This window comes from Clarias gariepinus, chromosome 7 (genome assembly GCF_024256425.1).
Source record: "Clarias gariepinus isolate MV-2021 ecotype Netherlands chromosome 7, CGAR_prim_01v2, whole genome shotgun sequence".
Taxonomy (NCBI): domain Eukaryota; kingdom Metazoa; phylum Chordata; class Actinopteri; order Siluriformes; family Clariidae; genus Clarias; species Clarias gariepinus.
Genome location: NC_071106.1, coordinates 34,797,458 through 34,941,636, shown reverse-complemented (window position 1 = coordinate 34,941,636; position 144,179 = coordinate 34,797,458). Strand labels below are relative to the sequence as shown.

At 38.5% G+C, this 144,179-nt stretch overlaps 1 protein-coding gene across 1 annotated transcript; it reads right to left on the bottom strand.

Moving 5' to 3' along the window:
* Positions 1-29,403: 29,403 nt before the first annotated feature.
* Positions 29,404-142,203, bottom strand: hcn4 (hyperpolarization activated cyclic nucleotide-gated potassium channel 4). Its single transcript, XM_053500500.1, has 8 exons — positions 141,521-142,203; positions 108,566-108,989; positions 82,783-82,944; positions 79,846-80,064; positions 51,400-51,546; positions 48,077-48,317; positions 34,290-34,454; positions 29,404-31,043 (listed from the first exon to the last, which is right to left on the bottom strand). The coding sequence occupies exons 1-8, from the start codon at positions 142,186-142,188 to the stop codon at positions 29,404-29,406; spliced, it is 3,666 nt and encodes a 1,221-aa protein (XP_053356475.1). The 5' UTR covers positions 142,189-142,203.
* Positions 142,204-144,179: the final 1,976 nt, after the last annotated feature.

Genomic DNA, 144,179 nt, shown 5'->3' with positions numbered 1-144,179 from the left:
AACAAGATTTACAGTACGGTGATGAGACTCTTAACTGCAATAAAACATCTGAATGGTGCAAACACTTAAAAGAAGACTGTATGTCTGTGAATGATGATCCTGTGAACATTTACTGTACCGAGTGGATCTCTCTCAAGGGAAAATGGACTGGCTTGATCACTAAAAGGGTTCTGTTGTTGCAGGACAATGCTCTACCCCATACTGCCCATTGCACCACTTGCACGTTACAGGAACTCAGCTGGGAGTTTATACCCTTACAGTATATTCCTGACATCACTCCAAGCCATTTTCACATCTTTGGTCCATGAAAGAAGTTCCTGGGAGGGCAGCATTTCAGATGTACTGTAAAGCAGGTAGTTCGATCATGGCTTCAGCATACCGAGAAAATGTCCTACCTTGATGGTATCCGAGCACTAGTGAGAGACAGGGATAAGTGCATTAGTGTAGCAGGGGAATAATTAGAAATATAAAGGGAGTTTTAAACCACAAAACTGAAGTTTATGTATTTAGTGGTGATGTTCAGAAATTCAGAGCAACAGAAACACCTTCAGTTTAACACAACAAAATGGCTTTAGATAGTTTACCAGCAAATACATCCAGAATGCCTTATCACACTAAACAGTGCTGTACAAGTACTAGAGTTTTGGGTCAAACCATAACAATACGTGGTGCATAGTGGTGAGATGCATTAAAAATACATAATGAGAACTTAACACCAAAATTGCTCACCTTGCTCATCAGACCTTCGTGCTATTTAGGGACTTAAGTGAGAAAAACACATGCAAAAATCAGCATGTGCATAAACCTAAACCCTGAATATGCATAACTTTCAATGCACAAGTATTTAAATAATTCTTTTGATTGTGTAATGCTGCTTTGCGATAATGACAATTGTTAAAAGCGCTATACAAATAAAATAGAATAGAATTTAATTGAATTATTCATATAATTTTGGCCTCTTGAATAAGAGCCATCATTTCTTCACCTGGAAATCTAAACTTTTTATAAACACAGGATATAGGACTAAATAACATTGCAATTTGGAAATTAAGATTGTCTGGAAGCTTTACTGTTTATGAGTCTTTTTTATCTGCTTGATATAGTTTTCAGGTTTCAAAATGGAAATCTTGACCATCCACTTTTTGCAGCATTTGCTCTGCCAGATGTGAAAGGTTTGACACAGAGCCATGTCTACATCTGGCACTCCCCACCAGTCTAGCAGTAGGAAGCAGATTTAAAGCTCGCACCAGCAGGGACTCCCAATCAGCGGAGCAAAAACCACGAATCAGTGGGCTGGAACATTCAATTAGTCACCAAGATTTCTAAATAGACAAATCACTCAAAGACAAAGAAAACAGGACTGAGCAAAACACATACCAAATCGTTTCAGGTTAAATCAGATGTAAGAAGTAATTTTTTAAATGTCATTGCTGGAGTGTGTCAGTATACAGTATTGAGCAACAAAGCAGAGAAAAAGGAATTCATCTTTTTGGTATTCTTGGTAATATTAATTTCCTTTGTTTTTTTTTTTTGGTAAGGCTATCTGTCAATCAACATTAGTGGATGCTATTAATGAATCAGGGCAATAAAAAAAAAAAAGCAAATCAGTCATGCACACCAAGTTTTCCAAATCAGTAGTACTGTAACAAGCTGGAGTAACTGAATACATTTCCGACTCATTAACAGTTCCTGTAATCTATACAAATAAAAGGTTTTGTCTGTACATTGGTCAAAACTCCCTCTTTGTCTTCATGTTTCATACATTGGGGGACCCTTAACCAGTTTTTAAAAAATTCTGTCTGTATGTCTGTCCAGTCAAATTTTGTCACAGCATCACGCAAAACTGACTAAACAGATTTTAATGAAACTTTAGCAGTACTTAGATATTTGTACTTAGATGTTTAACCTGCACTATAAGTGAAATCAAAATATTGAGTAAAAGCGTTATGAACAATTATGTGCCGGATTTAATAATCCACTTTAAAATAAGCTACTAGTAAGCGACTTGCTCAATGTAAACAAAGACCTGCAGCAGTAGTTAATAATTAGAAAAGCTAAACTGAATATTTTTATTGGGATTAGTTCATATTTCTCAGCTCTGACATAACAGCACTAAAGTGTTATAAGTAAATTTTAACGGACTAAAGTCATTTTAACACTAAGTTTCATTTTTATCTGATCTACTTTTTCGATTTCTCAACTGTGATTCACTCACTGATTAACGAACAGGGACTTAACTTTTGTCTGATGACAAAAGAAGTACGACTTAGCATAAACATTGGGGTAAGATACGTAACTTTACAAAATTGTATTTCTTTATATTAAGAAGTTAGGCAGAAAGACAGGCAGACGTGTATGAATAGTATGCACAAATTAAAGTTAAAAAGCTTATTTTTAGCTTTAACCTTTTTAACCCTTTCTACAATCTGTTTAATCGTCAACAATGGGAACTTCAGCTATAAAGGGATATAAATAGGAAGTACAACTATATATATATATATATATATATATATATATATATATATATATATATATTTATTTTTTTTACAAAAAAAATTGTAAATTATTAATCTGTTGTTTAATCTGAAGGATATAACAAAGATTGATACACCGACTAACTGCAACATTAAAATCACCTGTTTAATATTGTGTATGTCCTCCTTGTGCCATTAAAGCAGCTCTGACCCATAAAAGCATGGACTCCACAAGACATTTCACAGTGTGCTTTGGTATCTGGTACCAAGACGTTAGCAGCAGATCCTTTAAGTCCTGTAAGTCACAAAGTAGGGACTTTGTGTATCAGACATGTTTGTAGAGTACATCCCACAATCAACACGTTAATGCTTTCTGTTCCTTAAACCAAGTTTTGCAGTGTAGCAAGGCCGTTGTTACAGAACACTGTTGCCCTAACCCTAACCTATCTAAGGACTGTAGAGGCCAATGGTAATTACCATTGTATTTATTTCCATTTCACGTGGCGGGACCTCCAGTTAACATTCACAGGCTTGGGCCAATTAGGAAGGAATTTAGCCTAATCTGCATGTCTTTGAATTGTGGGAAGAAACCGGAGTACTCGGAGGAAACCCACCAAGGATTGGGCAAACATACAAACTCCACACACACAGACCCTGAGGTGGGAATCGAAGCAAGACCCTAGATGTGCAAGGGTATGGTGTGATTGGCTGATTAGATATTTGCATTAATGAGCAGTTCAACAGGTGTACCTAAGGAAGTGGTCGGTTCGCATATAAAACCAATTATTTGAAATACAGTCAGAAGTAATATAGAAAGAAAATTAATGTTTATTGAAAATTCATCAATATTGCAGCATAATCACAGGTAATTTTTTAATTTCCATAAATGTCCTAAAGCCATGTGGGTTTTCTGTTTAAAAGTGTTAATTTTTCTCATAATATATAATAGATTTTACATAAATATACAAGAGCTGAGTGAATGATTAGACTGGCATAGAGAACAGATGATTCCACTTCAAAGCACATTGATAAAAATTAATAAGAAAACACATGATTCATAGTGTGAGAAAGGAAGAGAGATGGCGAAACAAGACATCGACATGGTTTAAATGAAACAACACAAAAAAATCACTGCCTTTCAGGGAAACAGTGAGAATTAATTAATTTCTTTGCAGCTGAGTCATAACAATCATAAAAAATTCACACGTTAACCGTCTGCTTATAATCCTAATGGCCAGCATGAGAAAATCTCAGAAAACAAACACACGTGTGTGTGTGTGTGCATGCGTGTTTCTCTCTTCTGTATACCCTTTCTTTGTTTCTGTTACAATGCATAATGTATTATTAACACACTTTATGATAATGATGTGTTATATAACACACACAAACACACTTCACTCAAACACTCAACAGCAGGAGATCAAAAGGATGTTCGACGGCACTCGATAAAGCTTCGTCTTACGGTAAAGACGAGTGCAAAACACACACGCCATGTGCTAATGGAGCCTAGAGAACTGATGGGAATCATCGTGTGTCTGTGTGTGATTATTTCAGATTATCTTAAATTATTCACTAATCAGCTGTTCCGATATTCCAATCCACCCTTTCTCTCTCTAATTCCCTTATCTTCTTTCCGCTCTTCTCTTCTCTTCTCTTCCAATTTTCTCATCATGTCCCCTTTTCTCCTCTCATACCGTTCCCCATTATGTATCCCCCAGTCTTTTTGATTTCTTGTCTCACCTTATCTCTTTTCTTCTCTTCTTTTCTCTTTATCTCTTTTCGTAAACTCTCTCGTCTGTCTTTTGCCACATGTCAAGCTGTTGAATTCAGTATGGGTAATCGCACCTGAGTTCAATTGAATTTACTCAAGTTCAACTCAGTTAAGCATCATTTATTTCAATTCAGTTCACTTCCACTCAGTTCACCAAATTCAATTTAGATATTTTAAGTTACATTCAATTTAACTCGATTGAGATCAACCGAGTTCGGTTCAGCACAGTCTATTTTTTATTTCGAATTGAGCTAAATTAAGCTACATTCAATTCATTTTACATTAAACTTGGTTTAGTTTAACTTAATTCAGTTTATTTCAGTGAATTAAATTCCCGTCCTACCACTTCAACTCAACTGAATTCAGTTCAGATCAGTTCAATGTACCCCAGTCTATTTCTCTCGGTTCAGTTTATTCTTATTAAATTTAAGTTATTAGTTTGCTTTAATTTATTTTAGTTTACAGGAGCTCCATATAAGTATTTATGTTCAGTGGTGTTCAGCTTGGTTTACTCACTCACTCATCATCATTACCGCTTGTATTAAGGGTCGCGAGGGGCATGGAGCCTAAATTCTGTTTAATTAATCAGTTATGTTCATTAATTAATTCCTTATGAATTTCTGGCACATCTTTTATTTGATCCACTGAATCACGTAACCGAGGTGTTATGTGATTTTGTTACACAGTCACACTACCCCTCCCACTTTTCCCTTTCCTTTCTTCTCAGTCCATCTCAGCTTCCTCTTGTCTACTGTATCTTCACTCCCCCTTGTTCTGCTCATCTTCATCTCCTTTACTTTGCATTACTTTTCTTTTCTTCTCCAGCTCTTTTCTTCCTAATCGCCCCTCTGTTTTCTTCTCCTTATACTCTCTCTTTCTTAAAGTCTCTCATCATGAGAGAGTTTCTCCGCTCCTCAGCTCTTCGGTCTTTCTTTTCTCATCCTCTTTTTTTCTCTATCCTGTGCTTTCCGCTCCGCTTTCCATTCTTCCTCTCTCGTCTCTCCTCTGGAGCTGCCTCCATACTTCTTTGCGTCTCTTTGTTCTGTCTTCAGTTGACAACTTATTTTTGACTCTGCAGTATCGGCAGCCACCGCCGAGGGAGATCCAAATAAAGAGATCTTCAAAGTGTCACATCTGTGCCCACACATCTACCAGCGACCCCCACCCCCACAGAGAGAGAGAGTGAGAGAGAGAGAGAGAGAGAGAGAAAGAGAGAAAATCACTCACTCTCATCTTGTGTCAAACACTGGTCCTCAAATAACACCTCAGATATTGAAATCTCTCACTCTGAGACAAGACAATCAACGCAGAATTTATCTTCACTTATATTTAGACGCTTTTTGGTCTCTGATATGTGTTCAGTCGGATAGTGAATTTGGACTGTCTGTGACTTCAGCCAACCTGAACAAAAGTCTAATTAGAATAGATTACAGCTGTGGCTCCTTCCTCATATTATAACCAGATTTAGACCGAGAGGCTTTAAACTGAGTTTGACTCAAGAGGATTAAAGTAATAAGGGTCTAAGTACTGTCAAGATTAAATAAATAAATAAATAAACTAATTTGAAATATGGTACACAAATGAATAAATATTATTATGCACACGTCCGAAGCACATGAGCACAGCAAAACATTGATATTTGATCATCGTTAGGATTAAAAATGTTGAATGAACTTCTGGATCTGTCCACTGTGGTTCTATATATGTGCTCGCCAATCACAAGTGACGAAAACACACACAATGGAGTGTCAGAATGTTCTTGGATTTCTTTACAGAATAAATGGGTATATATATCACTTAGTCTTAAACCACATAACCTGAGTAAACACACAAATCACATACTGTAAATCTGCTTCTACATCCCAGAGCAAGAGCTATTCATATGTTCTGTAGACATCCAGGAGAAACAAAGAGGGTGACATTTTATTGAACTTTTGCATGTTATGTCAGGATGTCTGTCTGCCATGGTCCCACCCACTTCCGGATGGCAAAAGGGATGTTATTTAGCGGGTACCAGTGCTAAGGCCCACATACAAAACCAGACACGGAAGCACTATCAGCAGGGAAGTACGCCTCCAAATCCAGCAGGAATCACATATTTTTTTGCACCATCCGAGTTAATGATGTTGTGATAACAAATCATACTTCTGCAAATTAATATCCTTATTGGCTCATACATTTTAACCTGCTTTTTTCTCTTTTCGTATAAGTTACGAAGTGTGTGTCATCTTAAAAACAACACATACTGCAAAATACTGAAAATAATCAGCAGAACAGAAGCTAACAGTTGCTAAGTTACTCTTATATGGTATCTCTGTAAAAGTCATCTGGTGATCATCAGGTAATCTCCAAAATAAACCTTATCAATGAATATACATAGTAGTGTACATAATGTGTGTTTTTGCCGCCCGCTGTTGTGACTGATGTCATGATAGTCACGTGTCTGCAACAGATCAAAAGACATCCAGGAATAAATCGTAGGAGGCATGAGAAAGCACTGAAAGGAACAAAGAGAGAGGGGGAAGCATGAAAGTTTCTATAGTGAAAGGAAAATATCAGAAAACACTAACAAGATTATTGAAAATATTGCCTGGAGATAAGTTGGAAAAAGTGAGTTTGGGGTAATAAGAATATCATTTCTGTCACTTGTATTAGAAGAGATACAGATGTTGGTATAATCACATTCATTTTCTCAGGTCATTATTGTAAATGATTGTTCATGTTTTTTTTTTCCACATGAGTCACACATTTCGTGTGACTCATCATATACTTTGCTCTTATTGGTAACTTTTAGAAGAATACCACCTAACCTGACATTTGTCATTAGCTGTCTTTGGTCACTTCTTCTGGTCAACCTGGTCAGAACACTAATCCTAAATTCTGACCATTCATCCAACAACCACCATGTCATCCTGATGCTAATCTAAAAGCCACTAATAAGAGGATGGCATAGGAATAAATAAAAGTAATTGCATGAAATTTCAAAATTGCTCTGAAAATCGTGCTAACTGACAGATTAAAAAATGTATTACCTGAAGTTGACTATAAAAGAATGTTTATGTGGTACACAATCCTGGATCATGCAAAAATAAAAAGTCTCTTACTTCAAAGGTCTATCATGAGAACAAGAAGAACACGTTATCATACAGGCCAATATTTTATTATGATAATTTCATATAGTGCAAAAAATAATCCAACCTCCGCAGTGGTGTGGTCTAAAACCGGCTTAATGCATATTTTAGCATACCTTGAAGGTAAGACATAAATAATTAGTTAAATGGGCTAGACAGAATGATACAGAAAAGGGCATTATTAAACAAGTCACAGACATTTCTGTTCAGAATTTTTGTAAAAAAAAAAAAAGTTAAGTATGATTTTGTTTGCAATATTTTTCTAACTGCTAAACACCTTTTTGCTCTGTTTGCGTCCGAGAATTAATAGCTATGAAGAATAAATGTGTGTGAGTCAGGCATAATGAAACAGTTCACACATACACACGCAGAAATTGATCTGAAGTTAGACTTCAAGCATGGAAGACCCTGTGATTAATGATTTGTAGCTTTTTCTAGCCCGCGCATTGCTTTAGCGTGTTCAGTCGTCTAACAGAGCTGCCTCTCTCCATTTCTCAGACCGCAGATGAAGCTTTCCATTGTGGCATCGCACTCATTGAGATCAATGAACGTTCTCATCTCTCGTCTCTCGCTTTCAACTGATAAAAAAAGGAAGGAAAGTGGAGAGATAGTTCTGTCTACTATAGATGGATCACCATGTCCTTAGATGCTCTGCCGTCTTTTCGTGTGACTCAGTGAGATTGGGACCTGTCTCTTTCATCTCTCCGTTCCAAATGTTAGTCGAGACCTTGAAAGAAATTCAAGAACTACCACTTATGCTTTAAAATTTTGTTACAGAAAAATGTATGGGCTTTTAAAGAAATGTATTGCGGCTCTTTAGTTCCAGGCTTGGTAATTTATTATACGGTTCTACTGTATATTGTGGTGCGAGGCCACTTCCTTTGCTTGTGGCTGCACTTTTTTATTTCCTGGGAAATTATCTTGACTTTATTAAGCGCGTGTTCTGCACTATAAACAAAAAATAACAACGATATTGTTAGGCTTCTGCTTTTAGTCTCTCGTCTCTTTGTTTCGACTCAATGCATGGGTTTCAATTTAGGAAGATCATGTACGTCACATCATCAGAGTCATCGATTCTCCTTTGACTATCTTAAATCAAGGCAATATTTTTTAATCAATAAGTTTGATCCAGTAGCAAAAGAATAAAATTAGATTTCATCCCCAATATGAAAACTAACACAATCATCTCTATCCCTGACTGGTTGGACATGATTCCATGAGGTTAACTGTCTGGTATACTGTATGGTTTTATAAAGTACAAAGAGTTGTTTTAAGGATGAAAAAACAACAGGTCCTAAAAGATCCTAGAGAGGAAAAATTACATAAAAAAATTAAAGGTTGCAAACACATTTACATTCATTCATTCATAAATTCATTCATTCATTCATCTTCTTTACCGCTTATCATGTACAGGGTCATGGGGGGCCTGGAACCTATCCCAGGAGACTTTGGGCATAAGACAGGGTACATCCTGGACAGGGTGTCAATCTATCATAGTTCGCACTCACACATACACACACTACGGGCAATCTGGGAAAGCCAGTTAGCCTATTCTGCATGTCTTTAGACTGTGGGAGGAAACCAGATCAAGCACGGGGAGAACATGCAAACTCCATGCACACAGGCCCACAGTGCTAACCACTACACCACCGTGCCTCCATTTTCTGTACATATACATATATATTTTTTAAAAAAAGGATTATTGTATTTTTTCACTTTTCTATGTATAAATAAATGTCTCTAATTTTATCTGTGTTTTAAAAAATTATATATACAGTCTATACACTTTTTGGAAAAATGACTACACTAGACAGGTGAGGAACCATATATGGTAACTTCACTGACCTTGATTAGCATAAAAATGACATTGTATAAAAAAAAAGCAAATAATCAAAAACATTTTTAAAAATCTTGAAAAAAGTCTTAACATTTTGAATTTCCAAGTATTTTAGTAAGTGCCCTATAACGAATTCTTCTTCTTGAAGAATTATTATTATTTTTATAATCATTATAATTATTTTTAAATATTTCTATACTCCCAGATTATAAAAGGAGTCACACATCTTGTTATCACAGAAGACACAGGTGGCTCAAAGGGCTAAGGCACTGAGTTACTGATCGGAAGATCGGCGGTTCGATCCTCAGGTTGCCACTGTTGGGCCCTTGAGCAAGGCCCTTAACCCTATCTGCCCCAGGGGTATCATGGCTGACCCTGCGCTCTGACCCTAGTTACGCTAGGATATGCGAAGAAAGAATCTCACAGTGCTGTAATGTGTATGTGACAAAAAAAAGGCTTTACTTAACCTATGACCTTTTGATTAGGGTGTCTTATTTTGCTTTTACTACAGTGATACCACAGTCTCTCTCTCTCTCTCTCTCTCTCCCTCTCTCTCTCTTTCCCTCTGCATGTGCGCTCACACACAAGCAAAAAGTAAACGCTTCTCTGTTCTGAAAACTCTACAAAGCACAGTGTGCATTACAAAGTACAAAGTAATGTCTTCTAACAAAATTTTAGCACATCAATTATTATTATCAGGCTTATAATAATAATAATAATAATAATAATAATAATAATAATAAAATAATAATAATAATAATAATAATAATAATAATGCACAACTTGTTTAACACTTTTCAATTAAGAGGAACAGTGCCATGGAATAAAACCAAATTATACATTGAGTCAAAAAAGGTAACAAATAATAATAAAAAACCTTATAAAACTGTTGTGTATTATGTTGGGGTTTGGATTCATAATTTGCAGAAGGATAAACACACCAATACACCTTGCTCTAAGAGTTTAAAGTGAAAGGCACTGGCTAGGTAGTTTAGTCAGCTACATTTCAAAAGCATTCAAAGTGTAATATTTTTAGTGCCAGCACTAATCCCTTTGTCCCGGTCTTGTCTTTTGCCTTTTATAATCTACGGGAGCAGGCCGTTAACCTGCCACTGACTTTTATGGAAACGCTGTCCCAGGAGCTCTAACGTTCTAAGTGATAATACAACATATTCATGCATGCAGAAAATCTACTCCAGGCTTACAATGAGCATTTGCTAGAGTGGCAGATGTTAGAAGGCTTTTGGTGGCAGGATTTCATGGTGAGCTGAGAGCTCTAATACGGATGTGTGATGTTTCTAAGTGCCAGAGAGCACTACTGCAACACCTGGCAAAATAAAACAAATGCACTGACCGCAGCATGTGACACGCATAAGAAACGTTTCCAACAATGCACCAAATTTCTCTGGTTTCTAAGCACGTGTTGTACAACAGAGAAGCTAATTCAGACTCAAACTTTTTTTAGTTTTTTTTAATGGTGCCATTACTTTTATCTTCAATATATGGTAGTTTTACTTTTATTTTGTCTATGATGGAGATGTATAAAAAGACATTATTTCCGTTTCAAATTGTACTTGGCTTGCACCATTTGCATAAAACTATTACAATTTAGCAAATTTATGCAAAGTAAATAAAAATCACAAGTCATTTTTCAAACTACTGTCTTGTGTGATTGCAAAGTGTTTGTCATGCCTCTTTACATGTGACCTTGTTGAATGTAAGCAAGCTGTTTTTATTTGAATGTTTTTTATTTAGGAAGATGAGCTCACCCTATCATCGAGACTTTACTTCCCGGGTGATGCTGGAGTCTCCCGCAGCCGGGCGCATTGAGAAATCTGATTGGCCAAGCTCAGAGGAGAGATGGGAAGCACTTAACGCTCTCACATAATCACGGAGCATGAGCAAGCAATTCTATCGGTGTCACATGGTTTAGAAGACTAACCTTACTACTATGAACTGCTATATCCCAATATAATCCCCTGCTACGCTAGTGCACTTATCTCAGCGTTTCACTAGTGCTTGGATACCTCGCATGTCTGCTTCATGTCTGAAACACTGGCCTACTGTACCTTCAGTGTAAGGGCCATATTTCATTCTTGTGATTTGTTGTTATGTTTATCTTATTTCAGTTTATTAGTTAAGCATTAAGCATTAAGTATCATACATATAATTTGTATTGTGACATCATTTCATGGGTTGTTCTGTGACATCATCCCACAGTTATGCAGTTCCATGTCTATCACGCACGTTAGTTGTAGTTGTTGTCAAGACACGGAAGGATATAGAAAGGTGTGGAGCACACAAGCTTTTGACCGTGGGACAGTAAGCTAAAAGGAATACAGTAAAATAAGTTGTTGTAACTGTAATCCATCGAAGCTACAGAACACAGCAAGCGACTTGTCGTGACTACAGTGGATTTATGCAAGAAACTGTAACAACCGTTGTTTTTGATGTTGAAAATAAACAAGAGACAAAGAAATCAACGAAACGTCTGATGTCGTCAGTGACACTGTGTAACTAAAGACACGCGTCAGAACTTGTGAATAACATGCACCTACATTAAAGTCAAAAGCTTGTGTGCTCCACACCTTAGGGTGAAACCAGTGGTGCTGATCAGTTTCACGCTCTTCATCCTTTGCGCACGATCGCACTGTTACATTACTTTCAATAAAGTCAAAAGCTTGGCTCCGCCGCAGAAATGAAGATAAGTGATTTAAGATTGTGAAGAGCGCGCGTGCGACTTCAAAAACGCGCATCAACCGAAACCGAAAGCGAGAAGAGGACTTGCCTGCCTTAAACTTCACCATGTCTCACGGTGAGGACAACGCCGCTATCGCCGAATCTGAGCAGGTGATGGTGCTCGACGAACTGAAGAGCGCCAGAGAAGGCAAGTGGAGTCAGTTGACTGTATTATATATACAATGAACTAGAGGCGCTTATGGACAATGCTTGTAATTTGCATGAGGTTAAGGCCACGCGCCGCCAATACAAAGCGCTGCTAAATGACTTTATTGAAAGTAATGTAACAGTGCGATTGTGCGCAAAGGATGAAGAGCGTGAAACTGATCAGCACCACTGGTTTCACCCTAGATTAACGCGCTGCTCAGAATTCATGGTAAGAGTGGAGTCGTGGATCGCGGACACTAGTAGCTGCTTTAAGTTGCCACAAACAGGTGACGATGGAGTTTCGCCAAACGACAGTGTGTCAATGGTGGAGCGCAAGACGCCCGCCCCCCAAAGGCACGGAAGCGTAACGTCAGCGGCATCCAAGAGGTCCTTAACGTCAGCAGCATCCGAGGCTCGACTAAAAAAGGCAGAAGCCAACAGAACAGCTTTGCTGGCTAAAGCAGCAACTTTGAGCCATCGGCAGGCGCTGGAGCTGGAGGAAGCACGATTAAAGGCTGAGGAAGAGCAATTGAAAGCACGACTAAAGGTTGAGGAAGAGCAATTGAAAGCACAACTAAAGGCTAAACAAGCACAATTAAAGGCACAAAAGGAAAGGCTGGAAATGGAAACGGCGCTTGCAATGGCCGATGCTGAACTAAATTCTTACCAGAACCGCAAAAAACAACATCCTGCCAGACGGAGCGTGGTCGTCGAAACGAGTGGTGCATGCCCCCCGGAACCAGAGCAAAACGACCACTGCAACCACAGTTCGGCAACAGAATACCTCGAGCTGCCATCACGCCTCCGAGCAACCCACTTAAGCATGCCAGTGAGTGCCAAACCCATAATGTCAAGCACCCTAATGGAACGGCCCACCCAAGGTAACGAACACTCACTTTACAACACTGACATAGTGGAGCCTCAGGGTAGGATGCCACTTCAGGCAGATCTTACAGAAATGTTTGCGAAGAGTCAGAGGCAACATTCCTTACCTCTGCGCAACGTTCCTCCATTCTATGGGGACCCTCTTGAGTTCACGTCCTTCGTAAGAGCTTTTAAACATGCCATCGAAACCAACACTGATAGCAATCATGAAAGGCTGTTCTATCTCGAGCAGTATACTGAAGGACAGCCTAAGGACCTAGTGAGAAGCTGCCAGCTCATGCCAGAACATCGTGGTTACGCAGAGGCTATGAAACTGTTACATGATAATTTCGGAAATAGACAAATAATCGCTACAACGCTGATGCAAAAGGCACTCAACTGGCCGGAAATAAAGTCAGAGGACGGAAAGTCGCTCAAAACTTTTTCCCTGTTCCTAGTAAAATGTTACAATACCATGTCAAGCATTAACTACATGGATGAGCTAGACAATGCTACCAACTTGAGGAGTGTTGCCTCAAAACTGCCCTACAAATTGCGTGAAAAATGGAGAAGCCACGTATACGAGTACGAAGAGCGCAATGAAGAAACAGCTAAGTTCGTGCAGCTGATGAAATTCGTAGAACGGGAAGCAAAGGCAATGTCCCACTTTTTGGAGACCTGAACGTTTCGACTAGTGGTACAACGACTAGTGGTAAAAAGCACAGCAACAAATCCCGTTCAGGATTTAAGCAAAAAATGGAAGAAAAGAGAGGTAGCAGCTTTGCGACCGGCGTAAAACAGGTTGGTAAAAATCATAGAGACTCAATCACAGTAAAGAGTAGTGGTGCGTTAGTTATTAGTGCCTTCACTAAACCTTGTGCATCCTGTGAGCAAGATCATACCCTAGACGAATGCCACAAGTTTAACAATGAGACATATAAGGTCAAATTGGACTTTCTAAAAAAGAATGGATTCTGCTTTGGCTGTTTAGTAAAAGGACATTTAAGCAAAGACTGCACGAAGAAAATTACATGTCAGTTGTGCTCAAAGAAACATCCTCGCATGCTACACATTGCAGCAAAGGACACAGCTCAAGCGATCGTAAAGGCTGACGAAACCGAACCAGTTCAAACATTGCCTGTTACAGCGAGTCACGAAACGAGTGCGTGTATCTGGGCTGGAGATGACTGTATTCTCTCCATAGTACCTGTTAAAATAAAGTCCAAGAAAGGCAACAAGACAGTAAAAGTATACGCCTTTATGGACCCAGGTAGCTCTGCTACCTTTTGTACAGAGTCATTAGCAAGGCGATTAAACGTACAAGGTAAAAAAATTGACATCATGTTAAGCACCATGAACGCGAGGAAACAAGTAGAAAGTTACGTGCTTACTGATCTAGAGGTTAGCAGTCTGGAAGAAAACACCTTTGTTGAACTCCCCAAAGTGTTCACACAAAAGAGTATCCCAGTCTCAGTGGAAAATATTCCACAACAGCACGACATTGATAAGTGGCCATACCTCAGCGAAGTAAAACTGCCTTACATTAATGCTGGAGTTGAAATTCTCATAGGTAACAAAGAACACAGGCTCCTAGAACCATGGCGAGTAATTAACAGCAGGCACAATGGGCCATATGCAGTAAAGACTGCTCTTGGATGGACCATAAATGGACCTCTTCGAGAGTCGGTCGAGGAAGGCACATGTGACAATGAGCAAGTGAGCGTTGCAGTCAACAGAGTCTCCATCGAAAGTGTGGAACAAATGCTGATACAACAGTACAACCATGATTTTCCTGAACGGAACTGTGATGACAAAGCTGAGTTGTCACAAGAGGACTATCAGTTTTTAGACTCTGTAACTAACTCCCTGCAATTTACCGATAATCAATTCTACATCGGTCTCCCATTTAAGAAAGCAGCTATTCAAATGCCCAATAACCGAAGCGCAGCCATGCAGCGCGCACTGAACCTCAAACGGAAGTTTAAGCATAACCGCTCCTTTCACAAAGAGTATTTAAACTTCATGAATGACATGTTTGAGAAGGGTCATGCAGTCAAGGTCCCCACACCCCACCTAAGTCGACAAGACGGGCAAGTGTGGTACATACCTTACCATGGTGTGTACCATCCTCAAAAGAAAAAGCTAAGGGTAGTCTTTGACTGTGCTGCCAGCTATCAGGGAATATCTTTAAATAGCGAGCTTCTGCAGGGACCCGACCTGACAAACTCACTCATTGGGGTGCTCGCACGCTTTAGACAAGAAGAAGTTGCCATGATTGCAGATGTGGAAGCCATGTACTATCAGGTCAGAGTTCCGGAAAAGGACACAGACTTGTTGCGTTTTCTGTGGTGGCCGAATGGAGACGTGAGTCAGGACTTGGTTGAGTATAAAATGGTTGTTCATTTGTTTGGTGCAAAATCATCTCCAAGTGTAGCTAACTTCGCCCTTAGGAAAACAGCAGAAGAAAACCGCAGCAATGCATCTGCCGAGGCAGTCAACACAGTACTTAAAAACTTTTATGTAGACGACTGCTTGAAGTCTGTCTCTAGTCATAGTCAAGCAGTTGCGCTATATAGTAATCTCACCAAACTGTGCGCAAGTGGAGGGTTTTACCTCACCAAGTGGGCAAGTAATAGTCGTACATTGCTAGCTTCCATTCCTGAGAGTGAGAGAATTAAAGACATGAGGGACTTAGATTTGAGTAAAGACGTACTCCCCGTTGAGAGAGCCCTAGGGGTGCTGTGGTGTATTAATTCAGACACGCTCAAGTTCAAGATTAGTTTAAAAGAGCGGCCTGTGACTAGAAGAGGAATCTTGTCAGTCACTAGTTCAATTTATGACCCCTTAGGCTTCCTTGCACCAGTCATACTGCCAGCTAAGATCTTAATGCAGCAGTTATGTAAAGAGAGACTCGCTTGGGACGATGACATTCCCGAACAATTTATAAAAAGATGGAGGGCCTGGCTATACGAGTTGCATCAATTGTCTGAGTTTAGTGTAGCAAGATGCGTAAAACCAGTTGACTTTGGAGTTACAACTACAGCACAACTTCACCACTTCTCAGATGCAAGTGAAATGGGATATGGAGTTGTCTCATATATTAGGTTAGTAAATGCTGATGGACTTACACACTGTGCATTCATGATGGGGAATTCTCGCGTAGCGCCCCTGAAACAAACTACTATCCCCCGAATGGAACTGACAGCGGCAGTGGTTGCCGTAAACAACGACAAAATGTTGAAAGGTCAACTGGAAATAGAACTGCTGGACTCTGTGTTTTGGACCGACAGCACAACTGTCTTGAGATACATTGTTAATGAAAAACTTCGCTTTAAAACCTTTGTCGCTAACAGAATCTCCATCATACGAGAGTCAACCAAGCCACAGCAGTGGAGGTATGTTAACACGTCAAAAAACCCAGCTGACGCTGCTTCCAGAGGAGTTTCCTGTGAAAAATTCATGAAAAACAACAATTGGATCCCTTTCTTAAAACACCAGAGAGTAAATGGCCTGAAAACATTCACGATCTGTCGACGAAGGAGGATGACATTGAGATTAAACACTCAGCCTCAGCGAATCTCGTAAAAACTACAGAGAGCACAGATGCCGTGAGTAAACTGATTAACTATCACTCCGACTGGTATAAGTTAAAAAGATCCGTTGCCTGGATTCTTTGCGTTAAAGACATGCTTAAACAGAAAACAAAAAGAATTAAGGGACAGGCAAACAACTCAATAATAGAAAACCATAAGTCTCTAACAATTAAGGACTTAACAAGGGCAGAAAACGAAGTCATTAAGTTCGTTCAAAACCAAAAATTCAAAGACGAAATTTCCATGTTACAAAAGGGTAATGCTTCCGTAAAAAGAAACAGTTGTCTCTCCAAACTAGATCCAGTACTGCAGGATGGAGTGCTAAGAGTTGGAGGACGTCTTGGTAGGTCTGCAATGCCTGAGCATGCAAAACACCCTGTCATTATACCCAAAGACTCACACATTACAACTCTAATCTTAAGAAACACTCACGAACAGGTCGGACATTGTGGAAGGAATTATATGCTTTCAAAATTGCGGCAGAAATACTGGATTCCGACAGCAAATTCCCTTGTGAGAAAGTTTCTTTCCAGTTGTGTAACACCAGATCACCCACCGTTCACTAACGTAGGGGTAGACTATTTTGGACCCTTCGAGGTCAAACGGGGTAGAAGTAATGTTAAAAGATATGACGTATTGTTTACTTGTCTGACAACAAGAGCCGTGCACATTGAAGTCGCGCAGTCATTAGATACAGACTCCTGCTTAAATGCTATTCGACGCTTCATGTGCAGAAGAGGCCAGGTGTCAGTTATGAGAAGTTACAATGGAACAAACTTCACAGGCGCTGAGACTGAATTGCGTAAAGCCATCCAACAGTGGAATCAGTCAAAAATTGAAGGCGTCCTCATGCAAAAGGGGATACAATGGATATATAATCCTCCTGCTGGGTCTCACTTCGGTGGAATATGGGAAAGGCAGATAAGGTCAGTTAAAAAAATCTTGAGGTCTGTACTAAAAGAACAAACACTAAACGATGAGAGCTTGCATACATTCCTGTGTGAGGTGGAAGCTATAATGAATGACCGTCCCCTTACCACCGCTACAGACGATCCCACAGACCTGGAGCCCCTGACACCTAACCACCTGCTGCTGATGAAAAAACAGTCAAACTTGCCTCCTGGTCTTTTCAAAAAAGAGGACATTTACGCACGTCGCAAGTGGAAGCAAATTCAGTACCTTGCTGACCTATTCTGGAAGCGATGGGTGCGTGAATACTTGCCCTTGCTTCAGGAGCGCCAAAAATGGTCTCAGGTGAGAAAAAAACCTCTCAATTGGAGACGTAGTTCTAATAATTGATGAGTCTTCTCCAAGAAATTCATGGGTCGTCGGACGGATCACGAAAGTGTTCCCTGATAAAAAAGGACTTGTGAGACGTGTACTGGTCAAAACTAAAACCAGTACCCTGGAAAGACCCATCCTTAAGCTGTGCCTGATATGTGAAATGGACTGTTAATTACCTTATAAAGTAGTCATGTTCCTTTCATTTGGTACGCAGCGATACGAATACCTTAAATTAAACCGTTAACAAATGTCTAAAGTGTTAAGAAAGTTAATTCTAAAGTGTTAAGAAAGTTAATTCAAATTTGAATCCAATAGTAAATGTTGTGGCCCAATTGTAAAAAAAAGAAAAAACAACGAAACAAAAAATGTGTGTAATTGTCAGTCTTCCTGCCTGTCAATTAGGGGCTGGAAATGTAAGGGCCATATTTCATTCTTGTGATTTGTTGTTATGTTTATCTTATTTCAGTTTATTAGTTAAGCATTAAGCATTAAGTATCATACATATAATTTGTATTGTGACATCATTTCATGGGTTGTTCTGTGACATCATCCCACAGTTATGCAGTTCCATGTCTATCACGCACGTTAGTTGTAGTTGTTGTCAAGACACGGAAGGATATAGAAAGGTGTGGAGCACACAAGCTTTTGACCGTGGGACAGTAAGCTAAAAGGAATACAGTAAAATAAGTTGTTGTAACTGTAATCCATCGAAGCTACAGAACACAGCAAGCGACTTGTCGTGACTACAGTGGATTTATGCAAGAAACTGTAACAACCGTTGTTTTTGATGTTGAAAATAAACAAGAGACAAAGAAATCAACGAAACGTCTGATGTCGTCAGTGACACTGTGTAACTAAAGACACGCGTCAGAACTTGTGAATAACATGGACCTACATTCAGTTTACTGTAAAAAACAACTACAACCCACCTTTTGTTTATTCATTAACAGACGACGTGCAAATTGATCATTTACAGTTTTTTCACCTTGGCTTGTGATTGTTGTATTCTCAGCCTTGCAAGTTGCACTTTCGACAGCTACAATTTTTGACTCAGATCTGGAGACTTGTGAGTTAGTTTATATAGTATTTTTGGTTACTTAAACTCTGAAACATTGTCTCTTGTTGTTGTTTTTTTTCTTTTTTTACTTTTTTTCAATACACGTTCAATACATAATATTTGAGTGTGGGATCAAGAAATGAATATGAGACAGTAGATCAGAATTTCTGCTTTTATAAATGTCTTCAGTCTACAGACGGTCATGCCATTCCAATACTTTCAGAGAGCACTGTACTATAAAGGTATTGTACAGTACCTACTGTACAGTGTATACTACTGTATGTACAGTACATGACACACTATACATAATAAGATTTTTAAACTGAATATTAAATTTAAAACCAACCATAGCCTTGGAAGCCACAAAGAAATATTTTCACCATTTTATGATCTTTTTAAAACATATAAAGCATTTTCTCTTTCATAGGAAGACGTTTTAAGTTGTCAGGACTACCATGCTGGTTCTCGGTAGGAATTTCTCTAATTTTGCTACAAGATAAAACACACACACACATGCACATGCACACACACTCACACACATAAATGGTTGCCGCACTCTCACTAGAATCCTTTGTAATTATAACTGACGATCTAAAACAAAGGCTTCTTGCTTTGAATGAGTCGGTGCGCCCGGAGAGGAAGGTTAACTGAAGGGGGAATTCTAATTAAGCAGACAGCTGAGTGCTCTCGGGGCAGAGTTAGAGACACTTTCGCCTTGCTTTCACCAGCTGCCAGTGTCGTAGCCTAAACTGTGCACATCTCATGTGTCTTCTAACAATTACAAACATAATTGTGTGTGTGTGTGTGTGTGTGTGTGTGTGTGTGTGTGTGTGTGTGTGTGAAGACCAGGTATGAACTGGTCAGGATTAGGAAAAAAAACAAAGAGGGAAGAATGGAAGACGAGGATTGCATTTCAATAAGAAAGAAGTGAAACCTGTTAGGGATCGTGACAGAAAGAGTCACTAGGGCATTCTCAGATACAGTAGGTCAGTGTAGTGTATGAATGCATGCATACGACTTTGTGCTAAATAAATTTTATGTTCTGTTCAGTACGCAGCAATCCATGTACACCCTTTTGGATTTTTAAGCACTGTTTTACAGTATTGCTCTGTGCTAGTTCAATTCAATCCAATTCAAATCAATTTAACAGACTGTTAAAGTCTAGAGGAATGTCTAATGAGCAAACCAGTGCACGTTTGTGTATAATCACTCGCAAAAGTTAGATCACATGTCCGATGTACCATGTCATGTGTGTGCAGCGTGCATCCTCTGCTCGTGAACATGGATTGTTCAAAATCCTCAAGATTCTAAAGAACACTGTATATACTGTATATATACTGTGTATAGCCAATTGTGTTATTGTGTTAGTACCCTAGTACCTAGAGAATATTTGTTGGACTTATGAACAAATTGGACTTACGAACAAGCTCTCAGAATGGAACTTGTTTGTACTGTATGTAGCGGACTTATAAGATAGGATAATCTGATGATCTTGTGTGCACAAAATAAAATAATGACACCTTTTAGGACTCTGTATATCTATTATTCTGTATATCTTTTCTGTGTGACACCAGATAAACAATCTACCTATTTACCGTACTTCACAGAAATTTACTACAGTACAGTGAGAATTCTTACAAAATGGACTTTAATTTTCTAGTCTGTTGGTTAAAACTTTCAAATCCCAGCACTGTCTATATGATATTGTTGGACCTAACCAGACATTGTAACCCATATATCACCAAATCAAAACTTTCCCTGGCATCTGTTCCCTTCAAAGTAGACTTTTATGTTAAATTAAATGACTATATAAAATGTAAAAAATTTACTTTTCTAATCCTTCATATTTAATATTCAAGATTCTGCACTATTTCCAGCTTCCTATTTAAATATATCACATTTGTGACAGTGACCATGTTAACTGCTTTGCAGAAAAGGTCAAATTTTCCATTTTCATGACTAAGACCAAAATGGATCATAAAGTTTTGCACAAACGCATGGGGTCCATGCCAACTTGAGTGCATTAAAACAAATGAGGACGTACCAAATAATAAGCTTCTCTGGGCCATTCAAGTCAAACTGGGACTTCTGATTGTGCAGAATACCAGAGCACGGTTATGAAAGTAAAAACCCCCCTTATTTTTCTGTATAATCTATATGAACTCTTTTAATAGTCCAAATATGTGGAAATACTGTAGCTTGGTGATAAATCAATCCCGTATGGGGGATGTGAAAATAACTTCTAGTCGAGTTACTGTAATGCGCAAGTGGTATTGGTGGATGGTTGTGTGCACAGCTCCCTCAGAAATACAGTGTTTCTTCTGCAAGTTGGTGACGGTAAATTTCAACACGCTGAATGTTCATGGGAGCTGCCTCATCTTGGCCAGTTTTCATAAATATAAGAGTTTTATCATAATGCCATGCTTTAAATGTTTTGGAAATGACATTGAGTTTTACGCCGTCACTCATGACAATTTCATCACTGGTTTGACTTAAACGCCACTCATGTTTTTGTGAATTATTACTTTATGTTAACAGAAACACCTTTCCTTTTATAAAATTAAACTTTTAACCTTAAAGCACACACATATAGCTGGGATAGATTAATGGTCGGGCTCTCTGATATTAAAACACTATCCTGTACAGGATGACCGGTATAAAAGATGAATAAATAAAGTAATTTATTTACATTTTTTACTCAATTTGTTGCCAATAGTATAATTTGTAATGAAAGTTGTGCACAGGGATGTTTTTAGTGAGTCTGTGAATGAGTAAGTGACTGACTGAGTGAGGGAGGAAGAAAGGCAGGATGGGGGCTAAGCTACTGTCTTGACATTTGGCTGATAAATAATGAAGTTTGACAAACTCCAGGAATCTGGAGAGATAATAACTCTATACTGTACGCTCCTGCCGAATTTAATAGATGCAATTGTTTCACTAGTCGCAAACAAAATCTTTTTTTTTTTTGAAGCAAGGCAGGACATATGCACTGTATTTCAGCAAACAAAAACATCTTTAAGGCTGGTATTTTATCTTATATTCCTCTGAGCGAACATTACTAGCAAATAACTCAATTCATTTTAAGACATCTCAGAAAACACAAAAATATCAGAGACATTTTTAACATCATTACCAACATCATTCGCTAACGTATCTGCGGAATAGTTAATAACCAAAACAGAAACGAATGACACAGTGATATCGAATATTTATGTTTATTTGATACCTTTTAATAATATCCAGTTTGTGTGCTTATTATAAGTCTGGTTTGTATTCCGCTCTGCAGAAGCGTCTATCCGTGAAGTTTGGCACAGAAGACGGTACCGCTACCCATGTAGTGGATGCGTGTGTGGACATCGTTATGTCCTCAAATTGTCTGCATTTCTCACATCTCACCACATCTGTACATAATACTTATTGCTATTTCCCATATTCTTTGAAGTAAAACAAACAAACAAACAAACAAACAAACAAACAAACAGAAATGTACAAAGTATTAGATTTAGATTTATATGCTAACTGGACATGAAACAAAAGTGACAGAAAATGGTAAGTATTCCCTCGTTTCAGATTATGCAATGCTTACAATACACCTCTGAGGAAACAGCCGGTAATGACAAACACTCTGAACAAACACTGAAACAAACGTGTCATGATTATTAAAACAATGTTAAAGTAATGCAGAAAAAAAATAAGTATAATGTAAATATATATATTTATGTATACCATATAGAAATCTGTTTACACAAATATAATACATTGATTGACTTTACGTAAGTGACATAGGTTTGAACAACCGATGCTAAGGAAAGTGTCTCAGAAAGAAACAGCCCTAATTTGCTCCCTGTCAAAACCACCCAAAGGCAGGATAAGATTCTGGGGAGTCTTTGTAAGTTCACACTCCTTTCTCAGGATTAATCTTGCTGACAGACTGGAACTAGACTCTTTCAGACACCAGCACTCTTTCAGGCTGCTATAAACAGATCATCACCAAAACGACTTGATCTTTTAATCTCTAAATCGGAAGGCCTACACAGTCAAATTGCAAGGTTTGAGTCCGAGCTATCTAATCTAACAGAGCTATATGGAATCCAATCCGGGTCTATAGGGAAAATCTGAAGGTAGTGAGGTTTTTATGTATGAAAAAAAGTGAGGTTTTTATGTAGAGTCTTTTCAAAGATAGGGCATTTCCACCGGGGTGTTGGGATCCACTGGGATCCATTTGTCTTTTTAAAAATGCTGAGCTCCTGTCAGTCTGTGTCTGCCTATTAGCCTCCTGAAACTCATATTCCTTTTCAGTAACTGCTATATCATGGTTGAGGTCAGAATAAATGTAGAGACAATGGATCCCTGGATGGCACGCCAGTCCATCACAGAGTACCATGTAAACACTCAGAACAACTAGGACAATATTCAGTACTGTGCAAAAGTCTTGAGCCACCCTTCATTTCTTCTTATTTTGCTTCAAAAGAGCCTGACTTTCTTGTAGTCTTAAGGAATAGTTCTCCAGGCATCCTGATGGACTTATTTGACCCTCATTTTCAGTCTAGTTCCTGTACCTGACCCATTTCAGCTAAATATTTTTGTTTGTTAAGCCACACAGTGACCTATGAATAATTCAGGCATAAAAAACATCTAATTTAAGGCATGAACCAATGAGAAACCAATCCAGATGGTGACAGATGATTAGAACAGTGATTAGTATACTGGTGATGCTGAATGCTGAGTGGTTGCAACAGATGAGAGGGGAAATGAGGCTGCTGCTGAGGTTGTTACATAAAAAAATACCTTGCAAAAAATAATTGGCAACATTTAATTTTATATGGAAAAATGAGGAGTGGCTCATACTTTTCCACAGTACTGTAGATTAATTAATCTTTACTGGGCATGTAACATTCTTATGTAAATATTTATAGTTCAGAAGTTCAGAAATTATTACATAAGATCTCATATGTACGCAACTTCCATTGTTTAATATGGCTACAACACCTTAAAACTTTTAGACGTCACCACTGCTAAAGCAGTTGTCTTATTGGTTAATGGTTTTGACATACAAACCATTAAATATGGCAAATGTTTTGCAATTATTATTATTATTATTATTATTATTTGTGGATTAAATATTTAATAAAATACATTCTAAATTGCAAAAGAAAATAAAGCATTATATCATAAAAAAAATCTTATAAAAAGGAAGTGAGTTGGGGTAAGCATGAGCAGATCAAAAGGTAGTGCCACTACTCTCAAGAACCAAAAAACTTGTGAGACAGAGGCTTGAGTGACAGCTATGTTTGACTGACAGGATTTGGGCATCACTGCTTCTAATATTCCAGCCAGGCAAAATGAAATAAAATAAAGCTAATCCACTTATTTCTTACTCCTGTGTGTTCATCAAAAGGATCTTAATTTACAAAAGGTAAAGAAATGAAGAAAATAAATAATCAGTGATATCCAGGACAACGCTGATCTTCATCATACATCCTTGAAATTAAACTTCAGCAAATTATTCCAGTGCCTGTTTTTTGCCCCAAAGCAATTTAGATCTCCAGCACAACCTTTCCTACAACTGCTGACACGAATATGGGTTTGCCACCATCTTTCTGCCAGTCATGCCTCAAAATTAATTTGGCTGCATGAATAAGTGACGAAGGTGCCGGTCACCAAACACACACCCTGTCTCCTACAACCTCTTGACTCTAAGCCTCAGCCTTGGGTTAGTGTGAAACCTAATCCGCAATCACTGCGAGCGATTTCATTACTGCCTGTGCCAGCGCTTCACGAGTGTTCCCTCACGGCTCAGCAACGCGACATAAAACTGAACGAAGAGACGCTGAGATTAGGTGCCAAAATTGGGAGCACTTCCTATTGGAATTGGTGCATGTTGTGTTATAAAATCCAGCACAAATAATAATAATAAAAAAAGATGCTTCCAGGTGGGCTGTCTTTAGATTGCATTTCTAAAACTTTATTTCTTTGTTGGACTTTTCTTGCTAGCAGACACAGAATGTTAAGTTTGGAACTGGGCAGGATTTTCTGGTAGAAATCTTAAGCTTTTTATTTAATTTAAAAAGATCTTGGAAGGCCACAAACTTTAATAACTCAAATTTATGTGTAGCAACATAATTAAAAAGTTAAATGTTGGAAATGGTAATAACACCAGATGATTTATGCTACAAGTTACAGGTGCTGTTTGTCACTTTTTTAAAGCTCTACTTTAAATTCAACTAATTAGACCAATGATCTATTTCTTAGCAACAAAATTCATCAAGCATGACTCTTATTCACCTTTTACTTAGACTGACCCTAAATATATTACGTATCCCCTAAAAAAATGTTCCATCTATTAATGTACACAGCAGAAAATGCTGCAAATAGAAGGCTTTAACGTTTAAAAACGAGAATCTTTAACCGACCTTAGAACCCATGAAGAACAATTTTTTACAGAGTATATGTCTAATGGGTTTCCCTTTATGGGCTGAGCTGTGCACTTTTGCTTCAACTGGACTGCAAAACTGAAAAAGAAGCCTAAAGTAAAGTAACAACAGAAATCATTTGAATGGCCATATAGAAAATCGGAGTTTATTTAAGGTAGGTCACAATTACTGATCGATCTAGAAACTTTTTTCTTGAATTGATTCCTAGTACATTTAAAGCTTAGTCTTAACATTTAAAGAAGTACTGTACATGCTCAAACGTGTGCAAATGTTCATCTGGAGATTGACAGTACAGAACACTTCCATCTCCAGTATAACCATGAACAGTCTGTAGCAGTAATTGATTCATAAAGGCAGAGAGGTGTAAGCCAAGATGAGCCAAGGCCAGAATGACAGCCACGCTTGATTGACAACTTCAGGCTGGCATTATTGATGAACTGCAGTCCTTGTCTCTGCTAATGATCAGGTTTCTCGGTTGGGTCAGTCTACTCTCTAATCAATCAATCCTACCCAATCTCTTTTCTCTGCCCTTTTCTCTTTCTCTCTTTCTCCGCAGTCTTTCTAGACTTGACCCCTCCACCATCATCGACCGACGAAGTTAAGCTTCTGAACAACAACAACAACAAAAAAAACCCCTCTTCCCTTTGGACTCAAAACCTCCCAAAGCTGTGTCCAATAATGAAATCAATACCTGCCCGCCTCAAGATGTTTTTACAAGTGCTCAGAAACAATCATAACTTGCAGTAGAGCTGTCTCAAAGGACCTTCCTGGAACACACTTCATCCCGAAGAGCCCACAGGGGTTCTCGTCTACATGTCAGACCTTAGGCTATTTGTCACTACACATCATCGCCTCAATGCATCAGTGTCTTGTTGCATTTGCGACCCCCTCCATGCAAATGCCTCCAACCTTTCAAAAGTTGCAACATCTTCCCAAATTGTTAACTTGACTCAGGTCAAGTTGTCTCAGCTGGAGATGCTGTATTTTTTTTCTCCCAGGTGGGTATCTGATTTATTTTTGGCCAGCTTTGACCAACGAATGGCAGGAGGTTGTCAACAGAGGTTTCTCATCAATATATGTTTTTTCTCTCAAAAAAAAAAATGAAACTCCCATTTGGCCAGCACATCCATCTATATCCTGTTAGTAAGGAGACGTGTGAAAAACAGATCTAATCGTTATTAATCTGTTTCCCTGTTACAAGCGAATTAACTTGGTGATTGAGAGCAATGTGTTTTTCCCAACCTATATAGGTTAGCTAGGAGCACAGGTGAGAGGCTTGCTGAGCAAATCTCACTGCATAGCTACTGAACACTGCTAACCCATTATCTCAGTCATGTCACAAAAAAATGCTAGGGCTTCAATACCCAAGTGCTGCAATACATACAGTATAAGCTAATTAGGAACAAGCTAAAAGGAAATGCTTACTCTTTATTAGCTAGCTAGCTAGCCTCTTTGGTTTGAAATGGGTTCTAGCCTAAAGCTGCGGGTATGACAGATTGGTTAGTAAAGACTAACATTTTATATGCTAGTTCCAGCAATTTTATATGCAGGGAGTTTTTTTTTACATGCAAAGTAAAAACATTAGCAAGTACGGTTTGAGTGATAATAAAGCTGTGTAAGTGATAGTAAAGTGAGAGTAAGCTGTAAGTGATAGTAAAATTATTGTGAATGGAGTTACAGTAAATACCACCTTATTTGGTTGTTAAGCTAGTTCAGCGAAAACCCACTTTACTCATGCAATTATTACGGCGGTACCTTGGCACCTCACAAATTTCACTGAAATTTGGCAAAAAAATCTGCCCTTGGCAGACAAAGCGTTTTCAACATATGAACAAAGAAACCGAGCCGTATGTAGGCTACGTTGCATGAACTGTACGTCCAGGAGCTATTCAAAACTTGTTTGCTGGGGAAATCCAAATGAAACAAGTATTTTTTCGTGTTTTTTTCTATTTTGTGCAAGATTTAGTAAAGACATTGCACCATGGGCCTCAAGCATTTCAGCAAGGATGGTAGCAAGAAGAAAAGGGAGCTACTTTCAGTTTCATTTTCAATTTCACTTTCAGACGTTTTTTAAAGAGGAAACATAAGTTTAAGTGATTTATTTAATCTATATTTCACTTGATACACATGTCTTTTCTAAATGATTTTGATTGTTTTTATATGCAATAATATGATTATAATGTTGAAATTGGTAATAACGGCAATATTTTTGGGTGGCTGGAACAGATTACCTGCATTAACATTATTTCCTATGAGAAAATGTGTTTTGCAATGTGAATTTATCGCTTTAAGATCTCGCCTTCAGAATGGATTAAATTTGTATACCAAGGTACCATTGTGATTTAGTAGCACTTTTTATATACGTTTAACTTATATTTATACAACAAACTTATTGTCTCTGGGCAACTTTTGTTAGCTAGCTTCTTGTCAACATATTGCTCAGCTTATGTGATCCCATGTCTCCTTTATGCTATTTATTCATCTTTATGCCAAAGAACTGTATGTTAGACATTGAGGTGGACAAGTATATGCAATTATTACAATTACACAGTCCAACAAACTGGCTTTGCATGCCTCCGTTTTTAAAGCTAGACCTTGGGTGGAGTTTGAAATGAGTTGATTGTATTAAAATGTTCACAGCATTTATGCACTAAAAAAAAACTGAGCTTGGTTTCTGAGCTTGGTTTCTTTCCTTTTGTTTCTATTCCAGATAGCGTCAATGATAATTTGTACTGTGCAGGCCTTTCACAATCCTTTAACTCAATATAATACATTCATCTTACTCATCAATATACAAACAAGCTATCAAAGAAAAATAAATCACAAATAAATACATTTCATAATTAGATATAAAAATAATGAAATGACTTAAAAACAAAGTGTTTTTGAACAAAATGTGACAAGAAAGCTACAGTAGGCATTCCTTATTTTTAATATTGCATCAGCCAATTTCGTGTTCACTTGGACTTATATGAACACAGCAGGTCTTAATCCAACACTAAGAGTTTCGATGCTGTAGGTGTTGGAAAAAATAGTACATGCTGATTTTTTTACATAGGCTACATCAAGTAATCTTTTGTAAGCTTGACTTCTGTGATAATACGTTCCTAGAAAGGTCTAGGCATAGGCCCTAATGGAAGTCCTATTTTTATATTAAAAGGCAAAACTAAGATTGTTGCTTGCATCAAGCCAATTTCAGAAATCACTCATAAACGCACATACACACAGCATTCATTTCCAACATCTGTCATATGAACCTGGAAGACAAAAGTGAATATTTAGGACACTGTTGAAGACTCCCTGTTTTTATAATTTCTTCTTTTGTTTCCCCCATTACAGAGGACCTGAAATCCACTCCGATATTACTACAACACTGTGACTCAAGAAAAAAAAAAAAAAGGTGTAGGCCAAAAGGTGTACTAATATTTTTAAAAGAAAGCTATTTTTGGTTTGCTAAATTCTCTTTTTAACATTTATCATTTAGTTTTAAAATGTTTTGCAAAATTAAGTGACTAAACAGTGAATAAATACATTTAATCCCATAGATACATGTGAGGATCAACAATATGTGATCCTAAATAGAGTGTAGACTTTTCTTTCTCTTTTTTTTTACTAAAAAGATTGATTTGAACACAGAAAAAAGTCAGAACGCAGGTTTCAGTGCATAGGTTCCTGCAGAATAGTCCTTCTTTGTGGTCCGTTTCAAATACACAAATCAATAAAATGTGGAAAACGGATGGTTTCAAATGTTAATGTACGAAGTAGAGTATTTCACACCCTCCTATTGGTTGATTAACATAGCATTAAATAGATATTTCTCACATATATTAGTGAATAAAAAAATTGACAAAGTAAAACAAGTGATCTACGTTTCTAATTTATGTGGTTACACCTTCATTTTTTAAATCACAGTAATATTTAGATATCCTAAAATTAAGTTAAAACACAGTGTCATCTAGATAAATAATAATAATAATAATAATAATAATAATAATAATAGTGTCACACAAAAAAAAGGATTGTTATTACTTAGTTACAGGTCCATGAGTGAAAAGGAGGGTGTGATCTAACCTCACAAATTGGAGGGAAGTTTGGTGTAAAGAGGTTCCAGTTCAGAAGGATGGGCCTCTGAGGCTCTGCGGAATGGAAAGGAGGGTGACGTCCCTATGCTTGGGGTGTGATGACGTGTACAGGGAGAAGTCTGTAAAGGGGAAGGAAAGTGCCCCGATATGGAGCTGCACGGCTTAGGCATCAGCGTTGGGGAAGAGTAAGGAGAAAGGTGGCAGCCAGGCTCAACAGATGATCGAGGGGAGGAGTGAGCCATAGCCTGGGCTACCTCTTCACTTAGCAAGGGGTGAGAGGCGGACAACAGTTTCATATCTTCAGAGAAGCGGCCCAGCGGCGATTCAGTTCCTGAAGTGTTGCAGCTGGGTAGTTGAACAGGGTAGGGATGCTGAGGCATAAGCAGAGAGCTGTGGGAACCTGCAGCACTAGAGGGTTCACTGTATCGGAAAGTTCTTCCAGGACTTTGAACTGTAGGGGTGGGTGGAAGAGGAGTGTAGCTGGGGGAAGCATTAGCTGAGCCGTATTGAGCTAAAGATGCTAATGCTGACCTTTCTAAAGGCAGCTGGGAGGAAAAGGAGGACCGTATGTTAAAAGACTGTGTATTTGATGAAGGAGAGCCTTCAAGGGCTGGAGTGATGTGGGAAATGGTGGAGGATGGGGATCCTGTTGTGGGTGTATGGAAGAGGTTTAATGTACTAGAAGTCCTGCCACCCCCACCAGCAAACTGATGAAATGTGGATGTCTGTTTGGCATTTTGTGTTTGCTGACTCTGGGTATGGCTGAATGATCCAGTTGAAAGAGGGCTAACATTTGAAGATATTGTGGTCAAGATCCCAGAGGTGACACCAACTAATGGACCCCCAGGAGACCCACTTGCAGTCAATCCACTTGACATGTCCCCCACTGCTCCACTCACAGCAATGCTTACTGCACCATCGGCTGCTGCCCCAGAAAAGGTCCCAGCATCTGTGGTGCCTTGCTGGAAGTGAGTAGACAGTGGTGGAGTACTTGGTGGGAATGGCTGCTTGTACTTGGGTGGAGGATGGAGCTGTGCAGTACTACATGGTGGAGATGCAGATCTGGAAAAATTGCTAGTAGTAATCGCAGAAGTTCTACCAGGCCCAGGATGTGAAACTCCGCTTATGCTGCCTCTGGAGGACTGATGGGTGCTACTGCTTGATTCACCTGGCCCTGTTAAATGATGTGCGCGGAAGGTTGCAAGTAGAGGAGTGTCCAGCCCAGAACGAGGCTTTGGAGGAGTGCTCGAAGGCGAGTCTCCAGCTGAACCTGGAGCTGTTGATGTGGGCACAACCTGGAACCTGTTTCGCTGTGGTTCTTTTGTTGAGCCCAAAGAGGAGGTAGAAGGACGAAAGAGTGTGGGAGGCAGGTGTGGGTGGTGAGTCAGGGCAATAGCAACTGATGTTGTAGCAGCAGCTGCTTGTAAAGGGGCCTGGATGAGTGGGGCCCAAATAACCGGAGTAGGTGATGGAGGAGCTGGGGAGCATTGATTTTGCATCAGGTGGGCACAGTGCGCCATGTCCCGATCGTGCTGCACTATCTGTTGGATAATCTCATTTTCTTGAAAATTGAGGGCACCAGAATTTAAGTCATGCTGGACCTTGTGCTGCAGTATAGAGTTCTTCTTTCCTAATGGACAGAAATATAGAATGTTAAGTCTATAGACCATACAATTACACATTTAACATGCAGATACAGATGAAAGACCTAATTTCTTCGCTTTTTTCTACACTGTATATCCAACTGATATGTAGGTTCCTTCTTGTATAAATAAATGATTGTCCAACAAATAAACCTGGAAAATGATTTATTTGAAATCCTGGGTCAAAGCTCAGCATTAGCTTATTCACCCATACTGCTTCTCTTATCCACAAAAAAAGCTGAATTCTAATCATGCCTTTTTTGAATAACCTCCAAACAAAGGACATTATTCACCCTTAGGCGGCATGCTGAATATTAAAGAGCTGCTATGATCATGCGTCTTTTTAAAAACCTCTTTTATTCCGTTCTTTTACACTGCACTGCTTTTTCTTGAGTCTCAGCAAGCCCACAGCTTTGGGAATACCCCAGGCTGAGAGGCTGATAGCAGCGAAGGGGGCGACCTGTGTGGAAATAGCACAGCCTGGTAGGGGGTGTGATGGCTCCTGCAGGCAGGCCAGTCTGTGTTTGACTAGGTCTTACTGTCGAACGCTAGATAAGGGAGCGAAAGTAATCAGCGAGTAAACATGCCCTCGAATTTGGGCTGATGGCTGATAGGAGAACGAGAGACACAGGGCATTCAGACACAGGGGTCTTTTCCATCTTTGGTAGTTGTTAGATGATGAGTCTCAAGAGCCTGGATGAAGGTTGGAAACACTATTACATAAAACTGCAAATACAAATGCAGAGCAGAGCACTTCATCGATAGTTGTGACCTTTTTTTATTATTATGCTTTATTAAACTGACTGATTTTGTTTGATTTCAGGAAGTAATATATGAGATGAATTCGATGACACCTACAGTATGCAAGACAGACCTTCAGAATTAAAGCAGGGCTACAGTCAGGGGTACAGTAGTTCAGTGGTTAATCCTCAACTACTCAGATGTACAGTAAGATATAAATGTAAGTGTCTTCTGGACAGACATTCAGCTGTAGTTTACCACAAGTGCCACCTTCTAAAGTTACTTGGTATTATTGTGTAGCCAAATAACTAAACCATAGAGTATATTGGATGGTTGTTCTTTGTCTTTAAACCATTTCCATCGACGGGTTGCCACAGCAGGTGTAACCCTCCCATTTTATCTGGGCTTTGGAACAGCACTAAATCCAGTGGCTGGGGTTTGTGCATTGGGTGGAAATTGAACCAGATAAGAAACCTACCATTGAGCCAACAATGGCAAGTATCAGATAAAAAAAAAAAAAAAAAGAAAGTAAGAAAAAAAGCACTGTGCTTGTTTGGTCAAATTCTAACTATTGGTTTAGAAGAAACTGTGATAGACAAAAATTTGTGACAACAATTGTGCAGATGAAAGATGATGGAAAGTGATCACTAAGGGTCACCTATGCTTTGCAGGCAAGCTAAATTACAATGAAGCTAAACTTGAGGATTTAAGATTTTAACTGAACTTTAGTTGGAAATCATTTTCTGTCATTTATTTTTTTTATAGGGGTAATTTTCATTTGGAATTTTAGAATGTCTACAAATAGGGAGAATATCATTCAGAACATGAGGATGTAAAATGCAAATGCATGAACTCAGCATGAGACAACAAACAAGAATAATCCATAATTCAAAAGTTAATTCACAAGCAAGGTCAGAAATCCGATCAGGAAACGGAACAAGGAGCAAGACTGTGTAATGCACGTTTAAAGTGAACAAAACTTTGTGATGAGAAAAAGAAAGATGATGTTGTGTATGATAAAGTAATCACAGGAGGAATTTGGAAGAGGTATGCACTTTAGGTAGGAGAAAAGTGACAGGATAGGGATGGAGCCTAAAACACTGCCACATTGCAGTGTGAGCAAAATAAATGTAAAAATAAAACTTTTGGGAAGCAATTGTCAACCTGTGCAAAGGGGGATTTCAAGACTTGACTAAGATTTAGAACCACATGGCCTTGGAACATGCATACGTTGGTGCTTTAAGGGTATAGGGTAGTTTCTTGAAAGGTTTCACTAGTTTCAAAGTAGTTCCATAAACACGCACACATACACACACACACACATACACTAAGTGGTTCTGTCTTGTTACAAGCCAATAGACTCATGAAGACTGTTTTAGTTGGAAATGATTCAGTTTGTTGTTTCTGCTGTAGTGAGTGGGCTGAGTGTCAGTGTTTTTACAGCGAGGGCCATATGGCTCCCTGCGGTGACAGATAAACATGGAAGTCTGTGACAACGGTAACACAGCCAGACGCTGCTGCTGCTCAGCCTTCAGCCGACTGACTCAATAAGGGCAGCGGCTCAAGAAACTGACAGGGAAATTACACTGCACACCCGGGCATTAACCAGACACACAGCACACCTTGCTATCTATCCACTATACGATACTATACGATACTCTTTATTTACTGCCACATTACAAGTGAGTGAGCAAAATCTACACTGCACACCAAATTTTCAAACAAACAGGAGGGAAAAAGTGCTGATATGACATTAAAGATCTTATACGCAGGAACTTCTAGGAAGTCGTCTGGGCAAAAAAAAACTCCAGCAACCCAAATTGACTGGGGAAAGAAATCCATATAATTTACTTTGACAACTAGTCACTCAATAGTTCAGCACAACACTTTAGCAGGTGCAGCCATCTAAATCTGGCATCTGATAATAAAAAAAAAGAAAGAAAAGAAAAAAGCTTGGATTTTAATTCAATTTTGTATTTACGCCTTCCAAAAAAGTACATAAAGATTTTAAAATGAACAAAACATAACCTTTCAAATCTAATCCTAACTGATTGGAAGGCTGCACTAATCATAGTTTTCAAATGCACCATATTAAAAGACTATTTACATATGAGTGGACTTGTACAAACATACGTTATATGAACAAAAGTATTTGGACAAACATGTTAATTATTGATCGTATTCCAAGTGAATCTTAATGCTTCAGCATAACAAGACGTCTTGGACAATGCTATACTTCCAACTTCGTGACAAGAGTTTAAGGAATGTCCTTCTCTATTCCAACTCGACTGTCCTCCATTGAATAAAGCAAGGACTATAAAGACATGGTTTAATGAGTTCGGTGTGGAAGAACATGGTGTGGAAGCTGTTATGGCTGCCATAGTGTGATCAACTCCATATTAAGGTATATGTATTTGGATACAATGTCATTGTAGGTATGGCCAAACACTTCTGTCCATCTAGTGTATGTTCTTGAGGGAGTCTTAACGTACCTATACGATCGAGGCGATCCAAGGCGACAGTTTCAAAGGCTCTCCTCATCATAGGATATTCTTCAAGCACCTCGTTAAAGTTATCCACTGACAAGGAGTACAGACGACAGTACGTATCCGCTCGGACACTGGCTGTCCGCCTTCCTCTCGTCAGTAAACAGATCTCTGGGAAGAAAAGATACATAGATATATTTACAGATATAAACTGCGAGTCAAAAGGTAAATTCCATGGTCTTTTCTGAATTTAATTTCATTCTACATTGTAAACCAATCCTGAAGGCATTAAGAACATGCAGTAATCTCCTTTGAATAGTTGATATTGAGATGTGTCTGATATGTATGCTTTATAAACCATTTATAACAGCTTTAATATGAGGTTTGTTAACTGGTCATTATTGAGGCTGGTAACCTGCAGCAGAGGTAGGTTTTGGAAAGACTGTTAGACCATGATGCATGATTGGTCTTGCAATGCACTTGACAATACTCTTCTTGCAAGAACTATTCCAGAATAGCTGACCTTCACATCACGGTATAAGAAGGTGTGTTTAAACAATTGACTGGTACTGTACATATCGTCAAATATATCAGGGCTATGTTCGTATAATTATAGCCATATGTACTCAAACATTGTATCAGTTTAGAATCTATGTAGATATATGTAGATATAATTGGAATTGATATTTTTTGGGGTCTGTACACAATCCAGTCTGGTTTGGCACCAGGTTTGGCTCACTCTGCCCTGAGCACTGCCCTGCTGAATTATTACTGTCACCTGTGTCTTGTTTTATTGCCATCCAAATCGATGCAGAGCTGGCATCAAAACAAATCTAATGGGAGGGCATTAGGCTTCCCAAAAGGGGCAAAGACTGCCATTTAATTATCTCCAAATATGTGCTTGCCCACTTGGCCTCTCTCTCTCTCTCTCTCTTTCTCCCTCTCGCTCAAGCACACACAGACTCACACAGGCTGTGTACATACTTTTATATCTCAGAGCTTTAACACAGCAGCATCATGCACTTGTATGAACTGTTCTCCAGCACTTTACGAAAAAATCCTATTTAGCTATATAATAACAGTGCAGTGCAGCGAGTACAAGGCTAATATAGATAGCAAGCTAGCAGGTACATGACCGGAGAAAAGTTTCAGAAAAAGTATATATTATTATTGTTTTTATTTTTATTATTTTTATTTTTCTCCCATGTGAACTGTCATATTACAGTACATCATGTATTAAGCCAAAGAAGGTTAGTTTTGCATTATGGTTATTAGTGCACTATGAGTGCACGAGGTAAAACATACTGTATCATATTTTTAATTTAATAAATGAAATTTAGGCTTAATAAATACTGTACATACTTCGTGATTTTTTTAGCGCTAAATAGGCAATATGATGAATTAAATGTTAGTTCATTTTAACCAACTGTATATATTTTTTTTAATCTAAGCTAGACGACATGGTGGTGTAGTGGTTAGCACTGTCACCTTGCACATCCAGGGTCTGGGATGGATTCCCACCCCGTGTTTGTTGGGTTTCCTCCAGGTGCTCTAGATTCCTCCCAAAGTGTAAAGACATGCAGATTAGGCCAAATTGCCTTTAGTGTGTGTATTTCTGCGATGGGTTAGTACCCTGTGCAGGCTGTACACTGCCTCGTGCCCTAAGTTTCCTGGAATAGACTCAAGGCCCTCTCGACCCTGTACACAGGATTAAGCGATACTGTATAGACGATGACTAAGTGAGTATTTTCAACTCTAGTTATTTTTTTCTTATAAGACCAGTTATTTTTAGCTGTAGCGGAGAAGTCCTGATGAAGACTTCAAAATGAGGCTGAGGCTTCCCCCTTTCTTACTAGGCTACAAAATTGTAATATATATTCTAAAAATAGGATTTCAAATAGAGTTTTCCGAGGTAAACAGTCTTGCACTCTGCATATCTCAGCAACCGGACATGATACAGTAATCAATCTGCAGCTTACTGAAACAAGAATCTGAAAATATGCATAACTCAGATCACCCAAAATGTGGCATAATACGGGATTTTGATATGAGACATTATTTCAGGGATAAAGGTTGTTGATTGCAAAGGCTATAAAAAAGCACCGTGATACAGTACAGTAGGTAGGGCATTTTAACCAATCCTGGGATAGATGCGATTATGACTTGCCCCATGTAAAAGAGCTCTGAATCAGTCTTTTTTTCCAATTTCAATCTGTATTGCAAATTTTCCTTAATTAGATTTGTCTAGTGTGGCTCTGTCTTTCAGAGACCAACCATTTGTTACTTTTGTGTCCAGCCAGCCTTGATTCAAATTTCTACAGTACACCTCCAATGACAAAGGGGAATACATTGGTTGTAGCCATGTCTATTTTCTCCAGGAGTTTTTAAGAAGTTGTAATTCTTCTTCTTCTTCTTTGTCTTTCGGCTGTTCCCTTTTAGGGGTTGTCACAGTTAATCATCAGCCTCCATCTAACCCTATCCTCTGGCTTCCTTTCCTCTCACACCAACTACCTTCATGTCCTCTTTCACTGCATCCATAAATCTCATCCTTGGTCTACCTCTAGAGCTCCTGCCTGGCAGTTCCAACCTCAGCATCTTTTTACAGATATATTCACTATCTCTCCTCAGAACATGTTCAAACCACCCCAATCTGGCCGTTCTGACTTTATCACTAAAAAGCTGCAATATGGGCAGGAGTTATTGAAGTAGTTAACCAATCTGTATGCATTACATCCTACTAGAAAACCTTTAATATGGTTACTTTTGCTAAAAAAGAATAATAAATAGAAAAATAAACTTTTACATTAATATGACTTTTGCCATGTGGTTATAAATTGTCAAACTTATAGTCTTTTTGTAAGTGCCACACACGGCAGGGTTGTTGACCTGCAATGATGACAGCAAGTGACTTGTCCAAACCACCTGCCATTACATGTGCCAATTTTTTTTTACCTTAGGGAAAATGGAGGGCATATAGGTCATAGGTAATTTCTGAAACATTATTCACTATTCTTTAGCCTATATAAAAAAGACATATACAGTACCGATTGTGACAAGAAAGCTATTTGGAGCTCAAAGAATTTTACATGAATGTTACAATTATTTGGCGGCACTGTGATTTAGTGGTAGGTACTACCGCCTTGCACCTCCAGGGTTGATTCCCATCTCAGGGTCTGTGTGCATAGAGTTTAGACATGCAGATTAGGCTAATGGGTGTTTCCAAACTTCCCATAGTGTGTGAATGTTGACTGGGGGTCCTGCCACGGTTGTGATAATGGGAATAAACCCAAGGCTAGCATTTGGCATCCAATAGTTATCACTGGCCTCCATGATCCCTGGTTGGACTACAAAGGTTCTTAGACCAAATATTCATCCATCCATCTGGGAACCTCTGTAGTCCAACTGGATTGTGGAGGCCATTGCATTTATTCCCATCTTGTACGACTGTGGTATGACCTCCGGTCAATATTCAAATGCACATTCACTACTGGTCATTTGGGAATGCCAATTAGGCTAATCTGCATGTCTTTGGACTGTGGGAGGAAACCAGGGTACCTGGAGGAAACCCACCAAGCACAGGGAGAACATGCAAACTCCATGCACACAGACCGTGGGAATCGAACACAGGATCTGAAGGTGCAAGGCGACAAACTAAAATGTTCATCCTAAGATATTTTAATTCTACCTCTTAAAATAGATTACGTTTGTCTGTTTTAAGAGGCAGCGGTGAATGCTTTTCTATGGTTTCATTCACGCTGTATGTGATTATCTTTTTTTTACAATAAATGTTGAAAGAATTCTATTACAGTCTGTATTATGTCAAAACATCACCTTGCTTTTTCAACAAGCTGAGAGTAAGAACTTTCTATCAAAGAAAAAGCAATAATTTGTAGATTTTTTTGTAATCCAGAGCAGAAGCACTTAATGCCATTTTCAGAGCATGGAGGGCTGGCAGACCTCATCTGTCATGGCAGCTCAGGAAAATTAGGCCCCGTTTACCATCCGCAGTGTTGTTCCATGTGGGCTACGGAAACCTTTGGGAAGCTTAAAGCTTTCCACCATTCCCATAATGTTCAGCATGTGGAGGGTCTGTGAGGACCCAGCTGGGATTCAGAGATCGAGTCCCCCCGCCCCCTTCTCAACATGAGAAATGCCAGGGAGGAGCAGGAGAACCAGGCACGCTGTATTACATGCCCCATCTGGCCATTGGACAACCAATATCCCTGACCCACTTCTGTCTGAGCATGGCGAGTTGTGACATGGGTCCAATTTGTGTACTCGGATGCATGTTTATGTGGCTTTGTGTGCCAGGGTGTGTTTCAGTGATTTGTGCATACGTGGCTGAGTGCCAATTACTCAGAGTGAGATGAGGTATGTATATATAAATTGGGATTTCAAGTCAATCTGGGACTTGTTATGAAATTTCTAGTGAAAGAAAAATTATGGTACAGCACAGTGATGGGACTCTTAACCACATCTCAATGGCTTTAAAGAAGGTTGTATGTCTGTGAATGATGATGGCCGAGGTGGTTTGAGCCCAAGCCCTTCCTGAAGTCTTGGCTTTTACATGTAAATATTAAGAGCTCATACTAAAGCAATGGGATTATGCAATAAGTTAGTCTCAGTGGCATAACACTAATGCACCCATTTCAACTTTTTATTAATTTTAATAGGTCCTATTGAAAAACAAATAAAGGGACTGAAAGACAATAGCTAAGATAATTTGAGATCGATTAAGGCAGGAACTCTAGCAGGTCTTTTAAGTCCTATACGTTGGATTGGATTTGTTATTCCAGGACATCATACAAATGCTCAAACAGATTGAGATCTGAGAGATTCTGAGGCAAAATCATCACTCTTTATCATGTTTTTATTTTTTGTATTTCCTATAAAAATAGTACCGGAAACCAAGTACAAGCACGATATAATATTTTATCATAGACTAATATAATAGACTAAGAAAGCACAGATTATTTGGGATGTGACCCGACAACGCTTCAGGTATAACTGATTCTGTGCTGGTTATGCACACGCTCCTGAGCGGCACCACAGCAATGCATTCACTCTAACATCGAAAGATTGTGAACTTGAACCCCACTACAGCCATCTATAGCTGTGAGCTCTCAGCGGGAAGGGTGCACCCTTTCTCTCACATCAATTGTAGCGCCTTTAGCAACTCATTCACGTTTTGTGTTTTGTTCCTGGCCCTAACGGCGCATGTGCCACAGTTCAAGGAGCTTGTGTCTTGGAAGAAGTATGTGATAAGCATTGCCCTCTGTGTTGAACTTTCATTTTTAGTTGGATTTTATTCGGCTCTAACCAGCACAGGAGTAAGTCCTGTATCCTTATGGAGAGAAAAAATGAAAAAAAGAAGGAAAGACTAAGACCCTTAAGGGACATAGGAAGTGCCAGGTGAAGAAATCTTACTTCTGCATTCTGATTGGTTAAAGAATTCAGTCTCATCTATGATTTGTTAGAAACCTAGAGCATCCGCAGCCAATCAGAATTTAGCAAGATATTTAGAATGTAAATAATAGAAATAATAAAAAAAGGAAAGACAAGATGTATAAGTACTGTACCTTTGTACAGTGTATGAACATCCCGACAGCCTTTAGAACTAAGATTATGCAAGAAATCAGCCTCGGCATCCAAAGCATTTTCGCAAAACAAGTGACCGAACCAAGCTAAACCAAACGCCGGTAATGATGTTTTTATTAGTTTTTTTAGCTGTGCCTAAAAAAATGGAAAGAATATTGACAAGTTTGTTATTTTTGATAGCGTGGTGTTTTGATTTGATGTGATATCATCAGAGTGCATTTATATGTGTGATGAGAGCAGGAAGTAAATATTTACTTTAGCAAATATAAGCAATACATATATTATATTATATATTCTATATATCTATATTTAAGCAATATAAATTCACTGAAGTGTGTGTTGTTGCTGCTGTTAGGAAAATTTATCCCATCGTGTTACTGAAATAGACTGTATTTACATAATCGAGCGTAGGGAAAGGAAAACCATTGCTAACGTATTTGAATGAAATGCCTTTGAAGATAGCTATTATGTATTGGGGCAATCTGTGGCAGGGGGACCCGCTAGATTGCGAGTACAGCCAGGAGGTGTTCAAAACTTGTTTGCATCAAGTGAAGCTAGTTTCATATATATTTCATATATTCATATATATTCACATATTTGTTTTTGCATTTTGTGCAAGATTTAGTGAAGACATAGTATTATGGGTCCAAGAATGTTTGCAAGGACGGTAGCAAGAAGAAAAGGGAGACTCTTTCACTTTTGTTATCCGGTGCCAGGATGAATCATAAATTAAGGTTAAGGGAGGTTTAATGAGTATTTATTTTATATTATACTTTATTCACATGTCCAAATATGATTGACATTGGTAATTGTATGCCGAGGTACCAATCACTCACTCACTCGTTTTCTATACTGCTTTATCCTGTATTCAGGGTCACAGGGACCTGGAGCCTATCCCAGGAGACTTGGGGCACGGGACACCCTGGACAGGGTGTTAATCTATCACACACATACTATGGACAATTTTGGAAATGCCAATTAGCCTAACCTGCATACCTTTGGACTGTGGGAGGAAACTAGAGTACCCAGAGGAAACCCCCCAAGCACGGGGAGACCATGTAAACTCCATGCACACAGAGACCGAAATCGAGCCTGGACAGGAATCGAACCCGGACCCTGGAGGTGCAAGGCGACAGTGCTAACCACTACATCACCGTGCCACACTGAGGTAATAAAAAGTAAGAAAAAAAAAAGAAAGACAACATTGGAAATGGATACACAAATAGTGGGTTAAAAATACTATTTGATAAGTAAAAAAAAAATTCTAATCTGATCTAAACTTTTCTCATCTAAACTTTTCTAATTTTCCAGCAGCGTTGTATAGTTTCGAAGTCTCTTTACCCTGACAGTCTCGGACTCTGTTTTCATTTCGCAGTATCTGATCTAGCCTGGAGGCCCAGCACTGACCCAGAATCAGATTCATTCCGCTGTGTTTTCGTGAAGTCACCGTGACCTCCAGTCTCCGCTTGCTTAAACCTCAAACCTCCCACCGCAGTACATCTTTCATATTCGCATTATAAACCAGAACTCTTGTGCTTTTCTGACTCAGCTTGGCTTGTGACTCACCAAATAGAAAAATAAAATCCTGCATGTAATCCTAAACAGGCTTACAGTGCACTCAGAATCCAAAACTGTATTATCGGCCAACCTCCTGCCAAGCCTAACAGGCTGTTATGTTTGTCCCCTGTGACAAGAAAGGTAAGTCTCTGTCTATTTGTCCTGGTAGTAGTAGTGGTGCTGCTAATGTTTTCATTCACAGTTTCTTTTATTCTGCTATTTCTGGTCTGTGTTTCCAAGTGGTTTAATGATGCACAGATGTAGACGAGGTAGGTCGAGGTGTGTGAGGTCGGCACCGGCTAAGCTCACCTGCGCTCAGAGCATTTCTGTCAGCTCAGATCTCCGTCGAGCAGCTCGAGCGAACACACTAACCTTTTAGAGTGTGTGAGCACCCCAAGAGCCTAATATAGCCTGACATCACACCATCCATGCATTAACACATCTTCTTCTCCAACCTCATCACATCGAGATCCACAGCACGAGTGCTAGAGGCTAGCGACGTCACACTCCCAGCCCGAAGTAACAGCTGCTGTTCGGTAGACAGTATCTTGGTCTAAATCACACCTTCTCACACACATGCACACAAACACATCCTGGTAGCAAAGCTCTCTAAAAGACTCTAGTTCGACACAGATTAACTGCACTTTGGTAAGGGTGACGTGGCTGCAATCACATTAGACGAGACAAGAGATGGCGAGACCGATTAGAAAGAAACACATTCGATCTTTACTCTTCCGAGTCTAGCGGATGTGGAACCGGACACAAACACAACAAAACTGTGACATGATATTAGTCTTGTGCAGGATTTTTAAGAACACAATATTCACATCCCATTCCAGATTTACACTCCCATTGCTCTTGTAATACCCCCCACTCTTCTGAGAAGACTTTGGAGCATGGCTTCAGATTTTGGAGCATGGCTAAGGGGATGTGTGCTCATTCAGCCACAAGAGCATTAATGAGGCCAGGAACTGCTGCTACAGTAAGTGAGGAGGCCTGGGGTGCAGTCAGTGTTCCAGTTCATCCCAAAGATGAGCGTGTGGTTGAGGTCATGGCACTGAAAGGCTGTTTGAATTCTTCCACTGTAGCCTTGGTACAGTTTGTCTTCATGGAACTGACTTGGAAACTACCCTATATGCTAGACATTAATGTTCTTCAATATTTGTGGCAACGGTTTGGGTGAAGGATTAGGCTTCAGCATGCCAAAGCTCTTTTTTTTTTGTTAATGAATGTTGAGTGCATTTACGGTCAGCTTGTATAAATGGAGTAGATGTTTGTCCTTCACATTCTATTATTGTGGGTTTGGGTTTTTCCCTTCTTTCTTAGAGTCACCACATCGGATGTTTTACACAGGATGCCCTCCCAGTCACAACCCATCTTTTTTCCAGACTTGGGATTTGCACTTCATCTCAGTGGTTGGGTATTATGCACCAATGAACCACAGTAATATCATCACCACCAGGGGAACTATACAGCATTTATCACCAACTATACACCAGTAAACATGATTTTAACCTCCCAAGGCTTACCCTTGTCCATGTTCGGCCAGCTTGTCCGGTCCAATCCCACAGAAAGTTTTTTTCGAATCATTAAAAAATGTAAATGCAGGCCATGAGAGAAAGGCACCAGAACACCCAGGGCACCACAGCCTGCTCCCAAGATGCCAATCCATGTTATGTGAAGCACAAACAAGTCCAGTCCATGGAGGCCCCACTGCGCAACCCTTAGCACTTAAAGGATCCACTGCCAACATCCCGGCACCAGACACCACAGGACACCACCAGGCCCTGCAGAGCCACGTGCCAAGGGGCAAGAACATCCCTGGTGGTACAAGAGGATCAAAAAGAGGCCAGGTTAAGGGCCTTCATAAAGGGCCTGACAGTGGCAACCTGTCAAGGGCAGAGCTCAAACCCTGACCCACCATCCGTAACCCAGAACCTCAACCACCTGAGCCACCACTGCCACTTGTTTTTGTTTTAACACATTACAATAATTTTTACAAACAACAATATCTTTAACAGTTCTAAGTAAAAAAAAAACACAAAAGAAAAATGAAAGCCCCAGCTGATTGCCTTTTCAAACCTCAACTTACATACAATACAATAAAAAAATAAAAAAATTAAAGATCAAATAAGGTGATAGCAAATCTTCCTGTCCAGGTTTCCAATCTACAAATACAAACATATCCACCAGGACCCAAGCTAACGTGGAGGTGCTCAGAACGTTATGTGTATTTTAAATATGTTTCTCATTTCAACATCTTCCTCAGTTCCTTATTCATCGAATAGAGGGTCACTGGAAGAGCTCAGCAGCCCTGTTTAACACCTGCCCCCCTCCACACACACAAATTAATTTCATGAGTGACTAATTCCTGTTTGTCATTAACTCCCAATGGTTCCCGCTCTCCCAGCGCAGCACTGGTGCCAGGAAATGCTGCCCGATAACACATATTCAGCCATCGCATCAGCCTGAATATTAAACTCAGCTATATAATCTGCTATATAATGCAGTTGAGAAATAATTACAAATCCCAAACTTTATGATGGCATGAGTCATTCATTTACTTTTTACAAAAAATTCTAAAACTATTTATGCTACAAAATATGTACTACTGTAATATATTACAGTAGTACATATTTTTTGAGTGATATATATATATATATATTTTTTTTTTAATTTTTATTTTAATTTTTTTTTTATCTCTTCCGTGCGCTACGGGATTATGGATGATCATCTCCCATGCGCAGTCTCAGTGCACGTGCGTCACTCGTATAGTTAACATCTGTATGCACGTGTACAGTTTATTTAGCAAAACCAAGTGTCATTAGAGAGGTTCCTTGTTAAAGATCCAGAGTCTCTCTATGTCAGAAAGCAGTAATTCTGTTACTGTGTGCCCGCGCGAGTGACATACGACAGGTTCCTTGCTAAAGACGTTTCCCGACACAGCAGTGGTTTTGTTAAAATGTGTGTGTGTGTGTGTTTGTGTTTGTGCGTGCATGCATGTGTGTTTATGTGGGACAATCATCCTATACAGTAGCCCCCTCCCTCCTTCTCTTTGCTCATCTTCGCACATCTACACACGCCTGCACAAAACACTCATACACACATGTGCACACACACACATTTTAACAAAACCACTGCTCTGTCGGGAAACGTCACACACACACACACACACACACACACACACACACACACACACACACTAATGGAGAAACTGCTCTGTCACGAGTCTTTTTAAGGTTGAAGTGCAAGTAAAGTTGTTTTATATGTTTATATGTGTCCCCATGACCCTAAATACAGGATAAAGCGATATAGAAGATGAGCAAGCGAGTGAGTAAGTCAGGATATTTTTGGGTTGTGGAACATATCCTTAGAGTTTTCATTATTTCTTATGAGGAAATTCACTTTTATATACAAGTGCATTGATATACAAGCACGCTTCTAGAAAGAATTATGCTCGCAATACAAAGTTTAACAGTAAATATTGTTATTTAGAGTGTATATTTAAAGGAAATGACATCACAACACATCAAAACAACCCAAGATCAGGAGCTTTAATAAATGAAATAAAATAAAATGCAAATTATTAACTTTGGCTAAATAACATTAAGTAATCAGTATTTGGTGGAATAACCCCAATTTGTTTTGGCATTTTATGGCAGTTTTTAACATTGTAGTTAACTTTAAAGGGTAACTTTATACCACTGTTTTTACATAAAAGCAAACAGCTCAGAGCTGTATATAAACGAAAATACGCTTAACATCGTCTATCGATGATTTAAATATTTACTTTAAAATAATATATTTTTTACCTAAACACTATTAAGGGAACGCATGTTATAATATCACATAAACATTATGTGCATCCTACTGTATGCTTCATAAGTAGTGAAACCATCATTTAAAAAAATTCATTCAAAAATATGTTTATGCTTTACCCTGAGGGAATTTCCTAACTTGAACCATTATTTTTTCACATAAATAAAAAAAATAGAACATTGTTTTTTCTAACTTATGTGTAATGTACCCCAAATTATAGAATGACTTACAGAAAGTTTACCTATGCAAACATTGACATTACTGTATCATACTGTATGATCCTGGTTAAGATGGATGCTTGTGATGGAAGGCATAAATTCCCCCCCTGCATGCCTGAAGTGTGGATTTCATTAATTGTGGCATGCTCAAAGATGTATTGCTTGCCCTCTTTTTGTAATTATGCATGGGGTTCCCACAGAGCGAGGCCAGGGGGCTTACATGATGAACATTAGCCAAAATTAATAGCGGACCGGTGGCTTTACTCATTAGCTTTACATAGTAGCCTGAACCATATAGTGACACTGTATGAACCAAATGCCATTACAGTATGTCTATATTGTGACTAAATCCCATTAATCATGAGAGAAAAAAACATGGCTCACCTTTGACCATGTGCACTCATTTTGGATTTCCATTACACACTCGTATAAATGAGCACGACTTCAGAAGACTTGGCTATTTAGTAGAATTTCTTTTTTCTACAGTTATCCAAATGCTCAAAAGAACAATATAGTATTTTCAGAAATCATCATAAACAATTAGAAAATAAGACAAAAATAAAACCACAGCTCTGATTGATCTCAAAGTCCTTTGTGATTTCAACATAATTACAAATTTAAAAAAGCATACTTTTTAGTTCTAACTGATAATTAGGTGTGTGTTGAGGGCAATTAACAAATATCAATTCAAAGCTTTTGCTATCCTGAAATGAAGCTGTTGTAAAAGTTAATGCCTTTAGTTCTTTAAAATCTTAGCAGATGTTTTACAGTACACTTGCATTCACCGAAGGAAACACCGAAAGCCTGCAGCATTTCTCTTGGACAGTTAAAAAATTTATAAAAATGTAAAAATGAAAAATATAAAGGATGTTAAGAGAAACTAAGAAGCCCTCAAATGACTTTAACAATATTCTCAGTTTTAGTAAATAGAAGTAGGAGGCATTAGTCACTTTTCGCATTACAATTTCAAAATAGGGAATTGGTCTCTCACAATAATCTGAAACCTGAGTAATGATAGGAGGAAACCTGGTAAAATACCAAAGAAATGTGATAGAAGTAGTATTGCCAATATATCGCAAAATATAGATAATAATAATATAAGATAAAAAACATTCCTTCAGGAAGCCTGGTAAAGTATTTCTGAAGACTACATTAAAAATACAAGAAAGACTGGCTCTTTGGAAGCCAAATGTGAAAAAATCAGGGGTCACTCCAGACTTTTTTGCACAGTACTGTGGGTAATATTTTATGACTGTAATATTTAATTTTCGAACAAATGGCAGAGTTGAGTTATGTATGTGCCACCCACCAACATGTCATTCTGAAATTCATGTTTCAGTATGTTAATATGCTAGAATATAATAGAAAGTGATTTAAGGCAAATGCATAATACATAACTATGACATTATTAATTAATTGTATGGTTTAGAAAAAAGGATAATTTTCCACATAAAGTCAAATAAAGGAGACAACATCTAAATGATTATTATGAATTTTCTTTCTTGCTATCGTAGATTTTTTTTAGACCTTAAAGCCACATGGATTGTGTTTAAAAGCCTTGTTCTAGAAAGTACTGCAAAAAAGTGCCAACTGTTCATTTTAACTCTAACATTCTGCTCAACTTTTTGGTAGGGCACATTTTCAGTCACTATATTGTATTGTAAATGAATGGGTCAGACTTTCAAGTTTAAGCAATTAAGCCAACTCTACCACTTGGTTAAGGTTGACTAAATTAGATCTCACAGTGCCTTTAAATAGTATGCATTTTAGTTGATTTGTATCATATCATTAAAAATAAAGTGAATCTAATGCTCAAAATAATTTATGCTATTGCACATAAGCATTTCCTTTTTTGTATATTTTTATGATTTTTGGAGGATTATTTACCAATGTATTGATACTTTTACCATAAAGTGACATCTTAACCATTTGAAAGAAGCTTTGCAATTAAACGCTAAACAAATAAACGTTCTTTTTTTTTTTGGACAAAAATTCTAAAATTTGAAAAGATCTGTTAAAAAAATACTTAGAAGTTTCCAAAGAATATGAAAAATACTAAATTAATTTTATTTAGTGAGGATGTTAAAACAATAATAAACACCTGCATAACTAATCATCTGTATAACCTACAGTAACTCGAATCGGAGAAGCTTTATCTGTGTTAATACTGACATAGCTTTTAGACATTTGTTCTCAATATCAACTAGGATTAATGAATATTTGAAATACATCATTAATTTTTATTTCTCATGAATGCTACAATAAACATGATTGCTTTCAGACGTTCCTAAATTCACAGTTGCTGTATATTAATCAGAAATGAAATAGATGTTATTTTATACTCATTATATGTCACTTACACCTCATAGTGGACACATAACAGAAAAGGGAAAATAACTATATACCATCTTATTGAATACAGAAATCCATTTCTTTGTTTGAGCTATGCATTTTTCTTGTGCTCATTTGCAACAAAATCTTCATGCTAGCAGAAAGAGGATTTGCTCTACTGAGTGATGCGTGTATATTTGTCAGTGTGTGCATACATTTGAGACCATATACTGTAATACTGTATTACTTTTGGAGCTACAGCTTCATTACCTCCAAAGTAGGACCCATCTGACAGCTTGGTTTCCTTGTTCCCTTTAGTGAGCACACTAACAACTCCATGCTGTATGAAGTACATCTTTTTTCCAATGGTGCCCTCTCGGATGATGTAGTCTCCAGGCTGAAAAACCTCAAAGCGCAGCTTCGTCAGCATCGACGTCACAAAATTCGGATCAGCGTTGGCAAACAGAGGCATCGATGCCACAAGCTTTCGGCAATTGAAGTTGATTATTTCCTGAAAAATATGTAATTCGTTAAAATGGTATGGTGTCAGCTATACTGTGACTGAAAATCCATTTTAATTCAATTGGCTATGATAAAATGTACCAGGCTTAAAAATATAAACCTAACTGCTGTGGTTGTGGTTAAGTCTTTTTTTTTTTCGCTACAGCAAATGTGTGAAAGTGATAAATGTCTGAACTAGAAGATAAATAGCTAAAGAATTTAAATATCACTGAGCTGGTATACATGCAATAGGAGAAGCATTTACAGTTCAGGAAGAAGTTTACAGACCCTTTTATTTATTTAAAATACATTTTTTTGGAACTGGTCTGTTCTGAGGCAGAATAATTGTACAACATACAACTTTAAACGAAGGCAACTCTAAAAAAATTTTATTTATAATTTCCTGAAATCAACACAGAATTGAAAAAAAATTTAAAAACTACATACAATACAATAATATTTGGTTAAATGTCACATAGCAAGTTTCACCTTCAGCAGATGTCTTTGGTTGCCATCAACAAGCTTCTGTCAGAATTTTAGTTGGATATTTGATCGCTCTTTTTGGCAGAATTAATAGTTAAATTTGTTGATTTCCTGGCAGTCTAAAGATTTCCTCTAGGATTGAGAATTTACAAGCTTCAAGCTACCCTGCTTTATCCATTCCACAACCAGCCTTGCGGTAACTGTCCTGTAATAACACTTAATTTTATCCATGTTGCAGCTGTCTAGCTGGTGATTTGATGTGGTAGTCCTCCTCCATTGTTTTATCCACCTTGTGCAATGCAGCAGTTCCACTGGCAGCAAAACAGCCTCCATGCCTGGTGCAGAACAGTTGGTGCAGTGCTCTTGGAGTTGAATGCCTCACCTTTACGTCTCCACACAGATTTGATTCAATCAAAAATTCAATCCAAAAGGCTTTTTTATTGCCCATGTGGTCAGCTACAAACTCAAATCGAGCTTGAAGATGTCAATTTTTTGAGCAGGGGTTCTTTCTTGGTCTTCAGCCTTTCAGTCCACTGTGATGTTAATCTTATTCTCAGCTGAGGGTGACAGCTTGAGTTTTCTTCCAGACCTTGTCAAAGTGGCTACACCTCTCAATAACTTGTACAATGGGCAATGGGAGTTCAAGTCAAACTGTGACTGGAACACTCGTGTTTGGGCATCATCAAGACAGAAAGTTTTCTCGGTACAAAGGAGCCATGATCGGACTGTTCTGCTTCACACCTAAAACTCTGGCCTTCCAGGAACTCCTTTAATGGCCCAAACATTTAAAAATCACTTGGAACGGGGTCAGGACTGTACGGAGGATGTGGCAATAACTCCCTGCCCAGTTCCTGTAATGTGCAAGCGGTGTGTACAGTTCCCACAGACAGATACGTCTCTTCTGCAAGTTGGTGACCGTTTCAGTAGGGTCACCATTTACTGACTTCTTTAAAACATTTTTGCACCATTGAAATGTTTACTGCGGCTAAGACTCTCATCACAGTGATGTGCTTGATGTCTTTTGTAAATGGCAATCTGTAAATGTCGTTTAAGACATTGAAATTTCAACACAAGTCCCGGTTTGAGTTGAACGCCTCCTGTACTGATGTACAATTGTTTGAACTAAGAGTCATTCTTTACTTGTGTAAATCTCCCCTCCTCTTTCTTAGATCTGCACTGAGCTCCTTGGACTTTTCCATTGTAGTGTGTGTCGGTCAATCCAATGAGTGCTGCCAAACTGTTAAACTGTTTTTATCTTGGAAGAGAAGTCACCAGCTGGAGTCAATCATGATCACTAACAGAAAGTTGGAAGACCTTGCATTTGGCAAATAAAAAGGCATTTTGAGACTTTTCCCACTAAATTAATTGTGGCGTGTTTATTTTTTCACCCTGTATTAATTTTGACCCTGTCTGTTAATGCCAGAAAACTTTGTGCTTTAAATCCTCATCTTTGTGCTTATTTTCTTATGTATAAAATATACATGTTGTAAAATCATCCTGCCAAGAAGGATTTAAAGCCCGGTTTCTAAATGACATTTATGTTCATTAGGCGTGTATGTAAACTTTTGACCAAAGTTCACACGGGCGTTAAAATCGAGCGTTTTTTTCCCGTTCGTAGCGTCCGGTGAGCCCGGATCAAGCGCAGAGTGTTTTCTACACATAGGAGTCAATGAGAGTGTTCACACGGGCTTTGGTGACGTGCGTTTGTCCGGCTGCGCGTTTATATGGCATTAAAAAAACGTTGCATGCAGCTTTTTCTTGGCATTCAAAACCCAACGAACGAAAGGAAACCGCTTCTAGTTCGTTTTCTTCGCGTTCATTTTACGCTTCGGAGGACCGGATATATCCCATGATCCTACATGCTATACATAGGGAAATGCGGAAAAGGGCAAAATAAAATAAAATAATTGTTAAAAAACTTACGCGGAAATTTTCGCATGTTTTTTAAACCACAAAAAAACCTTCCTTTAATCCGACGTTGTGCAGTCAGAGAGTGATTTTCATATCCAGTTCCCAACACACTGCCCCCACAGGTTAACACACAAACTACAGTTGGGGCTGCAGGCTGACGTTAGACAGAGACAAACGAACGCCAGTGTAGAAGTCAATCAAACGCCACTACAAAATGCAACATAAACGTCTAGGACGTTCAGAGCACGTTCGTTTATCCAAAAACTTAACGCCCGTGTGAACAAGGCCTAACTGAACAATAGTTGCTTTGAACATTTTATTTAAATACCATCATGACCTCAATAAAAGCATATTTTCTCCATGTCTGGTTAACTGATATCAGTTCTTTCGTGAGAAAAAGGAGATATGAGTAATAAATTAATTTACAGGCTTTGTATTGTGACACACTTGTGACATTTTCCATTTATATGGTTCAATTAAAATTAATTATTCCAATGATCTATATAAAATTTAAAGGAATTACATGATTTGTCAAATTTGGCTGATTGAAAATCCTTAAACCTTTCAAATCCCTTTGATCACATTAACAGAGCCACTGATATTTTTTAATTGATTTAAATTGTAATGCTTTTATACAAAAAAACAAAACAAAAACAAAACTAATATTCTGCCAGAGATCTTTGCGTGTTTGTGCTCACCTCCCGGAGCGGCTCGTTCAGCTCCCCCAGGATGCTCTCCTCATCGAACATCTTGCCCTGGTAACGGTGTTCGTAGTAATCGTGGATCCTCTGACGCATGTCCGCTGGCAGCTTGTGGAACGACATGTACTGCTCCACCTGTTTATACTGCAGACAGAGAGAAAGAGCGAGAGAACCATGGGTTACATAAACGCAAAGGTTTTCTTTATATAAGCATCAAAGAACATAGTTACAAGCTTTAAAGATAAGGAGGACAGAGGGGTTGGAGGAAATGTAGAAAGAAAGAAAGAAAGAAAGAAAGAAAGAAAGAAAGAAAGAAAGAAAGAAAGAAAGAAAGAAAGAAAGAAAGAAAGAAAGAAAGAAAGAAAGAAAGAAAGAAAGAAAGAAAGAAAGAAAGAAAGAAAGAAAGAAAGAAAGAAAGAAAGAAAGAAAGAAAGAAAGAAAGAAAGAAAGAAAGAAAGAAAGAAAGAAAGAAAGAAAGAAAGAAAGAAAGAAAGAAAGAAAGAAAGAAAGAAAGAAAGAAAGAAAGAAAGAAAGAAAGAAAGAAAGAAAGAAAGAAAGAAAGAAAGAAAATATTACTTAAGTTGATTCAATAAATTGAAAAAGTAAAAAAAAAAGAAGGAAAGAAAAGAAGAAGATGTATTTTAATTAATTTAGTCTAAGTAAGGAATGAAGAAGGAATTAAGAAACAGGGAGACAAAGAAAAAAATAAAAGTAAGGGATAGGGAAGGGAAACAAGAAGAAGAATGGAGGAGAAGGAAACATTAAATAAGAGACAGAGTAAGAGTAAATTAAGTTTAAGGGAAGATGTGTTTAATTCTTTAAGGAAGGATTAGAAAAAAGAAAAGGGAAAATGTAAAAAATAAAGGAAAGAACAGGCAAGTATGGAAGGAAAAAGTTAGTTTAAAGCAAGTAAGAAAGGGAAGGAAGGAAGCAAGAGGAAAATATAGACAGTGAGGAAAAAGCACAAAGGAAGAAAATAAAGAAGAAAGGAAAATTAAACTGGGATGGGTTTTAATTATTTACATTTAAGAATGAATTTAAAAGGAAATATACGCAAAATAAATTACAGTTATTAAGGTTTAAACAATTAGGACAGAAGGACAGAAGGTGGATGAAAGGATGGTCAGTGTGAGAGAAAGTGACAGAAAAGGAAGTCTGTGTACTAATCTCTGTCAGCTAATTTTATAAAGTGTAGTGTGTGTGTGTGTGCGTGTGTGTGCACGTGTGCGTGTGCACGTGCATGTGTAACATCTTGCAACCTTATTAGCAACCCCTTACTGTTCAATACAGTTAATCTGTATGCTGTATGTCAGTCCTGTAGCTGCGTCTCGTGTGCGTTGCTGAACTGAATTAAAACGAGATGAGTTAATGATGATGAAATCCACAGATACGATCTCTGTTTAATGGTATACATTCTAAGATTTTTTTATGCATTCACTAAAATACTGTTCAAGTTTAATTTCTAAATTATTATTTTTTTGTTTAAACAGTAAAAAAGAAAGCTTTATTATTGATACTAAATGCTACTGTATAGTAAAGGAAATACATTTTCTGTGACAGATGCCATATGTCCTAACATTAACTTGAAAAGCCTTAGAAGAAGGAGAAGAAGGAAAAGAAATAAGAGGAAGAGTGATACAGTAAATAATTGGATATTAGAGTAAAGGAATAATATCAGTTATGAGATATCAGTTACTCTAATTAGGATCTAAAATCTATTACTCTTGGTGTTGATACCTCATGGTTGTGATAAAGATTTCTACAGCACAAATTATTCAGAGGTGGTGGAAACCCTCCAGCATACAGAACACCGTCACATATTTTCCCGCTGACCTTTTTGCATAAAACACCTTCCGAATGCAAAACAAAGGCCTTACGTAAATCCTGTGCAAGCCGCGGCTACGCGATCAAACCCGAGGACGGAGTCAAGTCAATACATCGTTAGGATTTTCATGTATTTTTATATACTGTATATATTACATTCCAGTTGGTCATGTGTGTGTTGGGTAATTCCTCTCTCAATACAGGGACTAATAATAGTTGTCATGATACAGTATACTGTAAATGTCATGATTACGGTCACTATAGACTATGTTGAAAATGGAGATGTTAGCACTGCATAAGGAGTGAGAGGCCATGGTGTATTAAATAATTCACTTCGTATTGTTTTACTGCAACAAAACCAGACATCGGATGAAGTGTTTTTTTTTTTTTATACGGCAATTATCAAGCGAGTTACTGCGAGTCCAGGTGCATGATTTGTAATGCCGAGTGTGGAAAGCCTTAAGTCTCTTTCTCTGATCTTTCTGCCTCCATCTCCCGCTCGCTTATGCCTCGCCTTATTTATTGGATTTTTTTGGACTTCCCTGCTGTTCATGAGAAAGTTAATTTCATTGGAAAAGCAATACCTAATAGGGTTGTTCAGCTAATGAAGTGTCACCTCGAAAAAAAATGAGGTACCGGAAGACCTTGGGGGTGTGTGTTTGCATGTACGTGTGTATATGTGTGTAGGTCAGGGGGGTGGGAGTCATAGCTAACAAATAGCTCGCAAAACAGTGCGCCATTAATAAGATGCATTAACATTAAAAATTTATCTCTGATACTTTTAAATTAAGTATAAAATTTTAATATCAAGTCAGTTTATAATTCTCTCTCACTCTCATTTATCTTCTGTACCGCTGGTGCTGGTCCTGTACAGGGTTGTGGGAAACCTGGAGGCTATCCCAGGGGACTTGCGGGGTGCATCCTGGACGAGGTACCAATTCATCACAAGCCACACAAGCATACACTTTCACTTACAACTATGGGGAATTTGGAATTTGGGGAGTTAGACTAATCTGAAACTGGAGTACCCCAGTACCATGCAAACACCACACACACAGATCCGAGGCGGGAATCGAACCCTTGACCACGGAGATGCAATGCCACTGTGCTAAACACTACGCAACCATGTCATGTCTGAACTTCCTTAATTATCTAAATTGCTCCAGCGAAGTACAACATTGTGTGACATAGTTACACTATAACTATGATATTGTACAGGGATGTGGACCTAACTTCCAGATTTGCAGTGGCTATACAGTACTTCCCAAAAACCGAGGGCCATTCAAGTCAAACTGGGACTTTTGATTGTGCAGAATAACAAAACACAGTTATGAGATTAAAAACTCCCCTTATTTCTCCATATACTGTAATCTCCTGCTACACTAATGCACTTATCCAAGCGTTTCACTAGTACTTGAATACCATCAAGGTAGAAAGTTTCCTCCGTACACCACAGTCATGATCGAACTGCCTGCTTCATGTCTAAAATACTGGCCTCCCAGGAACTCCTTTAAACCTGTGAAATTTTGCCAATAACCCGAGTTCCTGTAATGTGCAAGTAGTGTTGGTGAATTATTGTGTGTACAGTTCCCACAGACAGATGTGTCTCTTTTGCAAGTTGGCAACGAGTTCCTTTGTTTTTTTTTGTTTTTTTTCAAGAATCAGGTGTTCCACTCGCTAAATGCTCACGGGAACAACTGCAGTCAGCCGAGATCATCATTCACGGATGTACGGCCTTCTTTGAAATATTTCCGCGGTTCAGATGTTTAACTGCGGCTAAGAGGCTCTGAAGTTTTTTTTTAAGTTTGAAGTTTTCTGTAATTTTCGATCGGTTTAATGCTTTAATTCAAAAATCCCAGGTTGACCTGAACGCCCCACCCACTGTACGCTCTATAAATGAGGTAACAACTGAATTCCAGAAAAACTTTAACAAATTTCTACTTTACTTATTAGCAAATAAATCATAGACTTACTTTAACTAATGTTCCCCAAATGCGACCCTTTTTAATAGCCTGTCTCTAAGAACCCCCCTTAAGATTGGAAAATGAAGTGAAACATTTAAAAAAACTTATGATGCTTATGCTTATGTACGGATTATCCCCTGTTTCAGTGTTGGGCACCAAACGTACCCGAGGGAAAAACTGAAACCGAGAGTCCTGCCGTGTATAACACTAAAAAAAATCTGTCATATTCAATGCTGTAAAACAGGCCAGATGCTAATATCTTCGGAAGGGCCCATAAAAAGAACAATAAAAAGCGTAGGGATGAGCGTGAGGCGAAGAATGGATGAGGTGAACGTCTCCTGTCAGCATGTGAAAGAAAAGAGCAGAGAGAGAGAGAGAGACAGAGAGAGAGAGAGAGAGAGAGACCTGTTCCTCTCCTAGTGAGAGCTGAGAGCTCTCTAATGAGTCTGTGTGATGTGTTGGCTCCCTGAGGAGAAGCCCCCCGTGATGAGCTGCCCACAGCAGTGCCTGAGGGAAAACTCAGAAACCTGGCTCTTCCTCGGCATCACACTCACACTTTATTGTGCAATCTTCCACCATCATTCACACATATACACACACACGCCGATATGAGGACCCATAGGTGCATGTATGTCTGTGTGTGTCTCTGCGCATACTGTAGCATACACATACAATATTATGCAGCATGTATCCATCAAATTAAAAAATCAGATGCTTGTTGACCTCATGGAAAATACATTTCCTTTTAAAACAGTGTGACTGTTGACTTTTTACAATATCCTAGCCGATGACACCCCATCAATTTGAGTGACATGTTTAAGCCACGCTTGATTATCAGCTGCACTGTGAAACACAGGGTCATCACAGGAGCATCTGCTGCATCGCAATGATAGACTTCCACTACACTGGACTGGAGGTTGGAACTTATAACCTCTGTAAAGAAATCGTGCTTTTAAATCTGAAATCCTTCTCAGGAACTCAGGATCTTCTCCTTAATTTCTCAGAGTTCCCCAGGGTTCTGCGCTTGAGGTCAAATCAATATGACTCCGCAAACAGAAAACAACGTGGCGTTTCTTACATTGAAAAGTTTTGACTTTTAGCTTTCAAAGAAGGACAATGAACATTAGAGTTAAAGTGTTAACTACACAGTATGCCATTTGAAAAATTATCATATACTGTACTTATACGGTTATACTAGGGGTGGTGGTATCTCAAAAGGGTTAAGGCACTGAGATACTGATCAAAAGGTCAGTGCTTCAAGCAGCAGGTCTGCTAGGTTGTCATTGTTGGGCCCTTGCTCAATGCCCTTAATAGCCACATCTGCACCGGGGCGAAGTATCATGGCTGACCCTGTCCTCTGACCCCAGCTAGGATGGAAAATGTGAAGAAAGAATTTGACTGTGCAGTAATGTATTGCATATGTGCCAAATTTTATACTCTGAATAAGGATGAAATCGTGATACAAGTCGGGAAAAGCGCATGTCATATAACCAATGACTCGCACAAATACCACCTTCTTTGAAAGAAATGAACGGCAGCCTTTCATTTTCTAACTAAGAAACAGATCCTAAAACAGAAACTCTGAAAAATCATGAATATACTGTACCATAATGAGCTACTACGTCAAGCAAGATCCACTACCGGCAGATGGTGGGGTGTGTACGCAGTAGATAGCATTTAATTGGACGGATATACGACTAGAAAAAGATTACTCAGCAAAAAAAATAGAAAAACATTTGCAAACAAAGCGTTTGTTTTTTCAGAATATTTTTCCCCCAGAAATTCTATCATATTGGTCTGCACAAGACTTTTCTTTTTTGAATCAACATCAGATCAACCTCTCACATCCATTTTCCCCCCAAAATCCCATCTCTCTGTTCTACTTCAACATTGCGCACTAAACAATGAACTAATCCTGAATAATCTTTGGCTTAGTGGGTAGCACTGTCACCTTGCACCGTCAATCCAGGTTCGATTCCCGCCTCTGTGTGCATGGAGTTTGCATGTTCTCCCCATGCTTTCTGGGTTTCCTCGGGTAACTCCGGTTTCCTCCCACAGTCCAAAGACATACAGATTAGGATAACTGGCGTTCCCAAATTGAATAAATGTGTGTATGTGTGTGCCCTGTGATGGACTTATGATGGTGTATAAATGCTGCACAAGGACATTATACGGACTTTCAGTCAAAAGTTTGGATACATCTAATTTTTTAGTATTTATTTTCTAAATTCTTGTACAATACTAATAAAAAACAAATAAAATAACACATATGGAATTACAGCAATGACCAACAATAGCAACAGCAGTTGTTATTTCAAGGCATGATGGTCAGCTGTTCTGGAAAAGTTACTTGCAAGATCAGTATTGTCAAGTGCATGACTATGAAGAAACTGACTTTCATAAAAACCATCCCATGAAAACAAGACCTAAGCTTGTTAAAAACAAACCGTACCTTAGATTAGAGTCATTACGAAGGCTTCACAGAGCATTTGTAGCAGACATATCAATATCAACTGAATATGCATGTGAATGTTGACGGGAGGACCTCCCATGTTTGTACATTCACACAGTATGGACAATTTGGGAGCGCCACTTAGCCTAATTTGCATCTCTTTGGACTGTGGAAGGAAACTGGAGTACCTGGAGCACCACCAAGCACAGGTGGTGCAAACTCCATACACACAGAGACAGGAATTGAACCTGGCCGGTAGTCGAACCAAGACCCTGGAAGACCAAGGCGACAGTGCAAACCCCTACACCACCACCTCTGGCTAAATGATACTGTGCCCTGATCAGTATTCACAGTAAATAATCCCTGATTTTTTATGTCTCTTGCTTTCAAAGAGACAGACTTTCTTGTATTTTTAATGTAGTCTTGAGGAATAGTTCTCTACGCTTCCTGAAGGGCGTTTTTCAATCATATTTTTGGCAAAATTTTAATTATTTAATTATTATTTCATTTAATATAAAAAAAAATATACCTGCACAAAACTTGGTATATCAAGCACACATCACAAACATTTATTAACTGGCGAAAAACTATTTTTTAATGATAGCAATTTCCTATTATTTCTCATGTTACGCAAATTATACCACCAGCTTCACATTTCAATTTTTTTTTTCTGGACAATGGGTACACCTTCCCCTTGCCCTGGGTTCCTTTATTAGGTTAATTGCCATGCCCAAATTGCCAAATAGTTTTTTCATACAAGTAATGATGTCGCTCTGCTACAGTATGTTGTGGTATATGCAAAATGCCTACATAAACCAACAACTCTTCTTTCTCCACCAATACCCGAACTCCTGCCTCTCTTATTTTCTTCACCACTATTCCCATATAGAGAAACAACAGCCTGTGGCTACATCAGTAACGGTGTGAAATATGAAACAATCTTCAGAATTGGAGCACAAACACACATCAGAGTAAACGACAGGATAAACCGATCAGATGGCCGCCTTCCTCCATGCAGCTGAAATTAGCCTGAAAAGCAAACTCTCTCTTTTTCTCTCTCTCTCTCCCCCTCCCTCGCTCTCAACTCCACCTCTTCATCGGTTTCTCTTTTTTTCCCCCTATTTCTTTTGTCTCATTCATGATTTGACCCAGGAGTCTCGGCTCTTCCTCACAGCTGAATAAGATCTCATACAGCATGTCTATTTTTCTCCTCTCGTCGCTTTGTTCTTCTCATATCTTCGGCAAATGAATAGTCTTTCCTCTTCTTTCCTCATTTACTCTCTGATTTGCATAAAAATAGACTTGCTGTATAGCAAATATTATAAATACAGTAGATTCTTTGCACTGGGAAAAAAGTGTATGTGACTCACATTAAAACATGAAATATAAAATATAAAGGCAAGTGTCCCATATTTTTGTATTCTACATTGCTGGGAAATATAAATATAATATACTGTAGATATAAAAAAATGACAAGTGCATGCCAATCGAATAGGCAATGACTATATATTCACAGATCGGAGAGAAAGTAAGAGAGAGAGAGAGTGAGTGAGAGAGAGAGAGACAGAGAGAGAGAGAGACAGAGAGAGAGAGGCCTTATTTCTTGAAGTGCCTGTTGATTTTTAATCAATGCCTGACCTTTGATCATATTCCAGGAGTGTATACACACTATCTAACCACACTCCCCATCACACACACACACACATACACACACACACACACACACACACACACACACACACAATGAAGCTGTGCTAAAGTGGATCAAACGTAAAAGTCCAAATAGCCTTATGTAACACTAAAAAGCTGGTTCTATGCTGAGACTTTTCATTTATCACACTTTTATTTACATTTTTTTGTAATGGTGATGAAGCAACATGTTCACTGCTTGTTAAAATCAATAGACATTAAAATGTCCTTACTGAAAATCAAAGCCTTATCCTTTGTAATAATATTTGTGTCAGCTGGCTTCAGATTTGACCTGTGAAAATACATTTTGTACTTTATATCGCATCTATTGTCAGTATCCTGTTTCCTCTGTAGGGTCACAAAGGACATGGAGTCTATTCCAGGGCACAAGGAGGGGTGCCAAATAAAGGGGCAACCTTAGTTTCTGAAAAGGTAGTCATTCCTTACCTAGGTTAGCATTGTTACCTTGCACATACAGGGTTCGGGTTCGATTCCCACCTTATGGTCTGTGTGCTTGGAGGTTGCATCTTCTCCCTGTGGTTGGTGCGTTTCCTCCGGGTAATCCGGTTTCCTCTGACAGTCCAAAGACATGCAGATTCCAAATTGCCCATAGTATGTGAATGTGTGTGTGTATGTGCCCTGTACCCCACCTGATGGCCTAAGTCTTTCAGAAACCCTGTATACCGGATAAAGCAGAACTGTATATACTGTACAATGAGTGAGTTCCAAAACTTGCAGTTCCTTAAATGACCAGTGGGGGCTGGATGCAAAAGTGAGTCAATCCCCATAGAACCACATGTTAACTTGCTAAGTTTGCAGAAATAAAAATAAATGTGGTACAAAAAAAGTTTTGCTCTCCATAGCTAACTTTTCCATTCATGTAAAAGACATAAAATTATACATGATTATGGGCATGGCCGATTTGAGTGACACCCGCTAGCTGTCTGCTAGGCATGACTTTAGCTAACCAGGTAACTGGAATCATTGTTGTTTAACCCAAAAAAAACCCCCACTAATTACAGGGAAAATAATCTGCCGGAGGTGATGGGGGCATTGGAGGTGTGAGGTGTGATGCTAAGCACTAAACCATCTCATTTGAAATTGCAAATCAAGTTTGCACCTTAAAAAGTAATCGTGGCTTTGGTAGCTTGGTGGCGATATAATGTTCATATTACTAGAAGACCATAAACATCTGTAGCAAAACAAAACCCATTGGGAATAATAAGATTGAAAAGTCACTGCAAAGCAATGTAATATTCCTCGGACTAATCAGGTCTTTCTTGCATAAGAATGAAAAGTTTCTATCTTATGGGAGTGGTCTCTTCCAAGATGACTCCGCCTATTTCGACATGGCACAAGGGCTAATAAGAATAAGAATGATGTCACTGCTTATGCCATGCCCTTTAAACTTATGAGAGATACTGAAATTATGTGTTACCCAGCACTTTCCACTCACCATCATCACCATCATCATCATCATCATCATAGAATGGTTTAATTCATTCTAATACAGTTCCAGAAAATCAGGGCAAAAAACTGCTGCTTTGCGGCCCATCTGTTTATTCTATTTTTTGTCTGTCTAATTACGTATTAGTCTATTCATCTGCCTTTCTATTTGTCTGCATATGTGTGTCTGACTATCAGTCTGTCTGTCTGCCTCTTCCCCACTCCTGCAGAAGTGAAGAGCGTCTTCCTGATTCCTGCGGGAGAAAATCCATTCATTATGAGCCTCAGAGTGGTAATCACTTTTCTGTCACAGGGGAACAGCCTTCTGTCTGTCAGTCAACTCAATTCAGTACGAACCTCCCAGGAGGGAGCCAATGTGAAACACACACACACAGACACACTTAAATACACAATTACAATCCAACACACAGACCCTTTAGCCCACGATCTAACCTTCTCTCCGCCTTTGCTCGGCAAACACTACATGCAAATTTACTTACTAAATAAACCATGAATAATTTATGTCCTGAAAGAGATGTCAGTCATTTTATTAAAATTTTTAAAGATTTATTTATTTAGCATTTTAACCCCATCTCGCTCTCTCTCTCTCTCTCTCTCTCTCTCTCTCTCTCTCTTTTAAACATAGACACACACAAAACACCTATTTTATGAGCTATGCAGGACGTAGAGCTTGTACAATACACTCAGCTAATCACAGCAATGCCTATATAAACTTTTTCAGCGAAGCTCTTCAGAGGGGAGCGCACACAATCATGTGTAATCAGCGTATTCCTATTAGTCAGAGAAGCACAGAACACAAAATCACACACACACACATACACATATACTTCTCTCTCTCTTTCTCTCTCTCTTTCTGTTCTGTGTGTGTGTTTCTTTTTTACATGAGGTTCATAAACTGCGCATTCACATGTAAATTTATCCACCATGGTGGTTAAAATTAATCCACCCGAATTAATCCATCACGCTTGTTGCCAAAAGAATATTTTTAGGCAGACAGGACTGCACCGGGATCTAGGAGCATTATTGCCGCTTCTTAGAAAAAGAAAAAAAAATCCCTCCAGGGGAGGAACTTTAAACTGAACCCTACACTTGTTTCACCCTAGCCTACTTTCCAGTTCTTGTCACTTACTTTATTATCAAGCTTCAGACTAAATTAGCCATGCAAGCCGTGTAAATTAGTCCTGGTTTCCACTTGTACAGTATGAACAGTATGGAGCAATCTAATATAGTGTAATAACCAGCCCAGGCCTGGAGAGAACTTTTTTTCTTTTTTTTTTTTTGTATCATGCTGTTTATAATGTTTAGGAGTTGCTTTACTATCTATGAAATACACAAGGATGTGCAGACGTCAGCATCACACCCATATGACCTTTAGGGATGAGACTCACCAGGGGAGACCTGATACAATATTATAATATTATAATATCATAATATCTATTTGCCAATTTAATTTATATCATTAAAAAAAAATACAGAGAAACCTCTGCATACAAAATTTATCTGTTTTAAAGGTGAGTTCTTAAGGTGAAAACACATATTGTGTTACAAATTCTTCCATAAGAAATAATCTAAATGGAGATAATCTGTTTTAACCACACAAAAATATAACCAATATTACAAAAAATAATAAAAAATGACATAGCTTTTGAACACATGTCTAAGGCAATGTTGGTATAATTGGTTGACTCTTTTTAGAAACCATGCTCTGCCTGGGAAAATTAATAAAACCGGCTTGCCACTGATGCAAACAAGTTTTGAACGGCTCCCGGACATACGCACAATTTTTTGTATGCCAAAAATGCCTCGTATGCAGATGCAAATTTCTTGCAAAATTTAAATTCTCAAAACTTATATTAGATTTTTTTAATATACAAGTGCATTAATAACATTTAACTTATTTAAATTTAACAGTTAAATTAGACAAAAAAATTATAATTTTTACTGCCCTGTCCTGTTACTGTTTTGGTAGTCGCCCTCTTGTGTTATCCACTATAACTGTTATTTTTAAAATATCTTTGTAAATAATTTACTCCTTTCACACGGGATACCAATGTGTGAATAGTTTAGAGAGCCAGCAGAAGGATTATAAAGAAACAGTGACGGTTTACTGCCTCAAATGTGCCATGCTCAGCAGTTAAATCCTTTTCAATAGCCAATTAGGCTTGGAATTTCGGTCACTGGCCAACTGACTGGTGCATCTCTATTACAAATGTAAAAACTAATATATACTATATTGACTTCAATATAGGTTAAATGCTTAAAGAGATCTTGATATACACTATAGGGACAAAAGTATTTCGCCAAACCTGTTAATTATTAAATTCAGGGGTTTCAATTATTGCTCTATAAATGGGCACAAATTCCCATAGAAACACTCCAAAATCTTCTGGACAGCCTTCCAAGAAGAGTGGAAGCTGTTAGAGCTGCTAAAAGGGGACCAACTCCAGATTGAAGTATATGCATTTGAATACAATGACCAATGCAGATTTGGCCAAATACTTGGTCCATATAGTGTATCATTGACTACCAGGCATAAATTAAGGTAGTTGGGATTTTTTGGATCGTAAGTATTACAATGAAACAAGCTACGTTTCATGTGGACATATGTTTTATGTGGGCAGTGGTGGCTCAGTCGGTTAAGGCTGTGGGTTACTGATCGGAAGGTCGGGGGTTCGAGCCCCAACATCGCCAAGTTGCCACTGTTGAGCCCTTGAGCAAGGCCCTTAACCCTATATGCTCCAGGGGTGCTGTAAACTGGCTGACCCTGCGCTCTGACCCCAGTTTCCTTATTGGGATATGCGAAGAAGACATTTCACTGTGCTGTAAAGTACATGTGACAAATAATTGAATATTCTTCTTCTATTTAAAGCTTGAGTAATTTATCTTGTTGCATGTACTCTATGTCCTCCACAAGTTGTAGCTTTTCTTTGTGGCCCCCATCCATTAAAAAAAAAGGACCACACCAAGGACCACAATTAACCTGATAATAACCAGCAGTTACACAAATTATCAGGAACTAAGCAAGGCATTGGTTTGATACAACACATTCAGCAGTGATGCTGGGTTTTAAGATGACCTCAGGCGCACTGCTAATTTGAGAAACAGTGCCAACTAAAGACATCCAGCCAACAGCAGTGCTGTGCTCAAAAACTGACACTTATGAAGGCCAGAAGATAATTAGCACAAATTGTGCCTGGAGAAAGAAGAGCTGCTGTCTCTAACTATGGCTGCATCTTCATCTAATAAAAATGAAAATATATCAAAATAACATCTGCTCAGTGATAGTCCAGTTCTAAAGTTGGATGAGGTAGAAAGGTAGAAATGTTTTTTTTTGCTTTGTTTTTTACTTTGTAAACCAGATTAAGTTAACAAGAATGTGTGCCACACAAAAGTGGTTAATGTGTATGCCGTTTGTGCACATGTGCGTACATGCGTGTGTTGTTAAGCAGCGTGTTGTGACATGCCAGCCCCAAATGGTATTAGCAGAAAGTGGTGCTGATTCGCCTCCTTACACTTCCTCTCCACATCCCTAATTAACACTTGGCAGTTGAGGTCTTCTGTTCCGCTAAGACAATTCCCCAAACGTAACTCTGAAAAAAGCTGCCAGCGTTTTCTCCGGCCTACTGTCTCTGTACTTATATACCTATAAAGTTTTAATTAAACAATTTTTTTTTTACTTTACAAATTTTTGGGACTTTCTGCATGGGTGACTCCTAAAACTTCTTTTCTTTTAAATCTCTTCTTTAGATTCAAAACTCCAGGGTAAGCCAAAAGCCCAGCACCCTAGGTATTTTTTTCCTTTTATGAAACATGATATTTATCTTTGTATTTCAGATCTATAGATCCAACACCACAAGTGCCGCAAAGTTACGGCCTGTCTATTTAAATTTTTCCAATGGATCCAGATTCCCAGCCCGCGCTGTAGATTTTTGAGGCTTACTAACTGGTAGTATCAGGTGGTAAACCCTTTGCATCTACTAGCTTGGACAACAGTTGTGAAGGTGGTTTTCTTTACCAAGAAAAGACTTGTTCCTAAGTTCAGCACTGCATTTTATTTTATTTTAAGATTTCGATTTACTGAAGGTTAAGGGTTTTAGTCACAGCATCGCCTTTTTGCTTCAAATGGTGCCATATCTTGGCTGGGATGTTCAAAGAAAATTACTTTTCTGTAATAAATCTGTAACAAATATTTTGACTTTTTTATGTAGTAAGTCTTGATGTACTGTTAATACCCTAAAATTGATGTTGAGCTCTATTTTATCTATTCAAACCCTTTTAGCAATTAATGCTATGCCTTCCCATCATCAATCATTGCTACAGGAGAAAGTTACATTATTCAGGACATATAGGGTACGTTTACATTACTATAACCTATGTAGTGACTCAAATCAGATTTTTTTTTTTTACCCAAATTTGACACAGGTCTGATTTTTATCACTATCTGAACGCACAAATCTGATGTTTTTCAGATCAGATCTGAGACACTTTCATACACAGTATATGGTCCTAAATCAGATATATATCTGATATTGACATGGACCTGCATGAGAAGGGGCAGATCTCATTTGATGTGACTTTGCATATGGCTTTATTCCTTATTTTGGATTTCACAAAATACAGCCAACTAACTGCAAAAGCAAATTGTGGCTAAAATATCATCTACTGTTTAAAATAAATGAATGTTCGCATGAATATACTGTGTTTTAACTTACATGAGCAAAGACGTAGTGATGTCAGGGGACTGATAAAAGTCATTCGTAGTTACTAATGTAAAGTGGCATGACATGCAAATCTGCTAAAAAACAATAACTTTGGCAATAGACTACACTGTACATAGTTATAGACGTACACTGTATACTGTATATGCCGTATCCTGCTTTGTCATTGGAACCAATTTTTCAACTCTCAACCTTATTATTCCATCGGATATATGTAAAACACAAACAAAAACACATGTAGAACAAAAAAAAAACAAGCTTAACCAGGTTTTTGACCGTTGACCAGAATGCATCATCCTGTCCGCAGGTTTCAGACTTCTAAATCAGACACCCAATTTGGATGTGTTATCACCTACAGTAAAAGAGCCAGAAGACCCCTGACAACATGGGGAAACCTTTCATCTACAATACAGGAAGCAGCACGGGCAAACAAATTATACACTGTTGTCGAGTCAGATGAATTCTGTCCGTTTTTCGGAATATTTCCGTCAGACATGCAAGAGGACATGCTGAGAGTGAGATGGGCCATTTCTGCCCTCAATCTTGAGAGTGTTATTTTCGTTGTGCAAAATGTGTCTCGACATGTAGCAAAAAAAAAAGAAATGTGACGGATGAAGAAAAAGAAAGGGAGGCCGTAAGTAAGGCAGAAAGGGAATGTAAAGGATGGGAAGGAGAGGTGAGAACAGGAAACTGACGACTGGCAGTGACCCAGTAAATGTAGGCTTCTGAAACATGAAATCAGTAAAGAGTGATGGAGGGCGGAGAAGGTTAACAGGGTGGAGGAATCCTAAAAGTATTCGCTAAACTGACAAAGTTAAAACAAAAAGAAGTCATAGCTAAGATAACGTATAGCAGTAACATGCATTAACTTTATTAGGCAGCTTAAGCACATGGTTACACACATTTATAATTGCAATGTCAGCATACAGTGTTGATAAATTCATCTCCTTTCACTTTTCCATCCTCAAGGCATCACAGTGATATATATATAATAGGGAATGCCCTGAATACCTCTGAAATAGAAATATAATACAGTATTACTAAGAGAAGTTACTGAATTACAATTACAAAATCTAAAATAATTAAATAGATATTGTCCCCGGTGCTCTCACTACTAAGAGGGGATGCAAGCATAGACATAATGATTAGAGAATGAAATACAATGCCAATATTAAACCTTGTTCGAGGCTGCAGCGCGTGTGACACCGCAAGGACACAAGAGACAGATTGAGATGCTGTAGCAGAAAGGAATGACTGGAGGAGGGTGGGGTGGGTGGCTGGGGCTGGACCAGAGAACACTGAATGAGAACTGTCTGCTCCTGCTGGTGCGTAAAGGGAATGAGGAATGCTGAGGAAGGGAACGATTGATGGACAGGCAGACAAGAGTGTTAGCCACCTCTCATGCACCTGAGTTGCCCTGAGGCAATCTAAAAATTTCTTTCAGATGCTGTTTAGTCAGAGAGAATAAAGAAAAGTGCTGCAGGCAAATCGACAACACAGACCACTGATCCTGATCATTCTGTGATAACATGATTCCCCTGGTGTCCTAAAATCCCTCAATGTTATATTGATGAATTAAAAACATCACACCTAGAGAGCAAACATGGAGAAGATTATTCATACAGATCACGTACCATTCCAACCCACATGCTCTAACTGACGTGATTTCAATTAACAATAATTTGGAGAAAGTTGTAAATAATTATCATCAACCTGATGTTGATAAAAAGTTTAATCATAAAGCAGGTTTTATTGAACTTCTCAAAAAAAAAAAAAGTCTCAAAACATGAAAAAAGCCAAGGTCAGGGATTAGCATACAACATGACTCAGGGAAGGACTGGATCAAAACCAGAAATGGAATTGAACTAAAACTTCAAGGTGTAGTTTAGACCTGTCAGACACAGAACTGAATCAGAGTTTGCAGAAGTGCTGTATGTGTATTCCATGGCCTTAATACGCACTGTACTGTATGTACCGTGGTTGAAATGTCTGTACTGTAGGTGGGGAGTTGGAGTCTTTGACGGCCATATCTCTAGGCTGCATCGCGGTCTGGAAAATGTAGCTAAGCACCAAATCTGGTACACCCATGACAAATACATTGCATGATGCAAATCAGGTCACTTAAAACCAGGTAGGCTTGCTACCTTTCATGTTTGCTCCTCTGGAACTAGCTTTCCACAGCTGGGGAGTCCATGGGGTTGGATTCTATGGGAAAAGAGAGGCAGCTGTACTCTAGGAAACACTGAACGTTGTCTTCTGGTGTTCCTGAGTATTCTGTGTTCCCGAGTGCCTGAGTGAGTTCTGGGCATATTCAGCCCAGGGGAAACTTGTAACAACCCTCTTAAGTACAGTATGACTTTAATAATTTCCCCATGTCTTGATTAGCTCTTTTGACCTAATAGTTTGCTTGTAGATGTTCACCAGATCCAGAGAACTGCATCCATGGGTCACATACGATGTGCTCTACAATGTCGAAGTATCTGAATACATGATGAAAAATTAGCTCTGCTGTTTGGAATGCAGGCCAGACAGTGAGATAAGATCCAGTGGCTTGAAACATTTGTCAGCAAAGGTCAGCGATAAAACTGGTAAAACTAATCAAACCCAAAAAATTTTATTTGATGTACATTAGGCTTGGTAGAGAACTATGCTTCAAAATGCGCTTGCGACCAGTCCTGTAAGTCCAGGGGTGCCAAATGCCTGGGGATAGTTAATTAGAGGTCTAGGTAATTAGTCAGTCTCTGAGGTTGGGTGACATAAAACTTGAAGGTACTGGAAAGCTCTTTGTCCAAGTCCCAAGTGACTGCACCCACAAATTGTGAGTCTGGTATTACACAGGGTTCTTTGCATTACAATAGATACTTATAAGACGGGTAGTCTGCCTAGACATACTTTAATCATGGGAGATAAAATAGCCTGGAGTTATAATGTATGAGTCTTTTAGCTGTTACCGCAGTATACAGTATATACTAAAGATTTTTGTCATCTGTTTATGTTACAAAGGGGTTAAAGGACTACTTCTAGCCAGTGCTGCCATTCATAGAAAGCCCAAAGTTTAACTCCAAGTAACCCCCTGTTTCCTACATCATAGATGGACTTTGCTGGACTAAATGCTAATGACTAAAGGCTTGGAGGGATCTTGATGTTTGAGGTGCTCGGGTTAGGGTTAGGGTTAGGGTCAGCGAAATGCAAGGGATGATTGTCCAATGGGTTACAAAGCCTTGGGTTCTTGCGAAACAAATAACCTAGACCCTTTTACTGGAGGTCTTATGGTACATTAGCCCATCTGTTGTGTTGTATGGAGTAGAAAACTACAGTAGGTGCTACTGTAGCGACAGCAACAGCAGTACTTGCTCTATTCCATCCTAATTTTTTACAACTGCATGAGATCAGAAGGAGACACCTGGACAAATGACTTGCTGTGATTCTTGCAACATGACAATTCTCGATCAGATTATTGTGGTGGATGGGCATGGCAAAGAATATGTTGAAAAAGGTTTGGTCATCCCTACAAGGTAGTTCTATTGGTATAAGACACATCCTACTTTCTTATCCATTAATAGTTGCATCTGGACTAGTTGCCTGATTACTTTCTCAAGGCGGAAAACAGCTTTGATACAAAGTACTGATGATGAAGACTCTTTCTAAAAGTAGTTACATTTTAGCCCAGCTGTTTTAAATGTTTTTTACTGTTGTTTGGAATTGGTGTATGTAATGCTATTTATAATACTGTAAATTTTAGAAATATATCAAAAAGAAAAATCAAAGTGGAATATTATTTTAAAGCAAGGTAACCATTTCTTTGTCTTTCATTTGAAAGATAATTCAGGAGACCCAGCACTCACACACACACACACACACACACACACACACTGTAATCGAATGCTCTATTCAGAATATATTATACTCGTTCCTTTCTGATGATAATTTCTTTCACTGTCTTTCTTGCACTTCCTTGTGTTTCCTTTTTTGTTCTGTTATAATTACATGCACACATTTCGGAAGGAAGTTTCCATGTAGATTTGCTGCCTTATATTTGGAGCTGTGAGTGTGCAAATGGAAACTGCAAGTGGAAATCTCTCCGGATGTTCACACACTCGTGCACACACATGCACACACAAACACATTTCTATCAGTTAAAAACATGTAATAATCAATATCTTCCCTATTTGTAATTATTTGCAGGAATAAGTGAGTGTGCAATCTGTATAAAAAATCAGAACATAGACAAATGCAAAATGTCTCGGGTTACTTTGCTGTAACCAGGTTCCCTGAAAAAGCGGGGTTGAGATGCTGCGTCTTTTTGTGTTGCCGGTTGTGAAGCATGTGCGTATCAAACACGGCAAATTTTTGCCTTATATAACCTCAGTCAGGTGACGTCATCTGATGAAGTGCACCTGTGGATTATAAATAGAAGGGCACCGGAAACATTCCTCAGATCAATTTTGTCTGAAAGGGCGTCCAGTCACGCAAGCAGTGCGACATTGGAGCGCAGCATTTCGTTCCCGCTTTTTCAGGAAACAGGGTTACAGCAAAGTAACCCGAGACGTTTCCTTTCAAAGGCTAAACTCGATGCTGCGTGGAAACGCTATGGGAACGAGAATACCAATGCCGCCGCACTGCAAGTGCCTGGACCCCGAAGGTTGTGTTGCGTGTGCGCACAATAGCCAAGGTCAAAGACCTAGCTCTGGGAGGCTGACTCAAGGACCGTGAGCCCGGAGTAGCATGAACATCCAAACTATAGAATCTGACAAATGTGTGCGGAGAGGACCAACCTGCCGCATCACACACTTGCTGCAAGGGGACACCTCTTTCCAGCGCAATAGATGAGGTTGAATGAGCCCTGATTCCTCTAGGCAAAGTGTGACCACGCGCCCCGTAGGCTAGGGCCATAGCATCTCTTACCCGATGTGACAGCGCTTGGCATAAAAAAGGCTGCTCTGACTTACGCCACTACTTAGTGCAGTGGATGTAAATCTGAAGAGCGCGTACTGAACACAGTAAGTAAAACCTTTCCTGCTCTGGAGCTGTAAAAGGCAGCAGACAGAAGGCTTCGAGGAGAACTGGATGCATGGTCAAGAATGGAACTTCCGGAATATAGTTCGGGTGAGGATGCAAAACAGCTTTGACTAGCCCAGGAACAAAGTCTAGGCAGGATGGGTACACTGACAAAGCCTGCAGATCTCCAATTCTCTTGAAAGAAGTAATTATAAGAAAAAACATCTTAAGGGTCAGAAGCCCGACAGGCGCTGACTCTAGTGGTTTGAAAGGGGTGTCAACCAGACCTTCGAGCATAATCGCTAAGTCCCAAGAAGGGACTGTCGCTCTAGTGGGACGGCCTCAACCGTTTAGCTCCACGAATAAACGGGCAACTAAAGAGTGCTTTCCCACAGAAACCCCATCAGTCAGAACATGACAAGCCGAAATAGTGGCTACGTACATTCTGATGATACTAGGGCATAAGCCCGAAGACAACTTTTCTTACAGAAAGTCCAGCACTGAAACAATTCGGCAGTGGACTGGGTCTACATGTTTCGCAATGCACCAACTTTCAAATACCCGCCATTGAGGGCATAAGTTCCTCTAGTGATTTTTCGTGCAGGTTCCAGAGCTCCCAACTTCATATGCCCTGGAATGTAATTGCCCCGAGGGAAAGGGACTTGTCCTGTGCCCAAAGCAGAACCTGGTGCGCTAGCTTATTTAAGCAGCGCGAGCACAGTCCGTCCTGGTGATTATGTACGAAACTACCGTAGTGTTGTCCACCCGCAGTAGGACATGGTAGCCTCTCAACTGCTGGAGGAAGTGTTTCAGGGCCAGAAATGAAGCCATCATTTCAAGGCAATTGATGTTCCACGTGAGAGAAGATAGCCACTTAGCTGATGACTTGAATGTACTGAATGACCAGGTTATCATGAATAGAGCTTTTTCTTCCCTGATGGAACAGGACTATTCCAGGATTGAAATTGTAAAAGTGGTTCCAGGAGCATGAGGAATCTTTTTAATCAAAGCTAAAGGTGGTCAGTAAAATCTTGGAGTGTGTGATTATTATTATTATTTATTTATTTATTTTTGGAAAGGCAGTATATACTGTAAACATGTGAATTGCCAAAAGTAGTGACAGAGTTGTGCTATGAAATATATATTAATATCTTCTCACCAATCAGCACTATGGTTTAAACGTTCATGCCCACCACAAAACATTCTTGAATAAGGATTTCCACCTTGATCCAGATGAAATTCATATTATTTGAGAATGTTCATGTAAATGCATCCAAAGACCCATCAATTCTGAAACTAGACATCTGGCACTTTACAGCTTATAAACCCCTTAAGCCTGGTTCTAACATCACCATCTTTTATTACACTTTGTTTGTCGTTTTATTTTCCTCTTCGCACATTAAGATGTTGGGAAGCAACCGATGTAATTAGTATAATGGCCAAGCTAAAATGTGACATTTAAACAGAGAGGGAATTGGATAAAAGATGACTATCTGGATCTTGGCCCTAGAGAACTTTCACCAAAACATGAACAGCATACATGATGATATATACTGTAAGAGTGTTGACTATAAGCTGTGTATTAATAAATTATAAATCCCCAAATTGCGTACACGTTGATACGCACCAAGAAAAGTCTAATTGCTTTAAGCTTGAACTTTAGGACAGAGGGTTTCTCTTTCAGGGAAAAAAAAATCAACTTTTAAAAAAAACTTTTGAGAAAGTTTGGAAACTTTATGATCGGAATGCCTGCTTTACATCTGAAACTCTGGCCTCCCAGGGACTCCTTTAATGGCTTAACATTTGGGAAATGTCCTGGAGCGGGTTTGGGACTCTACGAGGGATGTGGCAATAACTCCCAGCCGAGTTGCTAAATGCTTGTATGTACAATAGCTTCAGACAAATACTGTATGTATTTTCTGCATGTTGGCAATAAATTATCCACTGATTTTTAAGAATCAGACTTTCTACTTGCGGAATGTTCACAGGAACGATTTCAGTGGGCTCTGAGCCACCTCAACTGGGATCATCATTTATGGACGTACAGTATGATCTTCTTTAAAATGTTTGCACCATTCCAATGTGGTACTGTGGCTAAGTGTCTCATCACTTTACTGTGCTTAAAGTCCTGGATTGGCTTGAACACCCTTTATACAAAGATCAACATATTCTATTAAGATATTCATAATGATAACCTATGGAAACTGGCATAAAACATGGCACCTTACTAGAGAATTCAACTGCTGTCAGTCATTATTATCATTATTATGCAATCTTTGCCAATCAGATTTTATATATAAAAAGAATATTTTTTCCTTTCTATAAAGATGATATCATGGTCCCCCCAAAGAACCTTTCTGAACGGTGTATAAAGCAAGAAAATACTCACGCTCAGTGACATAAATGGGCTTTTCGTCTGCATGGTTTTATGTGCGTAATGGAACAGAAATGGAATCTCCAGAATAGAAAGTCCCTTGCATGATAGAACATTGAAATATATGGATGTATGTATAAGAAAAAGAGGGAAGAAATGGGGTGGAAAGATAATTTTCTGAATTGTACACAGCATATAGAGTACATGTACCAGTTTCTTCCCAGACATGTCCAAAATTGTCTTCTCTGCTACCAAAACACTTTTTAGAGTAAAGGAAAATGAATTCATTGATAGATTTTCTGCTTTTGGAGCTTGCCTCTCTTGTTCTGTTCTATCTCTTTTCGTCTGAATATTCTGAACTGCTTTTTACTTGCCACTTGCTAGGAAGAGGGGCCTTTTAGGCAATCAAAATTTATTTTCCAATGTTTTTTTTTTAAGGAAAGCCTGAGTCTGAGCTTCAGCTCTAAAAGCCTTTCTGCAGTACATAGGTCAATGGAATGGTAATGTAAATTCTGACTAGCACAGAGGCAATTAGACTCTTGTTTTTGCAGGTGTAGCAAAATCACACGTTTTATGTAGTTATCAGAAATAGCTTTAAAAGAATGTAAGTTGTTATACTGAACTGTACTGCAAAATCTAGCTGGGTCTGAAACACAGACTGAGCCAGTAGACATTATGCTTTTTTTTACCACTGAACTACCCCTAGACCCCCAAGCTGTTAAAATTATTTTCTAGTTCCCTTATTACTTAGCTGAAATTTCGCTAAAGCTTGGAAAAACAATGTAACTTACCTACCAGTATATCTTACTTTAACGGGATTTTTGATAAAGTAAGATCCATAAGTATTGGAACAGCGATGCAATTTTCTGTTTTTGCTTCTATACACCATCACAAAGCGATCAAGATGTTAGTGTTAACTTAAATTCCAGGGATTTAACGTAAATATTGTGGTTACCATTTAGGGATTAGTCAAACATCTGTCAAAGATAGTGGAGAGACTGTATAGACATGGACAATATTTCTTCAATCCGATTGAAATCATTCCAAGTAGAGATATCAATTTAACTGTTTACATGGGCACTGATCTGATACGATGTGGATTTACAGGCTCAAAGCATTTAATCAGAATTGTAGCTTTAATAGTAGTATGTGCCAATTACTTCTGCCTGCTGTGAAGCATTCAATCTGCCATAAACATACCAAAAGAAGAAGATGAAGTATTTTTCGAGTTTAGTTTAGATCTTTTCAAATAAATCCCGCCTTTTACGTTATGATTGGCTACAAGAATACAGTCTCATTACTGACTGATTAGATGAGACATAATGAGTTAATCCGTGCCCCTTCCTCAGCCACAGACCCAGTAGATGAAAGTCTGGTTGGAGAGAATTGTCATACTAAATGCTAAATTTCCTTCCCGAACTCACCATGTGACCTAATGTTACCCCCACTTGGGACAAACATATTCAGAAAGAATATATTAATACCAACAAGAAAGAACCGATCAGATCAGATATTTGCATGCCTAATATTTACCTACTGTGCAGATTATCAAAGGTTTATCCCAGCCCTCTCACTCTAATTCAAAATTAATTCCGATGGGGCCAGATCAGGTCAGACTGTTGAGACTGAGGTGGTTACACAATGAATTTTTATTTCTATTGGGCTATTATTCTGATTATTAGTGTAATACTGAGGTCCATGTAGACGTACATAGTGTTATGACATGAATATATACTGTATGGCTGCCATTGGAACCGAGTCACGCATGTTTATTGATGATGTAACTCTTGGTAGAAGTACAAGGACAAATTCTGAACCATATAGAGTTATACTTTTATTATACTTATATTTTTTGGTCAAAACGCTACAAAACTGATTGTCTTGACCATACAGATACTGTAGTTACAGTACTGAAAAAGCATTTTGTTGCATCACAACCACAAACGTAAATGTGTTTTATTGAAGTATTTATGATAGACCACACAACACAAAGTAGCTGTAGTTGTGAAGTGGAAGGAAAATGATAAACGATTTTATTTTTTTTACAAATAAAAATCTTGTGAAAGTGTGAAAGTCTAAAAAATATTGTATTCAGCCCCTTTTACTCTGATATCACTAACTAAAATCCAGTGGAACCAACTGCCTTCTGAAGTCACCTAATTAGTAAAAAGAGTCCACATGTCTGTGTAATTTAAGTTCAGTATACAGTAAATACAGCTGGTTTGTGAATCTCCCTGAGGTTTGTCAGAGAACATTAGTGAAAAAAATGCATTATGATGCCCAAGGAACACTCCAGACTGGTCAGGGATAATGTCGTGCAGAAGTTTAAAGCAGGGTTAGGTTATAAAAAAATATCCAAAGTTTTAAACATCTCAAAATACTTACATCTGTGAGAACACTGTTGCTTGAATGATGGAACATGGGGATAAATATTATGGTCACCACTGGCCTCTATGTTCCCTAAAGGTTCCTAGATGGATGGATGGATGGATGGATGGATACAGCTGTCAAGCTGCGTCTGGAGCAGACAGGGTTGAGGGCCTTGCTCAAGGTCCCAACAGTGGCAGCTTGGCAGATTTGGGGCTTGAACTGCCAACCTTCTGATCAGTAACCCAGGTTAGGCTGGCTGTTAAGTCTACAAACAGTGTAGGCCCAATAGTGGATGCAGAAAAAACATTTGACCTCAACATGTACATCAAGTAGAACTACACTTAATGTAGCACTGACTATTGACTAAATTTAGACCTAACTTCACTTTTGTCAAAATCTCTTTACCAATTACAATACCTGACAATACCTACAATTACTGATCTGTCTGACAACAAACACAATGCAATATTGACCAACAATAATTATACTGTACCTTCTGTATTTTGCCAACTTTAATATTTGTGTTCAATCTTAACATAGCAAGCCAGCAAAACACACACAAACTCAAACAGGCTTCAGAGTACCAGGCTGACACTCCAGCCTCTTGCTCTTTATCCTCACTGAGACGGAGAGATGAGCGAAGTAGCATTAATTAACATAACCCACACTCAAAGAGAAATGAATTAAAAGGCCTCGACCTGAAATATTAATTGCTGTTTACCACACTAATATCCCCTCTGCAGGCAGCCTGGCCCGAGGGGGCTGCTTCCAAATGCGACGCGTAGCGAGTACTGTTGCCATGGGAGCAGGTTGCTATGAAATGGCGACCATCAAGGTAACAGATAGTGTGCGGTCAATCAGTTAACTGGCTGAGGACACTGTGCACCACAGTGCACCATTTAGACCTGTCTGTCCTGCTCAGGTTAAAATGATAACCGCCTGAGGAAAACATACGATTTCATTACATTGTTTATTTAAAAATAAACAAGACATAAAATAAGAAATTGCATCTTCCACTGAAAATATTCAGAAAATATACACAGTTCACATTGCCAATATGTGACAATAATAACTTACTGTTTTTTAAAGACATGATACTTAATCCTTAATCTTTCAACTCATGGCCAGGAAATGAGGTTCGAGGAATGCAGAGTCTTCCATATAGGAATACCTATACAGTGTAGCCTTGAGGCTTTCATATGAAGTTTGTGTTCTTCCTTTATGGAAGACTTTTAGCACATTACATAAGCCAACAGTACATTAAGTCACATTAAGTCACCTATTACACTGACTTACATAAATTTTTTTATATCCTTCCAAAGCGACCTGGTTGCTTAGTGGTTTAGCACTGTTGCCTTGTACCCCCAGGGTCCGGGTTCAGTTCCCGCTTCAGATTTGTGTACATGAGGTTTGCATGTTCTCCCCATGCTTGGTGGGTTCCCTTATGAGGTTTCCTCCCACGGTAAGACATGCAGGCTAATTGCCATTCCCAAGTTGTCTGTAGTGGGTGAATATGTACTGTATGTCCTGTAATGGATTGGCACCCTGTCCAGGATGTACAGTACACTGCCTCGCACCCTAGAATAATATATTATTATTGTCCTAGAATAGGCTCCAGGCCCCCTGTGAAGCTGTATATAGGATAAAGACGATGAATGAGTGATTGAGTATATCCTTGCATGAGAAAACTAGAATAAAAAAGAAAAAACATAACAGACCATAGCAATAGGTTCCTTTTCTAAATCATTTTGAGATTTTATGGAAATGTTCAGTTTCTTGCGCACTTGAGGATTCTTTCTCCATCTTACTGAATATCTCACCTCGTCTCTCCCCTCCTTTAATTTCAAATTTCATCAGCTTTCTCTCTCTTACAAACACATTCACTGTCTGGCATAAACACAGGTCTAGTGCCTGTGTATTCGCTATAAATAAGAGCATCTGCATAGAAACACTCAGGCTATGGGAACATTTGACACTAACCGCTCTGTTAGGCCCTGCGCCTCAAACAAAGGCCATGCACAGCATTTTGACGAAGAAGTTTCAAGACCATAATAAAAAAGGTTTTGGCAGGTTTATTAGTCATGAATTTCGAGGGTCCTCAAATGAGGAGAGAAAGTACAACTACTTATCCTAATAAATCCTAAATTGAAGTGTTCTACACTCAGGTTAAAGTGTAAAAGCATAAACTTTTAAATCTGTTAAAAGTAAGAACCTATAAGTTGAGAAAAAATTTACAAAAGAAAATGACATCCGAATCAAATTATACTATAATTTAATTTAAAGTTAATTTATGCCAATTTTGCTTTGTTTTGAAGGAGTCTCCAGTGTCAGAGCACAGCCATGCCGATATTAAGTACAACAGCATTCCCTCAAGTGTGATTATTGCTTAATTATTCAAAACTTTGTAGCACTCAGAGATAAAACACTTAAGGTTTTCTGCCCCAGGAATGTCTTTAGAGAAGGTTTAGAATGTTACACTTTATGGTTTATCTTTACCAAGCAGTTGTTCAACATTTAACATAAGTACAGTGGAACCTTGGATTACGAGCATAATTCGTTCCAGAAGTGGACTCATATTTCAAAGCACTCGTAAACTAAGACTTATTAGTTTTCCATGTCAAAATTTATTAAAAGTCTTAGCTCGTCTTGCGAAACGCTCGCAAACCACATTACTCGCAATTTGAGGTTCCACTGTATAAATCACTTAAACAAATGCCATACCATAATCATTGGCAATCTGCTGTGGAATTAGAGGAATATAATTGCACATTCTTAAATGTTATATTACTTTGACACTTTCAACAACTTTTTTTGGTAGAGCACATTTTGAGTCACTATATATTATTGAAAAAGGTGTTAAATTTAACCTGATTGAGCCAAGTCTAGCACTTGGTTGAGGTACGGTATCCTTAAATGTAAAAAAATAAATTAAAAAAATTAAAATAATAGTAATAATAATATTGCTGTAAATCGTTTTATAGCATATCACATGAAATTAAGTGGATCTAATGTCCCAAAACATTTGTGCTATTACAACATAGACATTTTGCATTTTGGGTAACAACCCCCCCCCCCCCCCCCCCCTCTTTTTTACATTATTATTATTATTATTATTATTATTATTATTAAATGAATGAATTTTTATATTTGTTAATGTATTGACACTTTTACCGTGAAGTGACATCTTAAACATTTGGGCTGGGCCTATATTGGAGTCTGTAAAAAAATGCACATAAACTATTGCACATAAACTAACTAATTAACTAACTAACTTTAAACTACAATTTATTATTATTATTATTATTATTATTATTATTTATAATACTATATCTATTTTATTATTTATTTTTTTTGGTAAATGAACTATTTTAAATGAACTCGGCATAACAATGTGGTGTTGTGTGTGCTTGCAGGCCACACTCAATTAACATTCCCGTGCTCTCCCTAGCATGTCTATCCAGGATCTACTGAAATCTGTCTATATTTTCACCATTCACCATCCATTTGCACCATTTGCTCAATCCCTCTATTAATCAAACATCTCCGTCTCGCTGCCTCTCTGGAGTTTTCTCACTTTTTCCCATCAATCTTCTGGCAGCATCTCACACCACATATGACCCTCTCTCCCTTTCCCAGGGAGCACCTACCCTTCTTCCATCTCTCCTTCTCCATTTCCATTTTTCCATCTTACTCCACAGATGGCAGGCCATGTGGCAGGCTGGCAGCTTTGCTCGTTATTATACCTGCCATACTCAGGGAGAGGCGGGCATCGGGGAGGGAGTGGAGAATTGCCACATGCTGGCATCATGTGGTTTTGTCCAGCACTTCAGGTGAGCACTTGGTTCACAGTACCTTGCATGTCTTGCTATCATTTTTAATCATGGAACACTTGATGTGTTAAAGGATTAGAATTTTTCCATATGCCTGTAATGTAGTTAACCAGCAAGAAAGGGTTGGTGTCCAAACTACGAGAAGAGAAATAAAACTAATACAATTCCTCTAAGAACTAGACATACTAAATTTACCAGTATGGAAGTTTTTCTGTGTCAAAATTATAATACGAATGTAATATGAAATATCGCAATGTAATAATGAATTAAAAATCCAAGACAAGAAACCAATTTGACAAGCTGGGTAAAAATAAAAAATATATTTAGATATATACTATTAAGAAAGAATAAAAGGAAGAAAGAAAGAAAGAAAGAAAGAAAGAAAGAAAGAAAGAAAGGTAATAAAAGTTGAAACTATGAGCAAATGTGGAAACCAAAGAGGGTCAAAATGGGTGTACAGTACTTACTGTATGTAGGCAACAAGAAGCGTTGAAACTAGTGTAAATATGAAAATTAACATGATTGCACATCTTTATTAATCAATCCCTGATATTGATAAATTCCTTATGTCTTACAAAATAGAATTCTATTGCTTAATCTTACAATATACAGGACTGATAAACAATGATATAATCTTTTCATTTACTCAAATGTTCTGTAATCAGTTCTTACTCTCTGAATCTACTTCCCTTACTGCTTGCATAATCTTACACTTGTATCCACAGAATTCCCATGTAGCAATCCAGCTCTCACTTACCTTTTCTTGGTACTGTCTGCGTGAGGAGTCCAGAGACTGTATAAGCGCTGTGGCGTGACCCACAAACATTGCATAGCATGTTGCTCCGACGATCATGCTGAGGATGGTGAGCCAAACATCCGTCATTCCCACAGGAGGATACATGCCGTAACCGATGCACAGCATGTGACTCATAGCCTTGAAGAGGGCATACGAGTACTGCTGGCCCCACGTATCGTTCTGCAGGGGAGAAGAGGGACACACACCCTGAGGCCATCACACACACTGTGCTAAAGGTCAACTAGCACTACAGTCTCGAAGGCCTGGGCCACTCGAGGCGGCCACAGCAGGTGTTTCTGGACTGTGGCATTCAGAAACCGAAAGGCGTCACACATGATAAGCATGCAGAATGTGAATGAAATAGGCTTGGACACATAAAGGCTTTGGAAATTGGAGCGAAGGCAGATCAGCTCTTTAGAAAGATGAGAAATTTTATTGCGTCCCTAAATTTCTGCATAAATGTCTCTTTTCCGTAAAATGAATGTGTAATTAATACCAGTGCTTTCCTCATCCTTTGAGGACTGAGGAAGAAATGATGACACGGTGCAATAATGGTGAATTAATAGTACAACAGTTATTAGGGGTGCATCTAATAACATTGTGGTGTAACAGAACAAAAATAAAACTATCAGTAACTCAAGCTCCCAAGTGGGACAACAGAAAAGCGGAATCAGTGAGAGATCCCCATGATGCCACACTGTCCGAGGCTGAATGCCAAGGATGCAAAATTGGTCCTGGGTGGGAAGGATGGCATAGGCCCTCCCTAATCACAGGTGGGCTATTTGGACACAAATCTGGATTAGAACCAAACTGGTACTTTTACTTCCAGTTCATCTACAATAAAGACAATTTGACTACTTAACAAATGGTGTCTGAAAGGCACTTTAAAATGAATGCAAGTCATTTTCAACATACTGTATACTGTATGTAAGAACAATTGGACAGATTTGCAAAAAACCTGCGAGCGGTTTAAATGTGTTTAAAGGGTTTTGGGAGAATTTTTATAATCTTTTACTGCTGTTGCAGTCACTCCAGCAGCTAAAAATAACAAGTATGTGTCGCTTACTGTCTGCAATATATTTGATGAAATAAGAAATTATGCGATATGGATGTTGTGCAAGCAAAACTTAACATATTCGGTTATAATGTTTCTTATGATCTTCAACCATCTTTAATTAAAAGGTTTTGTGTGCAAATTTCTTTTTTACATTTTACCTTGATCTAATTCGCTGCCATTGCTTTCTGTTTGACTCATGGCAAAATCACAGTCAAAGCATGGGTTTGCTATATTTTTAATAAAACTCACCCAAAAAGAATATTGATACTAAACAGAATTAATAAACACCCACAAACATGAGTGGAGCATGATTAATCTATTGTGCCAAAAGTGTCAGAGGTGGAGTTATAGCGTTTTGAAAAATCTAATAAAATCACTGATATAACCAAAACAGTTTTGATATAAAATGTTGTCATTTTTGCTCTATAACATGATTGTCACTCAGCGAAAAACAAATTATTCTGTATCAGTTGGCAAATCTTGCTTTATTTAATAAAAACCTGCAAAAATGGAGTTATCTTATTTTGCTGTCAAACTGCACACTTGCAAAGATCATTTTATTAATCCTAAAAAGGTACCAGACTGTTGGCTTCATCATACATAAACATTAGTGTAGGTAAGAAAATAACCCTGAATTTTCTGTCTCATTGTCCCAGTGAATGTAAAAATGGTGCTACCAAAGGACGCAAGATGTGTGTGAGTCATAGCATCGCCGAGTGCAGGCGGCCCATTCTATGCAGAAGAGGGCAGATAATGTTTTCCTCTAGCTGTTCCAAAAAAACAGAAACAACCAAAAAAAAAACATGCATTTGACTGAATTTAGGTGTCTGAAAAGAAATATGTTTTTATTTCAGTATCTCCCCTGTGGAAATTCTCCGGTGAACAAATTCTGGTGAAAATGATTCGGCAGAAGAAAACGTCAATTTTTTAAAATTATTTTTTATTATAGCTGTCTCTATGCAATCACTTCCTCCATGACATGTTTAATCATCCCGAATTCCCCAGAATGCTCTTGTTCTACCCTCAGAGTTTTTGTGGCCTACTTTCAATCTGATCAACCTTTATAACCCTGAATTGTCTGTGCTATTTCAGGTATTCTGTAAGGTAACAGCCAAATCACCATTAGACCTCCGAAGCCCACGAGTTCCCGGAAGCCTCATCGGTGATTTCTGGCTATAAATCAAATGCCACATGAGTATTTTGTTATCTGGCCCCTGGCTGCATACTTCGGTCCTTCTCATGCAGGTGATCCAGGGTCACACCTCAGGTGTTCTGCGGCTTGTTTATATAACCGGAAAGGGAACTCAATTACCAGGTGGAAGAGAGTTTGTAATGAGACCAGGCACTCTCGTCACTCTCCTGAGCATCAGGGCCTCTCGAAAAACGGAACACCTCTTGACTAACAATAACACAAAATTAAAGCACAGCGACGGTGCTCACTGGAAAATTGTCAATACTTGACTGATATTGTAGAAGGGCTTTACAACAAAAAAAATAAAAAATTAGCATCTGTGCTACTTTTTAATATATTTTTTTAAATAACACACTTTGTAAAATGTCACCTTCAAAAAAGCATGCAAACTTTTTCTTCCTACTGAGATGAATCCGTGACTACTGTAGATCAAATGCAGGGGGAAAAAATGGAATAGACCAAATGTCATGAAATATAGAGCAGATGAATCTCAGCTTGTGCACATGCACAGGTTGAGACCTGTAATTAACAGAAATCCCATGAGATGAGGATGAAACAGCGTGAACCCCCCCCCCCACTGAAAATAAATAAATAAATAAATAAATAAATAAATCTGATTGAGATTAAGGATCTGTCCGAAAATACTCACCACCATTTTGTTTTTGGCGACCCAACAGTCCGGAGGAAAGTCCTGCAGCATGGGTACGAGGAACTGCAGGCAGCCATCCCAGTGGCACAGCAGGAGCATCATGCCAATCAGATTCACGATACGCACCATCGCGCTGGCAAGGTCATAGGTCATATGGAAAATCTGGGGAACAAATTTGATTCGGGATTACAGTCACGAAAACGTCCATCATGGAGAGAAATGTCAACGGTTTGCACTCTGTCTTTGGTTTCTCCACTGATGACTCATGACAGTGACTGAGGCTGTTAGTAGACAAATTAAGAAGCAATAAATAGTAAATTAGTGTCATTAGATATGAAGAGCTCAGTAAGTTTAAATCGCCATTGGCTTTTTTTTTTTTAGCTTTGTGCCTTTTGCCTTTTTATGATATATAAAGGCAAGATTATTAAATCTAGTTTATTAAGGGTACATATCCCAAAGGTAACTATGGTGAACTGTTAGAGATGTTTTTCAGGATGTTACTCAAATTTATTATTTATGGGACAGCATAAACTGGCCTTATTGGTACAGTACAAGTCAAAAGTTTGGACACACTTTCTAATTTAATGTTGTTTGGTTTAGTGATTTCTTTTCTACATTTTATAACAATTGACGATTGAAAAAAAACTATAAAATAACATATATGGCATTAGTTAATTACGTAACAACAACAGGTTGAAGGTCCGCTGTTCTGGAACAGTTCTTGTACAGTGCATTTGCTAAACCCATCAAGATGAAACTGGCTCTCATGAAGACATTCCCAGGTAAGCAAGACCAAAGCTTACCTCTGCTGCCGAGGAGAAGGTTATTTAGAGTTACCAGCTTCAGAAATCACTAAACATAACAATATTAACTGTTCAAAGGAGATTGGTGCATATTTTGCCTTCAGTTGTTGTTGTTAGTCTTTTGGCTGCTCCTGTCAAGAGGTTGCCACTGAGGACCATCCGATCCGCACAACAACTTTGGCACAGGTTTTATTCCAGATGCCCTTCCTGACACAATCCTGCCATTTTATCCGGGCTTGGGACCGGCACCGCATCCAGTGGCTGGGGATTGGACCCGGGCCTTGCTGCATGGCAGGCAAGAAACCTAGCACTGAGCCACCAATGCCCAAAGAAAAAGCAATTAAAAATTAATTATCTCTGTAGCAGCACATGTGGCATCCTTTTTACCAGAAATAGAGCTCCAAAGTTGGCTAAACTGCCCAACCAAGCTTTTCTTTTCCAAGAACTGTAAATTACAGCATCAAGAAGCTGGTGTCACACAGATCTGCCCGTAATGTCCTGTTAATCAGTCAGAACGTTAAATCAGGTTTAAACCACAAGTACAACTGCCACAATGTTTGGATTTTTTTGGTTTCAGTCAGTTTATAATACGTATTTCTTACAATTATGGTCATTACCCATTACATCGCATTACATTATTCTCATCATCACATACCAGCTACCAAATGCGAAAGATAAAGTTAAACAAGTTAATCCTTCCTCTGTGACACATAGGCATGCAAGCCAGCTATACCAGTTTTGTTTGATGATATTATAAGAATTTAATCTCGCAAACTATTGATGATATAGCATATCAGATGCAGGACTTCATTTAAGTCACCCTATTGGCTGATTTGTAGTTGATTCAAAAGTTTATTCTTTTACTGTATTTATCAATTTAGTCTTATCACATTATCCTGCAACAGCTGATCTTGAAACTGTTTTAATCATGGCATATATTGTAATATTTCAAATTCAATTTTATTGTTGAAATGACAACGAGTTGTAGGTGCATATATTTCTCATCTCTTTAGACTTTCAAGCTTTTAAACCTGGCTCAAGGTCATATTCCTAGCCATGCTATGAGGGCTTTTTCCTGTAATGGGTTAGTTTATATTTCCGTTAATCTGCTTCGAATTCCAGGCCACTGCGCTCTCTGTCACCAAAAAAAAAAAAAAAAACCTGCTGATGCCGGTAACAGCGAGCTCTCACTTATATAATCACTGTCCTTTTTTTTTTTTGGCCTTTTACAGATGCCACTAATGGCTCTCTGTTTTGGGAATGTGTGTATGTGCATTTCTGTTTGTGTGTGTGTGTGTGTGTGGTTGTGTGTGTAAAAGCTCATTTTAGTGTCACGAATCAAGAATAAGCTTAAGCTTACACTGTCAGGGAGCACTAATGAACCTCTTAAATAATGCCAGTGAAATGGAACAGAAATGTCCAGGGTCATCCCACTTCCCTCTGCCAAAAAACAGACAGCCAAAGAGAGTGAGAGAGATAAAGAATGAGAGACAGATGAACAGACAGAAAGACAGAAAGAAAGGAGAGATGTTTATAAGTCAAAGTCTGCTAATCCTAATGTTAACTGCACCCATGGGATGTTCCTGGATACCCATGTAGGCTGATGAGTGTTAATGGACGCCACAATTTAAAGCTACTTAATCCTATTTAGGCCATGGCGTGCGCTGCTAACTGCATCTCTCCATATTAAAAGCCACTCAACCAGTCGATGCTCTCTCGGAAGAGCCTTAGAAATCAATTACAGTGACTCATATAAGTCATAGAAACCCTCCTAGAATTGCCTTCTCTTGTCTAGTACAAGCACCTGCCACCTGTCAGTGTGATTAAACTCAATATGCTTTTTTTTTTTTTTTCTTGTGCAGCAGGATTCACAGGGATATGGACTACATTAGTAGCATTCGTTTCTTGAGAATTTGAAGTAATTGGCAATATGTGCTCCCTAATGTTTCTACTGTTTATGCAGCTGAGTGCAAATCCTTAGAATAAAAACAAATATATATTTATATTCGCAAAAATCTTTGTTTGTTGTTAGAAGTTATTATTAAAATATGTTTATCTCAAGATATTTTATATAAGAGTGCTCAAGAATTCACCTAACTTTGACATTTTCTTACATTAATGGAAAAAGCCTCCACTTCAAGGGTGAAAAAAAGGCTGGGAATCCATTCTTATAATATAAGTGAAACTTTTTTGCATTTAATTTTTTGACATTTTGACACCATATTGGCCTGATAGCATCAAACAGTTGCTGCAGATTTGTCAGCACATCCGTTATGCGACTTTCCAGTTCCACCACATCCCAAACGTGCTCTATTGAATTGAGATCCAGTGACTGGGGAACCCATTTGAGTACAGTGACCTCACTGTCATGTTCAAGAAACCAGTTTCGGAAGATTTTGTGACATGGCATGTTATCTTGTACACAGAAAGGCGGTGATATTTAAACAAAAGGTACTAACGAGTCCAAATTGTGTTAGGAAAATATCCCCATACCTTTACACTCCCAGCAGCATTCTGAACCAATGATACAACCCGGGACGCATACATGCTTTCAAGTTCTGACCCTACCATCCGAATGTCAGAGCAAAAATCAAGACTCATCAGTTTAAGCAACGTTTTTCCAATTTTCTTTTGTCCAATTTTTTTTGCAAGCCCAAGTGAACTGTAACCTCAGCGTCTTGTTTTAGCTGACAGAAGTGGCACCCAGTGGGTTTTTCCGCTTGCTGAAGCCCATCTACTTTAAGGATCAATGTTTTTTTCTATGTTCAGAGATGCTCTTCGGCATACCTTGGTAGTAATGAGATGTTATTTGAGTTACTGTTGCCTTTCTAGCTCGAACCATTCTGGCCATTCTCCTCTGACCTCTGGTACAGTATCAACAGGGAATTTTCACCCAGAGAACTGGCGCTCACTGGATATTTTTCAGTCTATTCTCTGTAAACCCAAGAGAAAATCCCAGTAGATCACCAGTTTAGGAATACTCAGACCTGCCCATATGGCACAACAACCATGCCACATTCAAAGTCACTTAACTCACAGTCCTTCTTCTTTCCGATCCTCGGTTTGAATTTCATCAGATCATCTTGACCATGTCTACATGCCCAAATGCATTGAGCTGCGGTAATGTGATTGGCTGATTAGATATTTAAATTAATGAGAGGTTGAACAGTGGTATCCAATAAAGTGGCTGCTGAGTAAAGCTGACATGTGCAACAGTGAAAAGAAGAATTATTTAAAAAAAAAAAGTGTTAAAGTAAAGAAAGCCAGAAAACATTATTGGCTAATCAGCTGTAATGTAATTGTTGTAGAAAGTCATTTGCATAACTATCCAAGAATGATTACATAATTGGTGGAAGAACAGTAAATATAAAACTGCTCGATAAACTTTTAGAAATCTCATATATTTAACCAAATTAAACCACAATTTCTGTATTGGGTGGTTGTCTTATACTGTACCGTGCTATACCCTGTGATACTGGAGTTACATCTTAATATCACCATCAGCTACCGTTCCCAAGCTCATTAGGATGAGTGTCAAATGCGCACAGGACAGAAAGTTCTCTCTCCTCTTGCATGAGAGGAGACATCAAGCTCTCTGTGTGTTTATTCAAGGCATTTCACCTCAGGCGCATTTACATTTTCCGAGTGGAGTCATTCACCTGATTGCACCTTTTTCATTCAATCTACCTAAACGTCCCCCCCTCCAGCATGAGATGCCCATTTGCTTTGCAAAATGGCAATTGCTCTTTTTAAGCTCCGCTGCGAACACATAATAGCATCCGATGTCGGATCGTCTGACTGGAAGTAAACGCCATTCCGTAGCATTAACTATCTGTAAAAGTGTTCATTTAAAGCATTAATTATGAAAAGCTGTGTGGGAAACGATACTGTTCTTCTGTGATACAGAGAGAGAGAGAGAGAGAGAGAGAGAGAGAGAGAAATGATATCTAGCTTTCAGAAGATGCAATGAGATGCATAATATAAACCTTACGCATTAAAAATCCACATAAATTTTGATAGATTTATTTAAATCACAATAGAATTATTATTTGATGTAAAGCTCTGCATTTTATTTTTAAGACTGAATTCACTTTTTTTTTTTTTTAGCTTAAAAAAGGGAAACAAATACAAAGATCAAGAGAAGCTCTTTTGGAAACCAAGCACCATACACTATAGTGAATCTCTACAGACTGACCCATTTAAACACCTTGTATATAGACTGTAGCTAAAAGCACCCCTGATTAGCTGAATTAACCCCCTTAAAATCTCAGGACCTTTTTTGTACCTACAACCTTTTGCTTTAAGTTACATTTTAGTGACTAAATAATTCATGTTACTTGATGAATAATATACTTTAAGATGAATAAATGAATAATAAATGTGTAGTCAGGAGCTAAAATATGATTGCTTTAGAACATGTAATATACAAATCAAATTATGAAATGGGACCATTTTCCCGTACTTCCTTGTAGTTTTCTACAAAACTGGGTCAAATGAAAAGTTGTCAATAAAACATAGCAGAATGCCCTAATATGGGAATAACAAAATAAATAAAAAAAATTGTTTTTCCCACAAAAGCACAATGGGTTTTACTCCTTTAATGCAGCAAAGCTTTTTAAAATATATCACAGAATTAAGTCATATGTATGTTTATTAATTTCTAGTAACATCTAATGTAAAAAGTTTTTATCACTTACAGTACATTATAGCAGCTACAGTATCAACTTACAGTACAATGGCTACATCCTACTAAACTCATCAGAATTTGAAAATATCAATCAATAAAGCTTTTAAGGCCGTACACCTGACCGAGGGAAGACTGTAGTTAAGCGTAGCCTACTTTTACCCTGAACAAAACACTTAAGTTAGGATACAGCTGGTCAAAATCCCCTAACACAAGGGTTATTTCTTAATATAGTGCTAAGCAGCTTATGTAATTTACACTGGCTTTACAGTACATGGTAAAATTCAGGTTGCATAAATCTCATTGCAGCATTATGAGTTTTGGATTGCATATCAGTAGCATGGAAACGATTCATTCATTTATTCATTCAAGTGATTATCTTATGTAGAGTCAACTGTGGAAACAATGGAAACCATCAATCAAACTATTGTGCATGTGTTTAAACTATGGAGTTGTTTCAATACTTTCACACCATCGTATAGACAAAAACTCTCACGTTAACCAATGATAAGTTGGGGACTGTCTGTTCTGTGTCCCTTCCCAGTAATTAGTATATATATATATATTTTTTAAACGTAACAAAAAAGCTTGTCCTGTTATCCTAAAACAAGAAGCCTTTTCCAAATTTATGCTGCAAAACTGCAAAACCCTCTAGTCTGCAAACATTTTTGTTTGGAAAACTCTAAGCACAGGCAAGATGGATAGATTCCAAAAATAATAAATATACTTTACATCTCCTTCTAAAATATTTCATTCACGCATATACTGTATCATACATTTACACATTGATTGATATCTCCAATGGGTCATTTGTGTAACTCTTACTGCTGGCGTTATCAGTACTCTGTGACCATGTTCCCGGCTGCTAACCCCTGAGGAACCATCTCGAACACAACAAGGATTTCCATGTCCAATTAGCACTACTCAAAACCCACATGCTTATCAAGAAAGCAACTCAAATTTAGCCTTAAACGTTTACGTTTGATTTTGTGATGTTAGCTGTCTTTAAACATCTCTGTCAACTTCTATAAGGAGCTGAGGGCTTCCCAGCCAGGCTGGCATGACAGCATGCAAATCTTAGATGAAAATGGTAATATGAAAGAGCAGAAGCCATTAGACATAATTGGGTTCAGCTAAGGGACTGATCCTTCTGTCACTCGTTTTTTCTTTCTGTCGCTTTCACTTTTTCACTCGTCGATCTTCAGAGTTAATAAATTAGCAACGCGAACTGAAGAGAGGCTTTGGCGCAATCAGAGAGTAAAATTCTCTTGGTGAATTGCTGAGATCTTCTGTAATGTGGGGTTATTATGCCGACTGAGGTCTGAAGAATTACGTTTAATGCATCTCTGTTCATTCAAGCTTCAAATGGTCAGAGGCTTCTTTTGGAATTTATAAATCATGGAGATGCTGGACGAAATGGAAAAAGAGGTTCTCCTTCCTTCGCGGCTTTTCTGCTGTTACTTAAAAAAGCACTTAATAGAATAAAAGAAAGTGATTCCCTTTTTCTCTGTGAGCTCTGTCTTAAAAAAGCTACATATAATGTTGATAATGGTGGGCACACAAACAGTTCGGAACTATTTTGTAAGAAAAGCTTTTGGTTTTGTCTGGTGAGGCTAATAAGACAAAACAATCAGACACTCAAACATCAAGCAGTCACACTATACTGTATATTTTTAGATTGCTTGTTCAATAAGCTCTATTTTGAGCTATTTCATAACTGTATCTGGTGGCTAAGATAAGAAAGAGGAAACCCTCAGCCTTATTTTGACACCAAGATTTCCCTCCTACCCCTAAAATTACTTTTTAACTGCACTTAATTTGCTATAGCGCAAAACTAACCTGTACAACTTAAAGAAAAAAAGAAATACTGAAAAAAGAAATACTACATACTGTAGCATAGTAACCATTTTTTTCCACCGATTAACTCTACTCCCAGTTAAATCTAAACTCAGGATGGAACTCATTTATAAATTGCATGTGTTCAATGCATCATTCTCTACATCAAGGTTATTCAACAAAGGTTTGCAGACTATATAATATGTAGCGAATAACAGGGCTCCCATAGAGAGAACAGTCAATGGATCACATTCCTGAACACCCTCTTCCAGCATGCATGGCACCATCCTGATAACCTTATCTGGTTTGCTATCTTAAGGGGGACGTCTGTAAAACTAAGAAACTCCACAAGGCCAGATGCTTTGAAGTAGACCCCGAAACTGAGGGTGTAAATCGGCGATCCGGTAAACAAAGAAGACAGTTTTACAGCTCCACCCCAAGCTGGGGAGGAAGAGGCCTCATCACACCTGGACAGTCTCTTGACCTCTGGAAGACATGCCTTTCCATGAACAAAGGCATACGGCATGGACACTATTTTAAACATCTTTAAAGTGTGCCAGTAGGGCAAAACGTATTTACATATATTTACTCAGTTCCTTTTATTCCTGTGTACATGTTTGATTAATCTGCATAACGTTCAAGGTGTAATCAGCATTTACAAACCTTTTTATTAGATAAAGGAAGGAATGAGTGGGTAAGATATGTAATGTTTGGTGTCAATCTCAAGCTGGCTTTATTTCAAGAATGTTGGTGAACATGGGTAATTGGTAGCATGAACAGAGCTCATGCAAAATTACTTTTTATAAAGTATTAAAAACTCCAACCGGATGGGTCACACGTGACTGCCGAAACACCTGGCTAATTTATGCACAGAAGGAGGAACCACGTGAGGTGTGGCTAAGCCCTGCAATCACATCCGATTGGATGAATCACCTGTGGGACGACCTGACCCCCAAGGGACAAAAACCCTCAGGAAGTCCACAAGGGAGAAGAAGAGAAGTTATCATCACAACTGCAACCTACAACATCTTCCAAGCAGCTCGGGCTTCCGCCCTTGCGGGCGCTGAGCCGCCGCTGCTGGCGTCATCCGCTCTTCAAGAACTCTCAACGAGACTTCGTGCCAGAACTCCAAAGCCCAGCAACGAAGGAAACCTCAGAAGAAGTTCCAGAGCGCAGCCATCGGTAACCAGGCAACCAACGCCTCACCGAAGGGCTTTCCTGACTGACGTCATCTCTACAACAGCGCACCAACCAATCAGCAACGCCGTGATTCCCTTCGCTGGAGGCGAACCCACGGATGAGAACGAAACATAACGCAAGTAAACAAACAATGCTGCATACCTTGCTGAAGTTGGTGCTCGTTTCATAACTAAACCGTAAGATTGAACCCAAGACTCTGCTCTTGTGACTTTCGTTGATCTAGTAACCAGTACTAGAATAACTTCATTCATTTTCACTTGCCAAATTGTTTGTGTGTATGTGTGTGTGTGTGTGCGCGTGCGTTCAAGTAGTGTAGTTTCATGTATCGTAGATTAGTCAAATAAATCCTCGTTTCTTTATAAAGTACTGTTGTCTTGGTCATGTATTTTAAAGTCTAAACATTTGCCCAGATCGTGTTACCTTGCTCATAAATTGCTTAATACTAGATTTTGTGTTATAGCTGTTGGCCATGTGATAACCAGAACTAGTAAGATACACTAAATTGTGCTAAACGCTGGACGGGTAGTCAATATAGTGTACGTAATAAATTTTGATTCAATTAATCAAATTAAACCGAATCGTTAAAGATTCGATACAACTCTGACCCAGAGCTAAACATTACTTATTAATGATGACGGATGCGTTGGCATTGTGTTCACATTAAAATGTCTATATTTATTGGTGGACAATGCAACCGTCATTCGTTGTCTTAATTATGTAAACCCTACGTATTAATGATGAAGAATGCCGGAAACTATTCATGGTCATTATTATGTTAAAACTCTACCTATATATTATGGTGGAGAATGCCGGCAGCTTTTCATTGTCATTATAACGTTAAAACGCTACAAAAATGTCTTGCTTACAAAGCTCCACATACTGTACATGTACTGAATTTTAATGTCACTTGTTCATTCTGTATGGCTAATCAGACCAAAGGTGATTAATAACATTACAACAAAAAAATAAAAATCTCTAAACGTCTGTTTAAAATCTACCCTCAGCCAGTGCTTCTATCTATGTAGATACTGGCTGCTCTGACGAACTGCCTTCCGCAAAATAAATTACATAAACATACTGTACATTATTGGATAAAATGCATCTGAGGATGTGTTGCAGAAATTAAGTTTATTCATGTTTAGAGAACTGGAGCATCTCACTTACATCCAGGTTTCTCATGCATTTGTGAGTTCTGCTTAAAAGTGGATATGGACCAAGAATTAGATCATTATATTTTTAAGGTTGCATATTGGGCTTTTACCCTTTTTTGGATTTGCGAATTCAGATCAGTCAATATTACTACAAGATTTATATCAGAGTATCAGAGTTTAATTCCCTGTTTAAAACATGCTGCAAAATATGGAAATGAGGGTTAAAAAATCTAATAAATATCTTATATATTTTTTTAAATGGCCTATGTCTGAGAATATTATTTCATTTGTTCCTAACAACAATAACACTTTGATTAAAATAGAGGTAAATACAACATTGAAAAGGTAAATCAGATCATAGAAAGTAATAAATACATACAGTATTGGAGGCATATTTTACTAAAATAAAGCAATTCGCCGAATATACATTACTTAATACAGATGGAGTAGAATATTGATTAAGTTACATATTGCAATATTTTCACTGACTTCAAAATAAATGTTTTTAATTAAATTTTTCATTTAGATGTTGCACTTAAGGAGGTAAAAAGTTGCAGTCCCTCTATAATCCTACATTTACAGCATCCTGTGTAGTAGGAGCAAATTATTCGCTAAGTTAGTTTAGAATTGAAGTAAGATATATTAAATATGCATATATTGCATATTTAAAAATGAACATGTAAAAGGATAATAATAATAATAATAATAATAATATTGATTCATGATATTTATAAAATATTTATATGAAGCTTAAAATGCTGTGTTAAACATTTCACACATCGTGTTCTCATCGTGACTTTTTGATCTTTAAAGGTAATGCTACTGGGGCTTGCTAGCATGCTAGCATCTTCGAAAAAGCAGCACAAATCATAAACACAGAATGATCGCACAGACGCGAATGGAGTTAGGGCAGTGGTTCTCAAACATTTTCTGTCATTCCCCACTTAAGGCGGTGGGTGAATTTTCAAGCCCCACTTGTCAACAAAATAATAACAAAAACGGCCAAGTGTAATATTCATTGAAATATCAATTTCTAAACCAATAAAATCAAATAACACCAAGTTCAAAACAGATAAAATACACGTGCTATTGTTATAACAGGCTTACTTTGTCACTTATCTAGAGCTTTCTTTCAAAGAAGTCAAGTGGCTTATTAACGTGACTGGGGTGTGTTGTCTCTAAGTGTCTTCCTAATTTGTTGGGTCTCATGCTGTCTGCTGCCAGCGGTTTAAAACACAAAACACACACAGGTCTCTCCTCTGACCCACCATCCCCACCATGAATCCAAGCGCAACATACATCATGTTCTCCTTTCGGCTGGCTTTTTGGTTGATTAGGCTGATAGTGCTGAATCACCTGCTTTTTTGTGATCCATGTAACGAATGTATCCATTAAAATTATTATGCTCACTACATACAGTACGCTACTGACCCGGTGGTGTTATGGTCTAAAATTCCCCCCCCCCCCCCCACATACTTTCTGTCAAAGAATATATTAAAACATAAATTCATAGTTTTATGGTTTCCAAATGACAAATAATAACAAATGAATTTATTTATAAAATAAGCAATATAAACAATGTTGTATAGGGGAAAAATATTTAAATTATATATTTTTTTCATATACAACATGTATATTTTTATATTGCTTATTTTATAATAAAAGTCGTTTCCTGTAATTTCTCACCACAAACAATATTTATTTAGTGTAATTTGTGATAAATAATTTGTTATTTGTACATTGACAAACCCCTGCAAAATAAATGTGCCATAAAATAATCATTTTTGGGGATTTGTATTAATCGTCTCGACGGCTGTCACGTGCCTAGGGTTAATTATAATAGTAATAATATATTTGATAATAATAAACCTTTAAATGTATGTCCTAATATAATATTTGATAGAGATTATGTAGGGGGGCAATCCGTGGCAGGGGGGCATTTTAGCGCATAACACCTGTTTGTGTCCGCGGTAAAGTTAGTTTTATATTCGCATCTCCGAATTCAATAGCTGCGTAAATAAACCCGCAAATAAGATACCCACATATATATATTTCCTCTCTACATTGTGTTTAAGCTACATCCACCTTAAATTATACATCTTTAAAAGCATAAACACTATTATTCTCTACGACGCAACGAATGATTTAGGGATCATCGCGAAATGCCGCACAGCAACAAAAAGCGTAGAACGACATTGATCTTCCCTTCTGTTCAGCGCCTGAAGGATCAAAAAGCAACTTTGTTACCACACTGGAAACTAGAAATGCCAGACTAGTACTGCCTGATAAAATACAGAAACATCAGAATACACATAGCAATAAATGAAATTACATATATAATACCGAATGTTTCCTTATATATTGTTCCTCTGGAATTAACATGCCGACATTAAACCGTTATCGTTGCACTATGGTTCCACTTTTTTTCTGATATTATTTTAATTTCCTTGTATAAATGATCCATTTCTTTGCGTGTGATTGTTTAGTTTCGAGTGTCCAGTAAAGAAAATAAAGATTAAATTAAACAGTTAAGAAAAGCATGAATTAGAATAGGTACTTTCCTATTATTTTCCACTAATTCCCTCCTGTTCATTGCGCCCCACCTGTCATGTCTGTATTCCCCACTAGTGGGGTGCGCCCCACACTTTGAGAACCACTGAATTAGGGTGAGACTGCCCGAAAAGTATGAGAGAGAACTGGCATGGTTTCATGCCATGAATAAAACCATGAAACCATGCCAGTGTTTGCCACCCTGCTTTCTTACACACTTCATACAGTCTCGCTCTAACCCTCCTTTGGTGTCTGTGCATTTCATGGATGAAACTAGTCAAATCAAACTAAGTCAATAGAAATAGTATTGTCTCATCCTTTCAAAGCAAGGCAAGGCAAGGCTTTCATCTCTTTAAAGTATATTAATATATCATAACAGTCAATATACTGCCTATTTAATTTGTTTGGAGTAAATTAAGCAAAGCCTAGAAGTTTATGAAAGGTTCTTCAACTGGATCAGGAACTGCTTCTTGGGTAAAGAATTTATTTGTTCATTTTTTGGAAACACTTCCAGGGTCTATCCATTTTACTGGCTTTTCAGCGTGACGCCCTGGATGGGAAGCAAGTAGAATTAAGATTAGCAGGTTTAAACCCTACCATGGGTTTTTAGACAGAGAGAGGAACCTGGAGGAAACCGACACAGGACTGCGATCTCACAACCGGGATTCCTACAAGTCTCTGAATATGAGATAAGGCTACACGTAGTGCTAGACTCCCAGGACTCCTAGATAAAACTGAAAAAAAAGAATCAAATCTATGTGAATAAACAGACTCATCCCAGTACAGCCTGGGGAAATTCACTACGTTGAAGCATCTGGTGTTGGCTGTCACTGTTACTAATGATGATGAATGCTCAGTGTGATTGATCCATGTGAATTCCAAGACAATTACTCACACACTGCGCAGCAAACAGTGTTAGAATTCATTCTCACAGCTTCAGAAAGAGGGCTTTGGTGTCTCAACTCTATGTGGCAGATGGATTAAACTGGTTGTCATATGCTCATGCTCGCTCCAGATACAGCTTCTCCAAAAATCCTTCACTGCTGTCTTAGAGACAAAGAGGCCACATAAAGTTGGAGAGATATTCCATCAACACTTGGAAATGGGATCCATCTACAGAACACATGTGTGGCAGGTCTATAGTGATCCAGCATAATATTAAAATCATTGACAGGTAAGAAGAATGGCATTGATTATCTTAGTTCTTAGTACAATGGCACCTGTCAGGAGTGGGATATACTGTACATTAGGCAACAAATGAACAGATGACACTCAAGGATGAAGTGTTGGAAGCAAGAAAAATGGGCAACATAAGGATCTAAGTGACTTTGACAGTGGCTGATTTCTGATGGCTAGACTACTGGGTCTGGGCATCTCTAAAACTGCAGATCTTGTAGTCTATACTTGGTATTTAAGTTGGTACCTATCAAAATTATTCAAGAAAGGAAATCATTTTAGGTAGGAAATTTCATTTATCATTTGGCTTAGTGGTAGGGTTCTCACCCGCCATGTGGAAGGCCCCATTTCAATTCCCAGCCATTGCTCAAACCCCAGTCACTGGATGCAGTGCCGGCCCGGATAAAATGAAAGGGGTTGTTTCAGGAAGGGCATCCAGCATAAAAAGCATTAAATGAATTAAATCTTTGTTTTTTATGTCTTACAGTATGTGATATGCACACTCTTTGCACACAAAAAACAGCACACTAAGATTTTATTCAATTCCCTTTAGCCCTTAATGTGTTGGCCAGTATCAACTCAGAACCAATGTTTCACACTCTGATTCCTGATAAATGCCCATGCCATCAGAAAAAAAAACCCAGCAGATGTGATAACCTGGTCATTCAGAACATTCAGGTCATCAGCTGACATCATTTTATTGCCGCAAAACATTGCTGAGCCTAGACCTGACCAACTGGAGCAACCCCAGATCATAACACTGCCTCCAGAGGCTTATACAATGGCCACCATGCATGATGGGATGCACTCATCACTCTGAAATAGTATTAATCTGAACTCATCAGACCACATTACCTACTTATGGCCACAAAGCTATTTAATCCTAATCGTGGGAGTTCTCATTACATCGTGTGTGTGTGTGTGTGTGTGTGTGTGTGTGTGTGTGTATGAAAATGCTCTTACTTTCACAATTAAACATAGCTTTAGGATTTACTGTTGATTTTTTTTTCACTAAGCATTTAAGTGTTTTTTTTTCCACATTTCTTTAACAATGTTTAGCGCTATCCATGCTGTTATAATGTGACGAATGGTTCTTAACCCAGTACCAGTAATTTTAAATCTCCATAGTTGTTTTCCTTGCTCGATGCAGCCTAATCCATTGACCTTTCTGAAATGGCGACCTTTTTTTGCCCAGGGAGTTTACCTATTTGTAAAAACAACATCATCAAAAATGTGACTTATGCAAATCTTGTCCATTATACCCTTTTTCCTGGATCCAGATGATCGATGGCCAATCCTCGACCAGGCAGAAATGCACATTGGATAGAACGCTTGCCCATCACAGAACATGCCTGCCTACATACAGTACACTCATGCATATCCTAGGGCCAACCAGCATAACCAATTCACCCACCAGTTTCTTGGACAGTGGATTCATTCTGCAAACTCAGAGGTAGATTAACAGGTTTTTTTCCAGTAATGTTAATTTGGCATTGTTAAGGACATCTGGACAACATTGCTATTAGGTTGTTTTAAAAGTTAGAACCTGTTTGATGAAACAATGTCAGAACAATGTTAATGAACATTGCAAATGTTAATGTTAAAAGTAATAAAAAAAAATACTTTAAAACAATAGTAGCACCAACTTGATGGCCTGCACGGGACTTTAAAACTATAAGATTGGTGTGCTTGATATCACTTTGATTCCAGAAATGCTAACATCACCACAAGTTATTCATCCTACATTTACATTTATAGTCTGAGAAATGGTCTAGGAATTACATCAAGCTGGAGAAGAATTTATACAAATTATTTCGGTAATTGCAATGTAAGTATTTTAAAATAATTTAGTTATAATTGTAAGCTACAAGTTGTGAAACGTTTATATTCTCCCTACATAAATAAACTTTTATAATAGAGTTGGGGAAGATGTATTGCATTTCAATAGGAGATTAATTACAATAATAAGTATAGTTATTGATGTAAGATTATCTGTTAGCTGTTAACCTGTAAAGTAAATGCATAGATTAGATTACAGTATCCAGTAAACTACCTGCTACAGAATACATCAGTTAGATAACTGCATTAAACAAAATTGCTGGCTACATAAACCTTAACTAAATCAATGACTTATTTTAAAATATTCAGTATTTTTAGTACATCTGCTTGCATTAATACACAACTTTGTCTGGGAGGCTTTCAGCTTTTGAAAAGAAATTGCATCAGATTTTGATGCCTTTAAGGCAAGTTCTGCTTTTAAAGTTATTTTATATATTTTTAAAACTATTGCCGGAATTTTCAGGCCTTCAATGGGTGAAAGCTGCGAAATTTTCTAGAGCATTAGGAATTTTAAGAAGGTTGAATGATCATAAAGGTTTAACGATGGTCAAAATCAACGAATCAAATCAACTCAGTTGGATATTTTTTAAATATTGAAAATTACAAATGCTCAACAAAATGAAGGAAGCTTAAATATTGCATTCATTTTTAATGCACCCCAGCGCTGCATAATTCTCTGTTCCGACTGGTCTGAAGGGGTTGATTGATTTTCTATAACAGCTGCACTGACTTGACTTTTCACTGCAAGGAAAATCACAGGCTTATACTGTATTAATGTGCACATGTTAATGTGTTATTGTTTCTATAGAAACAGCTTACAGGCGGACGGACGTCCATGCTGGACGCTCAGCATCTGTTAATATTAAACAGGCTAAAAACATGGGGTGTTAAAATTGCATCGAAATGGTTTTCCCTTAAAAGACCACATCAGCACTAGATATTGAAAATAGAACATTGTTGTAGTCTTTGAATTAATGTTAATATCTGTTTATCATCTATGATATATGATGGCAAAATTATACCTTATACTTTTCTGCACTGGCACCGAAGCCCAGCTTGATGCCACCAGTTTAACTTTTCAAGCCAATCCCTATAAAACTTATGTGTTGTAAGCAATGTTCTACTTATTATGAATAATCCATCAGTCGCAGTTTTTTTTTTTGTAGCGATGTTTTCGGTACAACAAAAGGTCATAGTTATTTATTTAACTGATGAATAAGCCTAGCTGCGGTCGATATTAAAGGGCCGTGGTGCTGCATCCACACATCCCTAAGAAATATGTCAGACAGTTGTGAGAGGAACATGAGCCCCGAGCCAGGCTGCAAGCGAATTCATTTTAATAAATTTTAACTTTTACGCTTCCCTAATGAAAGCAAGTAAATAATGAAAAAAAGAGACAAAAAAAAGTAATGAAATGAGAAATGAGATTTTGCCACCAGAATGTGCGAATAAAAATGCAAAGTAGCAAAGACATAAAGTCATGTGCAAAAGTTTTTTTTTTTTATCTTATTTTAAAATGTTTTTTTGTGTGTAAAAACATTTTTTAAAAAAAATCATCTGATCAGGTCCTGGTATGAGCAAATACGACCTTAGATCAACAACAACATGCCATTATTTATTTAACAAAAATGAGGCCAAAAAGCAATCCTGATAATCCCTTAATTCTCTTTGTGTGCAACGTTATGCAACGTTATCACCTACTACCTTCAACCTGCTCATTTACTGTATATGTAATCACTTAACTGTACTGTTCTCTATTCATTTTAAACAATATACTGTAATTTCTGTCCTGTTTGGACTAAAAACAGACGGATGACGTGGATAAAGGGGGGGTGTTTAGGTTGTAACGTATAAGAAAATGCTAAAATGAACTCCTGCAACGAGTAACATGTCCATTACGTAAGTCTTGCAAGAGGGTTTACTGAACATAATTTAATTCCTGGGCACAGTTGCCTTGTGAAGGTGTCTTTGTATAGACAATAATACGCTATTCATGCTTTTAATCATCCCGCTGTTATCTCAGACTGGCCGAAGTCGCACAAAGGTGCCAGGTCACTGGGTAAAAATTAAAGCTAAAAAAAAAAAAAGGCTCATCAGTGGATTTTTTTTTCTTTCTATAATTATGACTATGTGATCATTTTAAGAATTGGCCAAGCACTCCATGGGAGTATGCGAGTTTGGGCATGTCCCTAAAAAAAAAAAAAAACCAACACACACATCCACTGGCGCAGCATAAGCCAGAAAATCTGAGCATTCCCACATGACAATATTAATAGAGATAGACTTTCTGCCTCCACATAATAAACAAATACAGATGGTCCAGCCTCTAAAGCTCTCTCCACCAAGATCAAACCGCCTTGCATAATTGTCTGTCATGTTCCCGCCCACTTACGTCATCTTTGTTAAATCTTCCTGGCTGATTTGGGATTTGCTTGTGGTCCTAAAGAGGGTGTTTTAAGCACCGTTATTAACACAGTATTGGCCTAAAGGGGATGCTTCAGCATTTTAAACACATCCTTCATTAATGCGCACAAATCATGCCCCTGGACACTTGACTCTAAGAGCTCGGCTCGCTCTGATAGCCATCGCGGCCGAACGGTGACGTCACCAGCGTCTGGTGCATCGGTCTTTCAGGGAGGTCAGTCATTAGTGCCTGGATTCGAATTTGATTCAATCACATGCCGACTAATTTGATTCCACTCCATGCTTTGTCGATGGAGGAGGACATCCGGGCAGCGTCTTATTTTTAGCCCCGGTGAAATATGACAGCTACACTGAACCAGCTGTCAGAGTGAAGGGGCAGCGGAGACGTCGTGGCAGCCCTCCTCGGTGTGACGGTTACCATGTAGCACTTAAAAACGTTTTATCTCTGTCACTCTTATCCCTGTCACCGTGCTGCCCACCATCTTCCTGCCCTTGCTGCTAGCGCTACCAGTTGAAGCCATTCCTTGTTTGGTGCCTGGAGCATCAGGAGCAGATTGCTCGGTGAGTGAGATGAGGTCATGATTGGCGCTGTCACTTAACAGAAACACTTGCGTCACAAACGAAAAATGATGTTTCATTATCACCGCAGACAACAAGCTTTGATTGAATTCAGTTCCTTTTAAAATCCATGTGCTCATCAATATATGGTACGATCTTTTGAGTCACCCGGCTGAATATGACCTTGAACAAGCATGAGATTGTGATGTTCACATCTTCGAACTTCAGTGCAATATACAAATTAATATAAAAGGTAGCATGGCTATTCATTTGATGTACAGTAATTGACCTCGGGCTTTGTGATATAGTGATACATATTGTACGGTAATTGATAGATAGTTAAATATATTACCAATGACACAAAAGGCACTTTTTGGCAGCTGATTTATGTTCGAGCTACTAGCAGTGTGCTGTAAAAATAAGAAGAACAGTCATAAAGGAGTGTGAGACCAAGCGAAGCTGAGCCCTGTTTACGGCTCAATGACTAGACTTCTTTAGATAGAGGATGCACGGTCTACAGCAAAGGTTTTTCCAGGCTGAAAATGAACCCAGGCTTAAACCACCATGGCCTTGGTAGCACCTTTGGTCACCAACTTTTTAACACTGACTAGGAGATGTAATCGTCAACAAGTCACTGCAACTCCTATAATAATAATAATAATAATAAATATTATAATATAATAATAAAAAGTATTAATAAAAATATATTGAGTCAAACAGAAAGCAGCGGCAGAAAATTAGACAAAGGAAAAAAGTGTAGAGTTTAGTTGCACACAAAACCTTTATAATTGCAAATATTGTTAAGGGTCATAAGAAACCTTATAAAAAATACAAAAACTTCATTTGACAGTTCTGGCCGCATCCTCCTATCACTTCACTTCAGGACATGGTGACAGCTCACTATCATAGTACAGATATGCACCATATAACCAACAACCTTCCAGCATCATTTTTTGGCTTTTACATTCTCCAAATTTTTTTTAACACATTTAAACCACTCATTGCAGCCACTGTGTTGCTTTACTGATTGTGTGGCAAAAGGAAGGGATGTAATAGGCTCATCATTAAGCATCGGATTGTGCTTGATAGTCTGGCAGTCACGTTTCATGGTTTGCCCAAAAGTGGAAGTTTAAAATAAGGGTTTCTAGTGGTTTTTACAGGAAACCACAAATTATGCTATCAAACTGTTCAAATAGTACTTACTATTATGGACATAAGTTTAACAGGATACAAAGCAAGATGGCCCAAATGGCACAATAAAGTTTTCTTTTTCAATAACAGCACAACCCATCATACTTTATACACACACACACTGCCCGACCAAAAACGTCACATATCATATTTTCTTGGGCAGACTGTGATTATGGCACACTTTCAGCGTGGCATCATTTCGATAAGCTTATGCAATGTCACATTTATTTCCAAGCAGAGTTGCATTAAATGAGAGGTGAGTCAGAGCAAAGATTCTTGATGGGGTTAAGGTCTGGTCTCTGTGGTGGCCAACCCATGTGTGAAAATGATCTCTCATGCTCCCTGAACAACACTTTTTGGACTCAATTTGGACCTGATGAATCATCTTCAAATATGTCCATGCCATCATGGGGGGAAAAAAATCTATTGATGTAAAAACCTGGCCATTCAGTATATTCAGGTCCACAGCTGACCTCATTTTTTGGGAACATAACGTTGCTGAGCCTAGACCTGACCAACAGAAGCAACCCCAGATCATAACACTGCCTCCATAGGCTTCTACAGTAGGCACTAGACATGATGGGAGCATCATTCCATTTAGCTCTCTTCTTATGCATGCATTATGCGTTAGACTCTAAGCACTTGTCTTTATGTGCTCTTACGTCACACTTGTGCTCTTATGTTCACAATTTTATATTCAAAACAAATGTCTGTGTAAGGCACGAGCAAAAATCACTGAGCTCCAGTCTGACGAGTCAGCTATAAACTGCTTTTGCTTTGAAGTCAAATCGTTACAACGTCCCCGTGTGCATTTCCCATATGCACAGTGAAGAGAAATATTATGCACGTAATCAGATTAAAATTAACATACATATACAGCTACGTGCAGCGATCGTTCAACCGAAAAAAAAAGCAATAATAATTGGAACATTATAGTGCTGAACAGATCAGCAATCCAATAAAATAGATCAACATTCCGTAATATTGTGCAAAGAGAGAAATGCATGTCAACATTTACAGCTGCATTTAATATTTGCTTTGATTTTAATCATATACAAAACAACATAACACTATTCATGAGAAAACTCAAACTAGATTAGGAGAGAGATGCATTCGTGAGAGAGAACGAAATTTACAATCCCACTTTATACTCTGGATCTTTTTTTTTCCTTTTCTTTTCTTCTCCCCTTCTTTTCTATCAATAATGATTCTTCTTTGACTGTACTTTCTCCTTTATTTATTATTACTATTATTACTTTATATGTTGCATTTTTATTATTCCTAAAATATTACTTTTCTTCTTTTTCAGTAGTTTTCATTACTAGTCACTTTATTTTCGACTGCACAGATAAATATACAGTATGGATAGACAGCACTGTCGCCTCGCACCTCCAGGGTCGGGGTTCGATTCTCACCACGGGTCTATGTGCATGGAGTTTGGATGTTCTCCCTGTGGTTTCTTCCGGGTAATATGTTTTCTTCCCGCAGACAAAGACATGCAGGTTAGGCTAACTGGTGTTTTCAAATTGCCCATTATGTGTAAAAGACGATTGGGCGTCCCGCTGGCAACCTGACTCCTTACGTAACTGCCATAAAAACAACGGATATATCCCCAGTGTGGGGAGTATCTGTCGCCCGATGTGCTGGATCGCACATGGATGGAGCAATTTACCAATATATGTCTGTTTATTTCTGTTGTTATTTTGTGACCTGATTCTGAGTATTGGCTATACAGTACAAATATTCCCATCTGTCATACCATTAAAGCAAACTTTGAATCTTTGAATCTCTCTCTCTCTCTCTAATGCACGCACAATCTGGGGGAATTTACCGATGCCACTTTGGTGGACTTTTTAATACATGACGATTCATATTTTTAATTTTTTCTTTTTTTCATCTGTTTCTGCATTGCCTAAGTTTCCTTGCTTCCCCCATACATGCCTGTTGCTCCACGGCTCCTGCATGACTGCTGCATTTCATGTAATACTGAATGTGTTTTGATGTGTTCTGTTCTACAATCAAGTATGTTAATTCCTGAGTTTTATAAATATCAACAATGATACATTGCTTTGTGTATAATTAAATAATAATACTGCCCTAAGGGCATTATCCTGTAGTAGGGGCAGTGAAAGACAAAGTGAGAGGTATTATTTAAGAAAGAAAGGGGCTCAATGAGACCGCTTATGTACAGGGCCCAGACTCCTCTGCTATGCCTCGGCTGCCCTATATGGAGATGCTGGAGAGCATATGGGTGGTTTGGATGGTGGGTACGGTAGGATTGTTTCGTTTATTTCGTTTGGGGTAATATTTTAAATGTCAGTAAATACCAACTGGAATGAATACAAGTTTCACACAAGTTTCCCTTTAACACTGCGGTGCTAAAATATGCCTGAGCCATGCAGGGTAAGGTGTATGGTTAGTGTTAGACTTTTAATGAAAAGTTGGCAGCCCTGATGATAACGATAGAAACTTTTGCACAGTCGCAACAGGGTTCTTATTGAATAACAGTAGGGAAGCTGGAACATTGAATATCTCTGTATGCTGATAATTATTTTATTTTATCAAAAGCAAATTTATACACACTGTTTTTAGAAACGAGGCCTCGCTTGCTTTTTGCTTCAGCTCTCAACATGCTGAATTGTAAGTTAGTTAAATTACTCACTTACTCACTCATTCACTTATTGTCTATAACTTATCCTGTATACAGGGTCGCGGGAGGCCTGGAGTCTATCCCGGAAGATTTAGGAAACAAGGTGGGGTACATCCTTGACAAGGTACCAATTATCGCAGGGCATGCACGTACACACAACCACATGCATTCAACCACCGCGGGCAATTTGGGAATTCCAATTAACCCAATATATATGGCTTTAGACTATGGGAGGAAACCAGAATACCTGGAAGAAACCCACCAAGCACACAGAGAACATGAAAACCCCAATGCACACAGACTCGAATCGAACCCGGACCCTGGAGGTGCCAGGTACCACCTGTGGTGTAATCAACAATTTAAAAAGTAGTTGTTAATGACAAGCATTAAACCTGTCACGTCCTTCTTTGCACCAGTCTTACCTTCATTCATAGAATCGCTCGGCGTCATCAATCGTGCACTTGATGTGAAATATACTATTAAAATGATTTACACATATGTAATGCACAGTTTAAACAGGAGCCGGTGCTGACTAGAAAACGGTAATAAGACATGGCGTCTCGAAGCAAGAGTGTGTCCTGACTAAATGAAGCCCCATCTGGGAAGTAAGCTTTCACTTCGCACTCGGCACCTCCCGAGACTATGCTCAAGGATTCACCTCGAGATGTGGGAACATTTCTAATTATTGCTTTAATTACACTCCCACAGTCCCTGCAGGAAGAACGGAAGAATTATGGGCTAATATTAGCACCCTCAATCCACATGTTTTTTTGTTTATTATCCTAAACTAATATACAAGCTGCATATACATATATTTATCCTCTGTATAAAGGTTCTGTCTCTTCTGCTAAACGAGGGATGTCATTAGACAGCGCTGTGCTTCCTGTAATAAATATAGAGCTCTGAATTATCATCCTGCAGCTTCATTAGGAAAACCAAATACCATGGCAAATATCATTCCATTAGGAGTTGAACTGAGCATTTTGCAGCACTGACTTTTGTAGAATAGATGTAGAGGAGAAAGAGCAAGTGAGGTAATAACCCCCATTTCGGGACTTTTTAAGTCTCCGCTCAGTGGAGTGTACTTTGTTCCGAGGGACAATTGGATCACAGCTAAAGGCCAACCGTAATCCTGACTTTAATCTATTTTAGACCTCACTTCCTACCTTCATTCATCTTCAGTAAGCACTTTATCCCGGTCAGGGTCATGGTGGATCCCAGGAACACTGGGTGTGACACGGGAATACACCCTGCACACACTCATTCACAGCTAGGGACAAATCCACCTACTCTGAAGCCATACGATCCAGAGGAAACCCACATGGACACGGGGAGAATAATAACCCGAGATCAGCATCAAACTGGGGGGAAAAGTAGGCTGTGAAATCTGTTTTGTCCTCCTCTCTATTTAATATCATGCCTCGTTAACCTGTCTGGGAAGATCTAGTGCAGCAAAGCGCCGACCACCGAAAACAAGATCTAACTCTAGGCGTTAGAGATTATGCCACACGATATTGAACAGAATATAAATCAAATAGAGTGCTTATATACAGAAAAAAAAAAAACATTTTATAGTGACATGGACAATACCAAGAAAAAACAAAACCAAAAAAAAACCTTTTTTTTTTTTTTTTTACTTTGTATTATATGCTTTAACTTTAGGATAATAAATTTTAAAGTGTGTTACTGCGATGGGGGTGAATGATACTCTTAAGGATTTTAGTTCCAAGCCCGTATAAAATAGGAGAATTGCATCAGAAAGGGTGTCCTGCATAAAAAAAAAAACCTGTGCCAAGTCTGCAGTGGCAACCCCTTGATAAAAGCAGCCAAAAGACCAGGAACTTTTTTAATTAGCAACTTCTATTATTATTACAATTATTTATCATTATTGTTATTAGAATACCTGCAAAACATTTGACAAAAATGCAGGTTATATAAATGGAGTTATTGAGCAATGAAGCAGGAAAGCGCTGACTATTACTTTTTAAAGGAATTCACACTTTTCCTAACAATTTTCCCATTAATTTGAATAGTGAAACTTTTTATGGAAGCCATTTTTGGTGTGATAAGGACGCAAGACACGTCATGACAAAGAAACCTGAATTATAAAATTAAAGGGAAAAATCAAGTCAATCAAAAATAAATAACCCTTTCAAAAGGGTTCAAATCTCAATCAATCATCCATTCATTCGTCTATATCGCTTTATCCTGTATACAGCGTCACGGGGGGCCCGGGAGCATATTCACACACTACAGGCGACTTGGGAACGGAAATAATGTCTTTGGACTGTGGAAGAAAACCAAAGCACCTGGAGGAAATCTACCAAGCACAGAAAGAACATGCAAACGCCATGCACACAGATCCTGAGAAGGGAATCAAACTCTGCCCCTTGAGGTGCATGCGACAGTGCTAACCTCTAAGCCACCGCCTTGCCCGCCTCGATCATGCTCCTTTGAAAATGAATAGGGCTCTGGAGTGAATCAGCAAAAAACATCTCTGAATGTCTCTCCTGCAATCTTTGCACACACCCTGACAAATGTCAGACCGCAACAATCTGGGTCTCCTTACGGCTGCGAATGATAAAGAGAAAAAATCGGTCCAACTGTTTGGAAGTTATGAATTTTTATTTGCGACATGACACCAACACAATTTTCTCATAGGATGGATGACATGGGGGTTCTCACTCTAAAACACTGGAGAGTGTTAAAATTCCTACAGTTTACCAAGTGTGCACACCAACCGTCACATTGAACATTATTAAAGCCTCTTCTCTTAAACTGTTTTAATTTCAGTTTTGATCTCCTCTCTCTGTGAGGAGCACGCGGTCGGTGGTGGAGTGGGTGTTGGAGAGGTTGCCATAGCTAAGCCATGATCTCTCCACTTACCCAAGCGCGCACACACACACACACACACACACACACACACACACACAGATGTTCATTTTTTTTTTTAACCATCTGGACTAGGAATGAGCCGTTTTCACTAAGGAAAACCTAGAAAACGTGATGCACTTAACTTTCACATTATACACAATTCCATACACAACGGCAGTTAATCTGGATTTTGGAAAAAAAAAATTACTTTCAAACAGTTTAACCAACTTTTTTTGGTTAAACTCTTTTTATTTTTTGGAACCACCAGGAGACCTGGCAGAAGGTTGTAGTATAAGATTTGTCAGGGTGTGTGCAAAAATTGAAGGAGAGCGATTCAGAGGGGTTTTTTGCTGATTCACTCTGGAACCCTATTCCTCTTCAATGGAGCATGATTGAGGTGGGGAGCACAGTGGCTAAGTGGTTAGCATTGCACCTCCTGCTTCCGGGTTTGATTCCCGCTTCGGAGCCTTTGTGTGGAGTTTGCATGTTCCTAATCTGTGTATACAGTTTGCATGTTCTCTGCATGCTTGGTGGGTTTCCTCCCACAGTCCAAAGACATGCAGATTAGGTTAATTGCCGTTCCCAAATTGGAGAAAAGATGAATGGATAATCTTATGTACTGTACATTTCAGTACCAAGTTCAAATTCTACAAAATGTGAAAAGTTCAAGGGGTAGTATACTCCTGAAAGAGTTTTTAGTCCCTGTGTTTCTGAAAAAATTAATAGAAAAACATAGTAGAACATAAAAAAATCTAGAAAAACATTCAGCTAAAAAAATAATTATAAAAAACGCTAGGGCTTCATCCTCTAATTTCAATGGCACTTTAAAGTAGTTAAAATATCATACCTCTTCCCATTGATGAATGTAGCGTATGAGTCTGGACAGCCTCAGCAGTCGTAACAGACTGAGTATCTTTGTGAAACGGACAATCCTAAGTGCGCGCGCAGTCTTGTAGAAATCCGAATCGATCCGTGTCTCTACAATAAGGAAGATGTAGTCCACTGGGATGGAGGAAATGAAGTCCACCACGAACCACGAGCGCAGATATTTAATCTTTATCTGCTGTGGGTCCAGTATAATCTCCGTATTGTCCTCCTTGACGATGCCCGTGCGAAAGTTGAGCACCAGGTCCATGAGGAAGAAGGTGTCCGAGACGACGTTGAAGACGATCCAGGGAGGAGTGTGCTCATCCTTGAAGAAGGTGATGCCCACAGGGATGATGATCAAGTTTCCCACCATCAGTAACAACATAGTGAGATCCCAGTAGAACCTGAAAAGGGAGAGAGGGCACGGCAGGAGAGGGTTACACACCCATGGGACAGAAAGGGAAGATGAGAGAAAAGAAAAGCTATGTTGTTCAATAAAGTTTGGAGCGACCTTGTTTAAACTTTGTCTTATTTTTTTCTGTTAAAATGTTCATTGTATTAAATAGGACAAGATAATATGAAGGTAACATGCAGAAAATGTGTTATTGGCTACATTTTAACTATGAAATTTTAACAGAAAGGTGTAATATTTCAACTAAAACAATGTTGATCCATGCACTAAAAGACGCAAAGAACTTTTATGGCACAGCGCTTTTACATTTAAACTTTTAAGATCCTTAAAGTTTATGCACTATTCATGAAACATTTCTCAATTATACTTACATGCTGTCCCTGAACAAATCCCTGAGTTAATTACATTTGTAACTGCTCACACAAGTAATTTCCTAGGTATGAGATTTTATAGTAACGCTCTCATGAACGTCTCAGGCTCATAAATATAATTAACTACACACTGTAAACAATGAGAAAGAGACAGAGAAAAGGATGCAGTTAAACAGGCTTGCTAGTGGATTAGAGTTAAGTCATTATAATGAAAATGTCTAGACCATACTTTCCTAGACTCCAAGATGCTACAGACTGTATCAGTTCTTATATTATATCTTAATTCGAAGCCTTCAAAGGGATAGTTCGTTACATTTACGACACATACAGTACGACATTTGTTTTTTTGCCCAGAACTACTGTAGCCGGCTAGTTATATTTAGCCATGCGGCTAGTTCCAGGGAGAAGAAGCTAAACTTATACTAAATACTGCGTAACTTTGAAAGATACCAACTTGATTAAGCTCAGTGGATCTGCGGGTGCTTCATACTGTATGAGTATCAGTTCAACTTTGGAATGCATTTTTGAACGGAACGAGGGTTGTAAAATTTGATCAATTTTTTATTTGACTTAAAAAAAACTATCCAAATTTCCTCTGAACAGCTAAAGTTCAGGTTCTATTTTTTCTAGTTAAATTTTTATTTAAATTTTCTATTCCTATTTCTTCTATTGATATTTATTACTTATAAGTTTTAATTCTCTTTCTAAGGTCACTGGCGGTCGTGTAAGCATTTCACTACATTTCGTACTGTGTATGACTGTGTATGTGACAAATAAAATTTGAATTTGAATTTGAAAATTTGAATTTGAATAAAGTGCAATGTAAATTGATAATGTTGATAATGACTGTTTTGTTGCTTTAACCAAGATAAATATATTGCCAGTTAAAATTAAAACAATGATAAAGAACCCACTTTAAACAGTTGATATTAAGATATATCTGCTACTTCTGCTCTGTAAAGCCTTTATAATGGCTCTTATCTGAGGTGCTGTTTGTTAATTGGTGATCTCCTCAGCAGTAAGTTTTGGTCTTGATTTCCTGGGATGGTCTTCATGAGAGTCAGTTTTCATCATGGTGCTTGATGGGTTTTGACAATGCACTTGACACAATGCAGTTCTTCTATTCCAGATCAGATGAATTATACTCTTAGTGGCTTGGTGACTTAGTGAGAAACAAACTTGTGGCATCCTTTTTCCACCTTGTCCATAAAATGTGCCGTGGTTGAAAAAAAACACAATAATTTAAAAAACTCATTCAAAATGTTATTTATGAATATCACCCAGCAATACATCTGTTATGTACCAAAAGGAATGTGAGATGCCGTAAAGTTTCACTACTTAAGGGGGCAAACTCTTTAAATTGTCCAGCTTTTTCCTCTGTTAAACCAATCTCTGTTAAACTTGCTGTAACTGACACCAGAGCTTAACGGTACATGCTAGATGCCAGTCTTATTAACTAGCTTGTCCGAAAAGCTTAGGAGATGCAGGGCTAATCTGAAAGGTGTTGAAAATAAAGCCAATTCTAAAGGAATTTAACAAAAGAAAATAGCCGCAGTGAGTCAAGATGTACAGACACTGACAGTACTGGAAAATGTTTTGAGGTTAAACTGGAGAAGTTACAATAGACACCAAAGCCAGCAGAAGCAATCTTATTAATTTTCTGTAATTTGAATGTACTATGCAGCAGTTTGGTGGTACACGTCAAAGTGCTGTAGTTGTTAGCACTGTGGCCTTGCACCTCCAGTGCCCGGGTTCAATTCCTGCCTCAGGGTCTGTGTGTATGGAGCTGGCATGTTCTCCCTGTTCTTGGTGGGTTTAATCCATGTACTCTGGTTTCATCGCACAGTCCAGAGACATGCAGATTCGGCTACTTGGCGTTCCCAACTTGGTGTCTTGCACCTGCTCAGGAAACAACTGATGGAATGTGAGACAGTCCCCTTTGGCTCTTTTGGTTTGTCTAAAGGTAACTAAGACCATTTACCTTATTACTGTACTTAAGCCCAGTGTTTACATATCTGCTCTACTTTTTACTAGTTTTATTAGTATATACATTTTACTTTTACTCAAGTACAGTACATCCTGCAGCAAATTTGTGTACTGTCTGCTTCACTACATTTGTGCATGGTGTTCTGTTACATAACCGCAGTGGTGTCTAGTATTTGAAGCAGGAATACACCTGCTGACTATTATGCGTAATTGTGTTATTTGCCTTCCCTCCGTGAAATGCTTAATCATGTACCAGGTGTTTGAAATCAGAAGTGGAGACGGTTGCAGACAGCAAAGAAACAGCATGTTCACAGCCAGGAAGCAGAGAGAGAGACAGAGAGAGAAAAGAGTGAGTACTTTTATGCTTTTACTCAAGTAAATAGAGAACTTTTACTTTTACTTCCATAATATCTTACAATAACTAGGGTTCTCTACTTTTACTTATAAACAGCACTGGTATACTTTGCCCACCATAGCTCTCTGGGGAGCATGCAAATGTTTCCAAAGTAAAATACTAACTATCCAAGGAACACTTAAATTATTTACATTTTTTCTTCTGAATGTATACGGTTAAACACAGGGGAGGTCGTGTCATTATGTTGCTCATCACCATCCAGTGTAAGGGATCCTAAGAAAGGAATACTGTAGCTACCAATCCATTCGGCATCCATGCCACTGCTTTTCGGATACTCAGTGGTCGCCTGGGGCCACTTCACATTCTAACAGGACAACTCAAAGCTGTAGGGTACTTGAAGAGAAATGATGCAGTCATGTCTGGAATGCAAATGGCTTCTTCATCACTCAACCTTAAAGTCATCAAGCTGTTCTGGGAGTAATCAGAGTGAAAGATTAGAGCGAGGTGTCTAACCACAGGTCCTGAGACATAACCGGATCAAGGTCAGAAGTTAAGTTAAATTTGTTCAGTTATTGACTATCATAATAATTTCCCTTGTCGAGGTAGATGTCAAAATGATGTTGTATTTTCAATGGGCAAATTTAGTCTTTTTTGTTGTTGACTATTAATAACTTGTAATAACATGCGGTCAAGCATGCAATTGGCTTAGCAATTTTAATGTATGCACTTTCCTGGCTGACCCACATGAAAAATCTGCTGCTTTGCTTTTTCGATGTAACAACCTCTTCCTTTGTTCATTCAGTGACATTGTGGTAAGCCTATACATAATATATAGCCTATATATAATCAAACCTGTAAGTGGGTAATCAAATTTAGCTTAAGGACCTTCCTTGTTGTCCCAAGGATGCTCTTTAAATTTAACATGAGCACTTTCCAGCTCTAGCTCTGGGGCTATTATATACTTACGTTGAGGGTTGTCTGATCGAATATGGTGTCCCACTGCAAACCATGGTAATGTTCAAGAACTGCTTAATCAAATTCAGTTTAAGCTTATTAAATAAAATTACATCATATTATGTAGATTAAATAAAATGAAAGTATCTAAAGATATAATGTACAAAAAAAAATTATATAACAACCTTAGCAGCAGCCTCATTTCCCTTTCCGCCCGTTCCAAAAACTCAGCATTCAGCATCACCAGTATACTAATCCCCGGTCTGATCATCCGTCATCACCTGTACCTGTTTCTCAATGGTTCATGCCTTAAGTTAGACTTTTGATGACCTTTAACCAGAAGTAGCGTTCAAGCAAAAATCATGTTTAATTTCATCCTGTGTGTCAAAGATATTTTAACAGATGGTATCTGATTACAAATTGAATTTTTTTTATACTTTTGCCACATTTAATTACTGTATGACTTTTGATAAACTGTCTCTTTTTCTTTGCAAGCAGATGCCAAAACTGGGTAAGACAGTAGTCTATTTATTATTATAATTATTATAATTATTATTATTATTATTATTATTATTACATATTTCATTAGCATTTTGCTCAAATCCAAAATGATGATTTCCCAGACCATCAAAAATACTGGTTCATATTAGTACAAACAAATAATCATATAGGAAGCCAAAAACAACATGCCACGTGGGACTGTGGATGAATAATTTCTAGACAGCAATTCTATAATTTGGGACAGATCCTTGAGGAGTCTCGATTCCCAAAGCAGATTTCCTGGGAGGATGCGAAAGCGGAGCCAGTTTTCTGTAACCTTCCGCCTACACATGCCCTCCTTCATGGCAATGCTTTGTGTATTTGTGTGTGCATGTGTTAAAAATTGCCCTCTGGGTCCAGTCGGTAATTAGATCTAGATTGGCTTTATTGTGTAGTGGAGTGATATATTCTTACTGCTCTATAGATTAGGGAGAGAAGGTCAGCATTGTGAACAGGTGATTTACCCTGCTAAGTTTAGAGCTGCCTGTAAAAGTCCTGGAAGCTGAGAAACAACCAATTCCAGGCACACATGTACACACATACACACAAACACACACACATAGGTTTGCCTTACTGAGGACTTTCCACTGTCGCAATTATTGATGGAGCAAATTAACTATATGCCTATATGCAAATGTATCCATTACTTTATCCTTAGTTACTAAAAGAAATGTTGTATTATTATTATGATTATTATTATTATTATTATTATTATTATTATTGTTTATACATTTTTGGGGGTGGTCAGAAAATTGTCTTTGAAGGGACTATGATGTAAAAACTGACCATAAAACATACATAAAACACGCACATACCGCACACACACACACACACACACACACACACACACACACACACACACACACACACCTCACAAATTTGAGATTTGAATCCAAACATTCATTTCTCTATTTTCAGAAAGAACTTTCAGCTTTTTTTGTGGAGAAATCAAGCTACACTGAATAAACACTAATTACAGGGGAAATTACATACACAGCTGCCTGAGATGCTTGAGCTACATTATGGATGGATTAGCACAGGCACACATACACATACACACACACGAACACCATTTGAAGAACTGACAGTAATTGGAATTCTTCAAAGTAAGCAGGGTATCCACTGTTACGGCTGCTTGTCGGCTTGGGGTATATTTAGCACAGCGTTCCTGACACCGTTCGCTCTTGTTGAGATTTAAAACCCGAGAGGACGGTAGACACTTCTGAAGATTATGACCCTGTTCGCCGCTAATGACGTTTGTTCTTCGAATCTCGATGTTCCCCCCCACATTGGCCGATGTCACAAACCCTGGGAACTGAGATTACACACACACGAGCAGGCCTGGTGCTGGGGAAGAGCCCTGATAAGTCATAATGGATGTGCCGTCAGTCTGAGCCAATCCCTTCGTTTCTCTGCACATCACACTTGGCTCTTGACTGTCGCGGATTTTTGGCAGACATGTCCGTCTGGGCTAAAGGATGTCTGCCTCTCTCCTTTCTTGCTGGGAGTCTGATACCCATAGGAAATTGTACCGTGGTATTGCTAGCATGAAAGTCCGATGGGACCTGTATCATTGTATATAGTACCATGGTATTTTTGACAGTAACATGGGGGTTATTTGCTGATACAATACATGTACAACACTATCGTAGATGGTCCTTCCATGGTATATATATATATATATATATATATATATATATATATATATATATATAGTATATACTTGTACATGTACATGGCAGAATAAAACATGTACAGTACTATGGTATGGTACATCATTCTAAAATGTATTGTATTATGATACTATGGAGCGTGTACCAGGATCCTGTCAAAAGGATGTTACATATCCTGTGATCATTTTTCTACTATACCATTTCAGTAGTATATACTATCATATCTAACATAGTAAAGTATGAACAAACATTAGTTATCTGCTAATTTTTGGTAACCCCTAAGTAAGTGCCGCATGACCGAACATGCCATTCCTCAAAGTACAGTGATAACAATAGTACTACAGTACCATGGTACCCACTGAAGTGCCACAGTACCTACCCTGGTACTCCATAAAGTCATATCACATCCATTAACAGTTAGTCATATAGCTAATAAAATATACCAACTTAATTATGTTCCTTGATTTGTTCAGTAAAGATAGATCGGTATAATTTGCCATAGTATTAAAATATATCCAAAGTAAGTATATACAGAGTCAAGCATGTGTATACTGTATTTAGGGAAAGGATATAAATTAGGTGTTGACGTTGTTAGCTAATGTCCTTGATAATCCACTTATATGTAACTATAAGTTAAGCCAAGGCTTTATACCTCACATATCTATTACTAAACAGTAAAAAAAAGTATATATCCCACCATCGTTAGGAGGCTGGGGTCATAGTACAGGTCATTATCCAGTGCCCCTGGAACAGACCAGGTTAAGGGCCTTGTGCAAGGACCCAACAGCAGTAACTTGGTGGAAATGAGGTGAAACCACTGACCTTCCAATCAGTAACTCAGAGCCTAAACACAATGTCTAATTTTGGAATTACATGGACTCATTAGAGTACCTGAGCACATGGTTTAGTCTAGTTAAAATATGTTGACAGTTATTTTACTTTAAACACATACTGGGTTGAGTTTACTTAGTTTATTCTATTTAAAAAAAACTGATGTGTATCAGGTACAGTATGTATTATATATTTTTTAGGTTTTAAGTGCTTAAAAACAGTATGGTAATTTACAGTAATATAGAGTAATATGCTATCAGTTAGCCATGTAAGCTAAACTAGGTAGCTAGTTCCCTTGATGTTTTAGGGTAAAAGATGTGTATTAAACTTAAGATGTCACTTTGTTAAGTTTTTAACGAAATGTTGTTTTAAATATCTTAATATTTAGATGCTACTACTGTACGACTTATAGGTTACTCTATATGAAGAATAATGTGTAACGCACATGCTATAAAGCTATGTAGCAAGGAATATTTATAAAGTGGGACCTTGGATTACGAGCATAATTCGATCCGGAAGCGGGCTCGTATTCCAAAACACTCGTAAATCAAAGCAAATTCCCATAAGAAATTATGGAAACTCAAATTATTCGTTCCACAGCCCCCCCAAAAAATACATAAAAATTATTTATACAAAATATCAAGTTAAAATAAAAAAAATTAACCTGCACTTTACCTTTAAAAAAAGTAAAAATAAAAGTAAAACTAAAGTGTTTTAGTTTATGCGCACAGGCGCTGTGTGCAATAATACAATTTGTTCAACAATAAGGAAGATAGCATACAACTTGACAGCAAGGTCATCTTGTGAAAAATGTTATTGCGAATCCATAGGAAATCATGTAAATGCAGAAAATCCATTTCAGCCATTCAAAAATATTACCAATAGTACATATTTCCAACACTTAAATCATATTTTTACATATAAAACAATCAAAGCATTTAGAAAAAGACATAAGTAAAAATTAAGTAAAATATAAAAAAATAGACATTAAACCTCACTTAACCTTAGATTATAATTCCTCTTGACACCAGCTGCTTTAAAAACGAAACTGAAAGTGGCTCTGTTTTCCTCTTGCTACCGTCCTAGCTAACACCCATGGTGCTATGTCTTTACTAAATCTTGCACAAAATGCAAAGAAACCCACATAAAAAAAAAAAGTAACTTGTTTGGCTAGCCACTGGTGCAGACAAGTTTTGAGCGGCTTCCGGATATACAGTACACGCAACTTAGCCGACGTTTGGTTCAGCTCAGTTAATTGTGGGCTCAATGCTATTTAATGGCTCCACATCCCTAGGTTAATCTAGTGATAAAATGCAAAAGCATGTTGCTGTCTGTATCATACAGTATGTCTCTCTCTCTCTCCCTCTCTCTCTCTCTATGTGTGTGTGTGTCTATCAAGTCTGTCCTCTATTTATCTAATATTGCTTTTTAATAGAGGTCACTTCACCCAAAGTATGCAGTGATCCACTCGCTGTTTTATTATGCATTGGAAGCTTGGCATGGAAGAACAATGTTTTATAAATACAGCAGTGTATGCTTGTATGTGTATGTGTGCACGTGCATGTGTGTGTGTGTGTGTGAGTGTAAATATCAAAGGGTAAAGAGGACCATAGCAAAGCCCATGACCTTATGCTTAGTATTATATACATGTCCTTTGACTCGAAAGAGGGATGGAGGTGTCTCTGCTCAGAGGACAAGCAGAGGTGAAGTGATGGAGAACAAGATTAAGAGCAGTGAGAGAAATGGAGAAAGAGAAAGAAAAGATAAAGAAGCTGATAAAAGTAGTGATTAAACACTAGGGATCTTACAGTGATGGATTTATTTACAGTAAAACAGCATATGTCAAATGTCTGTGGGTCCACTACAGGAACGAGGTTCGTAATAATAATAATAATAATATAACAAAAAATATATACCAATATGACGTTTATAAAAATGGTAAAATATGCATTACTTATAACAAGTAATAAGCCAAAAAAACTTGTTAAGAATTAAAGTTAAATAAATATATACGTTGCTTTGGGGTGTAAACAGTGGTTGTTGGAGCCTGACAAATATTGAATGCAAATGTGTTCCAGATATTTGGAGCATAAAAACTAAAGATTTATTCAGGCAATATGCCACAATCGCGCAGTAGGTGACAATTTATCAAACTAGTATACAAATTTACTTAGTTAATATCAATTGTTTGGAAGTTCATTGTTTAAACCTGTGACAATTTAGCATGTCGCTAGGAACAAAACACCTTATTAGCATGTGGTTTCCTCAGGATTACCTCAGACTGGTTCATTATTCTGCACACTGCTTTCCCAGTCAGATGAGCCAAAAAAAAAAAAAAAAAAAAAATTGTTACCTTGTCATAGCTGGAGCCAAAAAAGTGATGCAACAAGACAGTGGAGAAAGTTAAGGATGCCCTTAGCCCTAAGTTAAACCCTGAAGTCCGATGGAGTTCAAACTACTTACTTACAACTAGCAGAAATAGCTAATTTTCTCTTCAATTCTATGATAAAGTATTACAACTCAGAAAAAAAATTAAGGAACTTCTAGAGAAAAATGTAAAAAATTAAGCAATATTCCATGACAGGGAGTGCTGTTGTGCTGGTTATTAGCACAGCTGTGATGCGGTTGTAGGCACGAGGACACCGCCCAAGTCCTGAAGATATCCCAGATACTGTATATTGCTTTTATTCACAAGTTATTTTGCTCCGCCAACATACTGTATGTTTTTTTACGACTGGTGGAACTAACTAACCTCTACCACCAGAGCTGGCGACTGACAATTGGTGAAATAATGGAACTGGAACTGGACTTACTTTATATCTCCACTTTAGAATGTTAGTTAACTTCTCTATAAAGGATATACACTTCCTTGTTCCACACACCAAGTAAAGCCCTTGATCAGGGGTTAGAGGGGTATTTAGGATTCAGCCGTATGTTAGAAGCATGTTAGGTTTGTAGCTCACGTTAGCCGTGAACAAAACAACGCGGACGGTTCAGAGGCAGTTTGTAACTACTTAGGAGCAATTAACATACAGTTCAACATCCCAGTGCTGTTGGTTTGTACATGTTTTTAGCTTACTCGGTTTAAACAAACTGTTTTATAATGTAACTTATAAAACACATTAACACACCAATATGGTTTTTGGAAATATTGTCGTTTTGTCTGTTTGTTTGTGCATGCATCATGTAAAAACTACAGAACGAATGGGGTCGAGCTTGCGGTAACATACTGTATAGGCTTTGTATTGTCACAATCGGCAAGAGAAGATATGCTAGTTTGAAACTTCAATGGAAAACCTCCTTACAGTATATCATCAAAAAAGTGACCTTGGAAAAATTACACTTTAACAGGTGGCACTGTAAAATTTTTTATATGAGTGTGCAATTGAAATCTACTTAATAGATGTGATCTCACACCGTTACTCCAAGCATTCATGGTAACACGTAAAATTTTTTATTCTTTCCAAAATTCAACAGATGGCATTGTACATTTTTTAGAACACGCTTATGTGTGTGTGCATTTAAATTCCATGCGACTGAAGTTGGAGGCATATCTAGAATCTAGTATTGATTAAAGATGCTTGAATTATATTACTAAGTTTGGATCCATAATCCCTTAAAGGCAAAAAAGCACACAGTTTTGACTTCTATTAATGAAGAATAAAGTAAAAAATATATAATTGGACAAAATTTAATAACAGTAATAAAATAAAAGCGGTGCTTGGCAGTGGACTCGGTCTTTCAGTATCCACTGCACTAAGAATTAACAAAGAGAAGAAAAAAAAAGAATACACAAACAAACAAAAAAACATACATATGCACATTCTGTGCTGCATCTGGTCATGTTCCATCTCTGGACAGACTCTTTGACATTTCGGCGCTCCAGCGTGAGACACAGATAGTAGTGCAGAGACGCAGTCATGTTTCTCAGAGAGCCTTTAGAGGACGTCTGTGACATGTTTTCACCTTCTGAGAGCTTCTAGGTACATGATAAGTCTCTCTCGAGTACACACACGTACACACACACACAGAACCCTGGCAACCCATCAACACTGAAACACATTCCAGCATCATGGATACTAGTGGGGTGAGGTGGAGGTCCAGATAGAGGAGTGGCGGGAGAAGAGAGAGAGAGAAAGAGAGAAAGAGAGGGAGAGAGAGAGAGAGAGAGAGAGAGAGAGAGGGAGAGAGAGAGAGATGAAATGGCCCCTAGAAAGGTTGTCTGTCATTAAGAGGTGTGCAGACAGGAAGGCGCTCCCCGTCACTCTACACTACCCTGACTGAATGAGGGCAGCGCATATGTGTGTGTGTGTGTGTGTGTGTGTGTGTGTCTGTGTTCATTCTCTTTGTGAATATGAATGTCTAAGTGACTGATGTGATTATTTATGAATATAAATTATAACCCCCACCATCACCATATTATTGAATAATGCATTTTCTTGCTCTAGTCAGTTGTTTGCTTGCCTGGTCGTTGTTTGTTTGAGGAATCCTCTTCAGAAGTGCTGATGTGCCATCTGCCTCTAAATAATGCCTCATGTCACATTAGAGACTAGCCGAAACAGAAGGGAGGAAGAAGAAGAAGGAAGTCGAGGAGGCAAAGAGCCGAAGCGGATGTCGTGTTGGATTAGATACTAGCAGCGTAACGTGCCTGGATAAATTAAGCCTCTCAGGTGCGTCTTTTCTAGCAAAGTGTGTGTATGTGTCTGGGTGTGAACAGTTTAGGCTTTTGTTCTATCACGCTTGACTAAATTTCCCCTTGATGCTTTGTTACTAAGACAAAAGAGGCATCTTTATTCGAACAATATAAAGATATAATAACCAGGTAATTGCAAATCTTTATGTACTGTAGACACTTGAGTAAGTCCCCTACATATGGACGAGTTCCGTTTCGAGGGCTTTGTCAGAAGTCAGAATTCTTCGTAAGTCCAACAAACCTTGTATAGGTAATAAGATACTAACACAATTGGCTATACAGTACAGCATTCTTTAGAATCGTGCCAATGGTTGAAAGATCCGTGTTTAAAGAACAATCATCTTTTCACCTTGCTCTATTCTCTCAATTATTTTCACTTTTGTCTTCATTGTTGTTGCTCGAATGTTTGTACAGTATGTAGGGGACTTACTGTATATTAGGGTCTGGATGTAGAGTACACTATATACCATTACACAGTGATATTGAATGTAGGAACATTCCCATTTCCCATTGGAGATCCCTAAGATTCCCCAGAGGTCCAAACATGGTCCAGTTTCACAAAGCCAGCTCCATAAAAATTCAAACAGTTTCACCAAATTTACTGTTTAAGAACTCAGGTTTCCTGAACAGATCCCTGACCTCAAACCCACTGACCACCTTTTGGAACCAGAACTAGGAGGCTAAACATCCCAACATTAGTCCCTGATCTCACTAATGCTCTCAAAGCTGAATAAACATAAATCCCTACAGTCATGCTTGAAAATCTGGTGGTAAGCCTTTAGAGAAGAGTGGAGCTTATTATAACAGCAAACTGCAACTAAATCTGAAATGAACTGTTCACAACAAGAACATACAATGGATAACAATAAAAGCACCAGGTGAACCATCAAGGCAAGCATCCCTGATGTACTGTAAATCACAAGGTGAGGCATTCATTGATCTGGCTTGTTACTCCAGCATATCGATCAGATTGCTATCTGGAGAATTTGGAGGTCATGTCAACACCTTTAACTCTTTGTCATGTTCATTAAACCACTCCTAACTGATTTTGCAGTGTAGACGGATGCATTATCCTACTGAAAGAGGCCAATGCCATCATTGAATGCTTGGTCTGGGGCATTTTTTGGTAGGTGTTAAGTGTCAAGGTAACATCCACATGAATCCCATGACCTAAATTTACCAACAAACATCACACTGTCTTTGCCAGCATGCCTTCTTCACATAGCGCTCCCCAGAGCCAAATATTGCGCAGGTAAGTGAGGCACATCCACCCAACCATTTATATGATGTAAAGGAAAAACGATTAAACCAGGCCGCCTTTATGTGTTTTATTTCCATGTCCATAGGGCTAGTCAAAAACCACGGTGAAAAAATAGAATTACTTAAAATTGTCTTGTTTGTAGACAATAATTAGTGATATAACATTAAAAGGTTATTGTTGTCATTTCCAGTTATATGATTTTTTTTTCCTTTCATAAATTCATTTCCTTCCATAATTTTTGTTGAGGCACTTTAGCCATCTTCAAACTACCCATGGTAAATCGTTTAAACATCCTGACCTCCAGCAATACATCTGACATTAACAGAGTGTCCAATATCATACACATGTAACAGGGGGTGTTGATACAGCAGTGTGTTTAAAAGCATAAGATAAAGCAAGTCAGAGTAATCCCATAAGAGAAAACAAACGGAGCGTTATCTTTCCAGCATGTGACAAGACAGGAGAGTGAGCGTATAGAAATGTGTATGTTTGTGTAGCATCGGTTATCTCAGTGCATGACCATTATCTCTTCCCTAGCAGGTGATGTAATCAGCAAATGGACGGAGCACTGTGGGAGGAAAAAAAAAGCATCTCTATCCCTCTCAGCCGAGCTGAGCTGATCCACCGGGTCACCAAAAGAGGGGACAGGATATGAGAGACAAGAGAAACAAAGAGAGATATGGGATAATGTGTTATAGGGGAAGAGAGGAAGAGAAGGAGAGAGAGAAGGAGATAGTGAGTGTTACTGGGGTCAGTGACAAAGAGGGGTGGGGAAGTGATACCACAAGGCAGTGGGAATGAGAATAAAAATAATATGAGCAAAATTATTTTTAAAAATTGTATTAATATGTAAATCTATTTTACGCCTCATGCTAGAAATATCCTTTTCCACAAGTTGCCTATTGTGCACATTTCGGTCCCACAACATTCACTTAATCCAATAAACCTGAACACGTACACCCCCAATGCATTCAAGTCAATCCAGGACTTTAAATAGTGTACGCATCTAAAGCCGCAGTAAAACATTTGAATGGTGTAAACGTTTTAAAGAAGGCTGTACAGTACATCCATGAATGACGATCCCAGCCGAGGTGGCTCCGAGCCCATTACAGTCATTCCTGTGAACATTGAGCGAGTGGAATGTCTGATTCTTTAAAATCGACAAATAACTTCTTGCCAAGTTACAGCAGAAACGTATTTGTCTGAGGAAACTGTACGCATAACCGTTCACCAACACCACTTGCACATTACGGGAGCTCGACTAGGCGTTATTGCCACATCCCCCATACAGTCCTGACCTCACTCCAAACCACCCACTTAAAAAAAAAACTTGATTGTGTAATTTAAATATATTTAAATATTCAATAGTACATTGCAAACATTCTAATAAAAGTGCATAAATCAGTTAATATATAAAAAGTCTACAAACATCCAGCTTTTACCAGTTTTTTTTTAAAACTAACCATATTTAAAGAATATTTGTAATATTGAAATAAATATACTTTAAATGAAATTTCAGTGTTATTTTTTTTAAACCACATGTTTGATCTTTGTTGTTTATTTAGACAATTATTATGTGGGAGATGAACTTTCTGGATTGGCTGCTTGCTTTCCCCAAAAGTGTCCCTCACATGTTAGAAGGCATTTCACTGTATTAGTTCTTGACAGTTGTTGGTCTTTCGGCTGGGCTCCCCGGCAAGGGGTCGCCAGCGGAATACCCGGTCCGCACTACAACTTGGCACAGGTTTTACACCGGATGCCCTTCCTGACGCAACCCTCCCATTTATTATCCGGGCTTGGGACCGACACTGCATCCACTGGTTGGGAATCGAACCCGGGCCTTCCACATGGCAGGCGGAACTCCTACCACTGATCCACCAGTGTGTATTAGTACATCATGGCTTGACTAGAACGAAAGATAAAACAGTCAGAGCTGCTTTTATTATGTTCAACTTTGTTACAGGGTTCGCAACAAATTATTCATGAAGCTTTCCAGCTGTTCTTTAGAAACATGGTCTCATTTTTTGTTTTAATAAAGTCATTAATTTAGTTATTTTGACCAAGTGAACAAAAAGAAAATGCATATTACATATATCACATTTTATAATACCAAAGCATGCTTAAGTATATTTCCAGCCAGACTAAAGAATAGTATACTTGAAGTTTGTCATTTTGGAACTATGATTTTGTATTAAGTGTACATTTTTGTTGCAATTAAATTTATGAATATATTAAAGCAGGATTAAAGCAAGATTAAAGCAAGAATAAAAAGTTTTTTTTTTCTCTTTTTTTCAGTAATATTGCAATATTGACTTATGACATTACATTGAAATGACAGTTTTCAAATTAAATAATTATTTGAAAAATAATTAGAATGTTTAGATGGTTCATCATGCGGGTAGCATCATGCGGGTAGCACGTCAATGTTGCCTATGACGCATTAGAATTATATGCTCAAAAATCATTATGTAAGCCTTGTTTAATTTGCTAACATAGGGAACACGTTTTAGAATGGCTAAATTAATAATTTCATATATCCAATATGTAAGAAAAAAACTGACAATAATGAATCATTATCACTCACTCTCTCATCGTCTGAAACCTTTCCCAGGAGACTTAAACCCTTGAGGCGGGGCACACCCTGGACAGGGTGCCAATCCATCGCAGGGCACACACACATCCACACACTCATTACCATAATCATTATTTTACAGTATATTTAAAATCAAATAGTTTAAATGAATTTCATGTTTGGCTGAGAAGTACCCAACCGAGGGAGTGTGAGAAAATATAGAACGCAACACTGTTAAGATGTGATGTGACAATGAGCTCAGGGTTTAAAGCACAGCCGAATCAAATCGTCAGGATTTTTGCGGTGTATTTGTGACTGTCAGTCATTTCTGGAGTGCACGCATTACCTTGTGATCTGAGCGCGCTCTGTGCACTCAGCTGCGGTGATGAACAGCCGCTCTATTTTCAGCCGAGGCAAATGAAATGCGTGGCAGGATTTACCTGAATGGAAAATAAGGCATCCTTCTGTTTCTGCAGACCATTGACACACACACACATGCACGCACACACATGGGGACTCCCCCGGAGAAATGTGTGTATTTGCTGGTGTGTGTGTGTGTGCGGGCTCTAATATGTGCATGTCTGAGCAATGTGCATGCTCCTGCACGAGAGAGGAACGAGGGGATGTGTGTCATTGTGAACACTGTAGAAGTGTGAGATCTGAGTTTTCCATAGAGATCGACCCAGACACACGCGAGCAAACAAAGATGCTACTTCTTCTCCATGATATGTCAGTTTGTGAGGAGGACGGGTCCGCGTTGTTGCTCGGGAGACGCTGCTATCAAGGAGGCGTTTATCTGAATCAATTATGAATCTGGGAAAACGCTCCTTAAACATAGGAAGTCGAACTGCAGAGGCTCCTTTGTGCCGAACCCACACAGTACACAAGAATAGTCATGATTTCTTTCACAGATGCGGTCACGATCAATCACATGCACCTAGCTCACAAACACACACTCTGATTCCTGGTGAAGTACGGTATGCCTACAGTAAGTAGCTATGCTTCTTTACACTATAATTCCAGTTCTCTTTGCAGGTTGCATGATACCAGTCTTTCTTTTCCAGACACACAGCATTAATGAAACCTTAATTAATACCCATGGACAGAATTGTGGCTTACTGTAGCACTGCCAACTTAAACCTCCAGGTATGGGGTGCAATTCTTGCTCGGCTTGTGTGTCTAAAGATTGTACTGTATGTGCTTCTTGCGCTTTTTGGGTTTCCACTGGGTACTCAGATTATCTCCCACAGTCCAAAGACATGTGTTGTATGGCTTCTTGGCTAAATTTGCACAAATTGTCTGTGGTGTGTGGGTTTGCACCCCATTCAGGGTCCTGTGCCTTGTGCCCTAAGTTCCCTGGGGTAGTTCTCCAGGTCCTCGTAAGCCTACACAGGATAAGTGGTATACATAATGGATAAGTGGTTACACCATTACAGTAAAAATGGCATGACTAAAAGACAACATCCGCATCAGATAAAATTAGCTCATGAGTGGCACAATGGCAGCTCGTTCGTCGAATCATCCAGAGTTTGTGAGCTTGATTCCCTGATGATGCAACAACCATCTATAGCAGGGTGTCTAGAAAGCATATTGGCTGCGCTCTCTTGACAAGCAAGGGTGGCACTTTTACATCGATCATTGCAACACTAGAGAATCATGGGCATCTATGAAAGTCCCATAGGATGCATTCTATACAAAGTGGCAAAGAGAAATCTAACCTAACGTCTACTTTGGAGGTTTTCCCAGGTTTATCAAAACACCTGACACACTTCTACTGTTGTGGTTCCTTTGAGTCTCCACACCTTCCTGATTCATCCCATCTGCTTCTCACCTTCTGCTCTGGATGGTCCCACAGGAACGGCATAAAGATTAGAACTTCCCAGCACGTACCTTGTTGCATTGGCTAATCTCACCTTATTATTGCAAATTGTACCTAAGAACTGCTGAAATCAATTTGAAAACCGTCTGTGCTCATCCAGAACAATTTTCCACAATAATAATAATATTGTTTGGAGTGTTTTTACTAATTCATTTTAAAATAGATGGAAATATACAATTCTTAAGTATCCAGACCCATTGTTATGACACTTTTGAGCCATGGTGCATCCTACTCCTATTAGATGTTGTTGAGATGCTTATGCGTTTGGGAGTGTTTATTTTTAATACAACTGACATAACTAAGAAATGCATTTGTCTATATAAGGTTTCTCAGTAGATGGTGTACTGTATGTCATATTGAAAACAAAGCCATGAAGTGGAGAGAACTATCTGTACTGTAGACCTGTGAGACAGCAATGTGTCAAGACAGATCTGAAAAAGGATACAAGAAAATTTCTTCAGTATTGAAAATGCCCAAGAGCATGATAGCCTTCATCATTCTCAAATGGAAGAAATCTGGAACAGCAAACAGTCTTACCAGATCTGGCTGTCCAACGAAACATAGTAATCTGGGATGAAGGGCCTTGGAAAGAGAGGTAATCAAGGACCCAAGAGTCACTTTAAATGTGATCATGACTTCCATTGTGGAGATGGGAGAGCCTTACAGAAGGTCAGCCATCATTGCAGCACTTCACCAATCAGGCCTGTATGGTAGAGCAGTCATTCCTCATTCAAATACACATGACAGCCTGCTGGAAGTTTGCCAAAAAGATTCTTAAGGTCACGAGAAGCAAAAATCCTTTAACTATGTGGACACAATTCCCCATGCCATGTGAAGAGGAAACAGGCACTGCAAATTCCGTTATTAAAACCATTCCCACAGTCAAACATGGTGGTGGCAGCATCATGCTGTGGGGATGTTTTTCTGTGACTAGGACTGGGAAACTAGTCAGAATAGAGAAAAAGGATGCAGAAATACTGTATAAAAAAACTCCTCTTTAGAAGTCTGAGACTGAACTAGAGTCTCAACCTGAACTCAATGGGGCATCTGGGAGGAGACCTGAAAATGGCTGAGCCGTTCCAACCTAAAAACCCATTAGAGTCTGGTTTCTGTCACCACTGCTTTTCTCACCTCAAATCTACTTCCTTATTTCTGTAAAGTTGGTTTGTAGTGTTTCACTATGGGTCCGGGTTAGCTCAGTGGTTAAGGTCTATAGTTCAGAAGATCCCAGGTTCAAATCATATGACCATCAAGTTGTTCCTGTTGCGCTCTTGAGCAAGGCCATCAGATGTACAGTATAATAAAATCAAAGTGTAGGTTTCTCTGGATAAGGGCATCTGCCAAAGGGTTATGTGATTTATTCAATCTTTTCTTGATGAATTCTATTCATCAAATTGATCTGTCAGTTTTTGATTCAGAATTGATCTAATCAAATGTCTACCTACTATATGATTCAGCTTTAGTGACCACTTCTGTTGGTAAAACCATTATGCAAGTTAAAGTCAACATAACATAACAATAAAAAACCTGTCAACAAGTATGTTAATGACAAACATTACAAATGGAAATAGTTAATCCAAAGTTTTTTTAATTGTCACTCTAAATAAATGTTTTGTTTTGTTTTGTTGGGATCTCCGAGCCAAGAGTTTCAGGAAGTTTAATTGTTTGAACGTTATGGCTGATCAAGTAGCTTTCACTCCATCAAGTACCTCTGTAACTAAATAAAAAATATAACATGACACTGGAGTATATGAATATGTCTACAAACAGTAGGTGTACACATGTATTGATATAAGAGTGCATAAGGCTCGCTTTTGCTCCTTAGCATTTGGCTGATGCCCTTCTTCAGAGCAACGTACATTTTTAGGGTTAAGGGCCTTGCTGAAGGAGTTGTGGTGGGGTTTGAACCTGGGCGCTTCCAGACCATAGTGCAATGCCTTAACACCAGCAAAAAACTATCTCACCGTATCCATCAAAATTGTCACGTCTAAATGACCTGGAGTGAGATTTGCAGCAGATTCCCAGCACGCTGCTTCGGGGCCAGCGAAATGTCACACTGACAACCTGACATCAGCCTGAAACCCAGGGACCCTGACGAATGCAGCCCAAATGGGGAAAAGGTGGATTTCTCTTCCCATCTGTTTCCCTCTCTATATTTAATTTATAGTCCCATTATAAATGAAACAGACATATCTAATATTTACCAGCAGTCCACAAGGGAACTCTCATACATGTGGGGGGGTTGCGGGCGGGGGGTTGGAGGGTGTCAGCATAAATGCCAAACTGGAACGCACACACGCACACATGCAGTAACAGACACCCACTGTACTGAAATGTGTTGAAAGAAAAAGTTAGTTGGGAAAGGAGAAAGGACGCAACTGTGTCCTCCTGGACAGATTATAAATTGATATCACAGAGAACAGTGAAAAGGGGGAAGGGCAGACAACACTATCAGAAATACACCATGGATAAAAACATCCTGAGTCATTTCCTGCCTTCACAGCAAAGGAGAGTTTTCCCATTATATTCCTTCCATTATTTTTATCTTATTGATTTATGGTTATATATTATTATTATTATTATTATTATTATTATTATTGGTGGGCTCATTTATCAAACTGGAACTAGCTCAGTTGGTATTTAAGGGGAACTTGACTGCTTGTTGCATCCAATCTGCATAAGTCACGTTCACATTAAAAGCCACATTGGTTCATTTAGATTTTTCCTTATTAGATCAGACTTTCATGTCATGATAATTTATATTCATAATTACAAGTGACTTCTATCTGACTCTAATGTGGATGCGTCTGTCCTCCTAAACATCACGCTTACGCACATCGATACGTCTTTGCTCACATTATCTGGGTTTAAACACATAACGTTTGTGCAGCTGCACATTTATTTCAAACAATGGTTGCGATTTTAGCAAAAATATGCTGGGGATTTTGCTCTGGCGGGCGGCGAGCAGTTAGTCGGCTGTAGCTGTTGCGGTCCAGAAGACGCAAGTAAGCCAGACACCATGCTTTAGCTATTGTACCAGCTGTTGCTAGCCCTGCTATGAAATCCACGTGCTGCTGGTGCTGACTGATGACATCAGGGACCTGCTCAAGTGCAGAGGCAAAAAAGTCACATAGAGGATTCCATTTTGCTTGTTCTTATTCGAGTCACATAACCACATATTTACATTCACGGCATTTTGGCAAAAACCCTTATCCAAAGCGACTGACATTTCTATAGTATTTTACCATCTAAGCAGTCGAGGGTTGATTGGCAACATGGTGGTGATGAAGTTTGAACCTGGGACCTTCTGATCAACACCTTACGAAAGTGACCATCAAATTTGTCTCACATTGAGGTCAAAATTGGAACTGAGTATTGTGAACATGGCCATTCAGAGATCAGATCTCAGACAGTACATGATACTGTACATACTGTACCTGTACAGCCTTGACATGCTCATTGTGCCAGTGCTAGTTGGGATGCATGTGGGAGGAAACCGGAATACTTGGAGGAAACGCACCAAGCGCACGCGGGCAGACCCCATGCACACAGACCCCGAGGCGAAAATCAAACCCAGAACCTGGACTTGTAAGGCGATAGCGCTGCTAACCACTAAGACACCATGTCGCCATTATACTTAAATAGTGAATCCAAGAATCATTTTTGATTAAACCTTGAATAAGAAACATATTGAAATTATACCGAAGTGAAACGATTGGAAGAATCAAGCTAACAATGTTCTCTCTATAATTACTATTTACAAGGTCTAAGAAGTAAGAAATATATATATTTTTTGGAAATTCAATTCACTTATTGAAAGTATTCCCTTTTTTTAACAGTTAAGAAAAGTATAAGGCTTGGTAAAGGCATGCATTCCGATTTTTAAAAAAAGATTTTAACCCTATAGAGCTTCAAGGCAAAGCTGAAATATTAAAGGCTGGACACGTTACAGTGCATGTCTTAGCTCACTGACAGTATTTTACTTCAATTAGATTCTTTCCCTGAAGCATCACTTTAACAACAGTGCCACGTGACACCAGACACCCTCCATCCAGCTCATGACACCCTCCCAACTGCAGCATCTGTGGCTAACACACATCAATTTGCTCCACTGTGTGCCTCACATCTCTTTCTCTCTCTCTCTCTTTCTCTATCTCTCGCCTTTCCACATATGTGTGCCTAGGTCATCTCTGCTGCATTATGTCTATCCCTCTACTACCTTATCCCTCCATCATGTACTCCTTTTCTCTCCATCCCTCCATCACCTTCCCATCTCTGTTCCATTAAACAAATTGAGTTGTAATAATCTTCTCTGATGTGCGTGCCTGATATTGGTGGATGGACACAGCGGCTTTTTTTTTGTTTTGTTTTTTATAACCCCCTTTCAGCCCATCCTGGACACTCCATAATCCTGTGCACACTCCCTTCAGAAGATTACAATATAAAAAAGAAGCAGTGAGGAAGAGACAATGGATTGCACTACAGGACAGCTCCAGGGCTCAACCATTTCACTGGCTTTAATAATTTACTTCTGAGAATATGCACGTACAGTAATATCTTTATATCATGAAATTTGCCTAACACCTTTATGAAGGTTTATAAGAGGGGTGTTCAAGTCAAACCGGGACTTGTGATGAAAATCCTGCTCGAGGAGTCAAAAATCCTGCTTGATTTTATCTTTTGTCCCATCTACTTTTTCGAATTCTCATCTGTGATTCACGCTCTGGTTACCAGACAGGGAGTGTATTAGGCTGACAACGAAAGAAGTACAACTTAGTGTAAACTAGGCATAAGATGCTTAACCTTACAACATTTCTTTGTATAAAGAAGTTAGACAGAGAGTTCTGACGTACAGAAAGACAGACAGTCTAAAATAAGAACATCACTGATTACATTAAAGCTGATCTGATTCATTTTTAGCGTTAATGTTTTAACTATTTCTACAAACAGTTTTCTCGTCAACGACGGGTACATTCGCTACATACAGTGTTGGGGGACGTTACTTTTTAAAGTAACTAATTACATTACAAAATTACTGTCATTAAAAAGTAATCAGTTACATTACAGCGTTACCTAATGATGAAAGTTACTAGTTCGAGTACTTTTCCATTGCAGAAAATGAAAACTCCTTTGTGATTCCTCATGCATGTTGTTTTAGTCAAGACCTTTATCATTATTCTACCATTATCAGTCAGAGAAGTTTGGCTCAAAATCTGTTAATCTGTTAACAACTAATAGCAGGAATAACAGTGGGGGGGGGGGTTATTAGGGTGGGGCCGGGGCTTGTAGGATGACTTTCCCACACACACACGCGCACACACACACACACACACGCACTAACGGAATTACTGCTATCTGGCTCGTGGATTACATAAATTGTCTGAATAACGGATTACATTTTTGAAAATATAACTAAATAACTGAGTACTTAAATGGTGGACCTAACACGTTAGAGTACTCATTACATCAAAAAAGTACAAACCCAATCATCGACCCATCATCGACTATATACTATATATACTATATATACTATACATATATAGTAGTACATTAGAGCCCTAATAAATATTAGGGCCTAATATATATATACTGTATATATATATATATATATATATATATATATATATATATATAATTAACCCTTTTTCTATTGCTTGTTAAGGGCTCTAAAACAACAAGTTAATGTGTGTAAATGATAAATCATGTCAGTGATTAATAGTATGCAAATTTTGCCACATTCAGGAAGGCACTTCTGCTTTTCTTTATTTTCCCGTCTCATGTTTCCGACACTCCAGCCATCGGCATGAGCGCAGGTCCGGCAGACCCAAACAAATCAATAGAGTAATACAACCAACAATCAACTGTAATCAAATGCCGGTGAGAGTATCAGAATCTGCCATTTGATCTACAGTCAAGTGTGTGTGTGTGTGTGTGTGTGTGTGTGGGTGGGTGTGTGTGTGTGGGTGTGTGTCTCAAAGCACTACAAGAGCCAAGAGCCTTCAGAAATAGAGGTAAGTCACTCATTAAAGACAAATACAAAGAAAATCACGTTAAGTGATCAGTCTTCTTCATGTAACTATAAGCCAAGGACAAGCATGTGTTCCTGACCTGTAACAGCTTTGTGTTTTTCTTCTCTCTAACACGACGTGAATCAGCACTTGATGATGATCTGCTGATTATAATTATGGGTGTTGGATTGAAAACACAGGAGCCTCCACAGTGCACAAGCCTGAACTCGTGAGTAACTCGTACCGACAATCGGTTTAAAGTAATCAGATCAAAAAGGTACACTATGAATGAATTTTTTTTTTCTTGTCTTAAAGATGAGTCGTTTGCATGAGTAGAGCTGTGAGATGTAATCGATTATCCAACTGAATGGATACTTTGTTGGTCAAGTCAATTAATTACTCAATGGACCAGTCCTCAATCCAGAACCAGGTCACTTTTTAAATGATTTGGACATTTTACAAATGTGAAATGAAATTGTTTAAATTTGATGAAATTCTTAAAAATATTTGACAGCTTTAGCAGGACAAACAAACAACTCGCATCTTCTACAAATACTCATATTTTGCGAGAGTATCGTTAAAATACCACCACCTAATGGTCTGGGTTAAAATTTAAGAAGTTCTGGTCAATGCAATTTTCCTCAAGCCAAGGTCCGAATTTCATATTTGTGTTAAGATTCAGATCTCTACATATGCATTTACATATCAGTGTAAATCTATAAAGAATAAGCTATTAAAAATTTGGATAGCATTTCAATAATATTTTGTCAATTTTCAGCAACTACATTAAACAGTTTGAACTTCGATGAACTTGTATATTTCCTTGTATTTGTATAGAATACAATAATTGAATAGAATAATTTTTTAGCGAATCTTCGTTTGCATGATTCCAGGCTGTAAATGTATGTGAATGGACTCTTGTTGCTCTTTCAGGTTTGCATGACACTGGGACATAATCTGGCACATAACTGCTTAAAACGTCACTTCTACTCAACATTTAGATTTTAGCGAATAACACCGGGCTCTCAGATCTGGTGTTCACTTTTTCCAGTATGACTATTGCGCATATCCTTGCTCGACCCGCGTTTTGCCTTATCGTAGCGGTTCACATTGCTGCTTTTTATTAGCGCCACCGTGAATGAATAGCTTAACTGTATACATGTTATTTAGTAAAAATTAATTGTATACATTTATCAGTGTGATTAAATGGTTGGAATAGTTTCAATATCACGATCCAAGGAATTGTTTTTAAAAAACATTGTTACAATGAGATCCAGAAGCATTGAGTGTGTCATGTTCTACTCTTTCTCCTCTTGAATCAGGAAAAATTACTCAAATCCCCAAAACCTTTAAACAAATCAGATATTATATAAATCGTTATCTCCTGCAGTCGCTCTGAATCTGAAATATCTGTACGATACAAACTTCTACACTATAAATAAATCACAGCTTTATATTGCAGTATTCGTCTGTACACGTCTGTACACTATAGTACACTCCAGCGATCAATGTAAAGAGTACAGATATTCAGAAAACATATTCGTTGCATTGACACAAAAAAAAATCAAGGTTCTCTCTCACTCTTTGTCTCGTGGAAAAAAAAAATCATAATGTGCATTCTGTATTCTAAATCTGTTCTACTTTGCTTTAATGTATTCTGCTGGAGCCGAAAAAAAAAAAAAAAAACAGGGTGAAAAAATAAACCTGGAAAGAAATGACTTCTTTTTTGCTCCCTTTCTTTCTCTCTCTTTTTTTTTTTTTTAAATGCAGAGCTAAGTCTCTTTTGGGAGCAGTCTGGTTATGCGAGATGAATAAAATAAAAGCCTGGTTTTAAAAAAAAAGAGCACAGAGAGAGAGAGAGAGAGAGAGAGAGAGAGAGAGAGAGAATGAAGCAAGTAAAGAAGATTGACTTCAACCAGTAACATTAGATTTGATTGGCAGACAAAGAAAGCCAGGCGAACCATCTCTATGATCAGACTTTGTGATTTCTTAAAAGAGAAAAGCCTGAATGCTGCTTTTTACTAAAAGCTCTAATGTCAGACCTACGTTTGAGAAATTAAATGGACTGCAGGAAGTGCACCAGGAGTAATAAATCCTGTGCGTGAGACACAAAAATACCATATAATTATCTAATCATTTATTCATTGCCAGCTCTATGTTCTCCTTGCTTGGGTGGTTTTTCTGATTTCTGTGCACGCTTAGCAAAGGTATGTTTACTTCTTTTTCCATCACCTTATTTCCTTTAAGTGATTCTCTCATTATGTACAATAACACTTAATGATATGACATTAGATCAATTAATACCAGTCAAGGCTTTTAATTCCCAGGTCATTCCGGATTTTTATTTCTTTCCACATTGTAAAACAATGCTGTAGGCATTCAAAATATACAATAATCTACTTTGAGCAGTTGCTATTGAGATGTGTCTGCTACTTACTATATGCTCTGTAAAGGCTTCATAACGGCTCGAATCTGAGGCCCTGTTAATCGGTGATTTCTGAGGCTGAGAACGCTAAGTGGGGTTTGATTACTGCCTTGGGTCTGTGTGCATGGAGTTTGGATTTTCCGTACGTATTTTTTTTTTTCTCTGGGTACTCCAATTTCCTCCCACAGTCCAAAGATTTGCAGATTAGGTTAACTGGTGTTTTCAAATTGCCCACGGTGTGTGGATGACAATCGGGAATCAAGCTGGCAACCAACCCCATAATACTGTATATACTGTACAGTGAGGTCAATAAGTATTTGATCACCCTGTGATTTTGCAAGTTCTCTTACTTAGAAATCATGGAGGGGTCTACAATATTCAGTATAGGTGCATTTCCACTGTGAGAGACACATTGTATGATTTTTTTTAAACAATTTATTTATTTGTGAATTACTGTGACAAATAAGTATTTGATCACTTGCTTATCAGCCAGATTTCTGACCCTCAAAGACCTGTTCTTTTGCTTTTAAATAGTCCAGCTACACTCTGCTCATGATTCTAAATTAGTAGCACCTGTTTGAGGTCATTAGCTGTCATAAAGACACCTGTGCACCCCACAATCAGCCAAAATCTACAGTAAGTAGACACATGGGGTATCAATGATGCTAGGAATGGTGAAGAATCAGCCCAGAACTACACTAGAGGAGCTGGTCAATGCCGTGAAGAGAGCTGGGACCATCGTTTCCAAGGCTACCATCAATAATACACTAAGACGACATTAAAATCTTGCATCGCACGGAAGGTTCCCCTGCTTAAGTCAGCCCATGTCCAGGCCCGTCTGAAGTTTGCCAGGGACCATCTGGATGATCCAGAGGAGTCATGAGAGATGAGGGAAGTCCTGTGTTCAGATAAGACCAAAGTAGAACTTTTTGGAGGAAGAAGAATTATGAGTATCATCCAAATAATACCATACCTACAGTGAAGCATGGGGCTGGAAGCATCATGCTCTAGGGTTTTTTTCTGCACAGGGGACAGGACGACTGCACTGTATTAAGGAGAGGATGAACAGAGCCATGTATTGTGACATAGATATTATATAGATATAATAGGTATTGTGACAAATTATAGACCCCTCCATGATTTCTAAGTAGGAGTATAAATTGTAGATATACTGTACAGGCGAACCTCACCATACAAATTTACGTGAGTTTGATATGAATTTGCCATAAGAAATAATGTTGGTTTCTCTAGCCACCCAAAAATATAAGCAATATTAAAAAAATTAATTCTTTTGAACACATGCTGAAGGCAACTTTGGTATCATGGGTTGACTCATTCAGTGAACAAAACAATACTTATACCAAACCCATGGCCTCAGTAAGACTTAAACTCTAGTTGTTGCACCACCATTAGACCATGAGGGAATATGCTTTTGATGCTAGTAAAGGCACACAGATAACAAATTTTTCTTATTTTTTTTAGAGGAAAAACACCCCTCCAAAGCTGGTAAGGAAAAATGCTAAAGAAATTGAAACAGAGCATCAATACAGGACTTTACAACTAAAAGATGAATAACATGAGATAACCACACTGTATGATCCGACTGTTGCGTCCGTCCATAATTAGGAATTTAATGGACCATGCATGTGGTACGATATTGAACCAATTGATGTTAATCGGCATGCTCTAAATAAATTCGTACGTTGTCCTTAGCTTAACCAGTCAAACAATGTACTTAAGTCCTGAACAACAGGTTTTTTATTTAACTTTAAGTCGTTTGCTTCTGGAGTAGCTACTGTAGGAGCTGGTATTAACGAAGTAACTCGACTGTGAATTTACGTAGCTACCATCAAATGTACAATCACATCATTTTCTGATCACCTGAAATGAATTCATCTATAGTCCTTTATGCACCAGTACTGATACTAATAAACAAACTGTCTTAGATAACCTCAAATCTAGCTACGGGAAAATTATAACATCTTATGGAACTTTCTGACTTTTGTGACATACTTAAAAATAAAACAGGTTTTGCTCTCTTTGTACCCGCAGAGATGTTCACTCAGTTGTTCATCCACTCATCACTTCTACTGCTTTATCCTGTATAGTGGGTCGCAGAGGTCTGGAGTCTATCACAGGAGACTTATGGCACCTGGATGAGGTGGCCAATCCGTCACAGAGCATGCACAAAATCACATTTGCACACACACACACACACACACACACACATACACAATTCACCCCAATTTTAAAAACAAATTCACCATATAGAAATGTTTCGGGAGGTGGGAGGAAACCAAGGAACTTATGTTCATGATCAACTGCAGCATCTTGAATTTGTGGGCCTGAAGCACTAAAACGCTGCCGCACTGCTTTCCAAGCCAAGATGCCCAGATGAAGTGTCTAATTAAACCACAAATCATGCATCGAGAACTGCCCAAAAGACTGTCCAAAACATTACTCAAATGCTGTGCCCAAAAATCAACGACTAGCACCTACTGCATCAATGCATGTCTAATTACAGCAGAGCAGAGGCAGTGGATCTGGTACACATCTAAGGGATTTTAAGATGGCTCCAAATGTCTATTGATTGGGGTTTACATACTGTACATTTCATATGCATGTCAAATTATGTGGTTTGCATAATAATTGTGCTTTAATAATGATCATAAATTTGAGCTGGCACTCAAGTCAAACCGGGACTTTCGATTGTACAGAATAACAGGATGTACACAGGAGAGTTACAAAACTCCCTTTATATTTCTATATAATCCCTTTCCACACTTATACACTTCTACACAATCCCAGTGTTTCACTAGTGCTTGAATACCATCAAGGTAGAAAGTCCTTCTCAGTACCCCGGAGCCATGATCGGACTGCCTTCTTCACGTCTGAAACATGCGGAAATTGCATGGAGAGAGGTCAAGACTGACGATAACTCCCAAATGAGTTCCTGGAATGTGCAAGTAGTACGGTGGGCAGTATGATGTCATGCATTGTCCTGCGAAAAGCAGAATGCCCTTGAAGAGCAGTGATGATGAGGATGATGATGATGTGAAGCAGGCAGGCCAATCATGGCTTCGTTGTACTGAGAAAAATTTCTTCCTTGATGGTGTCCAAGCACTAGTGAAAAATAGCATTAGGGTAATGGGATACATTATCCAGAGAAATCACAAATAAAAGTTTCACTTGAACGCCCCATGGGATAACATAACTAGTTGTGGACTAGTTGTTGAATTCGTTAAGTTATGCAGTCTCATTTTATTGGCTACCAGTTGTTATGGTGAGAAACATGACTAGACAAATGGGATCATGCATTGTTTCCTATTTCTCTTTAAAAGCAACTCATCAGCTACTGTAGCTACGATTACATACCCCATAATGCACTTTAAATAATTGAAATAATTTTCAGTAAAATGTCAAAAAGATATTTTTGTATTTTTTTTATTTCCTCCCAATATTAACAATATTAACATTAATTCATCGAGATTGGACGATGGTAGATCTCACCTTAAATAATGAAATAAGTTTTCAATTAAATTCTGAATACCAGCACCACCTCTACTTGAAAAAAACAAATTGCGAAATGTGAATGAGCGCATCAATCTTATCAGTTTATTTGTACAGATTGCACAGTGGTTTATTTAAAATATTATATTTCCTCATCTCCCCAAATGAAATCCTGGCCACACTAGTGAATTACAGTAGCAGTTAACAGATATGGAACGTGTTAGGATGGTTGGCTGGGGTCCTTTCTGAAATGCAATAAAATCTGATTATAACACTGCAGCCGAATACCTTTGAGATCATTCGTTATGGAAGTAATGACACCGCTGGTGGAGTTTTTTTTTGCACTCACTGTCCTACAAAATAACAACATTTGGCTAGTGTGCTGGAAACAAGCCTATAGATTAGATTAGGATGCCATTAGTAATCCCTCTTTTATGGGACCACATTTCTGCATCCCTTTATTTTTTTTCTCTCAGTGGATTTTAATTTGCACCTGCAACAAAAAAAATAAAAATGAGATGGAACGAGATGTACTAAGCTTGGCACCTGCTCTCACTGGTATTTAGCTTTCTAATAAGACCTGTCAGTTATTGCGCACTTCGGTTCCGCAAACTACATCACAGACAAGGAACAACTTTTGGGATTTTATATTTAATGTTTAACTAAAACATAATTATGGATAATGATCAACTGAATGCTTCCTTCTAATAAATGGCATTAAAGTAATCATGACTGCATACGTCCTGGGATATACAGTATACATTGCCGATTCCATAAGGGCATGTTTTACAGTGCTTTAAAAGAGAACGGGGAAAATGGACATATTAAATGGACAGAAGATTTACCACCAGCAACCTCATCATGCGCGTCCAAAATGCTCCCCGAGGTACGTTCCACAAACCCAATTACTCTTATTACCGCCTCATATGAAGTACCAGTGTGTACCGTTCATGCGGCGCAGCTCGTTAGAGAAGCATTGTGGCTGAGGAATTGCTCCTTACTACGCTGATCACAGATTCTGCAGCTTCATGACCCATGTCTCAACTGAATGACTAAATTACAGTGATGCAGATAATTCGACACACGCGGACAGGGTGAGGGGCGAAGATTTTAATTGCAGCTTTTCTAATGAGTGAGTCAATGAGTCTAAGAGGCAAGTAAAAGCAGAGCTGACTTTCATGTGCATTTACACTAATTGCAAAGGCAAACAAGCGTCTTATAAATGAAAGCTGATTTTTCAGTGTGAAAGTAATGATTTGCAGGTCACGTGGCCAAACATGACAGAGGGAGGGAATGAAAGAGTTGCCTGCGCTGCAATGTTGCACTTGGAAGAATATTGTATAGCAAGGGAAAACCCTGAAATTAAATATGTACTATATGTATATAGAAGCTAGGGCTGATTTCTGTTTAGCCCAGACTGTAGATTCATGCAGCGTAACTCTGACAGTCATGTCAAGTCATTACACATACAATAGTAACTCTCCCTCTTATATTTGATCTCTATTTAGGCTGATATTTTTAACCTATGACATGTTACCAGCAGTGACTGAGAAGACTGCGAATGTGGAATCCAGTCATGCACTTGACCTTGAACAAGGTGCTGCATTCGCTCTGTCATACAATTCCCCAAAATGCCTTTGTAGGAGAAGAGACTGAGCGCACGTCATGCAATCATAGTGAACATTACACAACAGAACAGACAACAAAAGTGTAGATTTGGTAAATTTATCATTTTCATTTTTGGTGGAAATCCACTCTTAGATTTCTTTTTAAAGAAATTTCATGAATGTACTAGATTTCAATCTGTGTGTGTGTGCGTGTGTGTGTTATAGTTTCTCCTACTTTATTATGTGATCTATGAGACCTCATGATAGAACACATTTCTCAACACTAATAGTTTCATTCTTGTCTTATTGACAGATCTTTGATTTTTACCCCTCCCATCTAATAGCACTGCCGTTCCTTTATAATTGAATAGACTTCTTTTATTCCTAGTGTACTGGATGCATTCTTGATGATGCTGCATTGTCCTTCCCTGCCATTTTGTAGCTCCTATAAACTGACCTTGCTGTATAAGGTGGTAATTACTGAGGAATATGTACGAGGGAGGAGACATAAAATCCAAAATATATCCTGGGGATTTGGTGAATCCTCTAAATCGAGACACTGTACTGCAAGTAACATGTTAGTTGCATGCATGCACAATAGCTTATGAAAATGCTTCAAAGTCAAGTCAAGATCACTTCTTCACAATTTAGTGCTAATCAGGTAAAATCTGCCCTGAAAACTAAAGAATAACAAGACATAAACAGCTCCCCAAGTTTTCTTGTGCACAATCATGAATGTCTTCTTGAATGATTAAAACCTACACATCTAGAGTATCTGCAAAAGTTTAACTGCTGGGATTCTTTGTTTAGTAAGATTTTGCATCAACATGACATACAAAAATGCTTACCCTATCTAGTTGTATGCAATAACAATATGGTCCTATAAATCACACGCCCAGATACGATCACATGCATTTCTTCGGTAATTACTTCCCTCAGCACACCTAGATCCAAGCATCTGGCCACTGTCATATCTAACGTATGGAGTCAATGTCATCCTCAAGGACACAACTTCATTATTACATAGTGAGAGTGAGCAGATGCGATGTAAAAGCCTAACTGATAATGTCACCTCTAACGTCCGTTAAAGACTTTCCAAGCCGGATAAGTCTATCATTATCAATATCACATTATATAAATGTGAGATGATAATAATAATAGGAAAATTGATAAATATCCATTTATTATTATTAGTCATAGTAGTAGTAATAGTAAAAAGTTATCTCAGCACAAATTTGTAATTTTTCCTACTAGAAGATTTTCTCTGCCAGCAGTACATTAAGTAGATGGAAAACATAATTGACTTTCAAACACAGCGTGATGCCTTGTTCATCACTGTATAGTTTAGGGGGGAAAAGTGTTATCCTCATTATGTGTAAATGATCTGTAAGCTGTACACTGAACAACAAGGCTTGTTAAGGGAAAATTGAAGTTTGCTTACTTTCTGTCTGTCTCTGGCTCTCAAGCTCATTCTAACCAAAGGCCTGTTATTCTCTTTCTCTCTCTCTCACACACACACACACACACATACTGGAAAGCACTAAACATGGATTTAACTTCAGTACATTTAATTTGACGAAAATATTTGGGAGACCTAAAGGACAACAGCAATGTACATGCACAGTGGTCTACTTTCTACCTGACCGCATTTAAGCAGCAGTATACACTTTTAGAAATAGTTCCAACTTTTATCAAATGTTCCAAACAGAACCTTCCATCCCTAAGAGAGCAATTTTAAAATGCATTGATAAAGCTGTACAAACTGTATAAATTTTTATTTCCTCATTCTAATATCTCTAATCAATCAACCTTTGATTTAATAAGATTTTTTTTTAATGTTTATGTTGTTTGTGGTCACCTGAAATCACTGTAGGGGTGTATTATCCAAAATCCGGCCGACTTTACGCGCTCCTGCTCACGCTCCACTGCCTTCTCGCTCCCGAACATCCTCAGAGAGAACTTGTTCACCCCGGGCTGCAGCATGGCACCAAACTGCCTGTGCATGAACCCCGCCTGGTAGTACCTCTCATCGTCGGGCAGGACGTGCTCAATGCCGCCGTCCAGCTTGGCAAACCGCTCTGGAGAGTCGTGCGCTCCTGGTTCCACACCTGCACCAGCGGTGCTACCGGCGCCACTACCACCTCCACTACCTCCACCTCTCGCCCCGGGAGGACTCTCCTCGCTCGGGCTCGGGTCTGCTTCGCTGATCAGACGCTTCTCTTCAGCCGAGTCCGATTCGTGGCTGTGGCGGCCGGCGAGAGACGACAAGCTCCCTCGGAACCTCCTGCAGTCGCCGTTTGAGTTGCTTTTCGCGCCTCGGGCCGGCTCCGGGTCTGAGAGCGCGGCTGCCGCGGACGCCACGGACGCCGTGTCTGCGCTCCTGCTGCTCTCAGCGGCGCCCGGGGAAGCAAGTGGCTTCATCCGGATGCTCCTCCGGTGCGAGTCGCGGTCTCCGTCATCCCCGTCGCACATGGTCGAAGCGCTCCGGCCGACGTGCTGTGGCAAACTGTACAGCCTTTTGCGCATGGAAGGATGCAACCTGCGCAAAGTGGCATTGGGGATCATCTCAATGACAGACCTGATTCACACACCTATTGTTTCTCCTAAAGTAAGCGTCATATGGATTTATTTTAAACTTTATTGCCGCTCCCCCACCTCACACACACCATGCCTATAATTGTGTGTATGCATACGCAAGAAGATGTTACCTGTCAGCTCAAAGAGTCTGCGCGCTCCCGTTCAGCCGGGACATGCCCACTCCAGTGGCAAGGCACCGTGCTCCTCTATTCCGTTAAAGAAGTCATAGGGGGAAAAGGGGGGAGGTCTTACAAAAATCGTGAAGAAAAAAAAAACAAACGAAGCAGGTCCTCAGCATGCACGCGCTGGAAGGAAGGATGGAGCGGAGACGCGCGGAGGTCACGGACGTTACTGAGGCATCCAGCCTCCAGATCCCCCTATCGGCTGTCAATAATCAGCAAAGCAAAGCAAAGCGAGGCGAGGCGCAGGCAAGGCAAGAGCGCCGCTGACATCACCGCCGTCCGCCGCGCTGAGAGGCTCGCTCCGACCTCATGAATATTCAAGAGGATGCTAAAATCTATCAGGTTGCCATAGGAGCGATGGCGGCAAACAAGCCCCGCCCACACGCGTAAGATCCGAACTGGGCTGCTGATCGATTAAAAGCTTTGTCCCCCAGATTTGTCTGTCGGATTAACATGGCCAGACCATCAGAGTGATCTTTTGTTGTTGTTGTTGTTGTTGTTGTTGTCAGGGTTAATTGTCTGCGAACATCACAGACACAGATTCACAACTTCCTTACTGAAAAGTCTTAATCTTGTGTCTCTTAAGTAGTTATTTGCTGAAGGCCTACTGCCATGCATCAACATTAGTAACACAAAGACACACTAGACATAAAGATTGTGAGACTTTTTTTTTTCAAACAAGGAAATTCTTTAGGAAGGAAGTTATGTTTAATTAAACTGATCAAATTGACCATCGTTCATTTGATAGATATTTAATAAAGATATGCTTATTCCATAATTCACTCTTACTCACTCATCATCTATATCGATTTATTCTGTATACAGAGTCGCTGGGGGCCTGGAGCCCATCGCAGGAGAGTTAAAGTGTGGTACACCTTGGGTGGGGTGCCAATCTCTCGCAGTGCCTGCACACATACAAACACTTATTTAATGAAAAACATTTTTTTTTTATGCATATAGTTTTAAATAATAAAAGTGCTTCTGGTTTGGGCTTGGTGAGTAGTTCAAGAATAAAATAATTAAATATCATTAAAGAAAAAATTATTAAATATACAAAAATAGGGAAGAATGAGGATAATGGTCAATTTAAAAAAAAAAATTCTGTTTGTTTTAAGCTAGTATTTCAGAAACTTCAAAAGCCTGAACAAAATATGCCCACCGGCCTAAACAATTGAACACTTTAATTAAACTTTCTGATAATGATGTTCAAATTATTACATGCTATCATTATTAGGAATAAGCTAACAGTGTATGGTGAATTCATTTATTCAGACACAGACAGAACATGACTTCACGCACACAGACCCAAGGTGGGAATCGAACCCCCCATGGAGGTGCGAGGCCACAGTGTTAGCCTGTGCTGTACTGAATATAAAACATTTAATTTATGGTTTTCTTTTATTTTTCATCCAGTATTACAAGGGTGTCACCACAACTTGAATAAGCAGTTCATTGAACTTTAATTTAGCCAAGTAAAATTGTAGCTTTAGCACGTCACTAAAATTTGCTGATACGTTGAAATATTTTCCTAAATTTTATAAGGTACTGTACCTAGATGGTGGTAGCCTTGAACAAGTGTAATTTAGGGTAAACAGCAGTAACACATGTACTTACAACTTGCATTAAATAAATTTATGCTGCCTTGTGGGTCATTAATTACAATTTGCAATAATGCAATTTCTCATCACAAAATGTTCAATGTGCAAAGAAATAAAAAACATGTACACCTCCAGGAATGTCCTTTGTTTGCCCTGTCAA

Bases quoted from the DNA above. Each gene is read 5' to 3' on its own strand.
- hcn4 (XM_053500500.1), bottom strand. From the start codon at position 142,188: ATGCGCAAAAGGCTGTACAGTTTGCCACAGCACGTCGGCCGGAGCGCT. The intron at 51,547-79,845 runs GTAAGTGAGAGC...CTCTGTCTGCAG, and splicing joins GCAGACAGTACCAAGAAAAG to TATAAACAGGTGGAGCAGTA. The intron at 48,318-51,399 runs GTGAGCACAAAC...CATATTTTTCAG, and splicing joins TGAACGAGCCGCTCCGGGAG to GAAATAATCAACTTCAATTG.